Below are 142,865 nucleotides of genomic sequence, written 5' to 3'. Positions count from 1 at the left end.
TAGGGTCTCCCCTACCCCAAGCCCTGCCACAAACCCCATTACAGTCACTGTCCATCAGCATAGTAAGATGTTGTAGAATCACTATTTGTCTTCTCTGTGTTGTAAAGCCCTCCCCTTTCCCCCACCCCCCACATTATACATTCTAATCATAATACCACCTTTCTTCTTCCCCGCTCTTATCCCTCCCTACGCTCCCATTCTCCCCAGTCTCTTTCCCTTTGATAACTGTTAGTCCATTCTTGGGTTCTGAGATTCTGCTGCTGTTTTGTTCCTTCACTTTTTCTTTTGTTCTTATACACCACAGATGAGTGAAATCATTTGGTATTTGTTTTTCTCCACTTGGCTTATTTCACTGAGCATAATACCCTCTAGCTTCATCCATGTTGTTGCAAATGGTAGGATTTGTTTTCTTCTTATGGATGAACAATATTCCATTGTGTATATGTACCACATCTTCTTTATCCATTCATCTACTGATGGACACTTAGGTTGCTTCCATTTTCTTGGCTATTATAAATAGTGCTGCAATAAACATAGGGGTGCATCTATCTTTTTCAAACTGGAGTGCTGCATCCTTAGGGTAAATTCCTAGAAGTGGAATTCCTGGGTCAAATGGTAAGACTATTTTGAGCATTTTGAGGAACCTCCATATTGCTTTCCACAATTGTTAAACTAATTTACATTCCCACCAGCAGTGTAGGAGGGTTCCCCTTTCTACGCAACCTCACCAACATTTGTGGTTGTTTGTCTTTTGGATGGTGGCCATCCTTACTGGTGAGAGGTGATATCTTATTGTGGTTTTAATTTGCATTTCTCTGATAACTAGCGATGTGGAGCATCTTTTCATGTGTCTGCTGGCCATCTGAATTTCTTCTTTGGAGAACTGTCTGTTCAGCTCCTCTGCCCATTTTTTAATTGGATTATTTTCTTTTTGTTTGTTGAGGAGCATGAGCTCTTTATATATTTTGGATGTCAAGCCTTTATTGGATCTGTCATTTATGATACTGTAGGGTACCTTTTTGTTCTATTGATGGTGTCCTTTGCTGTACAGAAGCTTTTCAGCTTGATATAGTCCCACTTGTTGATTTTTGCTTTTGTTTTCCTTGCCCAGGGAGCTATATTCATGAAAAAATTGCTAATGTTCACATCCAAGAGATTTTTACCTATGTTTTTTTCTAAGAGTTTTATGGTTTCATAACTTACATTCAGGTCTTTGATCCATTTTGAATTTACTTTTGTTTATGGGGTTAGACAGTGATCCAGTTTCATTCTCTTACATGTAGCTGTCCAGTTTTGCCAGCACCATCTGTTGAAGAGACTGTCATTTCCCCATTGTATGTCCATGGCTCCTTTATCGAATATTAATTGACTATATATGTTTGGGTTAATGTCTGGAGTCTCTAATCTGTTCCACTGGTCTGTGGCTCTGTTCTTGTGCCAGTACCAAATTGTCTTGATTACTCTGGCTTTATAGTAGAGCTTGAAGTTGGGGAGTGAGATCCCCGCCACTTTATTCTTCTTTCTCAGGATTGCTTTGGCTATTCGGGGTCTTTGGTGTTTCCATATGAATTTTTGAACTATTTGTTCCAGTTTGTTGAAGAATGTTGTTGGTAATTTGATAGGGATTGCATCAGATCTGTATATTGCTTTGGGCAGGATGGCTATTTTGACAATATTAATTCTTCCTAGCCACGAGCATGGGATGAGTTTCCATCTGTTAGTGTCCCCTTTAACTTCTCTTAAGAGTGACTTGTAGTTTTCAGGGTATAGGTCTTTCACTTCTTTGGTTAGGTTTATTCCTAGGTATTTTATTCTTTTTGATGCAGTTGTGAATGGAGTTGTTTTCCTGATTTCTCTTTCTATTGGTTCATTGCTAGTATATAGGAAAGCCACAGATTTCTGTGTGTTGATTTTGTATCCTGCAACTTTGCTGTATTCTGATATCAGTTCTAGTAGTTTTGGAGTGGAGTCTTTAGGGTTTTTTATGTACAATATCATGTCATCTGCAAATAGTGACAGTTTAACTTCTTCTTTACCAATCTGGATTCCTTGTATTTCTTTGTTTTGTCTAATTGCCGTGGCTAGGACCTCCAGTAAATAACAGTGGGGAGAGTGGGCATCCCTGTCTTGTTCCCGATCTCAGAGGAAAAGCTTTCAGCTTCTCGCTGTTCAGTATGATGCTGGCTGTGGGTTTATCATATATGGCCTTTATTATGTTGAGGTACTTGCCCTCTATACCCATTTTGCTGAGAGCTTTTATCATGAATGGATGACAAATTTTGTCTAATGCTTTTTCAGCATCTATGGAGATGATCATGTGGTTTTTGTCTTTCTTTTTGTTGATGTGGTGGATGATGATGGATTTTCGAATGTTGTACCATCCTTGCATCACTGGGATGAATCCCACTTGGTCGTGGTGTATGATCCTTTTGATATATTTTTGAATTCGGTTTGCTAATATTTTATTGAGTATTTTTGCATCTAAGTTCATCAGGGATATTGGTGTGTAATTTTCTTTTTTGGTGGGGTCTTTGCCTGGTTTTGGTATTACGGTGATGTTGACTTCATAGAATGAGTTTGGGAGTATTCCCTCCTCTTCTATTTTTTGGAAAACTTAAAGGAGAATGGGTATTATATCTTCTCTGTATGTCTGATAAAATTCTGAGGTAAATCCGTCTGGCCCAGGCTTTTTTTTCTTGGGCAGTTTTTTGATTACCACTTCAATTTCTTTGCTGGTAATTGGTTTGTTTAGATTTTGTGTTTCTTCCTTGGTCAGTCTTGGAAGGTTGTATTTTTCTAGGAAGTTGTCCATTTCTTCTAGGTTTTCCAGCTTCTTAGCATATAGGTTTTCATAGTAGTCTCTAATAATTCTTTGTATTTCTGTTGGATCTGTCGTGATGTTTCCTTTCTCATTTCTGATTCTGTTGATGTGTGTTGATTCTCTTTTTCTCTTAATAAGTCTGGCTAGAGGCTTATCTTTTTTGTTTATTTTCTCAAAGAACCAGCTCTTGGTTTCATTGATTTTTTGTATTGTTTTATTCTTCTCAATTTTGTTTATTTCTTCTCTGATCTTTATTATGTCCCTCCTTCTGCTGACTTTAGGTCTCATTTGTTCTTCTTTCCAATTTTGTTAACTGTGATGTTAGACTACTCATTTGGGTCTGTTCTTCCTTCTTTAAATATGCCTGGATTGCTATATACTTTCCTCTTAAGACTGCTTTCGCTGCATCCCACAGAAGTTGGGGCTTTGTGTTGTTGTTGTCATTTATTTCCATATATTGCTGGAGCTCCATTTTAATTTGGTCGTTGATCCATTGACTATTTAGAAGTGTGTTGTTAAGCCTCCATGTGTTTGTGAGCCTTTTTGCTTTCTTTGTACAATTTATTTCTAGTTTTATATCTTTGTGGTCTGAAAAATTGGTTGGTAGGATATCAATCTTTTTGAATTTACTGAGGCTCTTTTTGTAGCCTAGTATGTGTTCTATTCTGGAGAACGTTCCATGTGCACTTGAGAAGAATGTGTATCCTGTTGTTTTTGGGTGTAGAGTTCTATAGATGTCTATTAGGTCCATCTGTTCTAGTGTGTTGTTCAGTGCCTCTGTGTCCTTCCTTATTTTCTGTCTGGTGGATCTGTCCTTTGGAGTGAATGGTGTGTTGAAGTCTCCTAAAATGAATGCATTGCATTCTATTTCCTCCTTTAATTCTGTTAGTATTTGTTTCACATATGCTGGTGCTCCTGTGTTGGGTACATATATATTTATAATGGTTATAGCCTCTTGTTTGACTGAGCCCTTTATCATTATGTAATGTCCTTCTTTATCTCTTGTTACTTTCTTTGTTTTGAAGCCTATTTTTTCTGATACTAGTACCGCAACTACTGATTTTTTCTCCCTATTGTTTGTTTGCATGAAATATCTTTTTTCATCCCTTGACTTTCAGTCTGTGCATGTCTTTGGGTTTGAGGTTAGTCTCTTGTAAGCAGCATATAGATGGGTCTTGTTTTTTTATCCATTCAGTGACTCTATGTCTTTTGATTGGTGCATTCAGTCCATTTACATTTAGGGTGATTATCGATAGGTATGTACTTTTTGCCATTTCAGGCTTTAGATTCGTGGTTGCCAAAGGTTCCAGGTTACTTTCCTCACTATCTAAGAGTCTAACTTAACTCACTTAGTATGCTGTTACAAACACAATCTTAAGGTTCTTTTCTATTTCTCCTCCTTTTTCTTCCTCCTTCATTCTTTATATATTAGGTATCAGATTCTATGCTTTTTCTCTATCCCTTGATTGGCTTTGGGGATAGTCAATTTAATTTTGCATTTGCCTCGCAATCAGCTGCTCCACCCTCCCTACCATGATTTTCCTACCTCTGGTGACAGCTATCCAACCCTAGGAACACTTCCATCTATAGCAGTCCCTCCAAAATAGACTGCAGAGATGGTTTGTGGGAGATAAACTCTCTCAGCTTTTGCTTATCTGGAAATTGTTTAATCCCTACTTCAAATTTAAATGATAATCTCACTGGATAAAGTAATCTTGGTTCCAGGCCCTTCTGCTTCATGGCATTAAATACATCATGCCACTCTCTTCTGGCCTGTAAGGTTTCTGCTGAGAAGTCTGATGTTAGCCTGATGGGCTTTCCTTTGTATGTGATCTTATTTCTGCCTCTGGCTGCTTTTAACAGTCTGTCCTTATCCTTGATCTTTCCCATTTTAATTACTATGTGTCTTGGTGTTGTCTTCCTTGGGTCCCTTGTGTTGGGAATCTGTGGATCTCCATGGCCTGACAGACTATCTCCTTCCCCAGACTGGGGAAGTTTTCAGCAACTACCTCCTCAAAGATACTTTCTATCCCTTTTTCTCTCTCTTCTTCTTCTGGTATCCCTATAATGCGAATATTGTTCTGCTTGGTCACACAGTTCTCTCAATATTCTTTCATTTTTAGAGATCCTTTTTTCTCTCTGTGCCTGAGCTTCCTTGTATTCCTCTTCTCTAGTTTCTATTTCATTTATTGTCTCCTCCACCGTATCCAACCTGCTTTTAATACCCTCCATCGTGTTCTTTAACGAATGGATTTCTGACCTGACTTCATTCCTGAGTTCTTGGATGTGTTTCCTTACCTTCATTAGGATGTTGATTATTTTTATTTTGAACTCCCTTTCAGGAAGAGTCACGAGGTCTGTATCATTTAAATCTTTCTCGGGAGTTATATTAACAATTTTACTCTGGACAAGTTTCCTTTGGCGGTTCATATTTGTATATGGCGCCCTCTAGTGTCCAGAAGCTGTAGTCTCTGGAGGTGCTCAGCCCCTGAAGCAATGTTGGGGGTCCCAGGGGAGCGGTACTGGTGCCTGGGGGGAGGAAAGAGCTATTCCCCGCCTCCTGGCTCCTGTGCCTGTCTCCACTGCCTGAGCCAGTGGGCCGGGCATACAGGTATAAGTTTTTGTCCCCAAGCAGCCAAATATGGATCCCTGCTTTCCACAAACAGCCATTATCCCAGTCTCCCCAGGAACTCTGCCTGTATTAACTTTCCAACCTGGTAGTCATGTGAGTCTCATGAAAGCAGCATGAAGTGCAGATCTCTGGAGCTAGGTATTCAGCAGTCCCAAGCCTTCCTTCCACTCCCTCCCTGCTCTGTTTCTCTTCCTCCCACCGGTGAGTTTGGGTGGGAGAGGGGTTCAGGTCCCAGGAGCCACAGCTCTGATACGTTACCCTGTTTGCTGAGGTCTGCTCTTTTCTCCAGGTATGTGCAGTCTGACGCATCCTCTTTCCTGTTGCTCTCTCAGGATTAGTTGCACCAATTAAATCTTCTAATTGCATCCAGTTTTAGGAGGAAGCCTCTGTCTCTCCTCTCACCCTGCCATCTTTAATCTACCGAGAAGTTTATTTAAGGCAAAAAGGAGCATACTCAGAGAAAGGGAGAGAGTGGGCTGCCCCAGAGAAGAGGCACCCCTAAAAGATTGGGAAAAAGTTAAAGCTATGCACTTAAAAAGTGTGGGCAACCTTACAGAGAGGAACACCCTGAAAGGTTGGGGGTTCTCCCTTTTAAGGATCTTTGAGGAATGTGACAAAGGGCTGGGAGTGCAGACTTAAGTGGTCCCCGAATGTTTAAAATTAACTTCACACAGAAATTTACTGCTCTGATTTCTCCTTGAGATACCAGCATCTTGATCTGGGAGCTTTCAAAGAAGACTGCCTGCTCCGACCCTGAGGTGTGCTGACTTATTGTCTGTTTGCTAAAGAGTATGTTAAGAATCTTACTTCTTAACTTCCTGAGTTTTAAAATGCAATTTTATTTTTAAGATGGAATCTTTCTTGCTTTTACTGTTTTTATGGCTGAGCTTGCTTGCCATATTAATTGCCCATATTGCAATTACTTGATTGGGGCTGGAGGAGGAAAGCACAGCATATAAATTAAGTTAAAGAATAAGCTGGGCCTTTTAGCAGGCTAAATTAAATCTTACAATGGCATGATCTAATTTACACAATAAATACATGGGCTATGCTGAGGTGCCCTCCTTTATCTGGGAATATTCAAACATTCCAGGCCAAGTTACTCCTGGCTTTTTGAGCTTTAACTGATTAATTCAATAACACTCTGAGTCTTTTCTGGGATTTTAATTTTAACTAGTTAACTTTTTGAGTCTCTTTTTGTGGGCTTTCCCGGCCTTATTGTCTTTCCACCCTGCTCATATCTATTTTGCTGCCTAACAGAATCATGACCCAGAAAGCTCTTGCCAGGTTACTGCAGTGGATTACACCTAAGAAGATAAAAGATGAAATTGCACAGGTATGAATTTTTTGCCCATGAGAGCTGAAACCCAACTGCATAAATACATGGTGGAGATGGAGTAATGACAAGCTTAGCAGCAGAACCTTTGGTCACTCTACACTGCCTTAACTGAGTGCTTGCCCAGTGTAGGGGTGTTCTAGGCATTGGAATACAAAAATAAATCAGAATTCCTGCACTCTGTGGTTTTGCAGTCTAGTGGGAAATATAAACAAGAAAACAGGAAGTTTAGATGCTGCATGACAAAGACTGCCAGTACAGAAGAGCACAGGGGGGCACTTACCCTTATCCTGCTGGGGTTTGGAAGGTTTCCCTTAACAAGTCACAGCTGAGTGGGGTCCCAAAAAATGAGTAAGAGTAAGTAATGTTGAGGGAAAGAGCTTTCCAAGAAAAGGAAGCAGCAGTTCAAAGACCTGTAGAGAAGAGCACAGCTCACTGGGCCTTGAACTCCCTGGAGGCCTGCGTGGCTGGAGTAGGAAATCAAAGAGCTGGAAAAAACAACAGAAAGGGACCAGAGGCGATGATAGTAAATAACCCATGGAAACGATGATGGCCTGAAATAAGCAGTGGGAATGAAGAGCAGTAGATAAAAGAGGTTGGAGGCACTGGAGGGAGGAGTGAGCACGTCGGACACTGATGACGTGCCAAAGTCCCTGGCTGCTGCCCCTCCCAACCTGAAAAATGTGCCTTGGGCTAGCCAATCCTCACGCCGCTGTAAATCTAAGCTCTGCCTCCCCCTACCTTCTTTAAAAACTCCCCGCCTATCTAGTTGTGCATGACTTCTCCAGCCTGTCCCAGTGCAGACTGATGAACCTCACCTGGGATTGCATTCAAATAAACTGCCTGGCCCTTTGTTGCCTCTCATCACCTGCTTATCTCAGTTAGAATTTATCTTACATTTGGTGCCAAAACCCGGGAAGGAGCATGAGCGCGGGGCCCCGACCGGCCACCGGCGGCCCTGACCCAGCACCTCAGCCTGCTCTCCGCTGTGTGGACTATTTTCTGGTGAGTCCCTCAGTTTTCCCTGGTCTGTTTCCCTTCCTAACTCCATTTCACCTGGTCCATTCGAAATCATAGCTACGTCCAGGTTGGGGCATCCAGCCCACCCTCTGCAGGCATCTGGCCCGCCCCTGGCCCTGAGGTGTGGGAGTTGTCCCTCACCCAGGCTCCCAGGACGTCTCCCCTGAGTTAGCACGCTTGGGACACTGGGTGCTCCTCTCACAGACATGGGGAACCAGCCCTCAAAAACGGAGGCTCAGACCCCATTGCAGTGTCTCATTTCCAATTTGGCTGCTCTATATTTGTCCCGGGAAGTTCGCAAACAGAAGCTGGTCTTCCTTTCCTCATAGGCCTTGCCTCAGTATCCCTTGGACAATCAATCTCTCTGGCCTCCTGAGGGAATTTTTGATTTTAGCCTCCTCACTGACTTGACTAATTATTGCCACCAGAGCGGAAAGTGGAATGAAATCCCATATGTGCAGGCTTTTTGGACTTTGCATGCCCACCTAGATCTATGTGTTAAGTGTACTCCTTCCCAAGTTTTGTTAGCCCAGGCCTCCACCAAGGACCGCCGATCTCTACCACTCCTATTACTGGGAGGCTCTTCTCTGATGGACTCGGTGGGAGATCTCAGCTACCCTGCCTTCCCGCTCCTCCAGGCCCATCGTGGGGGCCAGCTCCCTTCCTCAATGTTCATGTCCTCACCCCTCCTCCTCCTCTCTCTCTCTCTCTCTCTCCACCATCTTGTTCCCCTTCTCTTCCAGTCTCTCCACCATCTTGTTCCCCTTCTCTTCCAGTCACGCCACCATCTTGCTCCACAGGTGCTGACTCCACTTTGGAAAAAACGGATAAAACTCCCCCATATCCCAGTCCCCTACCTTCAAGTTCCACATCAATTCCCAGGTTGTATCCCCATTGCCAGTGTCGCCTCCTCCGTCCCCTCCTTCAAACCTGCCGCAGTCCTACTTGCCGCAGTTAGCGCCCAAATGGTCTAGCCCTCCCATAACCCGCTCTAAGTCACAGAGGTCTCAAGCTCATGTGATGGCTCCTCTGAGGGAGGTAGCGGGGGCTGAAGGGGTGGTGCAGGTTCATGTTCCCTTTTCCCTGGCAGACTTGTCCCAAGGAGAACAATGATTAGGGTCCTTTTCCTCCAACCCCATAATGTTCGCTAAACAGCTTAAATATCTCACTCAAACTTACAAGCTCACCTGGCACGATGTACATGTAGTCCTCCAACCCACTCTAACCCCAGAAGAATATGACCGTGTCATGGCAGCACAGCACTGTGCCAATGAGGCCCATGCCACAGATTAATGGAAACCTATGGGCAGGGAGGCTGTTCCTCTACAGGAACCCCTGTGGGATTATAATTCTCCCGAGGATGAGGCATGTTGGGATCTCATGGTTCACTACTTGTTAGCAGGTATAAACTCAACCACTCAAAAGGCCATCAATTATGATACTCTTAGAGAAATTACCCAGAGGCCTGATGAAAACCCATCAGAATTCCTCAAGTGCCTCAAGGAAACCCTAGGGGCTTTTACTAAGATTGACCCGGCCTCAGCGTTGGGTTCCTCTCTCCTGGCCATGCATTTTATAACTCAGTAGGCTCCTGACATCAGGCACAAGCTTTAAAAAGCTGAAGATGGTCCCCAGACCTCTCTAGGAGACCTGGTAGCTATGGCATTTAAGGTTTTTCATGCCCAAGAGGATGAGAGCGAGAAGAGGTCAGCTGCCCAAATGGCGGAACAGACTCGCACCATAACAGCTGCTCTGCGACCAGCTCTTGGGGATCGTCAGGGTGTCCCTGAAGATCAACTCGAACCTCCAGGCCCTTGCTTTCGGTGTGGCAAAGAAGGGCACTGGGCACGAAGTGCCCCAACCAACCATGCAGACTGACGAGACCATGCCCCAGCTGCGGTAAGCGAGGTCATTGGAAAGTAGACTGTCCACTAGGGGGTGGTCCTCTGGCGGCAGAGCCCCGAGGGGGGCAGAGGCACTTGAAAGACTACCCTTCAGACCTACTGGGCATCCTTGAAGATTGAAGATGCCTGGACTCGGACACCCCGATCACCCTCGCTGAGCCCAGGGCCAAGCTGTGGGTAGCAGGTAAGCCCATCTCCTTCTTGGTGGACACAGGGGCTACCTACTCTGTTCTCCCCTCCTTTAAAGGGCTTTTATACCCTGCCAGGGTCTCCATAGTTGGGGTCATGGGAACCCTCTCCAAGCCTTTAGAGATGGGCCTGGTGGCCTGCACTTTTCAAGGCATCCCGTTTACCCATTATTCCTTTCTGGTCATGCCTTCCTGTCCTACCCCTCTGTTAGGATGGGATCTGCTCTGTAAGTTAGGATCCTCTATTTCCCTCCCACCTTTTGAATGCTTAGGTTCTCTCATTGCTTTAGTTGGCAAAGGAGGATTGGACGACAGAGACCTGAGTCTCCCAACTCCCTGGAATGCTGTCAATCCAGTCATGTGGGACATCTCCACCCCTGTGGTGGCAACCCACCACACCCCAGTTTTAATACGCCTTAAATACCCATCCTGCTTCCCTTCTAGGCCTCAATTTCCTATTTTGCAAGCTCGCTGAAGGGGACTACAGCCTATTGTTAATCATCTGCTCTTGCAAGGGCTTTTGGTACCCACTAACTCTCCATGCAATATTCCCATCTTGCTGTTAAAAAAGCTTTCTGGAGCGTATCGCCTCGTTCAAGACCTCCAAATAATTAACAAGGCTGCTATTCCCTTACACCCAGTGGTGCCTAACCCGTATACTCTTCTGTCTCAGGTCCCTTCCGGTACCTCTCATTTTACTGTACTAGACCTTACAGATGCCTTTTTCACTATACCTCTCCACTCAGACTTGCAGCCACTATTTGCCTTCGCGTGGGAAGACCCTGACACCTGTGGATCTAGACAATTGATCTGGACAGTTCTACCTCAAGGTGAAATAGCCCCCCATCTTTTTGGACAGGCCCTGGCGGAGGACCTCTCATGACGTTCAATGGGCAAGAGTACCCTCCTCCAATACGTAGATGATCTTTTACTTTGCAGCCCTTCAAAGGAGGCCTTGGTTCTGGACACTACATCCCTTCTTAATTTCCTGGGAGACATGGGATACAGAGTATCCTCTGCCAAAGCACAGCTATCTCTACCCCAAGTTACTTACCTCAGGCTAGCTCTAACTCCCACCACTAAAGCGCTAATGGCAGACCGGGCAGCTGTGATTAAAGCTCTTGCCATCTACTTCAGGAGCCGAGATACTATCCTTTCTAGGATTGGTAGGGTTTTTCAGACACTGGGTGCCTAACTTTGCCCTTCTGGCCAGACCGCTCTATGCGGCTGCCACAGAGACTCTTACTAGGCCACTAACTGCACCCACCAAGTGGCTTCTGCTTTCAATCAGTTGCAAGATGCATTGCTCTCATCTCCCCTGTTGATGCTCCCTGACTTAACTAAGTCCTTTACCCTATATACAGCAGAGAGGGCAGGGGTGGCAACTGGGGTGCTGGTACAGCCAGTAGGGCCGGGGTGCCATCCCGTTGCCTTTCTCTCCAAACAGTTGGATACCACCGCCAGGGGGTGGCAGCCTTGCCTCCGAGCCCTGGCAGCTGTGGGAAGTCTGGCCCGAGAAGCCTTGAAATTAATTCTCCAACAGCCCATTACTGTGTATTGCCCCACACTGGTTACAAGATCTTTTGAGTCATAAATTCCTGGCCTCCTTGAGTCTTTCAAGGATACAAGAATTCCACCTCCTGTTCATTGAACATCCACAGGTAACCCTACAAGTCTCTCAACCCCATAACGTAGCCTCCTTGCTTCCTGTCAGCGATCAGGCGGATCAGCCCACTCATTCCTGTGTAGAGATTGTAGAGGCTCTTAGAAAACCTAGAGAGGGCCTACAAGACATGCCCCTAAGACCTGACTTGACTTTTTTCATGGATGGAAGCTCGGTGAAGGGGAGTGACAGGGTGCAAAGGGAAGCCTATGCAGTGGTGACTCTGTCGCTGGTGATAGAAGCAAACCTACTCCTATCTGGGACCCCCTCCCAGAAAGCTGAATTAGTGGCTCTTAACCGGGCGTTACAGCTGGCAGCCGGGAAGAGGGCCACAGTTTATACTCACTCTAAATATGCCTTCCTAATTACACACACTCATGTTGCAATTTGGAAGGAAAAGGGCTTCCTTACCACTAAGGGAACCCCAATCATCAACAGCAGGGCTATCAGCCACCTGCTACAGGCCCTAAGGACCCCAAGGAAGTGGCTATCGTGCATTGTAAGGGACATCAGACTGGAAACAATCCAGTAACCAGGGGTAATGCATTGGCAGATGCCACGGCCCGACAGTTAACATCCGGGTCTAGCCAACCCTCTGTGCTGTTTCTTTCCCCCTCTCTATTGCCCCAATACCCTGATGATGAACGGTGACTGCTTCTACATCAAGGGGGAATGTTGGGAGATCAGGGATGGATATACCTCAGGGGATGAATTGCCCTCCCCCCAGTCCAGGGCAGAGATATCATATCCAAAATTCATCAGTTTCTACACATTGGGCCAGAGGCCATGCACCGGTTTCTCTCCCCCATATTTGCCCCTTATGGTCTCCGCAAGGCAATAGATCAGGTGCACCAGACCTGCGCTACTTGTCATCATATCTCATCTCAAGGTGCTCTGAAGACCTGGATGGCCCTCCACCAGATGAGGGGAATGATCCCCAGACAGGACTGGCAGGTCGATTTTACCCATATTCCTAGGCATAAAATGCTCTGGTATTTACTAGTTCTGGTTGATACCTTTTCAGGGTGGATTGAGGCCTTCCCCACCTACCGAGAGACTGCATCAGTGGTGGCACAGGTGCTGGTAGAACACATCGTTCCTCATTTCGGGCTCCCCACTTCACTCCAATCTGATAACGGACCTGCCTTCATCTCCCGGGTCACTCAGCTAACAGCCGAGGCTCTCAATATCACCTGGAACCTCCATATACCCTATCACCCCCAATCGTCGGGTAAGGTAGAAAGGGCTAATGGTCTCCTAAAAGACCAACTAACTAAGCTGTCTCTAGAGGTAAAGCTCTCGTGGCCTGATCATCTCCCTATCGCTCTCGCTCGGCTGTGTACTTCCCCCTGGGGACTGGCTGGACTAAGCGCATTTGAGCTAATGTATGGCAGGCCCTTCTTACTGAACACAGGCCTGCCTGCTACCTCTTCTCCTTTGGCCTCCTACCTTCCTTACTTTTCACTGTTGAGACATCTTCTCAGGGAACACTCAGACCAGCTCCTACCCCAACCTACATCATCTAACAACCCAGGAGATGCAGCGATCCTTCAGCCAGGGGATGAGGTACTTCTAAGAGAACTCTGGCCAAAAATCCCTCCAACCCTGCTGGACAAGGCCTTATACAGTAATCCTCACTACACCCTCAGCAGTCAAACTACATGGGCATTCTTCCTGGTATCACCTTTCTAGACTCAAACTGGTGCCTGGACACGATGATTGGGCGTCTTGTGAGGTGGATCCTCTTAAGCTGCAGGTTAGTCATGTCAAGTGCAACCAGCCAGATGAATAGCCTGGTGATCTCCAGGCAGAGTTACTCTGCATGGAAGTTTAAGCTCCAACTAGCTCTTCCTCATGGAACCAAAGCCCAAGAAGTAGGCACCCAAAGTTGCCCACATGTAGGTTGTCAGACCCTGGTTCAAATATCAGTACACACAGACATCTTAAACACTTTCTCAAACCCAATGCTGTGCTTTCCATATGACCAAACCTCTCATACATGTACTTTCCAGCCCAAAATGTATGGGGGATGTCATCCTGAGCTAGACACATGTAGAGTTCATGCAGTAGGGGATACAACAAGAGGAGTCTCTGACAGTATGTTCACCAGAATACAGGATAGGCTATACATTACCATTAGTGACCCATGGGATCAAAGCTGGGAGAAAGGAGTACAGGGCAAGCTATATGATAGTTACCAAGAGCAGCCACGGGGCACAGTATGCATCAAGAGGGAATGGACCACTGTGAATCCCACTCTCACAGAGGTTCTAAACACCCAAGTAGAGGTATCAAGTAATATTCTACAGACAGAACAGGCACTAAAACAGAAGATTCAATCGGACCCCTACCTCCACTCCCTATGACCAGCAGGAGCACCACTTTCCTGGGCTGGAGTCATTGGAGAAACAGTGCAGTTTCTTAATGCTTCACACATCTTCAGCAATGTGTCCAACTGTTTCCTCTGCACCTCCCTCCAACGCCCCCCAGTGGCGGCGGTTCCCATTAGTTTCTTCCAGGCTCAACCAGTAAACTCCTCTGAAAAGGACTGTGGCCTCCTTTTGAGTGAGATACCGATGTGGAAGATGAGCCTTAAGCCCGGAGCTTGACATAGGTCCGGGGCCACCAGAAAACAGCGCAAATAATCATCATCCCCACTGACCTGCGACCTGACCCAGCATTCCACCATCTCTAGATTGTCAATGACAAGCTAATGCTGACAACGGGTGACTGTAGACACTCTAATTTCTCTTCAAGGGGGTGGGTTTTTCTGGTGCAACAACACACTTACCCAGTGTATCAGCAGCACCACGGTAGGACCCTGCTTTACAGTGATGCTAGTTCCCCAATTAACGTTAGACAACAAACCTGAAGTAAAATAGGCACTAGACAGATGGTCTGTGTATCCAAAAGCTAGGCAAAAAAGGGCTGTCTTCCTACCTGTACTAGTAGGAGTAAGTCTGGTCACCACAGTAGCCACGGCCACCACAGGAGCAGGAGCATTAGGCCATAGCCTAGTCAGCTCTCAAGGTCTCACAAGTCAACTGGCAGCATTAGATGATAGAGTGAGCCTGAACCTGGGAGAAACCTCAACCTCTCTTATTTCCTTCCAGTAGCAGCTTACTTCCCTTGCTCAAGTCACTCTTCAAAATCGGCAGGCTTTAGATCTGCTTACTGCAGAAAAAGGCGGAACCTCTATTTTCCTACAAGAAGAGTGCTGTTACTATATCAATGAATCTGGGACTGTAGAACAAACTGTTAAAAAGTTACAAAAACTACAAAAAGACCTCCACAAAACACGAGTACCTGAAAGCAGTCCTTATGGGAGGCTTCAGTCCCCCATAATGGCCTGGCTAATGCCTCTACTGGTCTGTGTATCCAAAAGCTAGTTTGTGGTTTACTCTCAATTGGCCCATGTATTTTCAGGTTCCTTCAACAGCGCATGAAACATAAAGGTCAATCAACTGCTACTGCACAAGTATTCGCCGCTCCTGACTGAGCCTCCTCTGGCCTCCCACCAGCCTCAACCCTACCCGCGCCACCCCTCCTCAGCCAGAAGTAGCCAGATCGAGTCAGCACCCATTATAACCAAAAGGCTGAAATGTAAGATTGGAGACACCAGAGGGAGGGGTGAGCATGTCAGACACTGATGATATGCTAAAGTCCTCAGCTGCTGCCCCCTCCCAACCTGAAAAATGTGCCTTAGGCTAGCCAATCCTTGTGCCACTGTAAATCTATGCTCTGCCTCCCCCTACCTTCTTTAAAAACTCCCCGCCTGTCTAGTTGCACGTGACTTCTCCAGCCTGTCCTGGTGCAGACTGGTGAACCTCACCTGGGATTGTGCTCAAATAAACTGCCTGGCCCTCTTTTGCCTCGTGTCGCCTGCTTATTTCAGTTAGAATTTATCTTACATGGTGAAGTCTGCAAACCTTGGTGACTGGTTGGCTTAGGTCAGTGAGAGCAAGGGAGACACCAAGTAGAACACCAGAATTACCTTGTCCTGTACAGCAATTTAATTTTTCACTTAATACTCCAATGACACTAAGAGATGTTGAGACAGGGACCATGGGCTTAGACAGAATAGGGTGAGGGCCTCTGGAAAAAGCAAGGCAGGATAATTACAGTCAGAGCAATGTAACAACCTGCAAGGAAACCCCCTACCAAAACTCTGTGTTAAACATTAAGCTCTAGAGTCATCCTTCAGTAAGATCAGTTAATATTCCCTAGATACAGAAAAGTAGCCCATGTTTTTCATTATGCTAATCATTGTAATCATGTGTAAGATTCACTTTAGCATGCTAAAAGACCCAGGCCTATATGCTGCTTTTCCTCCAGACTTGATGAGGTGATTTGCAATCTGGGCAATTAGTAATGGCAAGCAAGCCCTGCCATAAGCAACATAGTAAAAGGCAGGAAAGATTCCATCTTAAAAATAAGATTCCATTTTAATACCCAGGAAGTTAAGAAGTAAGATTACTTAACTTACTCTTTAGCAAACACACAATACCTCAACCCACCTTGGGGGCTAGGCAAGACAGTCTTGTTTGATATGCTCCCAGACCAAGATGGGACCTCAGGGAAACAACAGGAAAAAACAGCAATATATTTCTTGTGTTAAATGAATTTTAAATATTCAGGGACCACTTAACAAGTTCACACCCCTAGCCCTTTATCACGTTCCCAAAAATCCTCAACTGCCTATAAAACCCCTAGACAACACACAACTACAGGCTCTCTTGTCCCCTCCTGGCGTGAGCCAGGAACTCTGTCCTCTCACTGTATCTCTAAATGAAAGCCTCTCCCTGGCTTTCCCTCCTTGAGTGTTTGCTAAGTTCATTCTTTGACTCTGCAAACAAGAACCCCGGAATCAATGTCATCATATATCTACTTTATAAATGAGAAAGTTAAGTAACTTGTTAACTAAAAAAATAGATGAGGAGTTAAGTAACTTGCTTCAAGTTTTTGTGCATAGATGTTCATAAACGTCCCAAAGCGTTACATTTGAATGACAGTGTTAGGAATGTTAGGTAGAAAAATAAGACAGAAATCTTGCAGGATCAGATGGGTATTAACTTAAAACTCGACATAACAAAGTAATTGTGGAATTAGCCATTAATGCCTTATTTTGGAGAACAAGCCCTTAAAAACCTCTGAAACTGAAAGGAAAGGAAAGGAAGGAAGGAAGGAAGGAAGGAAGGAAGGAAGGAAGGAAGGAAGGAAGGAAGGAAGGAAGGAAGGAAGGAAGGAAGGAAGGAAGGAAGGAAGGAAGGAAGGAAGGAAGGAAGGAAGGAAGGAAGGAAGGAAGGAAGGAAGGAAGGAAGGAAGGAAGGAAGGAAGGAAGGAAGGAAGGAAGGAAGGAAGGAAGGAAGGAAGGAAGGAAGGAAGGAAGGAAGGAAGAAAAATAGATAGACAGGAGCAGCTGGAAAAGGGAAAGATAAGATTCAAAGAAAAAGCCGCCCAAGCTGTGCCCAGGTAGGGGGTCCCCCCATGTGAAGACAACAAATGGTTTGCACGGAGGTAACTTCCTTCCCAGCCAGATCCGCAATCCAACAGAACTAAAAACTGCCCAAATCACACCTCAGCCCGGGGAAAGGAGGTGCTCACCGAGAGGGATGGCTCAATAGATGGACCTGTCAATCACGTAACCCCACTTGGCAGTCAAAGAGGCGCCTCGCAGACAGAATGTAATAAAAAGGCCTCCTGCTAAAGGGATCGGGGGCCTTTGTCTACCTTGACTCTGGCCCTCTCCTCTCTTCACTCTGCTTCACTATTGTGTCTTCGCATTTCAATTGTTTGTTGTGGTGGGGGCAAGACCGAGGAGAACAAACTCAGTGGATAGGGCATAGCAGAGGGGATCCTGGGGCATCTTCCCGGTCCTCCCTCATTACTGACTGAATGTCCGACCGCAGGGCAGGCTGTAAAATGATGACTCCAGGGGTTCTGGCCTAAGTGACTCATCTACAAAGACAAAGACCAAGAAGGAATATTCAGTATAATGAGAAGGACAGACTATGAGATTTGTGAGAAAGGAATGACAAACTCTGAAAGCCAGAGAAAAAGAGATTATGTTTAAAGTACTGAAAGAAAATTATTGCTAACTGTGATGAGAAAAACAGCTATTTTGAGCTGCTGACTGAGCATTTTACGGTCTGACAACCTTGCTCACACCCAGAGTCTGGACATTTAACTAAGGACCTAAGCTCAAGATTGCCCCCACAAGTTCCCTACAGATGGCTGCCCTGCCCGCAGTTCATTGCACCACACAGTTCCTGGGATTTGTAACAAGCCTTGTGACTTTACTTCCTTTGTGCATATGTTGAAAATGCACCTTTAATCAAAACACCCCCTGGGGTTTTCATGTCCTCAGAGAGGGAGCTCACATGCTCAGGTTGCTCTGGGCTGACCCTGTGTGGGTGGCTGTCTGTTCTCATTCAGCAGGTCGGACCTGCCTGTTCTCAATTTAATACACCAGTTCTGGCTTCTCAACACACCAACATAGAATTATTTACCCTGTCACTTTAAAATGATAGTTAAAAATAAATTATCAGAAAAAAATAAAAATGAATCGAGTTTATAACTAGTAACCCTTCACTAAAGGAAAGTTCAAAGCATGTATTTCAGGTTAAAGAGAAAAGCTACTAGATGGAAGTCTGAAACTTAGGAAGGAATAGAAAACAAACAGCATGATACATATGTAAGCAAATATAAAAATGTTTTGACTATATAAAACAATGTCAAATTAAAAAGATAAAATATACAATATTGGTAGCATAATTTGCAAGTGATGTAAATTAACAACTGTTCAAGAGATGTCTAAAAGGTATTGATTATACTTTTATAGATTTAGTGTACATTTTAGAATTTCTAAAGTAAACACTGAAAAGAATTTCCAAGGTCAAAAAATGAAAAGACAAGATTGGTAGAGAAAAAACAATTTATGCTATTGATCAGAGACACTTCAAAAAAGTAAGAATTCAAAAAGCTCCAGAAAGAAAAAATACAAAGATACACCACGCAAACTGTGGTACATATGTGCATTAGAATCCTGTAGAACGATTAAAATAAAAAATATATATATCTACTTGTAGCAACATGAATAGATTTCATATACATAATATTCAGTCACAAAAAATATGTACAATGTGAACAGGCATATTTATACTGTTTAGAGATGCATACATAGGAAATAAAATTATAAAAAGAAGAAAGGAAATTGCTATTTCAAACATAGATATAATGATTTCTTCTAAGGGAAAAGAGGAAGCTGTGGTCAGGGCAGAGCACATGGTGGGGGGATTTGGGAGTACTGCCAGTATCCTATTGCTGACCTCAGCACTTACCAGAGTGTTTACCTCATAGATATTCTTTAAACTTCATGTACATGAATGTTTTGGCACTCATATGTGTATACACACACATATATGATGTGTGTATAATTGTAAGATGTACCTTACAATTTTTTTAATGCTTAAGAAGGAAATATTTTATTAGATGACTACATGTGAAAATTAGAAGATCACTGTATTATTTGCTAGAGTACTTTCAGAGCATCTTTATTCCAGTAAATTGAAGAGTTAGTCAGAGATAAAGGTACAGAGTTAACAAGGAACCTGAGATCAAAAAGGAATTAATTAGTGCACTAGCTTGATGGAGGTGGGCTGGAGAGGGAGTGACAAGGGGGTGCATATCCTGAGAGAGAGTTGATACAGGAGAAGACATTGAAAATACAATGCAGAGATAGAGCAGAGCCCCAGGAACTGGGCAGGGGTGGGACCCAGCTCACAGATAAAGGCACAGGAGACATCCTGTCCACAAGAATGGTGGGAAGGGGAAGGTAGGTACCACATAAGGAAAGTGATGCCACTGAGAAAAAGGGAAGTTGACCAGGAAGAGAAGCAGAAGAGGAATGTCCTTTTCAGCAGTGAAAATTACGTACACAAGTGGGACTTGAGTTACTTCTCCTGTTTGCCTCCATTTCTGATTGAAGCAGGTTGCTGAGAATGTCTGCATCATCCCTGATGTCCTCTAGGTCATGGGGAACCTCATCTGATATGAAATGAGTCTGTGACCCCTTACTGAGAGGGCTCATTTCCTATGCACTAAATCTCAGCTATAGAATCTATTGTCATTACACATATTAAAATGTGGCATCAGTCTCAAGGAATTTTTCTCAAGTAATTTGATATATATCCCAACTGCAGTTTCTTTATACACATAAGACATGATATTTGTTTCCATAAATTGCATTCAAGAATTTGAGCAGAGCCAGTAGGGTGAAGAGACGAAATGGATTAGTTGCAGTTTCAAGACTCGTTTGCTGTGTTCGGGTAAAACAGTCTCACCTCTGTGGATCTCAGCTTACCAGCTGTGAAATAGATAGGCTGGATAACTGGCAAGGCAATAATAAAGGATAATTTAAATGTATATATACTGGGGGTGACTTTGGACAGGAGTGTGGAGTCAGTTTACCTTTTTAATGATTCTTGAAATACTGACTGGCATTTTCCTGGATGATTGCAGATTTATACACAAAAGTCCTGATTTACCAGTTTAAAGTCAATACTTCTTCAACGTCTGTGGTTTATTTCCTCATCTTTAAATTGGGGATAAGTAAAGTACCTTACTCAAATGATGCTATAGACTGAGTGTTTGTGTCCTCCAAATTTCATATATTAAAACCTAATGCTCAATGTGATAGTATTAGGAGGTAGGGCATTTGGGAGGTGATTAGGTCATGAAGGGATTTGGGAGCCTCATAAATGGGATTAGTGCTCTTGTAAGAGATCCAGATTGCTCCCTTGGCCCTTTCTGACCCTTTTTTAGCTATGAAACTGTCTGCTGCTCATTGCCCAAGACCAACCTTATTTATGCCTACTGTAAGTCTGGAGAGAGGAAATCCCGGGGCAAAATATCTCTAAAAACCAAAATCAGTCAAAGGGAGCAATAAAGTTTAAAATCTGTTTATTGCTCAGAAACTGCAGTCCCAGGCTGGCTCTCTTTCCTGCTCCAGCAGAAGCAAAACTGTCCTTCCCCTCTCCTCCTGGGAACAGGTAAGCCCTCCCTGCCCAGGTAATTACCCATTGATATGGCGATGAACTTCTCTTCGCCCCTGAGGTATGATGCAAATGCACTAAAGCCATACTTCTTTCCATCTCTGAATGCCTATTGATATGCACATGTACTAAAGCCAGGTGAGATATTCTGGAAATGTTACAATTTTACCCACACCTCCTCTCCTGGCATAATTAATAATAGCGCTCTTTTCACTCTCAGAAGTGTCCTAATTCAGACAGTAAATTATATGGTCACCTATTCAGAGCACATGGTAAGCTCTTAATAGGTGTTGTAGCAGTATTAACATGACTGGAATTGATATTGTTTCCTAAAGAGTCACAATTAAAAGTTTAGTTTTAATTCTGAATTAGTAAGGGTGACAATGATTGAAGTTTTTGATTGGGTGAGAGGGAAAGACTGACAGGTCTCTACATTCTGTCTTACATGGGATGGGAGAGCAGCACAATGCGGGGGATGGGTCAAGGAATACAGGGCAGGCAGATCCAGGTTTGGGGCACCTGGGAAGGACGTAAGTCACTGTAGACACTCAGATGGTTGTTGGGGGAACATGCAGCAGGCAGTGAGAAGTTCAATGAGGTGCCCTTCTGCTGAGCTCCATCTCAGGAGCCCTCAATCCCTGTCAAGCTCCAGGGGAAGCTGCCTTTTGGCAGCTTCATTATCTCCCAGATGTACCCTGGCCTCAGAAAAACAGACCATTGCAGATAGCATATCAGAGCTGGACCCTTGTCACCCAGCTGTGGTGACTGGAGTCACAGCTCTTATTTGCCTGAATAATAAAATCAGTGCTGTCTTAGGTTCTCAGCGAACGATGGGGTATTTGTTTAACATTTTTGAGCTGCTACTGATGGCTCAAGTTCCAGAAAATGTCCTCTTCCAGAGAAAAGCATTTAAAATTCTATTGGAAGTGAAGAATAAGAAGAGAGATCTGGGGTTTGCTGAACTTCCACTGACCTTCCAGCCTCTTGGGGCATGCTCCTTCTTACCAGTCCATCATGTCCTACGGCTAGCCCAAGAAAAGAAAAGAGAGGGTACTCCCTGATGGCCAAAGGTATCTGCCTACTTATCTATTATCATCTCAGTCACTAAATCACATCCTACTCCTGATTCTGTGCCCACTTACCTCTTCATCTGTGACTTTTGTGGAACACAAAGTAATGAAGAAAAGAACAGGCATGTATTTAAGCCCCAAGACCACAGTATAACCTGAGGATAATAATGTTGTGTTGGCTATCTATTGCTGCATAACACACTTATGAAGCAACAATACATTCACTGTCTCTCCTGATTTTAGGGTTTAAGTGTAAACTTTCAGTCTTAAGCAGGGTAGGGTAGGGGTAAGGGAAGAAATGAAAAATACATCTTAAACATTTTTAGTAGTCTTATTTATTACAGTGGTATGGGCAAAGCAGTTCAAATGTTTAGATGTATTATAAGAGTGAGCAAATGAGTACGAGGGTTAATGTTGTAAAGAGCCAGGATTCACCCGATTAAAGAAGGGCTTTGGGATTACAGAATAGGGGAAGGTCACCTAGGGGAGGAGGAAATTTCTTCCCCTACCCTCTTATGTTCAGTGATGGGGACCTACAAATTAAACTGGCAAAAGATAGATTAGCAAGAAATTTAACTAAGTTTAATTTAACTTAGGCATAACTCTAGGCATACAACACCAAGAGTTATGCCTAATGTAAGCTATAGACTTGGCGTGATGATGGTATGTCAGTGTAGGTTCATCAGTTATAACAAATGTACCACTTTGGTGGGGTATGTTGATAATGGTGGAGGCTCTGCATGGGGGGCAAGGGGGATTTGAGAACTCTGTAGTTTCTACTTGATTTTGCTATGAATCTCAAACTGCCCTAAAAAATGAAATATTTTTAAAAGGAAAAATAAACAAGGGAAATGATGATTTCTTTAAAAATTTCAAAGACCTAAAAGACAAAGAAAGACTGGAAATGTTATAAATTAAAGGTGGTTAAAGAGACATGCTATCTAAATATGACACCTGACACAGGCTAGAACCTGTGCTAGAGGTGAAACAATATGCTGTCAATATATTACTGGGCCCACTGACATATCTGTATAAAATAGATTTGATAATCATATCAGTTCAGGGTTAAATTGACTGCTGTAGTCTAATTTCTCTAGCTGCCACTGTCTGGATTTTCCTTTTGAATCACTTGCTATTCCCTCTGCCTAGAATGCTTTTGCCATCCAGTCATGTCCTATCCACCTTCCAACTTCAGCCAAAGACCCAATGATTGCCCAGAAGACTTGCCCAACCATTTCAGCCCTGAGTGATTTGATCTTTCGCTGACCTCAGAGAACCTGCTGCTGCACCACTTACACTATGCTTTGCAGTCTCACATTCTCAGTTGTCACCCTATATAAATGTATGCATCTTTCCAAGAGCTGAAATGAATATGGGATGCTGTGTTATTTTTCCTTTTAACCTCATAGACTTTTCTTATGACAGATGCTCACTATAATTAATTAAGTTGACAATATTTATGGAGCATCTACTATGCACTAGTCACTGTTAATAGATAAATAAGACATGATTCCTGCCCTCAAGGGACTTAGAGTTCTATATGGGGAGCCAAACTATAAATCAAGTTTAAAAGTGTAAGGAATGTGAAGGAATAGGAATCATCCCAAGGAAGGCTCATGGAGTAGTGGCACTTAAATCGAGACTTGAAATGTGTGTAGGTGTTCACCAGGTGGACAGGGACTGTTCCAGCTAGGTGATGCTGTAAAGGCTTTTGCATAACCTCTTAGTCTGTACCTCCAGGCCTGAGGGCCACAAGCCTCACACCTACAGCTAGAATGTGCATGACAGGCAGGAGGTGGGTGACCTCGAGATCAGAGCCACTGCTGCAGACAGGAGGAACTGGAGGACAGGGGTGGCTTCAGGGCTTGTCACCAACAGAGGAATGTGAAGGAAGCCTTGATCTTAATCAGGAGTCTGTGAGATTGACAGGGTGCAATGAACCCATCCTGGGAATAAGCTGTCGGGCCCTCAGGCAGCTGCACGCATGGCCACACACCCGGAGAAGACGGACTGTAAGCGCTCTGTGTGGGTGGACCACCCTAAGTGAGGCCAATAAAGGAGTAAACTAGGCACTGACAAAGGAGGAGAGAACCAAATGGAATCTCTTTATTCTGTCAGTGATCTTTGATTAGCACTAATGTAGGGGACAATTGAGACTTTTAGACATCAGTCCATCTCTTCCTCTTTTTTGGGGAAAGAATACCACAGAGAGAAAACCAATGAGAGTCAACTTTTATACTTTGGAATATCTCATTGTCTTCTCTGCCACTCTCTAATAGCTGCTCTAAATCTCTGTTTACACTCTGAATGCAATTAATTTTTCTCTATTCTCAGTACTTGTGATAAATTAACATCTGCACAGAATTCGTTGTTACTTAACATAGTTGCAGTTGCTGGTACTGTCATTTCAGTGAACAGTCCTAATTGCTGCTGCTAAGATCAGAATGCTTAGCATGCTCCTCCAGAGAAAGTATCCCTCAACTCCTCTGTCTAGTATAGGGACTCATCACGTTGTCCTTTCCTCTGCAGGAGGACCTCTCTTTAAGGGTTGCTAAAGTCCACCTGAGACTTCACCGCTGCAGCACAGGTTGGATCTTGCACAAATCCCTGTTGTGGGCTGATCCAAACTTCATTCAAGTGATAATCAGTGCTGTCTCTTTCTTTAAGAAATTGGGAGTTTCCTTTCACCAGTTTCCTGAGGCCATGCCAACTCTATGACAAGAAATCCACTCCTTAGGGAATCAACTGCTGACTCTTCAGCTGGATTCTGTGTGTTATAAATTTCTTCTCTTCCCATCTCTTCATCCCCACCTCACACCCTCTCGCCTCTCCCCACGCCCAGACCACACCTGCCTGTTTGATACTTGGGAGGTGCCAAGCTAGGAGGTGCCAAGCTTTTGCTGCCTCAGGGCTCTTGTGCTTGCTCTTCTTCCTGCCTGAAATGTTCTTTCATACAACTGACTCCTCACCCATCAGCCTTCAGTTTAAACTTCCCCTCACAGAGATTTCTCCCTGACCACCCTGTCTATAGTCCTTGTCTCAGTCTATGCAGGCTGCTACAACAGACTTCCATAGGCTGGGTGGCTTATAAGCAATAGAAATTTATATTCCACTGCTCTGGAGGCTGGAAGTCCAAGATCAAGGCACCAGAAGCTTTGGTGTCTGGTGAGGCCAGCTTCCCAGTTCACGGATGGCTATCTTCTCACCATGTTCTCACATGGTGGAAGGGGCTGGGGGCTCCTTTATAAGGGCACTAATCCCATTCATGAGGGATCCCCTTTCATGACCCAAGCACCTCCCAAACTCCCCACCACCTAAGACTGTGACATTTGGGGTTAGGATTTCGACAGGGGAGTTTTGGGGAGATGCAAATATTCAGTCCATAGCAGTTCTCTTCTCCCCATTATTCCTCTATCATAGCACCTTAATTTTTCCCCTTCATAGCTCTTATAATCTGTAATTACTTATTTGTTACTTATTTTTAACATTTCTCCTTCCCCACTGGAATGTATATCTCAAAAGAGTAGGGCCTTTGTCTGTCTTTTTCACAACTGAGTTAAGGTGCCCAGTGCCTTTCCCACATTTCCTGGCAAATAGCAGGCATTTGAATATTAGCTGATGGGTGAATGAACAAAGTTACCTTCATTAACCTCTGGCAAGTGATTTTATAGTTGATTTTTAACAGTTTTATGGAATCAATGTAATCCTTGATTAGAATTTAATCCATGCTTCTCATTATATAGGACAAGAATAACTTTTTGATATTCTCTTATTAAACTAAAGGCAGGTGCTTAAAAGGCAGAAACCATATCTAATCTACATAATCATAATATAGCCTACATGAATCCTGCAGCTTTAAAGATTCAAATCATCCAGTAATAACTGGAACTAACCAAGTTTTCATTTTTGTTTTTCAATCATTAGTAGGCCTCACTAAGCAAGGAGGCCTTAGCAGTCTTTTTGAGTTTTCCTTATATTCTTATGATCTCCCCACCATCACACATAAAATTTAATGTGCTGATTCATTCTTGGTCCTAAAAGAAGTTGGGTCAGCATGCATTTTCTCGGGGGAAAATATCCTTATCTTTTATTTGTTCAGAAGGAGAGGGAGACACAGCAACTCCGATAGGGAAAGTGAGGATTATATACCCACACTTCACATAAGACTAGATTTATAATGAGCATCTTATTCTAGACTTTTCCTTAGAAGCATGGTAGAGGATGTCTGTTGGGGGTTCCCATGAGAAAGTTTGATGAAAAAAAAGGGCCCCTGGGTCTGGTGCCTGAGAAGCTGCTTCTTCCACCATGTGGCTCAACCAAGTGACCCCAGGACAAGCGGGCTATGCTGCATGACATCATTACTACCTTTGTGTTCACTAAGTTTAATTTAGGTCTTTGTTTTTCTGTCACTAGCAAAGATAGTCCCAAAATGCTAAATGGCTTTTCCATCTACACTGGGATCTGGGGGGTTCATGTGGGAGAAAGAAAATGAATAGAGATAAATGAGAACCTGGGGCAGAGTTCCTGGGTCTCCAACTCCATTTTGATTAAACTTGGAAGAATTATTTTCAAGGAAATAACTCTTTCATACCTCTCAATAATAATTATTTTTAAAACCTTACTAAGTTAAAGTTATATTTTAAATTGTAAGGTTCTAAATAACTGATCAACATTTTAAAATCATATTTGTTTTGCAATTTTTATGCATCAAGCACCACTATTCAGGGAAAGCCATTCATTCATTTGTCCTGCCCTGAATTGCTCATGTCTGGAAATAAAGGCCCATACAGCTTATAGAACATTAAGAAGAGGCTTTCTGGACAGGGAGTGCTTCCTGACATCCCGGAATAGATGTACATCAAGGAAGAAAGTTTTCACAGAAGTTTACATGGGCTAACTTCTTCGTTCTGCAATTTCATTCACAAGCCCTTTTCAGTTCAAACTGTTCCCATCATTCCAACAATTCACATCTAAAAAGAAGCATAGGACCTTTTTCAGGAGAGTGGGAATAAGCTTCCATGCTGATCTGGAATAAGGAAGTTTCTTCCTGTTATTTTTGTGGGTCCTTGTGCTGTCAAGTTAAATGACCTTTCTGTCAGCATCTGAACGCTTCTATTTGGCAAGTCTCTTGTGATCTATCCGTACCATAAATTCTGTTCAGAAGGACGCATCCTCCCTGTCATTCAGATTCACTGCCTGCTGTGACACCACAACCACATGGACACCGAAGAGAAAATGTGAGAAGGTCGAGAGTTCCAGTGCCCAAGGGGATCCTGAAATATTTCCATAGCAATTTCTAAAGTTGGTCAGGAATCCCAGGGAAAAGGGTTCCAGAACCCAAACATTCATGGATAAAGAACAATATAAAGTTCAATGGAATTTATAACAGAGCTTTTCACGTTCTAACATGCACTGCAGATATCTTATAACCAACTACGCTAAGCTGATCTCTTAACCCATAGGAACCACTCTTTCTGCTCAACAGAGCGCCCACTAAGAACAGCACTCCTGCAAGATTGTCCTCCAGGATATAAGAATAGAGATCCTTCAAAGTCATTATGGGAAGAACAAAAAGGAAAAGAAATGAAGGTCGAAGGGAGAAATGGCTTTATTCATTTTTACCTTCTCTGAATGGCCTTAGTGACAGTTTTAATTATTCTTTGTAAAGCCTTAACCTATAATTAGTGACTAATGAGAATCAGTAAACTAACTTGATACCATTTCCTCCCCTTAGAGCACCTTGTAGAATCTTCATTCCTCAATACTTATCAAGGTAATGGGGAATTAAAGACCTTTGAAATTCACTATCCAGGAGAGGAAAAGAAATGCAAACCAAATGGGCACAATGGTTCAGTTTTATCTCTCCTGGATGGTTCTACTGATTTTTTTAGATAACCCTTTGGAAAGCCTTCTTAACCGTAGTAGCTCTGCACTAATGTGGGTCAGAATCAAACCTCCATCACACCACCAGGTTTTCAGAGGACTCATTAGGATACAAAGATACTCACAGATGCATTTTTCCAACTTCCCTTCAGTCATATCCGCACTTGGCAACTGATCACAGGGAAACCCCTGAGATGGCCACTGAGCCAAAAGAAGCCAGTTCTTGTCAGGATATACTGAACTGGCCCAAGGACAGCAGCCAGGAGTCCAGAGTGAAATGCCCAGCTGATCCAGGCTGATGTCAGAATTCATGAAGAACCAAGCTGGTGGGAAGGAAAGTGACGCTGGAGGCTTCCAGGACCAGCTGACACACTAAGTCAGGTAGGAGCCATGGTGGTATCTGCAGGGAATAGTCTGCTGAGAGAAGGCTCCTGTCATCAGCTGGAGGGCCTGGGAAGCGAGCCAGCTCTCCACGGGAGTGCATGGTAACAGATCTGAATCTCTAGGGCTCTGGACATGGCCCAGTCCTAAAGGACAATTAGAGCTCAAAGCAGGAACCCCAGACAGATGATAGCTGTTATATGGAACAAGGAAACATACCATGTAAATGGTAGAAGATTCTGATTTATATATTTAATTACTTGGCAAACTCTATGTACCAGGTCAGATGTGTAACATGTCCCTGCATTTATCAATCATACATTTCTGAGCACAGACTCTATGCCAGATAATGGGGAGTCAAAAACACACCCCAGGCCCAGGGAGCCTTCAGTCCTGTAGACTCCCTAGAGGTGGCCACTCATGTGCCTCTATGCACAGCCAGTTGCCAGGCATTAGGGAAGAAGTGTCTGCCACACTGGAAACTTTATCTTCTCACAGTGTCTGTATTCACATTCTCTTCTCTCCTCCCTTCCTCCTTCCAGTTTCCCTTTTCTTGTCTCCTTTTCTTCCTTTCAGATATTCCATATCCCCTAGGCTATTTCATTACATGGTTCACTCACATTTTATTACAGTATATGTGTGTCTCTGTCTTCAACAATATGTGCTGACCTGACAGATCCTAGAGAGAATTATCTGGGCGTAATCTGACTTTGGTATTATTAGTGGACTTCACACATTTTGCACTTCTATAAACTGAATAGACTTCTAGATTATTAGAGAATGCTAATCCAGAAGATCCTGATTTACAATAAGAGTTGCTAGACCTCTGCATTAGAGAAGTCCAGGCATGTCTGAATTCGTATTCATGCACAGTGAGTGAGAGCACAAAGATGCACTCTAAGGGTGCTCACTTTCAAAATGATACCATATTTTTAAAGAATTTTCCATATTTTCATAGAATTATCTTCCTTCCCAACTGTTAACAAGGATCTATAGCGGACTAACTTCTAATTTTTGGCAATAGGGTGCCTCTCAAGAATGTTGCTACTTGATAGAAACTTCCTCATCTTGACTTCCTTGAAACGGAGGAGATGCTCAGTCATCATGCAAACCAGCCCCCTTGCTCAGTTCCCCTCTCTTGTAACATACACACGCACACACCCTAAAGGCCTCTTTTAAGTTAGGCCAGGAAAGGGGGGAACAATGCATGGAACCCTCTATCTTTGCAGACACTACCATTTCAAGTCCTTGTAAGGATCTAACGCTGGGATTCGAGACAAATTTGAGAGTACAACCATGAGGATATAATAACTTCTTGTTTTCTCTATTCTGGTTCCTGGTGTGGGAAGAACACAGAGACAATGCTCAGAAATTTCCCAGTTAAAAAAGTAAAAAGCGGCCAGGTGGAGCCAAGATGGTGGCGTGAGTAGAGCAGTGGAAATCTCCTCCCAAAACCACACATACTTATGAAAATATAACAAAGACAACCAGAAGAAGAAGAGAGAGAAAAAGGGATAGAAAGTGTCTTTGAAGAAATAATTGCTGAAAACTTGCCCAAACTGGGGGAGGAAATAATGGAACAGACCACGGAAATACACAGAACTCCCAACAGAAAGGACCCAAGGAGGACAACACCAAGACACATAATAATTAAAATGGCAAAGATCAAGGACAAGGAAAGAGTTTTAAAGGCAGCTAGAGAGAAAAAAGGTCACCTACAAAGGAAAACCCATCAGGCTATCATCAGACTTCTCAACAGAAACCTTACAGGCCAGAAGAGAATGGCATGATATATTTAATGCAATGAAACAGAAGGGCCTTGAACCAAGGATACTGTATCCAGCACGATTATCATTTAAATATGATGGAGGGATTAAACAATTCCCAAACAAGCAAAAGTTGAGGGAATTTGCCTCCCACCAACCACCTCTACAGGGCATCTTACAGGGACTGCTCTAGATGGGAGCACTCCTAAAAAGAGCACAGAACAAAGCACCCAACATATGAAAAAAGGAGGAGGAGGAATAAGAAGGGAGAGAAGAAAGAATCTCCAGACAGTGTATATAACAGCTCAATAAGCGAGCTAAGGTAGGCAGTAAGATACTAAAGAGGCGGGAGGGGCAGAAGATGGCAGCGTGAGTAGAGCAGCAGAAATCTCCTCCCAAAACAACATATATCTATGAAAATATAACAAAGACAACCCTTCCTAGAATAAAGACCAGAGGACACAGGACAATATCGAGACCACATCCGCACCTGAGAGAACTCAGCGCCTCGCGAAGGGGGTAAGATACAAGCCCCGGCCCAGCGGGAGCCGAGCACCCCTCCCCCCAGCTCCCGGCGGGAGAAGAATAGGCAGAGCAGGAGGGAGACGGAGCCCAGGACTGCCGAACACCCAGCCCCAGCCATCCTGGCCAGAGTGCAGGGCCCTCGATACTAGGAAAACAGGGCAGCAATAACAGTGAGCGGGCACTGGAGGCTGGGTGTCGGAGGACATAAGAAAAGCGCGTGACCATTTTTTTTTTTTTTGCTTTTTTGCTGTTTTGTTTTGGCGAGCGCTTTTTGGAAGTCTTAAAAGGATAGGGACCCCAATACTAGGGAAACAGGGCAGCAAGACTGGTGAGCAGAGGCCTGAGGCTGGCACCGGAGAATAAAGAAAAACGAGCGACCACCTTTTTTTTTTAATTAAAAAAATTTTTTCTTTTTTAATTAAAAAATTTTCTTTTTTTTTTTTTTTTTTTTGGTAGTCGTTGTTTTGTTTTGGCGGGTGCTTTCTGGAAGTCTTAAAGGGGCAGGGCGGGTCACTTAATCCAGAGGAAGGGAATCCGGGGATCTCTGGGCACCCTAACCCCTGGGCTTCAGGGAGCAGGGAGGCCCCCTACTGAGATAAATAGCCTCCCAGCCGCTCCTGCTCCAACGCGACTCCACCATTTTGGAGTAGCTGCCCGAGCCAGGCCAGGCCCACAGCAACAGTGGAGATTAACTCCATAGCAGCCGGGCAGGAAGCAGAAACCCTGTCTGCGCACAGCTGCGCAGCACAAGCCACTAGAGGTCGCTGCTCTCCCAGGAGAGGAGGGCCACAAACCAACAAGAAAGGAAGTCCTTCCAGCCATCACTCGTCCCAGCTCTGCAAACTATTTCTATCACCATGAAAAGGCAAAACTACAGGCAGGCAAAGATCACAGAGACAACACCAGAGAAGGAGACAGACCTAACCAGTCTTCCTGAAAAAGAATTCAAACTAAGAATCATAAACATGCTGACAGAGATGCAGAGAAATACGCAAGAGAAATGGGATGAAGTCCGGAGGGAGATCACAGATGCCAGAAAGGAGATCGCAGAAAAGAAACAAACTCTGGAAGGGTTTATAAGCAGAATGGATAGAATGCAAGAGGCCATTGATGGAATTGAAATCAGAGAACAGGAACGCATAGAAGCTGACATAGAGAGAGACAAAAGGATCTCCAGGAATGAAACAATATTGAGAACTGTGTGACCAATCCAAAAGGAACAATATCCGTATTATAGGGGTACCAGAAGAAGAAGAGAGAGAAAAAGGGATAGAAAGTGTCTTTGAAGAAATAATTGCTGAAAACTTGCCCAAACTGGGGGAGGAAATAATCGAACAGACCACGGAAATACACAGAACCCCCAACAGAAAGGATCCAAGAAGGACAACACCAAGACACATAATAATTAAAATGGCAAAGATCAAGGACAAGGAAAGAGTGTTAAAGGCAGCTAGAGAGAAAAAGGTCACCTATAAAGGGAAACCCATCAGGCTAACATCAGATTTCTCAACAGAAACCCTACAGTCCAGAAGAGAATGGCATGATATATTTAATACAATGAAACAGAAGGGCCTTGAACCAAGGATACTGTATCCAGCACGACTATCATTCAAATATGACAGTGGGATTAAACAATTCCCAGACTAACAAAAGCTGAGGGAATTTGCTTTCCACAAACCACCTCTACAGAACATCTTACAGGGACTGCTCTAGATGGGAGCACTCCTAGAAAGAGCACAGCACAAAACACCCAACATATGAAGAATCGAGCAGGAGGAACAAGAAGGGAGAGAAGAAAAGAATCTCCAGACAGTGTATATAACAGCTCAATATGCGAGCTAAGTTAGGCAGTAAGATACTACAGAGGCTAACCTTGAACCTTTGGTAACCACGAATTTAAAGCCTGCAATGGCAATAAGTACATATCTTTCAATAGTCACCCTAAATGTTAATGGGTTGAATGCACCAATCAAAAGACACAGAGTAACAGAATGGATAAAAAAGCAAGACCCATCTATATGCTGCTTACAAGAAACTCACCTCAAACCCAAAGACATGTACAGACTAAAAGTCAAGGGATGGAAAAACATATTTCAAGCAAACAACAGTGAGAAGAAAGCAGGGCTTGCAGTACTAATATCAGACAAAATAGACTTCAAAACAAAGAAAGTAACAAGAGATAAAGAAGGACACTACATAATGATAAAGGGCTCAATCAAACAAGAGGATATAACCATTCTAAATATATATGCACCCAACACAGGAGCACCAGCATATGTGAAACAAATACTAACAGAACTAAAGGGGGATATAGACTGCAATGCATTCATTCTAGGAGACTTCAACACACCACTCACCCCAAAGGATAGATCCACCGGGCAGAAAATAAGTAAGGACACGGAAGCACTGAACAACACAGTAGAGCAGATGGACCTAATAGACATCTATAGAACTCTACATCCAAAAGCATCAGGATATACATTCTTCTCAAGTGCACATGGAACATTCTCCAGAATAGACCACATACTAGGCCACAAAAAGAGCCTCAGAAAAATCCAAAAGATTGAAATCCTACCAACCAACTTTTCAGACAATAAAGGCATAAAACTAGAAATAAACTGTACAAAGAAAGCAAAGAGGCTCACAAGCACATGGAGGCTTAACAACACGCTCCTAAATAATCAATGGATCAATGACCAAATCAAAATGGAGATCCAGCAATATATGGAAACAAACGACAACAACAACACTAAGCCCCAACGTCTGTGGGACACAGCAAAAGCAGTCTTAAGAGGAAAGTATATAGCAATCCAAGCATATTTAAAAAAGGAAAAGCAATCCCAAATGAATGGTCTAATGTCACAATTATCGAAGTTGGAAAAAGAAGAACAGATGAGGCCTAAGGTCAGCAGAAGGAAGGACATAATAAAGATCAGAGAAGTAATAAATAAAATTGAGAAGAAAAAAACAATAGCAAAAATCAATGAAACCAAGAGCTGGTTCTTGGAGAAAATAAACAAAATAGATAAGCCTCTAGCCAGACTTATTAAGAAGAAAAGAGAGTCAACACAAATCAAAAGTATCAGAAACGAGAAAGGAAAAATCACGACGGACCCCACAGAAATACAAAGAATTATTAGAGAATACTATGAAAACCTATATGCTAACAAGCTGGGAAACCTAGGAGAAATGGACAACTTCCTAGAAAAATACAACCTTCCAAGATTGACCCAGGAAGAAACAGAAAATCTAAACAGACCAATCACCAACAACGAAATTGAAGCGGTAATCAAAAAACTACCAAAGAACAAAACCCCCGGGCCAGATGGATTTACCTCGGAATTTTATCAGACATACAGGGAAGACATAACACCCATTCTCCTTAAAGTTTTCCAAAAAATAGAGGAGGAGGGGATACTCCCAAACTCATTCTATGAAGCTAACATCACCCTAATACCAAAACCAGGCAAAGACCCCACCAAAAAAGAAAACTACAGACCAATATCGCTGATGAAAGTAGACGCAAAAATACTCAACAAAATATTAGCAAACCGAATTCAAAAATACATCAAAAGGATCATACACCATGACCAAGTGGGATTCATCCCAGGGATGCAAGGATGGTACAACATTCGAAAGTCCATCAACATCATCCACCACATCAACAAAAAGAAAGACAAAAACCACATGATCATCTCCATAGATGCTGAGAAAGCATTTGACAAAGTTCAACATCCATTCATGATAAAAACTCTGAGCAAAATAGGAATAGAGGGCAAGTACCTCAACATAATAAAGGCCATCTATGATAAACCCACAGCCAACATTATATTGAACAGCGAGAAGCTGAAAGCATTTCCTCTGAGATCGGGAACTAGACAGGGATGCCCACTCTCTCCACTGTTATTTAACATAGTACTGGAGGTCCTAGCCACGGCAATCAGACAAAACAAAGAAATACAAGGAATCCAGATTGGTAAAGAAGAAGTTAAACTGTCACTATTTGCAGATGACATGATACTGTACATAAAAAACCCTAAAGACTCCACCCCAAAACTACTAGAACTGATATCAGAATACAGCAAAGTTGCAGGATACAAAATCAACACACAGAAATCTGTGGCTTTCCTATATACTAACAATGAACCAACAGAAAGAGAAATCAGGAAAACAACTCCATTCACAATTGCATCAAAAAAGATAAAATACCTAGGAATAAATCTAACCAAAGAAGTTAAAGACTTATACTCTGAAAACTACAAGTCACTCTTAAGAGAAATTAAAGGGGACACTAACAGATGGAAACTCATCCCATGCTCGTGGCTAGGAAGAATTAATATTGTCAAAATGGCCATCCTGCCCAAAGCAATATACAGATCTGATGCAATCCCTATGAAACTACCAGCAACATTCTTCAATGAACTGGAACAAATAATTCAAAAATTCACATGGAAACACCAAAGACCCCGAATAGCCAAAGGAATCCAGAGAATGAAGAATAAAGTAGGGGGGATCTCACTCCCCAACTTCAAGCTCTACTATAAAGCCATAGTAATCAAGACAATTTGGTACTGGCACAAGAACAGAGCCACAGACCAATGGAACAGACTAGAGAATCCAGACATTAACCCAGTCATATATGGTCAATTAATATTTGATAAAGGAGCCATGGACATACAATGGCGAAATTACAGTCTCTTCAACAGGTCGTGCTGGCAAAACTGGACAGCTACATGTAGGAGAATGAAACTGGACCATCGTCTAACCCCATATACAAAAGTAAACTCAAAATGGATCAAAGACCTGAATGTAAGCCATGAAACCATTAAACTCTTGGAAGAAAACATAGGCAAAAACCTCTTAGACATAAACAAGAGTGACCTCTTCTTGAACATATCTCCCCGGGCAAGGAAAACAACAGCAAAAATGAGTAAGTGGGACTATATTAAGCTGAAAAGCTTCTGTACAGCAAAAGACACCATCAATAGAACAAAAAGGATCCCTACAGTATGGGAGAATATATTTGAAAATGACACATCCGATAAAGGCTTGATGTCCAGAATATATAAAGAGCTCACATGCCTCAACAAACAAAAAACAAATAACCCAATTAAAAAATGGGCAGAGGAACTGAACAGACAGTTCTCCAAAAAAGAAATACAGATGGCCAACAGACACATGAAAAGATGCTCCACATCGCTAATTATCAGAGAAATGCAAATTAAAACTACAATGAGGTATCACCTCACACCAGTAAGGATGGCTGCCATCCAAAGGACAAACAACAACAAATGTTGGCGAGGCTGTGGAGAAAGGGGAACCCTCCTACACTGCTGGTGGGAATGTAAACTTGTTCAACCATTGTGGAAAGCAGTATGGAGGTACATCAAAATGCTCAAAACAGACTTACCATTTGACCCAGGAATTCCACTCCTAGGAATTTACCCTAAGAATGCAGCAATCAAGTATGAGAAAGATCAGTTCACCCCTATGTTTATCGCAGCACTATTTACAATAGCCAAGAATTGGAAGCAACCTAAATGTCCATCGATAGATGAATGGATAAAGAAGAAGTGGTACATATACACAATGGAATACTACTCAGCCATAAGAAAAGGGCAAATCCAACCATTTGCAGCAACATGGATGGAGCTGGAGGGTATTATGCTCAGTGAAACAAGCCAAGCAGATAAAGAGAAATACCAAATGATTTCACTCATCTGTGGAATATAAGAACAAAGGAAAAACTGAAGGAACAAAACAGCAGCCGAATCACAGAACTCAAGAATGGACTAACAGGTACCAAAGGGAAAGGGACTGGGGAGGATGGGTGGGTAGGGAGGGATAAGGGTGGGGAGAAGTAGGGGGGTATTAAGATTAGCATGCATGGGGGGGTAGGAGAAAAGGGAGGGCTGTACAACACAGAGAAGGCAAGTAGTGATTCTACAACATTTTGCTATGCTGATGGACAGTGACTGTAAAGGGGTTTATAGGGGAGACCTGGTATAGGGGAGAGCCTAGTAAACATAATATTCGTCATGTAAGTGTAGATTAGTGATACCAAAAACAAAACAAAACAAAAAAAGGGCTGTTCCTGTGTGGTAACCTCCAATGAGTTCTACACAAGGGTATAAAGTGCATATAAAAGTGTAGGCAAAGGGTCTGTTTGTGTTTATACAGAGGATCAAAGCCTAATTGGGCTACCCCGAAAATGAACTAAGATACGGTATGAAAGAGAACTTCCAACATCAGCACTCTCTGGAAGACTCATGCCAGAAGATGATCATCAAAAAATCCCAACAAAGATCCACGCACTGCTACAGCTGTAGATGCACTCATCCCACCAGTTCCTGGACGTGTCATGGGAATGAGGAAGGAGATATCTAAGCTGGCCTGTGCATACAGTAAAACAATAAATTTGACTGGATCTATACTGTTGGTACTCAAACAAGAAGTAGGAGAAGTGCAAATTGTAGCGCTCCAAAATCTTACAACTACAGACTATTTACTGTTAAAAGAACATAAGGGATGTGAATATTCCCCAGGAATGGGTTGTTTTAATTTGTCGGATTTTTCTCAGACTGTTCAAGTTCAGTTGGACAATATCCACCATGTCATAGATAAGTTTTCACAAATGCCTAAGGTGCCTAACTGGTTTTCTTGGTTTCACTGGAGATGGCTGGTAATTACAGATATGCTTTGGTTATGTAACTATACTCCTATTATGTTAATGTGTGTGCACAATTTAAGTAGCAGCTTAAAACCTATACATGCTGAAGTTACTCTACAAGAAGATATGGCAAAGAAATAATCAATCTTCCCATGTGTTCTTCTGCCTGCTACTTCTATAGCTTTTCTTCTTCTTTCCTAATTACAAACCTTAAATAGAACTCGTGCCTCATATCAAATTTACCGAGTATCATAATTCTTCCAAGTGGTAAAGATACCTCAAGACAAATGCTGGGCATAGAAGCTACAGGGCATAAATATGCAAAGAAATAAAAAGCTAACCATTTCAAACAATAAGGCTTCTCTCTCACTTACCAACTTTACATTTCCCTGTATGGCCCCGGAAGATGACTGCTTAGCCAGAGACGGGTAAGATTCCTCAAGGGAGGAACAACCTAAGACAGGCACAGTCGCAGGGGGATCATCAGGTGAGAAACTGGGGATCAACAGAGGTGAGGCTTAGAACCTCACCCCCCCGTTCTGAGAGAAATCTTCTGCATACGTAGATGTTTTATTGCCCTTGTCTAGCTTGGATTAACACATAGTCTACAGACACACACCTGATCATCTACATTTGCTCTCTTACAACACTAAAGTATGTTTTCTACCTTTATCTTGTATCTACCTACCACTTCAGCATTTTATTAAAAATAATAATAATAAAGAGAGAAATGTGGTACCCACATATAAATCAAGTATAAAAACCAAATGAGTATTCATATTTGAACTGACTGTTTATAGTTCATAATGCATGAGCAAAACCGAAAGTTTCTGTGATGACTGCCCATGTACTACTGTTCACTATGTAACTTATTCATTATGTAAGAATTCGTTCTCCATGTAAGAACTTGTTTGTTATGCCTCAGAAGATTGGAGACTGAAAAAAATTTGGCTTGGGGTGGATTAATGATTGTGCATTGAGCATTGACTCCCCTATACAGAATTTTATTGCTGTTGACAACCATTTGATCAATAAATATGAGAGATGCCCTCACAAAAAAAAAAAAAAAAGGACAGACTTCCAATGGTAAAATAAATAAGTAACCGGGGTGTAATGTATAGCATAAGGAATATAGTCAAGATATTGCAACAGCTTGGTAGGGTGATAGCTGGAACCTAGAATTATGTATATAAATGTTTTATCACTGTGTTGTACACTTGAAACTAATGTAATGTAATACTGTGCGTCAACTACCCTTCAATAAAAATTATTAAAAAAAAAAAAAAAGATACTAAAGAGGCTAACCTTGAACCTTTGGTGACCACGAATTTAAAGCCTGAAAAGCCTGAAATGGCAATAAGTACATATCTTTCAATAGTCACCCTAAATGTAAATGCACTTAATGCACCAATCAAAAGACACAGAGTAATAGAATGGATAAAAAAGCAAGACCCATCTATATGCTGCTTACAAGAAACTCACCTCAAATCCAAAGACATGCACAGACTAAAAGTCAAGGGATGGAAAAACATATTTCAGGCAAACAACAGAGAGAAGAAAGCAGGGCTTGCAGTACTAATATCAGACAAAATAGACTTCAAAACAAAGAAAGTAACAAGAGATAAAGAAGGACACTACATAATGATAAAGGGCTCAGTCAAACAAGAGGATATAACCTTTCTAAATATATATGCACCCAACACAGGAGCACCAGCATATGTGAAACAAATACTAACAGAACTAAAGGGGGAATTAGACTGCAATGCATTCATTTTAGGAGACTTCAACATGCCACTCACCCCAAAGGATAGATCCACCAGGCAGAAAATAAGTAAGGACACGGAGGCACTGAACAACACAGTAGAACAGATGGGCCTAATAGACACCTATAGAACTCTACATCCAAAAGCAACAGGATATACATTCCTCTCAAGTGCACATGGAACATTCTCCAGAATAGACCACATACTAGCCCACAAAAAGAGCCTCAGTAAATTCCAAAATATTGAAATTCTACCAACCAACTTTTCAGCCCACAAAGGTATAAAACTAGAAATAAATTCTACAAAGAAAACAAAAAGGCTCACAAACAAATGGAGGCTTAACAACATGCTCCTAAATAATCAATGGATCAATGAACAAATTAAAATAGAGATCAAGGAATATATAGAAACAAATGACAACAACAACACAAAGCCACAACTTTTGTGGGACGCAGCAAAAGCAGTCTTAAGAGGAAAGTATATAGCGATCCAGGCACACTTGAAGAAGGAAGAACAATCCCAAATGAATAGTCTAACATCACAATTATCGAAACTGGAAAAAGAAGAACAGATGAGGCCTAAAGTCAGCAGAAGGAGGGACACAATCAAGATCAGAGAAGAAATAAACAAAATTGAGAAGAATAAAACAATAGCAAAAATCAATGAAACCAAGAGCTGGTTCTTTGAGAAAATGAACAAAATAGATAAGCCTCTAGCCAAACTTTTAAGAGAAAAAGAGAATCAGCACAAATCAACAGAATCAGAAATGGGAACAGAAAAATCACGACAGACTCCACAGAAATACAAAGAATTATTAAAGACTACTATGAAAACCTATATGGCAACAAGCTGGAAAACCTAGAAGAAATGGACAACTTCCTAGAAAAATAGAACCTTCCAAGACTGACCAAGGAAGAAACACAAAAGTTAAACAAACCAATTACAAACAAAGAAATTGAAACAGTAATCAAAAAACTACCCAAGAACAAAACCCCTGGGCCAGAAGGATTTACCTCGGAATTTTATCAGACATACAGAGAAGACATAATACCTATTCTCCTTAAAGTTTTCCAAAAAATAGAAGAGGGGCAATACTCCCAAACTCATTCTATGAAGCCAACATCACCCTAATATGAAAACCAGGCAAAGACCCCACCAAAAAAGAAAATTACAGACCAATATCCCTGATGAATGTAGATGCAAAAATACTCAATAAAATATTAGCAAACCGAATTCAAAAATACATCAAAAGGATCATACACCATGACCAAGTGGGATTCATCCCAGGGATGCAAGGATGATACAGCATTTGAAAATCCATCAACATCATCCACCACATCAACAAAAAGAAAGACAAAAACCACATGATCATCTCCATAGATGCTGAAAAAGCATCTGACAAAATTCAACATACATTGATGACAAAAACTCTCAGCAAAATGGGTATAGAGGGCAAGTACCTCAACATAATAAAGGCCATCTATGATAAACCCACAGCCAACATTATACTGAACAGCGAGAAGCTGAAAGCTTTTCCTCTGAGATCGGGAACAAGACAGGGATGCCCACTCTCCCCACTGTTATTCAACATAGTACTGGAAGTCCTAGCCATGGCAATCAAACAAAACAAAGAAATACAAGGAATCCAGATTGGTAAAGAAGAAGTTAAACTGTCACTATTTGCAGATGACATGATATTGTACATAAAAAACCCCAAAGACTCCACTCCAAAACTACTAGAACTGACATCGGAATACAGCAAAGTTGCAGGATACAAAATTAACACACAGAAATCTGTGGCTTTCCTATATACTAGCAATGAACCAATAGAAAGAGAAATCAGGAAAACAACTCCATTCACAACTGCATCAAAAAGAATAAAATACCTAGGAATAAACCTAACCAAAGAAGTGAAAGACCTATACCCTTAAAACTACAAGTCACTCTTAAGAGAAATTAAAGGGGACACTAACAGATGGAAACTCATCCCATGCTCGTGGCTAGGAAGAATTAATATTGTCAAAATGGCCATCCTGCCCAAAGCAATATACAGATCTGATGCAATCCCTATGAAACTACCAGCAACATTCTTCAATGAACTGGAACAAATAATTCAAAAATTCACATGGAAACACCAAAGACCCCGAATAGCCAAAGGAATCCAGAGAATGAAGAATAAAGTAGGGGGGATCTCACTCCCCAACTTCAAGCTCTACTATAAAGCCATAGTAATCAAGACAATTTGGTACTGGCACAAGAACAGAGCCACAGACCAATGGAACAGACTAGAGAATCCAGACATTAACCCAAACATATATGGTCAATTAATATTTGATAAAGAAGCCATGGACATACAATGGGGAAATGACAGTCTCTTCAACAGATGGTGCTGGCAAAACTGGACAGCTACATGTAGGAGAATGAAGCTGGACCATTGTCTAACCCCATACACAAAAGTAAATTCAAAATGGATCAAAGACCTGAATGTAAGTCATGAAACCATAAAACTCTTAGAAAAAAACATAGGCAAAAACCTCTTAGACATAAACATGAGTGACCTCTTCTTGAACATATCTCCCCGGGCAAGGAAAACAACAGCAAAAATGAACAAGTGGGACTATATTAAGCTGAAAAGCTTCTGTACAGCAAAAGACACCATCAATAGAACAAAAAGGTACCCTACAGTATGGGAGAATATATTTGTAAATGACAGATCCGATAAAGGCTTGACGTCCAAAATATATAATGAGCTCACCCACCTCAACAAACAAAAAACAAATAATCCAATTAAAAAATGGGCAGAGGAACTGAACAGACAGTTCTCCAAAAAAGAAATACAGATGGCCAACAGACACATGAAAAGATGTTCCACATCCCTAATTATCAGAGAAATGCAAATTAAAACCACAATGAGGTATCACCTCACACCAGTAAGGATGGCTACCATCCAAAAGACAAACAACAACAAATGTTGGCGAGGTTGTGGAGAAAGGGAAACCCTCCTACACTGCCTGTGGGAATGTAAATTAGTTCAACCATTGTGGAAAGCAGTATGGAGGTTCCTCAAAATGCTCAAAATATATATACCATTTTCCCCAGGAATTCCACTCCTAGGAATTTACCCTAAGAACATAGCACTCAAGTTTGAAAAAGACAGATGCACCCCTGTTTATCGCAGCACTATTTACAATAGCCAAGAACTGAAAGCAACCTAAGTGTCCATCAGTAGATGAATGGATAAAGAAGGTGTGGTACATATACATAATGGAATATTACTCAGCCATAAGAAGAAAACAAATCCTACCATTTGCAACAACATGCATGGAGCTAGAGGGTATTCTGCTCAGTGAAATAAACCAAGTGGAGAAAGAGAAATACCAAATGATTTCACTCATATGTGGAGTATAAGGACAAAGGAAAAACTGAAGGAACAAAACAGCAGCAGAATCACAGAACCCAAAAATGGACTCACAGGTACCAAAAGGAAAGGAACTGGGGAGGATGGGTGGGTAGGGAGGGATAAGGGCATGGAAGAAGAAAGGGGGGTATTATGATTAGCATGCATAATGGGGGGGTAGGAGAAAGGGGAGGGCTCTACAACACAGAGAAGACAAGTAGTGATTCTACAACATTTTGTTATGCTGATGGACAGTGACTGTAAAGGGGTTTGTGGGGGGGACCTGGTATAGGGGAGAGCCTAGTAAACATAATATTCTTCATGTAATTGTAGATTAATGATAAGGGAATTAAAAAAAAGAAAGAAAGCAATGGGAGATTACTCCCTGATAGGATAAAACTAACTGTAAATCAATGATTAATGCATGCTTTAAATATCCTTAATTTTGATCATTTAAAGGGTGACAGATGATCAGCTATGGAAATACATTTTTCTGATAATATTCCTTTCTCTTAAAAAAAAAGAGCAGTTCCTGTGTGGTGATCTCCAATAAGTTCTTCACAATGGTATAAAGGGCATATCAAAGTGTGGGCAAAGGGTTTGTTTGTGTTTATTCAGAGGATGAAAGCCTAATTTGGCTATCCAGAAAACGAATTAAGTTATGATATGAAGAAGAACTTCCAACATCAACATCCTCTGGAAGAGTCATCGAAAAACTTCAACAAAGATCCTGGCGCTGTTGCAGTTGTAGCTGCATTCATCCCACCGGTTCCTGGACTTGCCATTGGAATGAAGAAGGAGATATCTAAGCTGGCCTGTGCATACCGTAAAACAACAAATTTGACTCAACCAAGAATTAGGAGAAGTGCAAGTTGCAGCACTCCAAAATCTTGCAACTATAGACTATCTACTGTTAAAAGAACATATGGGATGTGAACAGTTCCCAGGAATGTGTTGTTTTAATTTGTCTGATTTTTCTCAAACTATTCAAATTCAGTTAGACAATATCATCATATCATTGATAAATTTTTACAAATGCCTAGGGTGCCTAACTGGTTTTTTTGGTTTCACTGGATATGGCTGGTAATTGTAGGTCTGCTTTGGTTATGTAGCTGTATTCCTATTATGTTAATGTGTGCACGCAATTTAATTAGTAGTTTAAAACCTATACATGCTTATGTTGCACTACAAGAAGATATGTCAAAGAAATAATCAATCTTCCCATGTTTTCTTCCATCTGTTACTTCTATAGCTTTTCTTCTTCCTTCCCAATTACAACCCTTAAGTAGAATTCGTGCCTCATATAGAAATTACTGAGTATCATAATTCTTCCAAGTGGTAAAGATACCTCAAGACAAATGCAGGGCATAGAAGCCACAGGGCACAAATCTGCAAAGAAGTAAAAAGCTAACCTTTTCAAAGAATATTGCTTCTCTCTCACTTACCAACTTTACATTTCCCTGTATGGCCCCGGAAGATGACTGCTTAGCCAGAGACGGGTAAGATTCCTCAAGGGAGGAACAACCTAAGACAGGCACAGTCGCAGGGGGACCATCAGGTGAGAAATTGGGGATCAACAGAGGTGAGGCTTAGAACCTCACCCCCCCTGTTTTGAGAGAAATCTTCTGCATCCATGGATGTTTTGTTGCTCTTGTCTAGCTTGGATTAATACTTGGTCTAGAGACACACACCTGATCATCTACATTTCCCCTCTTACAGCACTAAACTATGTTTTCTACCTTTATCTTGCATCTACCTACCACTTCAGCATTTTATTAAAAATAATAATAATAATAATAATAATAATGGAGAAATGTGGGATTCACATATAAATCAAGTATAAAAATCAAACGAATATTCACATTTGACCTGATTGTTTATAGTTCATAATGCGTGATCAAAGCCAAAAGTTTCTGTGATGACTGCCCTTGCACTGTTCACCATGTAAGAACTTACTCACTATGTAAGAATTTGTTCACCATGTAAGAACTTGTTCGTTATGCTTCAGAAGATTGGAGACTGATGAGAATTAGGCTTGGGTTGATTAATGATTGTACATTGAGTCCCCTATACAGAATTTTATTGTTGTTAACAACCATTTGATCAATAAATATGAGAGATGCCCTCTCAAAACAAAACAAAAGTAAAAGGCATATGGAAGGCAGGATATTTTGCTGAGATATTTTCTCTCTTCCCTTGCCTTTTCCTCATTCCCCTAGTTCCCAGCAGGGAGCCAGGCCCTTTGTATTGCTTTGGTTCAGGGATATCATATCTGCAGAATGGAAGGCAAGAAGTGTTTGAAGTCACACTTTTTTCAGTGAACACACTGAATTCAGTGAACAAAAAGAGTCTCCTTGGAAGTGTTGGGATGTTGAGATTAGGAAGAAACTTCGAGGGCACAGTTGGAGAAGGAGTGGTCATGTAAGGGAGGCAGCATGGGCAGACCTAGGAGGCTGACCCCAGGCACACATGGCCCTGACTTCCGTAAAAATCCCAAGGTCCTCCAAGGTCAGCTCAGCTGCTGTTTATGGGCACCCTCCAGGCAGAGGCAAGGGAGCCAAGAAGAGGTCCAGCTGGAAGAACAGCAGCATGGGGCCCAGGCCAACGAGGGCTGGCCACTTCTCCCAGGACTGGAGAAGGGGAGGCAAGGCAGGTGTCTGGGGTGTCCATCTCACTGTAAGCTGGCAGAGGGGCTCCCTCCTTGCTATGATGGCATTTTCTTTTTTAGGATGAGATCAAGACTTGGTGTGCAAAATATTCTCATCAAGGATACAAATTTAGGTGTGGTGCTCCCCCTACCCCATCTTCACAACCACAGACTACACCTCAATCCATGATGCTAGAGGCTCCACTCTCTGCCTTCTCCTCATTACTTCAGATCCCTTTGACTTTCTCTTCCTTTAAGGATGAAGTCCTCTCCAGCACCAGCACGTGTCTGTGGCCTGGTCTGGTCACATGAGCCACCGTGCACTCCTGACAGGCAAACTCTCCCCTCAACACCGACTTAACACCACTGGGCTCTCAGCAGTGTGTGTGTGTGTGTGTGTGTGTGTGTGTGTGTGTGTGTGTGTGTGGTTTGGGGTAAGACCAGTTCTTTAGCTGCCTTGGAAAATGGGGAAATTCACTTCATTAAATAAATGGCAAAGTCTACCTTGTGTGAAATGCAGACCCAGGTGTGGGGTACGCTGATGAATATTCATGACCTCTTCTGATAATCTCTCAATTAAACTGGAGCTGAGGACCTGTGCAGGACAGACATAAAGAGACTGTATTTTCCACAAAATAATGGGCATACCTCTCTCTGTCCTGTAATCCTATACAAATGAAAATTCATGTATTTTTCTCACAAGCATTGAAGGGTAAAAAATATGTTGGACCTGACAATAAGTGTAGCATTGCTGCCTAAAGGAGTCAATGTCAGGCTTACTTTCTCACGGGTATAATGTACCTCCATCACACAATGTGATATTTGTATGTATGGCTTTATTTCACATATAGTGGACAAGGCAACCTGGATTGGACCCCTTGTGAACTGGGCCCCTTATGATAGAATATATTCTTTCATATATTTGCAGTGGGAGTTTAACAAATTCCCCTGCCTTCTGTGATGCTGGAAAGACTTAGTCTCTTAGGGTCCCTCAGTAATGAATACAGACTGTCCACATGCTCTATGGTTGCTCAGAAGGTACAAGCACTTCATCTGAGGTCACACAGCTTAGAAACATCAGGGCTTTTAATGAAACTTTTAATACCTAATCTGACTTCATACAAAACTCATGCTCCTAACACCAAACTTTGTCTTCTTAAGAAAGAATGGCAAGAGATCAAGGGAGAAGCCAATGATGACTTTTCTTAGAGAAAAATATTGTGGTATCAAAATAGGGGATCCCTGGGTGATGTGTGTTACCAAGCAGCCTTCTGGAAGACAGCAAAGAGAGAACTGAGTTATCCAGAGAGCGAAGCATTGGTTTTTAAGGGTTCCTGGTAAGAAAGGAGTGGGTGGATCACATAAAAATTAGTCAAGAATTCTCTCAGCAAACTTGGGATTCCAAATATTCCTCTATCAATATCACCTCCCTGGAGGAGTCCAGAAGTCTAAATGAGTGTGCAGTCCTCACTATTAACAAGAAGAAAGCTTCCTGTGGGACTCGAAAAGACATCACAGTGTCTGATTTAAGGAGCCAGTATTTTAAAAAATGTTTTCTAATTAGATTGTGAATCTGAAAACAGATTATGAATAACTGTATGCCAATACAGATTCAATACAGCAGTGTTATGAAATTTAGAAAAATCACAAATCTTAAAAAAAAAACTAGTTAACTGTAATATCATCAAGCAAAAGTAAACACTCTTCACAGTTACAGATTTCTAACCAGTATTTTTTCTGCTTATACTGAAAACTAAAATGTGTGATAAGATACAGATTATCTTATGCGCCACTTCTTTTTGCCTAGGAATATAAGGGAATGTTTTCCCAGTCCCATAAACTGTTTCCTAGAATGTAATCTATAGTGGCAGCACCGCTTTCCATCCTACACCGGTGCCATCACTTATCTTTCTCTTCCTGCTGAGTATCTGGCATTTTCCCTACTGAGGACAACAGCCTGAGAGCTGATAACTGTTCAAGATTGTGCCTCCGTGGTGGTGGCCTTTCCCAGGGACCTGTTTCAAGGAATGTGATCACCTGGGTGGGGACTTGTTCTCCTTAAAGTGCTGGTTCTTCGTTTCAGTTTTGAGTGTTAACAACATATCTCACAGTTGGCAAAACAAAAATGCATGGTCTTCCAAGCAAATACTCCTATTTATCAGCCCATGGAAGATCTGGGCCAGCTTGTGCCTGCTTGACTTCACTTCATTACAACTTCATTCTTGTAAAACTTTTCTCAAAGCAAGCATAAAACAAAATGGACCTACAGTTCCAAAACTCTCCTTTACCTGTTTTATAAAAACAGTCATTATGGTCCCTTTCTTCTAGATTTCAGGAAGAATTAAGTCACAGCTTGGCTCAGGAAGTGGTGTCCTCCGGTGGAGAGACATCGCTGCAGGCCCCTTCAGAAGGGAGCACTCCCTGTGTTCCTTATCTCCTTGGGGACGCTGTGCCCTAAGCCACTCACAGTCCATCACCCAGGTTTCTTTGAAGTTAATGTTAGGGAGCCAGGAATGGAAATTCTGTTTCTGCAAAGGAATCTAGCCCGCCCAGGCCATGGTTCTCAATGGACAGAAAGATTGAAAAGGAGGAAAGTGAGAAGCATTGAAGATAGCAAAGAATACTTAACATTTGGATAACAGGAATCCCTGAAGAAGAAACACAAACTACAGATGGAAGCAAATAGTAAAAAGTGTAATTCAAAAAAACAATGGAAAAATTTTTAAAGATTTGTAAGGGCAAGTTGAAAGTGAACACCACATAACTGAGAATATCTGTGTAAAATGACCAGTACCAAGATACATTTTAGTGATATGACAATATTAAGGTATAAGGAAGAAATCAGTTGGGGAACTAGAAATAAAGAAATGTGACTTACAAGCAAATGAAATTTAAGATATTTAAGGAAAACAGTTTTAAATGAAGATTTTTTTTTTTTTTAGTTTGAAGGTAGTTTTACTGTTTTTTGCACTTACTAGAAGGGTTAATGAAATTACAATATCAGAGCTTCTGCTTTAGAAAGTAAACATATTCCTTTATGGAGAATAAAACTCAGCATTTTAGAATTTTAACTCAAAACTTCCAAAGTTATTTCCATGCACTATTCCCAGCAATTATTCATACTGTCATGTAGTTACAATTTCCAATATCCTTCATTCCTTGCATAAATTCCCATTTCCACCTGGTATCATTTTTCCTATGTCTGAAGGACTTCCTTCAGGCAGTGAATTCTTTTAGTTTTGTATGTCTGAAAAAGTCATTGCTTAATAAATCAAATGAGAGACACATCTAGTAAATTTTATCAGTAAAAAAGGAACAAATACAATGTCAGAATAGAAATGGGATGTAAAAACAGTTGCTGCAAATATTAAGCAGATTATGAATAACTGTATGCCAATATATTTAAACACTTTAGATAAAATAGATAAGTTCCTAGAAAAGAAATGCAATTTGCCAAAACTATCTCAAGAAAAAATAGAAAACTTAGCATCTCTATAACCATTGAAGAAATTGAAACAGAAGTTCAAAATAGCCTCAAAGAAAATATCAGGGCCAAACAGCCTTACAGATGAGTTCTGTAAATGATAAAATAACGTATAGTTCCAATTATAGAAAATAGCAAAAGAAGGAATACTCCTCAACTCATTTCTGAGGGCTAAAATATAACCTGGGTACCAAAACCAGACAACATAGTACAAAAAAAATTGCAGACCAATGAAGGAGGAGAAGGGAAGGGAAAATTTCCCATCCTGAAACGGGAGTCTACCAAAATCCATAGCAACAACAAGACCCCCAAAAGGCCCTTTAAAGATTCATGGAAAGCACCTTCATAGCAAGCATTAAGCGAAATGCTGAAGGTCACAAACAAAGACAACACAACCACAGCTCTTGGCACTGGAGGGAAACGATGAAAGTAAGAGTAGCGCGTTTTGTCACCATTATTCCAGGAAGGTAAAATCCCCACACAGGTTTGCTCCGCGAGAACCTGGCTAGTGAGCTGCCTTAGAGTCAGGTGCCCTCGTTTGGTTCACAGCCCTGGCACCATTTCGGTAGAGTCACAGAGTAGATAACTTCCTGTCACCTGTAGCTTCTCCCTTTTGTGGATAGAAAAGCTTCCTTCAGAAGGGAATTGTGTGTCTAACGGATTCCAGGAAAGAAATATATTCTTTTTGATCTGTACCTGTGAAATTTCCTTTCCTAAAGAGCACGAGAGCATCAAAGTTATGGTAAACACACAAATGTGTTCTTCGAAAATTGGGCTGTATTCATGCTGAGTGAATTTTCTATTTAATTCAACTATTATCCTCCAACTCTGTACTGGTAACCAAGAAACTTGCAACCTATATGTCCCGGTGTCTTAAGGGGAACCCAGGAGGAAGTCTCCCCTTGGCCCGCGGGACTCAGGTGGCGCAGCGCCCTCTGCGGGCCGGTGGGGCGGCTGCACGGTGTGGAGTCCCGCGGCTCGCCGCCGCCTCCTGTACCCGCTCCTTCCGAGGCTGGGTCCAGAGCATCAGGGGTTTGTTTCTCTAAAGGGAGTGGGTTTCCCTCTCGGATGTTGTCCCCAGTACCCTCCGCGGGAGCCCACTGGGGTGCAGGGAGCTGAACATCGGGCAGAGGGACCCTGCGAGCCCGGACCCTGGAGCTGCCGGGGCGGCGCCATCCGGAGTTTGTATTAGAGCAGCTCGTGGGCAAATCCGTACAGCCAGCCACGGCCGGTGTAGTCGCACGGAGGGAGCTAGGCTTTTCCAGAGCCCGTACCCGGGTTCCTTTCCCCCAACTGCCCCACCCCCATCTTGTCTTGCACCAAGAAAACCGACACCGTGGCAGGAGTGTTGGGCTTGAAGGGGAGAGGCCAGGGGAGAGATGTAGGAGCGTGTAGAGATGTGGGAACCGGAGGGATCCGTGTGCAAGGGGGGAAGCATTTACAGGGACTTCGGCAGAGTCTCGGAGATTTGGAGGTGTAGGGTGCCAACCACCCAGCTTCCCAGACAGGTCTAGGAGACGCTAGCCTTCCAGGGTAAGAGGTGCCCCCTCCTCACAGCCCACACAGATGGGCCTGGTGGAGTCCTTGTCATGGCGGGGAGGAGCGGGGCGGGGTGGGGGGCGGTGAACGGGAGGGGGTGGGGAAGGTGGCAAAGCATTTGGCTTTGCTAACATCCTGAGTAGTGTCCTGGCAACTGTGCACAGGACGGTTGTTGGTACATGGCATGGATAGAGCCCTGCAGAACCTGGGGATGGTGGCCAAATCGCTGATGTCCTCTAGGAACCTATGACCTGGGATTGTCTATACTCATATTGGGAAGGGCAGGCCTGAAGTGAAGACAGTTTTCTCCAGGAGGAGGATGAAGGTCCACATCAGGTTCATGTTCCCTGTAAAAGCAGGTCAAGGAAGAGTGGGGTCAGAGGATGGGCCATGGTCCTCTCTCCCAAGATACCTATTTCTAAGAAGTCATATATACTCCTCTCTTTTTCTACACATGTTCTTCTTGCAGTCGTGGCAGTACTGTTCTCACATCTTCTTTCCACTGGATAAGATTTGAGGAGAGGATAGAGGACTTGTCAGTTAAGGAGGTACCTACCACTCACTCCCCGTTTTATGGGCCTCTCCCACAAACATTTCCGAATCCAGTGATTCTTGTTCCTTACATGAGCAGACAAGTTAACCTAAAAACTTATATCTCTGAAGTGTGCACCTATCAGCCACCTGATGCCACAGCCTGTGAGTGAGGCAGGCAGTGCTGAAGATCCTTCTCTATGATGGCCTTAGTTCAGAAGGGAACTAAGAAATCCAGAAGCCTTACTTCTTAGAAAATATTTCCACTTCCTTATACATAGGCCTGACTTAAACACTGTTAGGATGACAGTTTTAAGACAGAAGATTTCATGCTTCCTCCACATACTTCTCTGTCTCAGAATAAAGATTGCTGACTCTCACGAATCCAGCGGGTGCTCAGGGTGTCTGAGTAATGACTGGGGCATCAGGTTCCAGTCTCTGGGTCTAAATTCTGGTTCCTTTTTGAATACCTGGGTATCCCAGGGAAGGCTTTTTGCAAAGCAGGTATCATCCCTCGCAGAAGTGTATATTCCTAGAAAAATGGAACCTCCGTTGCCTCTCTCCTTCCTCTAATCTTGTAGAAATGGCATGGTGGATATTTTTTCCAGGCCTTAGGGTGAAAGCCACATGGAAAACTCTTAGGTCTATCAATGATCTTAAGTAGATTGCCTTGTCAGGCTAATTTCATGTTTATATTCTTTCACATCTAGAATATTTACCAGCATTACACAGAGAGCCTGCGACATCACTACAAATATGGAGAAAGAAACCTGCACTTTGGGGCCTGTCACAAGCTTGCTGTTGGAGGTTGGCAACTCACCTCATCCTTCTACTCATCATCTCCAGAGGGAGGGTGTCAGGGTCCAGGGGGTGCCACTGAGGCTTTGGGGTGATGCAAAGGGTGGAGAAGGAGGTGGGAGTCATTATGGAGGGTGCTTAAAAGAAGCCTCTTCATTTTGCTTAAAGCTATACTTTTTATACTGTTATAGTGCTAATTTATGGTATTGAAGACGCACATGCATGTGTCCTTCATGACCAAGTATTCGACTCTTAAGGCCCTTATCTAGCTCCTTACTCATGGCTACAACACGCTGTGTTTTCAAGATTTTTCAAGGCCAGATATATCCGGGGTCAAGCAGTGGATAGCTGTCCTTATAGAACACTAGGGAAAGTGGCGGGGAGAGTGGGGGACCTTCTCTACAGAGGGCTCTCGACTAATGATCTCTTTCAGCTCTGTCCCTCTCTGTCTTTCACTCCCTAATTAAGCATTATCTGTGTGTATGAGTCCATGTGTGATTTTGTGTGTATGCATATTGGTTTATATATGTTTATAAGGATAAATATTTTGTTTTCAAACTGAATTTCCATTTGAGAATTTTTGATCCAAGTCTAATTTTTCTTAAAAGCAGTTGTTAGTGAATTTATAATAAATCAAAATTAATTCTTTTTCTGTAAAGATTGCATTGTTTTTGTCTCCACTATTAAAATTGTGAGTATTCTTAGTATGGGAGAAGCTGCTTGGGACTTGGGTCTCCATAATTTCATTGGACTCTCTTTCTCCCTTCTCCAGGGAGGGGAAGAACTTGTTACAGCTAAGGGAAAGAAGAAATGCTTAGCTCCTGTGTTTTCTCATTCCAGAAATGTTATCAAAGGGGTCAACTTCTGCTTTTGTACATTGGCGTTCGGGGAAGGTATGTAGAAGCTCCCACATGCAAAGAAGACAGGTCTGCTCTCTCCTCCAGCCACCCAGATGCCAAAACGAAAGAAGGCTAAGGGGAAGAGGGTGGCCCCAGGCCCTGCTGTCATGAAGAAGCAGGAGGCCAAGAAAGTGGTAAATCCTTTGTTTGAGAAAAGGCCTAAGAATATTGGCATCACACAGGAAATCCAGCCCAAAAGGGACCTCACCCACTTTGTCAAGTGACCATGACATCTGGCTACAGTGGCAAAAGGTTATTCTCTGGAAGTGTCTGAAAGTGCCTCTCACAGTTAATCAGTTCACTCAGGCCTTGGACCACTAAACAGCTACTCAGACATTTGAGCTGACCCACAGTATGGACCAGAGACAACAAGAGAAGAAGCAGAGATTGTAGGCTTGGGCCAGGAAGAAAGCTGTCAGCAAAGGGGATGTTCCCACTAAGGGGCCACCTGTCATGTGTGTAGGGGTTAATACTGCCACCACCTTGGTGGAGAACAAGGCTTAGCTGATAGTGATTGCCCATAATGTGGATCCCATCGAGCTGGCTATATTCCTGCCAGCCCTGTGTGGTAAGATGCGGGTTCCCTACTGCATCATCAAGGGGAAGGCCCAGCTGGGTGTCTAGTCCACAGGAAGACCTGCACAGCCCTTACCTTCACACAGGTTTTGGAAGACAAAGGCACTTTGGCTAAGCTGGGGGAAATTATCAGGACTAATTACAATGATAGATATGATGAGATCCATCACCCAAAGGCAGGCAATGTCCTGAGTCCAAATTTGGTGGCTCACATCACCAAGGTAGAAACAGCAAAGGCTAAAGATCTGGCCACCAAACGGAGCTACGTGCATGCTGGCAAATCTTGGTACACAAGAGTAATAAAAATTCTCCTTAAAAAAATAAAAACAAAAAGGCAGGTGTGGGGCCATCTTGCTGTCTCCAAGAGACAGGAGAGATCGCAGCACACCAAATGTCTTTTGAACTTGAGTCAAATCTCACTACATTTGCTGAAATTAGGTTGACCTGCTCTGTGTCATCACTGCAGTCCCTGCTGGTCATTCCCGTAAATACCCACTGCATTAGGAAGGCCGTGGGCAGGAAGGTATTGACAGTTGGCATCTCCCTATGGAGCTGTTAAGAAAGTTAAGGACAGACATTGCGAGAGTGCCCTGGGCTGAAGAAATTGCAAGCGTTGGACCTAGCATTTTTGCACACAGGCCCTGGAAAAGGAGATACTGATCAAGGCCTCCGAGGGCCTGTATTCTCAAAAGTGGTTTTTACCTCAAGTGTGTGGAGGGCCGAAAGTGAAATCACTAGATCCGAAAGAGATATCACCAGAACTGAGATCACCAGATATGAGATCAGCCCAGAAGTGATACCATTATGAGCCTGTACATAAGCTGTGCTAGAAAATAAAACTGCACCACTGTTCCGCCACCAGAGGTCAGTGAACCTCCTGATCCCAACTTGGTTTCTGTGTCTTTTTTGTATCTATTTCTTTGTTTTCTTAATTTCTCATCCACCTGTCTCAGGTTCAAGTTCAGCTGGTTTGCGGAGCTGGACTCCGCACAAGTGTGGAAGTCTTATAATGTTCTTAGATTTCAAAAAATGATTTCGTAGCGCTAGGGCATAATTCTGGCTATTCCTCTAGGTTGGAGTATGAAACAGGTCCAGAAATTGCCACCAAATTGGGCTACAAGGGCAGTTATGCTAATGAAATAACAGAAAGAGCCTATGGGAAGTGACCTGTGTCTACCAAAAACAAAATCATACTGAAGTTACAATGTGTTTTGATTAACATAGGCTTGCATTTATTCCTGCTTCATATAAAAAAGTCCTCTCCAAAAGGTCTTAAATATCAAACTAGATTATTTGTACTAGTTCTGGAGGCAGAGGAGAGCAGCTGAAAATGTACAGAGGAAAGCTATAGCAGATCCAATCAGGAAAATCACAGAAGGCATACTCTGAATGCAATAATGAAGGAGGAGCGTGGCTGCAAATTGGCCAAGGTATTGTGCTGGTCGCTTCTCCGGACACTTGTAACAAGCCTTGCCGGAAGTCAGCTTGAGTCAGTCCAGGAGTCCCTGAAGGATGCACGGCGTCAGCGACTGAATGAATGAGTGAGGACACAGACACTAGCAAAAGCTGAGCCTGGCCTTTAATGAAAAGTAGCAGCTTGATTATATACTCTTTGATTACATAAAGTACAGTTATTAATCATATGAGTGACACATAGCACAGTTACATGAGTTTGGAGAATGAGATTACATCATTTGGCAGTTCTTAGCAGTTAACTTGTTTCTAAGTAAGCTTGGTTTTTAGTTATTGTGGCCAGAAAATCTTACAAAGGTTAGGTAGGTGCCAGACTTTTGGTTTCTTTACAGATGACTATCTAAAGTTCACTATTCTATTGTTTTTATGTAAGGCCCTCATTCTTTCATAGCTATACTCCCATTTTTCATCTGCAGTAGGAAAGAAGGAGGCTCTCTCTAAAAGAACACGATGACTTTTTGGCAGGCAGGGACAAATTTTATGGACTGTGCCTCGGACCCATTTTCAGTAAGACTTACAATGGAGATTTTTCTGATCTGAAGTTAGGTAATGCCCTGTTCTCATTTGTTTTATAGTTTGCTAGGTTGTTCTCTGGCTGGCTAACCACAGAATATCACTTGTTCTCTGTACCCACCTGTTGCCATTAATCATTGAATATGTTATTTGGAGGCCATGTAGGGGCAGGGGAAGGAACCTCAACCCAGGTAAATTTCCATATCTTTTTCCCATAAACTTGGGTTCAATTCTCATGGGGTCTCACTTTCCCATCATCGAGGGTAGTCACAGGGACAGTAGTGGTTTTTTACCAATTTCCTCTAGGGCCAGTACCTAAAAATTTCAGGGAGAATTAGATATGGCCTCTTTCCTGAAGGGTCAGTTTGAATTGAAGCCAAAATAAGCAAATTTATTAGGAGGGACATTTTGAGCAGGAGGGATATCGGGGTTGCTCCTCTGGGAAGGCCGCTGTGCAGTCCCTTCCATCTGACTGCCTGAACTGTGTCATCAGGCTGGTGGTTCGGACCAGCTGCCAACAAAGCCTGATGGATCATAAACATGTTGTCTAAAGGAACCAGGCAGGAATCATCTCTGAGTGAATAGACGGGATATGAATCAGTCCATGAAAAAAAAAATTATTGCCATCATCAGCAGAGGCAGAGGCTACTCAGCTCTAACTGATCTTGTGGTAATGGAGACTCAGGACACCCACCAAACATCTCCTGATTTTTAAAGATAAGACAGGAATACAATATTTTATTTGAACTATCCCAATTTGAAGTGTGAGCATCCCAAACCAAATATTGTGAGTCACCTGATATATGCCGATCAGTCAGGTTTTGACCCAGAAACACCCCCTGTGACTTCAGTGTATGATTTTTACCTTGTAATATAGACACGTGAGTACAGGTCTTTCTACCTATTGAGACTATAAGCACCTTAGAGGGACTGAACTACACTAATTCATTTTTACATCTTCATCACCTGTTAAAATGCTTTCTAGAAAAAAAAAAAAGCTTGAAAAAGCATGGGAAAAAAACCTTGGCTCATGATAAAGGCATTAATGCATTTCAGCCAGAACAGGAGTTCAAGACAGAGTCCTATTAGCTTTGTACTGAGTTCAGACCAGTTCACCATTGTGTCCATATTTTCATAAAAGACATCAACAGTAAAATTATTGCATTTCCAGGCAACAGGAATATAGAAAGGTAGTAAAAAATGATGTGGATTAATTTTCTTAGAAGGTTTTATGATACCACTTAAGGGTCCAATTCAGTTTTCTAACCTAGAAGTTGGACCAGAGATTTAACATCTCTTAGCTTAAGACCTTCTGCGCCTTGATACACTGCCCATCTGTACAATGTCCCACACCATCTTAGCCTAGAATGCTCATCTCTTCCCCAAAATTCCTGTAAACTCTGCTTATACTTTATGTACCTGCTCAGATGGACCTTTATTCTGGAAGCCTTCTTATCCCATGAGGCCGAGTAAGACCTTCATCCTCAGGGCCTCCATAAAACCATGTTCACACAGTGTTATTATCTTTGTCACACTGTAATAAAAATATGTGCCCCTAATTATTCTCCTCTTCTTCTCTGGGAGCTAGGAGTATATTTCATGCATCAAGTTGTGCACTGTGGCTTCCATAGTTTCAGGGTTATATTGCCCTGTCCATTGATGATCATTTTATAAACTAAAAAAGAAATTCCTGTTAATATCAAGAAATGAAATATAGTAGGAAGATAAATGACAACTCCAGGAAAGACTGTTTTGGAGAAAATAATGCAGATTGGAAAGAATACAGGTGTCCTTTACCTGATACCAAATGTTTATTCTTTGGAAGATTTGACAGAAAGACTTTCCTCTGGGTGTTTTCAGGTTATGCTACTTCACCTGGAAGCAAAGGCAAAAATCAGGCAAGAATGAAAACAAGAGAAAGTGAATTCAATGCAAGTGGAAGAGAAAAAATAACAGTGACAACACAAATTCATAGATACAAAACAATTTTAATTACTTGTAGGATTTTGAGCAGCAGGAAACTCAGAGCTCAAGTTCCCAGCGCAGGGAGCTGGGGAGTGGAGAACATTCAGATGAGAGGGAACATTTCAGACTAAAATGAGAAGGGGACCTGGGTTCCTCCTGTGCAAACAGTCCTCCCTTGGTCTATTTGTTCCAAGTACTGAGCCTGGCTTCCTGTATCTCAGCCCTTCAGTACCCTGCCCCAGGCTGAGTTATAAAATCTATGGCCATTCTGCAGCCAGTGTATATCCTTCATTGGCAGAGCCCAGACCACTGGCAGAGCTCTGTGCTGCACAGGATGCCTGGAATTGGATTTTTTCCAACAGAAGCAGCAGTAGTGTTGTCCTTGTCCTTGGCTATGTGTTGATCAGCAAATGATAAAACAAAGAGACTCATTGCCCAAGTGGGCCATGTGCTGCTCTGTGGTTTTCTTCACATCCTAGACTCAGAACCCTCCAGGTTCTGCCAGCCCCACCCACAGAGGCTGCTTTGTTGCTCTGTATCTACAGTCCAAGTAGGGAGGAGATCAGCTGCCCACAGCACAGAGACTGAGTAAGACAGTGAGCCACAGAGCTGGACAGGAGAGACAGTGAGGGACAGCAACTGCAGGAATGCTGAGTTGAAGTGAGTGCCCAGGACATATGACAGACTTTGGGAAGTGGAGAGGAAAGGAAGTAGAAACACAGTGACAGCAAGGAGTGATATCATTTCTGGACTGACATGCAGGAGATACACAGGAAGCATGGTGCCGCAGCGGTGGGATTCCTGAATGTCTCTTGCTGCTGTAGGGATTCTTGGGAATGATGAGCTCATTCCATGCCCCACCCTGTATAACCCCAGCTCAGTGGTTTGAAATTCAGCCCATAAATATGACCCACCGTCATTGCAGTAATGCAAGGCAGGTGATTAACAGTTACACAGGGCAGTGCAGAAATCAAAATACGCTTCTCCACACATTTGTTAGTGTAGTTAATGTTTGTAAAACTGTAAATACATCCCATCTCACACTGAGCAGAAACAATTGTCACAACAGCCCAGTTCAGGTGTCATTCTGTGATAACAGGTCATCACAGAACAATACTACCTGTCAAGTGGTTCCAGTTCACTGGATGAGAGCAGCTAAGCTCTGGGTCAGCACTTTTTGCCAAGCTCATCAGCTAACTCCACAGTCACTGCCATGGCCCCAGGCCACTGTCCACCCAGGAGATCAGCATCAATCATCGTCCCACCAGCCCTCAAGCCCCTTTAAGCTTTGCTGAGCTGAAGCTCCTTGCTCTTTTGCAATAAACTTCTTTATAAAATCATATCAAAGATTATGTGTCTGTTTTTGCCCCTCTCCCATCATTTAATCACTACTGGTTTAGAAATCTCTTCTAATTCTGCACTCTGAGAGTTGTGGGAAATGGAGAGACATGAGGATGAGAGCCCCCCATTGCCATGGAGCAGTGCAGACGTTTCCTTCTCTCTCCTTTAGGCCCAGAGGCTGAGGCCTCAATTCCTATCTCTTCATTATAGGGAAAAATGGTTGAGGGTTTTGGCTGCCACCCACTACGTAGAATAAAATGCCTTGGGCTCTACTGTTACATCACATGCACCTCGAATAGGGCCTGACACCATGCAGATGCTCAGTAAACTTTTTGAACCAATGAAAAGACAAAGACTGTACTAACTTTTCATTTACCACAAAGTTAGTATCTTAAAAACAATATACAATTATTATCTCACAGTTTTTGAGGGTCAGGAATCCAGGCAGAGCTTATCTGGGTCCTCTGCTGAGGGTCTCAGAAGGCTGCAATAAGGTGTTGGCTAGGCTTCATTCTCCTCTAGAATGAGAGAATCTATTCCCAAGTTCACTCAGATTGCCGGTGGTTACTTCCTTGCAGCTGTATGACTGAGGGCCTGTTCTCCTGCTGGTTGTCATCAAGGAGCTACGCTCAGTTGCTACAGGCTATCAACAGCTTCTTGTCTATGACCCCTCTCACAACACTGCAGCTTAGTTCACAAAACCAGCAAATATGAGTCTCTCCCTCCCATCTGTTAAGACAGAATTTTATATAAACGAACAATCTCAAGAATGACATCCCATCACTTCTGCCCTATTCTAGAAGCATGTTGTCGATATTGTTGGAGGTCCCACCCACACTCAAGGAGAGGGGATATACAAGGGCATAAATACCAGAAGGTAGGAACTGTTGAGGATCACATAGCCACGTAGTCAAAAAGCCAAAGAGCCATGGGAAGCTAGAGTGTAGTTTCTCTAGACAAAAGAGTGGTGCTGTCCAGTGACTGACAATAGTTGGCTGAAGGTATAGCCGAGTCTCCAAGGAGCAAACAATGTTTCACAAGGACCTGGAAACTGTCATGATCAGACTGAAACTGTCATTCCTTCTGGAAGAGGAAAATGAGGCAAAGCTTCAGTTGTTGAGAGGAGGGGGAAGCTGTCATTAAGATACCATGAGGTGAAAGGAGGACTGCAAACACAGGTGAATTTTCAGTTCTCTCCCCTTCTCCTAATTATCTCTGTCTGCACACCCACCCCCGTCCACCTGCCAAGACAAAACACTTCAAAACTCAGTGACCTGTAGCAATTGTACATTATTTCTCACTATTCTGTGGGTTAATGGCCTCAACTAGGATGGCTTGTCTTGGCCCCACATAGCATCAGCTGGGATTTGCTACTGCAACTCTAATTTAGGCTACAGAATTCGGGATGACATCACTTTCACATCTATCCATCAGCTGGGATGGCTGGAATACGGGGCTTCCCTCTCTTCTTGGTCATTCACCCTCAAGGGCTTCTCCCCTACAATGTCCACCATGAACTCTACAGCAGGGGAACCAGACTTCTTTACATGCTGCTCAGGGCTCCAAGGTGGTGAAAACAGAAGCAGCAAGGCCTGCACCTAGCATTGCATATAGTCACTTTGACTGCACACAGCCACTTTGACTGCACACAGCCACACTCTACTGGTCAAAGTCATTCACAAATTCAGCCCGAAGTCTGTGACGGGGTACGACTATGCAAGGAGGCAAATGCAGGGAAGGGTTATAGATTGGGGCTATTCCATAACGACTACCAGAGGGAATGTGCAGTGCTCCAGCCGGGCCCCATTGCTACATCACTCCTACCTCCCACATAGGCACCATCACGGTCCTCTTGTTACTACAGGCTCCACTCCACTTTTCTGAATTCCCAGTTTAACAAGCTTATTGGCTTGCTATCGACAGCCACTCTGGACCTCCAGACATTACAAGCTATAAGATGGTTTATTTGCCATGTAGAAGAAATGTTGAAGCCTAGACTACTGGAACAAAAGGCTTCATAAAAGTGGTTGCTATTGATTCTTCCTGAGGGCAGGACAACAACAGAACATACTTTATAGCCCTGAAACTCAGCAGTCTTCAAAAGGCAGCAGACACAGGCAAGATTCCCTTTGTGGCTGAGTGGGACATCGGACTGCGTATCAGGGATCACCACATGGGCTTCATTTCTGCTAAGATATCTTAATAGACACAACAGAGAAGCCTCACTGAATACAACCTTGTTTGATTTCTCAGTACAGTTGCCCCATTCTGGGACTGGGGAAGTTACGGTTGAGTGACCAAATGCAGTTGTTTTGACAGAACAGATTAGTGCCAACCAACATCCTCCTCCCACTGCCCAGAATAACAGCCTGACAGCAGATAAACGCTCACAGAGTGTTACAGTAGAGCAGCAGCTATAGGAACCAAATGAACTCATGTCTCAGTGTGAGACAGCCTCACCACACCCATGGACTCCAAGCCTCTGCCCAATGTTCCATAGCAGCAGAGTCAAACATTTTGCTCTTGATTCCTCTTTTCGCTCTTAAAAATTAGGATTCCTAAGAGCTTTTGGGGGTTATACTTATTCATATTCACCATATTATAAATTTAAAACAGAGAAAACATTTAATATCTATTCATTAATTCGCTTTAAAATAATAGTGAACCCATCATAGTTACACCCATGCAGGAGCTTCAGAACATAAGGTCCTAGGAAGACTGAGAGCCACTCATCAACACACATGCTCTACAGAAAATTACATGGGCGTGTTGCTGTTTTGTGCCAGTATATTCATTCCAACCTTCTTATAATAGTAAGTTTGGAAACAAACAGAATATCCTGAATTATGGGACTGGTTAAAATACGATGGTGTATCTTTACAACAAAATACTATGCAGCCATTAAATAGAATGAGGTACCCTCTTGCTAACTATCATGGACTTTGTCCAAAGTACATTGTTAGTAGGAAAGAGGTAATGGTGTAGAACATTGTGTAAAAAATGTTACAATCTGTGGTGGGGGGGAGAGGGGATAAATACACATGTCTACATACATATTATCAAGCTTTTAAATGTGTGTAACATATGTAGTTATATAAAGATTGTAAAAGGATACAAAAAAAGAAGAAGAATTATTGTCTGGGAAAGAAAGCTGGGGCCTAATCGACAAGGAACAGAGGAAGACATCCTTTTTGTAGGTTTGCTCTCTTCATGTTTGAATTTATGCCTGCCATTTGCACGTATGATACATCTGTATATATAGAGGAAAGAGTTAAATAGAGTACCTCACTGTAGCCCTTCCTCATTTGGGTAAGGAAGGGTTCATGGTAATAGGAAATTCGAACAATGAAGTTATTAAATAAAACTTCCTTGGGGATGCAGCACAGAATTGACCTCGAAAGCCCCACCCTTCTTCCTGAAGCGAAGCAGAGGAGCACGGGCAGACCATCCTCCTTTCCTGCCCAGCCCTCCTTCGGCACATCCAGCCACCTTTGTGTAAGAAAGTTCGTGGTACACAGTGGGTGGGCACTCTTTATTTGAAGCCTATTTGCTTATTTTCCTGTGGTTTTCTTCGGCGATTGAAAGAGGCTTTGAAAGTTCGAGGCCATCTCTAAGAACCAGGAGCGCTCTGGGCCCGCGGGCTCCGGGCGGAGCAGCGCGCAGGGCCGGCCGGGCGGCAAAGGCCATGGGGGACTGGCGACTGCGGGAGCGGACCGGCCCTGCTCGGCGCCCCTCCTTCCCCGGCCCCGCCGCCCTCCTGGGCTGTACCGCGAGCCTGGAGTTCGTTTCTAGGAAGGAAGCGGGGGGCGCTTGGTGGACAGCCTCCAGACCCTTCCCCGGGAGCCTGTGACCCGCTTCCGCAGTGGCAGAGCCTCCAGGGTAACGGGACCAAAGAATAACGCGTTGGGCCGGGTCCCTCCGGCCTCAGGGGCCGCGCAACCGCAGTTTTACTAGAGCGGCCTGCGGGCCAGCCCGAGAGCATCAGCCCAGGAAGGGAGCGTGGCGCTTCCGGATAGGTGCCCAGCACCCCAGCACCAGCACGCGCGCGCGCACTCAGTAACTCCCCGCCTGTCCTCGCTCTTTCCCTCCCAGGAAGAAGGCGGAGAGCGTTGGGACGGTTGGGAAACCGGCGCAGAAATCCGGCCTGGCAGGGCCCGGGCGCGAGCCCAGTACGGGATTTCGGGGCAGCTCCTGCCCTCTGCCGGCAGGAAGGCGCATTTACACATGGCGGTCATTGAGGGTCTCCTAGAGAGGCCAGCTCCTAGGCCGCTTTGTCACCAAGGGCTCTCAAGCCATTGGAAAGGCTGTGAGAGAGGCAGTGGGCTGGGGTCAGGGAGGGGTGCTGATACCGGAGAGGAAGCATTAGGAGATAGGACGAAGTTCCCCACAGACAAAGAGGGTTTGGATCACCATTACTCAACCATATGGGGAAAGGTGGTGTGCCTACACCAGCCCCCCATTAGACCTCGTGGATGGCCAGCGTGGAGATTAAGTCCGTACAGGCAGCTGGTAAGGGCTGGCCTGGAGTCCAAATCAGGCAGTGGCCTTGACATTCAGGAATACTGTGTAATGGCAATTATTCCCTCTTATCCAGCAATCCTTTCTTGAGTACCTGTGTGCTAGAGACTGCCTGTGGGAGTCATCAGAGGGTACAAACGGACCAAAAAATAATAACAATAATGATAATAAACATAATAAATATGTAAATTATATAAAGGTTAAGGTGATAAGTTCTATGGGAAAATCATAGCAGGAAGCCGAATGTGGGGAAGCTGTGGGTAACATTATTAAATAGGGCAGTTAAGGTAAACCTTGATAAGGTAACATTTAAGCAAAGATTTACCCTGCATGTACCTAGGGGGAAATGTCTTAAAGCAAGAATTGTGTCTGTCTTTCTGGAACAGCAAAGAAGCCTGATACTAGAAAAGAGGGAGAGGGAGAGCAAATAGTAGGGGATTTGCTCCAAAAGATAAGGGTGTGGGAGGACAGAACGCTAAAGAGCATAAGACTTACATAAGGATTTGAGCTTTTACTCAGAGTGAAATGAAGAGGCACAAGAACGTTCGGAGCAGAGTTACCTGACCTGGGTTATATTTTGAAAGGATTACTCAGGCTGCTCAGTGTGAGGTCAAGGGTAAAAGCAGGGAGTCCAGGTCCAAGGCTTTTATGATACTCCTGGTGGGAAGAAATGGTCTCTCAGACTACATGGTAGCAGTGGAGGCAGCGAAAGACAGCTACATGCTGGATGTGTTTTGAAGGTGAAAATATTGACTTTACTGACAGGTGGAAAGCGGGACAAAGGAAAAAGAACGGAATCAAAAGTAACACCAAAGTTGTTGGCCTCAGAATGGAAGGGATGTCGTTACATTCAACTGAGGTGGGGAATGCTAATGGAGCAGCAGTTTTAGCGGAGGAATTGGGGAGAAGATAATTCTTTCCATTTGGGACATATTAAGTTTGAGGTGTCTATTAGACATCCAGTAAAGATGTCAAATGAACAGTTGGCTATATGAGTCTAAAGTTCAGGAGAGAGCTCAGCTAAAGGTATAAATTTGGGAATTGGAGAATCAATGGCATTTAAAGCCTTGAGACTGAATAAGGTCACCAAGAGAGCAGGTTTAAGTAAAGAGCACATGCCAACCCCTGGGACTCTCTTAAATCCAGGTACCAGGGAGAAGAGGAGGAACTTATGGAGGGGGCTGAGAATAAAAGCCTTGTGAGGTCACAGGAGAGTCAGCGGACTGTGGTGTCCCAGAGACCAAAACTCAGCTTGATGTGACTATCCACTTTGAGGGCATTCAGACTGATCTCATGGTGCTCTTCATCCTTGCTTCTGTCACCAGAAGCACACTCCCAGGTCAGCCTCATCAAGGAAGAGGAATGGTCAACTGTGCTGAATGCTGCTAAGCATTAACCCTGTCAGGGTGGGGAGGTCTTACCACAAATGGAAGGGGTGCCCCATAACCCTATTGATGGAGCTGAAGAGTCTGGGGAGTTGATTGAGGAGACTTATAAGGTTCTTGGCCTAGAAGAAGTCATGTCTGGGAAAGAGTAGGAAGAGAATCACAGCTGAGTCATGTTTTCTGTCCTAGAAGAAGGAATGAAGAGACAGTAGGACTTCTGTGTCTCACTTGCCCCTGTGTACCAGTGCCTCCTTCCCCAGACCACAGACCCTCAGAACTCCCCTTTCTCTCCTCACTCCTGGAGTAATCAGCTGAGGATTCACTTTGTCAGATGCTTCTTCCTCTTGCACCCCCAGTCCCAGCTCCTACCTCCATCCTGCCCTCCCTCCATCCTACACATTCTTCTAGAGCTCTCTACAGGTAGTACTAATATAATCTCCATATTAAGGAACCATGTGTTTACTTCCTAGTTCTATCACTAATTTTCTGTGTCAGCTAGACAGATCACCCCATCTTCTGGTCCTCAGCTGGTAAAGACCAGCTCAAACTCTCTGTAGTTATCTGAATCTCTGATAAAGGAGTAGGTGTGTGTGTGTGTGTGTGTGTGTGTGTGTGTGTGTGTGTGTGTGTGTGTGTGTAGAGAAATGTCTACAAAAATGCAATCCACAATTCTGAATTGTTCTGCTATTTAAATCTGATTTTCTTCAGAAATGATGCCTAAATCCAGAAGAAATAGCCTGATTACCTGAAATAAAACCATTGTATTATTTATACATGTATGTATGCACATGTGATGGTTAATTTTATCTGTCAACTTGACGGGGTCATGGGGTGCCAGATAGTCAAATATTTTTATGACATTAATATTTAAATCACTAGACTGAATAAAGCAAATTGTTCTTCCTAATGTAGGTGGGCCTCATCCACCTGAAGGGCTGAATAGAACAAAAGGGCTGACCGTTTCCCAAATAAGAGAGTCTCCTGTCTATGGCCTTCCAACGGGAACATCATCTTGCTACAAAAAGAAACATTGTTGCTGCCTTTTTGCTGCCTTAGACTGAAACCTGAGCTCCTCCTGGGTGTCGAGCCTGCTTGCCTTAGAACTACACCACCAGTTATCTGGGGTCTCTAGCTTGTGCTACCCTGGTGATCTCAGGATTTGCCATCCTCCATAATTGCATGGACCAATTCCTTATAGTTAAGTCTCTTTATATACATTTAAAATACATCCTACTGGTCCTGTTTCTCTGGAGAAACCTGACCAATGCAGCATATATATTCATTATTGTTCCTATTGTTGTTGTTTTAAGACTATAAAGAAAAACATAGGGGGATCACAGGAAGATGGCGGCATGAGTAGTTCAGAGGAAATCTCCTCCCCAAAACATATATATTTATGAAAATACAATAAATACAACTATTCCTAAAAGAGACACCAGTGGATGCAGTACAACAGCCAGGATACATCTACATCTGTAAGAACTCAACATCACAGGAAGGGGGTAAGATACAAGCCACAGCTAGGCAGGACCCGAACGCTCCCCCACCCCAAAACCCGGTGGGAAGAAAGGAGTCAGAACGGGGAGGGAGTGAAAGCCCAGGACTGCTAAACAACCAGCTCTAGGAATCCACACCCTGAACGCAGACACAAGGTGCACGGGGTGCTGGATATTAGAGAAACGGAAAAGCAAAACCTGTGGGCAGGTCCCCACAACCGGCGCCCCTGAGAAAAAAGAAAAGCGAGTGCTTTCTGCAAGTCTTAAAGAGACAGGGACCCCATAGCTGGACGAAGTTGTCCCGGCAGCTGGGAATACCGGGGAAACTTAGGCGCCCTAAACCCCAGGGAGGCAGTGCAGCTCTGAAGCCCCTCACGGCACTAAGCAGCCTGCCAGTCGTTCCTCCAACTGACGCAGACCCCGACACACCGGCCAAATAGCAGAAGAGTGGAGGCGCGCGCCGGGGATGACAGCTCCAGAACGGACCGAGAGCATATCTGTGCGCCGCAGGAGAGGCTTGTGCTGGCCCGCAGTGGCGCAACCGAACAGCCCGGGCGCGGCTCTCGTGCACCGCCGGCAGTGAAGCCAGAGGAGCCTGGTAGAAGCCTGCGCAGAAGAGCCCCGCGCGCACCTGCAGAGGAGCCAGAGGGAGCAGGCGCGCTCCCAGCACCCGACCGGAATCCCAGCCCAACTCACAGCCGCCCTGGCCAGACCCAAAGGCCGCTGCTGCCACACAGCTGCCCAGCAGGGTCGCCGCTAGAACGAAGAGCACCTGGGGTACCTGTCACTCCCTGCAGGGCTCCACGCTGCTCTGACGGACACCCCGCCCACAGCAGCTTAGGGGACTAACCTGGTGGCTGCTCCAGGAGTGCTGGTAACTGTCACAGGCAGCGGAGAAGGGCAAGGCATCCAGCAAGCAGGAAAGGACTTTCTTTTCCCAGCTGACACACCCGCAACCTGCCTACAGCCACTGCTATCACCATGAAAAGGCAAAAAAATCTGGACCAGTCCAAGATAGTTTACACCTGAGAAAGGGTCTGCAGAGGCAGACCTTACCAGTCTCCCTGAAAAAGAATTCAAAATAAAAATCATAAACATGCTGACAGAGCTGCAGAGAAATATGCAAGAGCTCAGGGATGAAGTCCGGAGGAAGATTACAGAACTGAAACAAACTCTGGAAGGATTTATAAGCAGAATGGATAAGATGCAAGAGGGCATTGATGGAATAGAAACCAGAGAACAGGAACACATAGAAGCTGATGCACAGAGAGATAAAAGGATCTCCAGGAATGAAACAATATTAAGAGAAATGTGTGACCAATCCGAAAGGAACAATATCCGCATTATAGGGGTACCAGAGGAAGAAGAGAGAGAAAAAGGGATAGAAAGTGTCTTTGAAGAAATAATTGCTGAGAAATTCCTCAAACTGGGGGAGGAAATAGTTGCTTAGACTACGGAGGCACACAGAAATCCCGAGAGATGGGATCCAAAGAGGACAACACCAAGACACATAATAATTAAAATGGCAAAGATCAAGGACAAGGACAGAGTATTAAAGGCAGTCAGAGAGAGAAAAACGGTCACCTACAAAGGAAAACCCACCAGGCTATCATCAGACTTCTCAACAGAAACCTTACAGGCCAGAAGAGAATGGCATGATATATTTAATGCAATGAAACAGAAGGGCCTTGAACCAAGGATACTGTATCCAGCACGATTATCATTTAAATAGGAAGGACAGATTAAACAATTCCCAGACAAGCAAAAGCTGAGGGAATTTGCCTCCCACAAGCCACCATTACAGGATATCTTAGAGGGACTGCTCTAGATGGGAGCACTCCTAAAAAGAGCACAGATCAAAACACCCAACATATGAAGAATGGAGGAGGAGGAAAAAGAAGGGAAAGAAATAATCATCAGACTGTGTTTATAACAGCTCACTAAGCGAGTGAGGTCAGACAGTAAGGTAGTAAACAAGCTAACCTTGAACCTTTGGTAACCACAAATCTAAAGCCTGCAATGGCAATAAGTACATATCTTTCAATAATTACCCTAAATGTAAATGGACTGAATGCACCAATCAAAAGACACAGAGTAATAGAATGGATAAAAAAGCAAGACACATCTATATGCTGCTTACAAGAGACTCACCTCAAACACAAAGACATGCACAAATTAAAAGTCAAGGGATGGAGAAAGATATTTCATGCAAACAACAGAGAGAAAAAAGCAGGCATTGCAATACTAGTATAAGACAAAATAGACTTCAAAATAAAGTAACAAGAGATAAAGAAGGACATTACATAATGATAAAGGATCAGTCCAACAAGAGGATATAACCATTATAAACATATATGCACCCAATAAAGGAGCACCAATATATGTGAAACAAATACTAACAGAATTAAAGGAGGAAATAGAATGCAATGCATTCATTTTGGGAGACTTTAACACACCATTCACTCCAAAAGACAGATCCACCAGACAGAAAATAAGTAAGGACACAGAGGCATTTAACAACACGCTAGAACAGATGGACCTAATAGACATCTATAGAACTCTACATCCAAAAGCAACAGGATACACATTCTTCTCAAGTGCACATGGAACATTCTCCAGAATAGACCACATACTAGACCACAAAAAGAGCCTCAGTAAATTCAAAAAGATTGAAATCCTACCAACCAACTTTTCAGACCACAAAGGTATAAAACTAGAAATAAATTGTACAAAGAAAGCAAAAAGGCTCACAAACACATGGAGGCTTAACAACATGCTCCTAAATAATCAATGGATCAAGGACCAAATTAAAATGGAGATTCAGCAATATATAGAAACAAATGACAACAACAGCACAAATCCCCAACTTCTGTGGGATGCAGCAAAAGCAGTCTTAAGAGGAAAGTATATAGCAATCCAGGCATATTTAAAGAAGGAAAAACAATCCCAAATGAATAGTCTAATGTCATAATTATCGAAATTGGAAAAAGAAGAACAAATGAGGCCTAAGATTTGCAGAAAGAGGGACATAAGAAAGATCAGAGAAGAAATCAATAAAATTGAGAAGAATAAAACAATAGGAAAAATCAATGAAACCAAGAGCTGGTTCTTCGAGAAAATTAACAAAATAGATAAGCCTCTAGCCAGACTTATTAAGAGAAAAAGAGTCAACACACATCAACAGAATCAGAAACGAGAAAGGAAAAATCACGACGGACCCCACAGAAATACAAAGAATTATTAGAGAGTACTATGAAAACCTATATGCTAACGAGCTGGAAAACCTAGGAGAAATGGACAACTTCCTAGAAAAATACAACCTTCCAAGACTGACCCAGAAAGAAACAGAAAATCTAAACAGACCAATTACCAGCAATGAAATTGAAACGGTAATCAAAAAACTACCCAAGAACAAAACCCCCAGGCGACATGGATTTACCTTGGAATTTTATCAGACAGACAGAGAAGACATAATACCCATTCTTCTTAAAGTTTTCCAAAAAAACAGAAGAGGAGGGAATACTCCCAAACTCATTCTATGAAGCCAACATCACCCTAATATGAAAACCAGGCAAAGACCCCACCAAAAAAGAAAATTACAGACCAATATCCCTGATGAACGTAGATGCAAAAATACTCAACAAAATATTAGCAAACCGTATTCAAAAATACATCAAGAGGATCATACACCATGACCAACTGGGATTCATCCCAGGTATGCAAGGATGGTACAACATTCGAAAATCCATCAACATCATCCACCACATCAACAAAAAGAAAGACAAAAACCACATGATCATCTCCATAGATGCTGAAAAAGCATTCGACAAAATTCAACATCCATTCATGATAAAAACTCTCAATAAAATGGGCATAGAGGGCAAATACCTCAACATAATAAAGGCCATATATGATAAACCCACAGCTAACATCATACTGAACAGCGAGAGGCTGAAAGCTTTTCCTCTGAGATCGGGAACAAGACAGGGATGCCCACTCTCCCCACTGTTATTCAACGTGGTACTGGAGGTCCTAGCCACAGCAATCACACAAAACAAAGAAATACAAGGAATCCAGATTGGTGAAGAAGTCAAACTGTCACTATTTGCAGATGACATGATATTGTACATAAAAAACCCTAAAGAATCCACTCCAAAACTACTAGAACTTATATCGGAATTCAGCAAAGTTGCAGGATACAAAATTAACACACAGAAATCTGTAGCTTTCCTATACACTAACAATGAACTAATAGAAAGAGAAATCAGGAAAACAATTCCATTCACAATAGCATCAAAAAGAATAAAATACCTAGGAATAAACCTAACCAAGGAAGTGAAAGACCTATGCCCTGAAAACTACAAGACACTCTTATGAGAAATTAAAGAGGTCACTAACAAATGGAAACCCATCCCATGCTCCTGGCTAGGAAGAATTAATATCGTCAAAATGGCCATCCTGCCCAAAGCAATATACAGATTTGATGCAATCCCTATCAAATTACCAACATCATTCTTCAATGAACTGGAACAAATAGTTCTAAAATTCATATGGAACCGCCAAAGCCCCAAAATAGCCAAAGCAATCCTGAGAAGGAAGAATAAAGTGGGGGGGGGTGGATCTCTCTCCCCAACTTCAAGCTCTACTACAAAGCCACAGTAATCAAGACAATTTGGTGCTGGCACAAGAACAGAGCCACAGACCAGTGGAACAGAATAGAGACCCCAGAAATTAACCCAAACATTTATGGTCAATTAATATATGATAAAGGAGCCATGGACATACAATGGGGAAATGACAGTCTCTTCAACAGATGGTGCTGGCAAAACTGGACAGCTACATGTAAGAGAATGAAACTGGATCACTGTCTAACCCCATACACAAAAGTAAATTCGAAATGGATCAAAGACTTGAACGCAAGTCATGAAACCATAAAACTCTTAGAAAAAAACATAGGCAAAAATCTCTTAACATAAACATGAGTGACTTCTTCATGAACACATCTCCCTGGGCAAAGGAAACAAAAGCAAAAATGAACAAGTGGGACTATATCAAGCTGAAAAGCTTCTGTACAGCAAAGGACACTATCAATAGAACAAAAAGGTACCCTACAGTATGGGAGAATATATTCAGAAATGACAGATCTGATAAAGGATTGACATCCAAAATATATAAAGAGCTCATGCACCTCCACAAACAAAAAGCAAATAATCCAATTTAAAAATGGGCAGAGGAGCTGAACAGACAGTTCTCCAAAGAAGAAATTCAGATGGCCAACAGACACATGAAAAGATGCTCTACATCGCTAATTATCAGAGAAATGCAAATTAAAACCACAATGAGATATCACCTCACACCAGTAAGGATCGCCACCATCCAAAAGACAAACAACAACAAATGTTGGCGAGGTTGCAAAGAAAGGGGAACCCTCCTACACTGCTGGTGGGAATGCAAATTAGTTCAACCATTGTGGAAAGCCATATGGAGGTTCCTCAAAAAGCTCAAAATAGAAATACCATTTGACCCAGGAATTCCACTTCTAGGAATTTGCCCTAAGAATGCAGCACTCCAGTTTGAAAAATACAGGTGCACCCCTATGTTTATCACAGCACCATTTATAATAGCCAAGAAATGGAAGCAACCTAAATGTCCATCAGTAGATGAATGGATAAAGAAGATGTGGTACATATACACAATGGAATATTACTCAGCCATAAGGAAAAAACAGATCCTACCATTTGCAACAACATGGATGGAGCTAGGGGGTATTATGCTCAGTGAAATAAGCCAGGTGGAGAAAGACAAGTACCAAATGATTTCACTCATATGTGAAGTATAAGAACAAAGAAAAACTGAAGGAACAAAACAGCAGCAGAATCACAGAACCCAAGAATGGACTAACGGTTACCAAAGGGAAAGGGACTGGGCAGGAGGGGTGGGAAGGGAAGGATAAGGGCAGGGAAAAAGGGGGCCTTATGATTAGCATGTATAATGGGGGGGGCATAGGGAGGGATGTGCAACACAGAGAAGACAAGTAGTGAGTCTATATCATCTTACTACACTGATGGACAGTGACTGTAATGGGGTTTGTGGGGGGGGGACTTGGTGAAGGGGGGGTCTAGTAACCATAATGTTCTTCATGTAATTGTAGATTAATGATAATAAAATGAATTTTAAAAAAAATTAAAAGACTCAAGTTTCGATCATCAGGAGGTTATGAGATGGAGAATGTTTGTGTGAAGAGAAAACCAGAAATATTACCTAAAACAAAAGAAACCTGGGTTCCTCCTTTGCAAAGAGCCCTCCCTTGATCTGTTTGTCCCAAGCATAAGCCTCCCCTTATGTAATGTGGCCCTTTGAAGAGCTGGAGGGGGACTGAAAAAAAGCGGGGTAGGTGTAACAGAGGAGAAGACCGAACTGCCTGTAGAATCTTAGATTTTGTTGATGTCTGATGTGCCTGGTGCCTCCAAAGCCTGGATAAAGATATCTGAGTTCAAAATGGAAATTTGGAAAAAGATTTGTACAAGAAAATACAATAGCACCTCCCATAACATATTCCATTCCTCTCCTGGTTTTAGCTCTTAACACAGTTTGGCACATCTAATGCACTCAGTAAAGAAATTCACTAATTCAGAAATGAAAAACAGTTTCCATATCATAATGTTAGGCAAGAAAATAGATATGGATGGGGTGGAAAGAGAAAGATGCCAGGAAAGTCCACTAAAAAGACCCAAAGTTAATCAATTAAAGCTCAAAAAGCCAAGAGCAACTTCGCCTGGAATGTTTGAATATTCCCCAGATAAGGGATAGTACATCAGCATAGCCTGTGTCTTTACTGTGTTAATCATGCAGGCCCAGCTTATGTTTCACCTTTACCTATATGCTGTTTTTTTTCTCCTTCTGACCCTAATCAAGTAGTTTGTAACCTAGACAACTAATTTAGCATGCAGGCCAAGCTGTAAACAACATAGTAAAAGGCAGAAAATATTCCATCCTAAAGATTGAATTTTAATACCGAGAAAGTTAAGAAGTAAGATTCTTAACTTAGTCTTTAGCAAACAGACAATAACTCAGCCCACTTTGGGGGCTGGGCAAGCAGCTTTGTTTGATATGCTCCCAGACCAAGACTGGAGAAATCAGAGCAGGAAGTTGCTTGTGTTAATTCTAAGTATTCAAAGGCCACTTAACAGGTCTGCACCCCCAGGCCTTAGTTACATTCCTGAAGAATCCTTAAAAGAGTGACCCCTGGCCTTTCGGGGCACTCCTCTCTCTGAGGTTGCCCACACTTTCTAAGTGTGTAACCTTGTAATCTTAAACTCTTTCTCTCCAACCTATCCGGGCACCTCTCCTCACTGAGGTTGCCTGCTGTACTTTTTCTCTCTTTAAGTAACTTTAAATAAAACTTTTACTCTGCTTCACTACTGTGTCTTTGCCCTTCAATTCTTTGTTGTGGAAGGGAAAGGACTGAGGAAAATACACAACACTCCTCCAACAATAAGTAAATATTGTTTCTCATTATACACCTTTTCTCCGCTCTCCTTTCTTTCTTTCTTTCTCTATCCCTTTTTCTCACATTTCTTCTTCATTTTCTAGACAATCTCCTGGGCCGAGTGGCTGTGCTGGCCATTGAAAGGGTATCTCGCCGTGACCCTCCTTACCCCCAGAATGACTCAGGAGACATGGGCCCATGCAAGAGATTTTATTATGTGAAAGAGAAAATGTCTGCCCCCAGAGAAATGGAGCAGCAGCTCATGGGTGAGGAAGTGCATTTTTAAGGAGTAGGGGTAGGGTGTGCTCTGCATTGGTGATTGGATCTTAAGGGGTGGGCAACCATCTGGTCATTGGTGATTGGATCTTAAGGGGTGGGGGTCTTAGCATGCCAGAATTTGCCTTCATTCCCATATTTTACTTTTCTTAATTGGGCCTCTGGGGAACTGGGTGTAGAATCTCATTCTCTAACTACTTCCTGCTGGAAGGGGGTGCAGATTCTGAGGTCAGCGAGGTCATTGCTGTAGAGTTGGGGAGGGGTGGGCATCTTGAGATGATTCATGATGTCATCTAGCTGGTTTCGTTATTCTTTGTGAGAAGGCCTTGATAGCCCTGGAGGAGTAACTGGTTGACAGTATGGTTAGAAATTTTCAAAATTTGATTTTGAATGAATTTTTGGAATAGGTTAATGAAGCAGGGAAGGAAAAGGAGAAGAATAATAATAAAGGTAATAGGGGCTAGGAGGGGCAGGAGCCAATTGAAGGGATAAGGGAACGGATTGTTAGGGGAGTTTCTAGGAGTTTGGAGGCTTGTTCATGGAGGTGTTTTGCGCAATCCTAGATGAGACTGGATTTGTTGGTGTAGAAGCAGCATTGTTCTTGGAGTAGGGCACATATGCTGCCTTATGCAGCTGTAAGGAGGTCCTGTTTGGGTTGTAGAGTAGATTACTGGAGGATTTGTAGTTTGTGGAGCTGAAGGTGTAAGTGGTCCCAATGGGATGGAGGAAAATCATGAAGAATGCATTTTTGAGGTCAAGGACAGAGAAGTAAGTAGAAGAAGTGGGGATAGTGGATAATAAAGTATACGGGTTAGGGACTACTGGATGGATTGGAATAACAGCTGCACTGATAATTCTTAAATCTTAAACTAGCATATAAGAGCCATTAGGTTTTTTGATAGCCAGTATCAGGTTTTTGTAAGGGGAACTGGCTGGTCGTAGTAGCCATTTGTATAAAAGTTCCTGGATAATTGGCTGCAGGCCCAATAAACTCTTGAGGGGCAGTGGGTACTGAGGTTGAGAGGGAAAAGAGGCGGGGTCTTTAAGTCTGATAATTACTGGGGGGCAGGTGGCCATAGAGGGGTGAGGGTATCCCAGATTACAGGGTTGACCAGATGGGGTGGCAGAGGAAAAGCAGAGGGAGTTGGGTTTGCAGCGGGTTGGAGGGCCAGTAAAAGTGGGATTGAAGGCGAGTTGGGGTTGAGGCACGGTCTGGGAGCAAAAGTAGTGGAAGCTCCAAGCTTGTGTAATAGGTCTCTTCCCATAAGGGGGATGGAACAATGGAGAATCACCAAAAAGGAGTGAGAGAGGGCAATGCCTCTAAAGATGCAGTGAAGCGTGGGAGTTTGTAAAGGTTGATAAGGTGTGCCCTCTACCCTGACTATAGAGGACTGTGAGATGGAGATAGGTCCCCAAAACTCCTTCAGGACTGAGTAGGTGGCCCCAGTGTCCAAAAGGAAAGAGATGGGCCTACCTGATACCACGATGGTTACCCTGGGTTCCTGTATAGTTATGGTAGTTGTTGGGTGGAGGAGTCCTGGGCTCCCTCAATCATCAGTTGCCAGACACAGAAGGTCTATGTGTGGAGTGTTAGAGCTGGATGGCCTGGCACCTCTCGGTGTGTGAGGACAGTCAACAGCCCAGTGTCCCTCCTAATGGCACTTAGGGCATGGACCGTGGGGCTTCCAGGGATTTGGGCAGGCTCTGACCCAATGACCCGTTTGACCACATTTGAAGCATGGACCAGGAGGTCCTCCTGGCTGCTTCTTGGGAAGTGAGGATACCCAAGCACCAGTGGTTGGGATAGGTTGAAAGGCCTTAGCCAGCATTTGATATTTTTGTTTATGGATCTTCTCATCTCTTCCATTATATACTTTGAAGGCCACTGCCAGGACTTCTGCCTGAGGAGTTAAGGGTCCCTTCTCTAGACGTTTAGGTTTAGCCTTAATGTTGGGGAAACTCTGGGAGAAGAAGTAGGTCATTAATAATTGTCTCCCATCTGGGGTCTCAGGGTCTAGGTTTGTGTGTTATAAAAGAGCTTTGGTGAGGTGGTCTAGGAACATAGAGGGATTCTCATTTTTATCCTGAATAACCTCTTGGAGTTTTTCATAGTTAATGGCTTTATTGGCTGACTTCCTGAGATCCGCCACGAGGCAGGTGATGAATTGATCTCAACTGGTGACTCCCCCTGCCATGTTATAGTCTCAGTTAGGGTCTCAGTCAGGAATTGCCTCAGCACCAATTGGATGAGCTGGAGTACGGTGAACCTCACCAGCATGAGTTCTAGCCTGTTCCCTTGGGCATAAGTGTGTTGGATAGGATCATATGAATATCATGAAAGGTAAGGTCATATGACTGAGGTACTGGAACTCTTTTATGTAAGTAGCTGGGTTGGAGGTGAAAAAGTCTAATCTTTTCTCAATTTGAGTAGGCTGGAGAGAGAGAAAGGGACATGGACCCAGTCGATGCCCTCTGTACCGGCTACTTCCCATAGTGGGGCTAAGATCTGGGTTCGAGAGTGAGTGACTGGAGGGATTAGCATGGGATTGGGTGAGAGAAGGGGAACTGGTTGTGGAGGAGGAGGAGGTGCTGTGGCTCCTGCAACAGCAATAGGGGAGCTGGGAGGGTTGGGATTTTGATCTTGCAGAGAAGGAGGTTGGGGCAGGAGAGGAACTGTTGGTTCAGGGGGAGCTATAGGGGTTTGAGATCAGTAGGGAGGAGGTTCATCAGCAGGGTCAAAGTCAGAGGATGTGGTGGGAATTGGTAGGTGGTGGAGTGAAGATTTTTAGAGCAAGGAGAAGATGTTTAGGATTGCAACAGAGACAGAGAGCAGGCTTGGTTCAGAGGTAGGAGAAAGCCTGGATGGATATATGGGATCTCTTTCCATTTACCCATGCACTCACAGAAGTTGTATAAGTCATGGAGAATTTTAGGATATAAAGAGCCACTGGGAGGCCATTCAGACTGATTGTCCAAGGAATATCGTGGCCAGATCTCATTACAGTAGTGAGTAAGCTTAAAAGGTTTGAGGTCTGGAGTGAGGTGGAGGGGCTTTAGATTATTGAGTAAGCACCCCAGTGGTGAATCTGTGGGAATGGAGGGACCAGATCCCATGGTGAGAAAGAAAGAAACTGTTCAGAAGTCGCTGAGGCATCCCAGAGTGATTGAGAAGGTCATGGAGAAGACCAGACACAGTTAGGGGGTTGTCACCACCTCTACCAAGCAGTCGAGGCAAAACACCAAGGAGGCTCAGTACCTGGTACCAGGAGTTTATGAGTAGGTAAAGGGAGACCAGGCCTCAGTGAATGAGGATTCTCACCATGAGGAGGCAGAGAAGGGTCAACTATGGGGATCAACCATGACTCTGAAAGTCATGGTTGGGGGTGCCCCTGTCCAGGAGGAGCCCTTGGGGGTGCTGGACACTCAACGGTCACTTCCCAGGTTCCAAAGGGACATTTAAGCTGACCAAGAAGGGAACTTACCAAATTGAAGGCCGGTGTTGGGCAAGAAGACGAGCGACCAGGGAAATGGACAGTGAGCCTGTGGAGGAGGATCGGGCAGTGAGGGTTCCCAAAGTAGCTCAGGTTCCCAGAGGAAGAGCAAAGTCAATGGGAGAGCCTCATCTGAAGTCACGGCACCAATGAAAGGGTATCTTGCCACAACCCTCTTTACCCCAGAACAACTCAGGAGACACGGGCCCACGCAAGAGATTTTATTATCTGAAAGAGAAAATGGCTGCCCCCAGAGAGAGGGAGCAGCAGCTCATGGGTGAGGAAGAGCGTTGTTAAGGAGTAGGGTGTGTTCTGCATTGATATTGGATCTTAAGGGGTGGGCGACCATTTGGTCAGTGGTGATTGGCTCTTAAGGGATGGGGGTCTTAGTGCATCAGAATTTGCCTTCAGCCATTCCCAGTGTTTCCCAAATACAGTGACAGATCCTTCCAGAAAGTTCCCTCTTGAATCAGTCCCTGTTGCAGAGCAGTATATTAGAAATGGTATTTCTAGAAAGCATAGAGAAGTTAACAATGAACCTGTTTCCTTTTTGGGATTCCTCTCCTGAGTCTAGACTGGGAACTGCTAAATTAATTGTTGGACAACACCCTATGTGAACATGACTCATGTTCTGAGGATGTCAGGGGTCCACTCATGCCATCCCATGCAGAGACAAGCACTGCTCTGTGACGCTATGTAGCCTGGAAGTCTCTGGTGTTCCCCTGTCCTACATCTGTAGGGAGCCCTCGCTGGGCCTAGCCCAGCCAGAGTTTTACAAATCTCTGATTCCTCTGGAACCAGCTTGCTCTCTTCAACACAGGGTTTTGCAAAAGGAGATCAGACTCACCAGGCAAACCCCTGCCTTGCAGCAGAATTTTTTGTAATTGGATTAGTTTCCCCAGAGCAACAGAAGTGCTGCCCTGAGGTGAGTTAACCAACCAAGTCACAGAACAGGGAGGCCCACTGCCTTCAAGCCCATGTACCAATCCGTGGGTTTCCTCACAGTCCAGACAGGCTCTGACGACTGAGATGCAGATCAGACTCGCTGACTTAGCCCAAGAGGCTGAGGCCTCACCCGGTATCTGCCACCCAAAAGATAAATGAGCCCCAGGGAATAAGAAGAAAACAAATGCTATTGGTTCTGCCTAATTTGTTTATCAATTTTCTTTTTAGAAATAACCATAAAATTTACAATCAACTGTATCTTATGGTGGGGTGAGGGGGAGAAAGAAGGCAGGCTGTCACTGAACAACACATTAGATCAGATTGAACAGCTATCTACAGAACATTCCATCCCAAAACAGCAGGATACATATTTTTCTCGATTGTACATGGAACACTCTCCAGAATAGATCATATGCTAGGCCATAAAAAGAGCCTCAATAAATTCAAATAGATTGAAATTGTATCAAGCAGCTTCTCAGATTTCATGAAATAAATTACATGAAGTCTTCAGAGATGACAGAACCTGCTCCGGTTACTGAAGAGAGTGGCCTCCACACAATGTAGATAAGGGTGAAAAACTCCATAATATGCAACTTTCCTTAACTGACATGTGGGATGGCCCAGAGCAGCTCAGCCTACAGCAAGATAAGCCTGGTTTGCAGTCAGACTGAATGGCTTGTCTTGAGTCACTTCAAGTTATTAGCAATGATTTTCAGACTGGGAAGCACCAAAAGGGAGAAAAGGTACACAAAGCCCAAAGTGTCCTCTCTGAGTTCACAGACTTTCCACATTGTTATTGCAAAGATTTAACAGTGCATCACACTTTGTGGAGTTAGTACATATGGAAACCTGTGTACATACTTCTTAAGGTCAGTGTCCTACATACTGTTCATCTGAGTCCCATGTACTAAGTAGCAGACAGGAAATATGTCCCCCAGGTGGGCCAGACCCATTACAGGTTTCTTAGACCATAGGTAGACAAAGTACCTGGATGTGATACCATTGTCTGTCTTCAAAAACCACTGGACGCAGGCCTGACCACCTTCTAGATTATTTGAGGAGAGTAAAACATGATCTAAAGGGATAAAAGGGAGAAAAACGCAATTTAGCAGAGTGTCATATTTTGCTGTATTTTCCATTCATTTTTCTTTTGGGATAGATTTGTCATGTGGTTTAGCAATTTTGCAGAACCATCTAGTACATAAGACTGGGGAACACTGTTCCTATCTATTTCCAACTATATTTATCAGACAAAAGTTTAAGCAGCTAGTATCCTTTTTATACTGAATTGTTAGAGGTCTTTCAAAAGCCACCAAGACAGTCACCCTGTCTTTACTTCTTTTCTTTCTTACTGTAACTGATAATAAATCATTGTCTACAGTGATTTTTTTAAAAAGATAGAAAGAATAAAGGCAGGCTGGTAAGGAGGGAGGAAAAGAAAACAGTAGAATTTTTTAAAGAAATAAAAAAAAGAAAGCTGTATGAGACATGACCAAGTAAGAGACCAAGAAGAAGAAAGGAAAACTTCTATATCATCTGTCCTCTTAGTAGCCCCAGTGGAGGGAAGAGATCATGCACCGACCCTCACAGACAGCTCTGTAGCTCAGACATAGTCACTTCGGCAAACACTGAGCACCTAATACAACCAAGTACAGAGGAAAGCACTAGGGATGTGGAGATACAGTCAGGACAGCTTCTGTCATCTGCAGGGGAGCAGACAAGGACCAAAACTCCAAGACAGCTCATGTTTGAAGGGACCATTCCCCTAGTTACATACACCACAGCTGAGGTGAAACCTGAGTCTCTTCTCTCCTTCCTTTCCTGGAGCCTAGGCATTTGCAAAGCTCCTACATAGGCTTTGAATGGTCATCCCTAATCAAAGTATGTGAGACCTGGTGATTTCTCTGGAAACATTGCAAGCCTGCCCTCATTTCACAGAGCACAATGAGTGCATGGAATTTTGGATAGTGGCATTTGGGGCCAGGCTGTGATCTCAGCTGTATGAATAGAATTCTGAGGGCAACAGGCTGTGGGATTTAGTCCAGATCTTTTATTAACTGACTGTAGAATCTTGGTAGACCTGACAAATACTCATTCTTCATCTGCAGATGTGGGGTTTGAACTGATTGGCCAGTGTGTCTGTGAACATTTGGTTCACATTCATGATTAAGTGAAATAAAATAATTTTATATGCATGGTGCATTTTTTTGGTATCATTAATCTACAATTACATGAGCAACGTTATGTTTATTAGAGTCCCCCCATTGTCAAATTCCCGCAACATACCCCATTACAGTCACTGCCCATCAGTGTAGTAAGATGCTATAGAATCACTACTTGTCTTCTCTGTGTACAACCCTCCCCGTGCCCTGCCCCGTATTATGTCTTCTAATAGTAATGCCCCCTTTTTTTCCCCTTATCCCTCCCTTCCCACACATCCTCTCCAGTCCCTTTCCCTTCAGTAACTGTTAGTCTATTCTTGGGTTCTGTGAGTCTGCTGCTGTTTTGTTCCTTCAGTTTTTCTTTGTTGTTATACTCCACATATGAGTGAAATCATTTGGTACTTGTCTTTCTCTGCCTGGCTTATTTCACTGAGCATAATACCCTCTAGCTCCATCCATGTTGCAAATGGTAGGATTTGTTTTCTTCTTATGGCTGAATAATATTCCATTGTGTATATGTACCACATCTTCTTTATCTATTCATCTACTGATGGACACTTAGGTTGCTTCCATTTCTTGGCTATTGTAAATAGTGCTGCAATAAACATAGGGGTGCATATGTCTTTTTCAAACTGGGCTGCTGCATTCTTAGGGTAAATTCCTAGGAGTGGAATTCCTGGGGAAAATGGTATTTCTATTTTTAGTTTTATGAGGAACCTCCATAGTGCTTTCCACAATGGTTGAACTAATTTACATTCCCACCAGCAGTGTAGGAGGGTTCCCCTTTCTCCACATCCTCACCAACATTTGTTATTGTCTGTCTTTTGGATGGTAGCCATCCTTACTGGTGTGAGGTGATATTATTGTGGTTTTAATTTGCATTTCTCTGATGACAAGCGATGTGGAGCATCTTTACATGTACCTGTTGGCCATCTGAATTTCTTCTTTGGAGAAGTGTCTGTTCAGCTTTGCCCATTTTTTAATTGGATTATTTGCTTTTTGTTTGTTGAGGTGTGTGAGCTCTTTATATATTTTGGATGTCAACCCTTTATTGGATATATCATTTATGAATATATTCTCTCATACTGTAGGATGTCTTTTTGGTCTATTGATGGTGTCTTTTGCTATACAGAAGCTTTTCAGCTTGATATAGTTCCACTTGTTCATTCATTTATGTTCATTTTTGCTTTTGTTTTCCTTGCCTGGGAGATATGTTCATGAAGAAGTTGCTCATGTTTATGTCCAAGAGATTTTTGCCTATGTTTTTTTCTAAGAGTTTTATGGTTTCATGACTTGCGTTCAAGTCTTTGATCCATTTCGAATTTACTTTTGTGTATGGGGTTAGACAGTGATCCAGTTTCATTCTCTTACATGTAGCTGTCCAGTTTTGCCAGCACCATCTGTTGAAGAGACTGTCATTTCCCCATTGTATGTCCATGGCTCCTTTATCATATATTAATTGACCATAAATGTTTGGGTTAATTTCTGGGGTCTCTATTCTGTTCCACTGGTCTGTGGCTCTGTTCTTGTGCCAGTACCAAATTGTCTTGATTACTGTGGCTTTGTAGTAGAGCTTGAAGTTGGGGAGCGAGATCCACCCCCCCCCACTTTATTCTTCCTTCTCAGGATTGCTTTGGCTATTTTGGGGCTTTGGCGGTTCCATATGAATTTTAGAACTATTTGTTCCAGTTCATTGAAGAATGCTGTTGGTATTTTGACAGGGATTGCATTGACTCTGTAGATTGCTTTAGGCAGGATGGCCATCTTGACAATATCAATTCTTCCTAGAAAAGAGCATGGGATGAGTTTCCATTTGTTAGTGTCCTCTTTAATTTCTCTTAAGAGTATCTTATAGTTTTCAGGTTATAGGTCTTTCACTTCCTTGGTTAGGTTTATTCCTAGGTATTTTATTCTTTTTGATGCAATTGTGATGGAATTGTTTTCCTGGTTTCTCTTTCTGCTAGGTCATCATTAGTGTACAGGAAAGCAACAGATTTCTGTGCATTAATTTTGTATCCTGCAACTTTGCTGAATTCAGATTTTAGTTCTGGTAGTTTTGGAGTGGATTCTTTAGGGTTTTTTATGTACAATATCATGTCATCTGCAAATAGTGACCATTTGACTTCTTCTTTACCAATCTGGATGCCTTGTACTTCTTTGTTTTGTCTGATTGCCATGGCTAGGACCTCCAGCACTATTTTGAATAACAGTGGGGAGAGTGGGCATCCCTGTCTTGTTCTGATCTTAGGTGAAAATCTTTCAGCCTCTCTCTGTTCAGTGTGATGTTGGCTGTGGGTTTGTCATATATGGCCTTTATTGTGTTGAGGTACTTGCCCTCTATAACCATTTTGTTGAGTTTTTATCATGAATGGATGTCGAATTTTGTGGAATGCTTTTTCAGCATCTATGGAGGTGATCATGTAATTTTTGTCCTTCTTTTTGTTGAAGTGGTGGATGATGTTGATGGATTTTTGAATGCATGGTGCATTTTTAACTTAAGTCTACATATAAGACTTAAGTATGTATCTTCTGTGTGTTCTCTTTCTCTGGAGTACCTTGACTAGTAAGAGCCCCATCTTAATGATCAGCTGGCCTCTTTCAAATGTACCTCTAACTTTTCTTGTTCCACATTCAATAGCCTTTCATAGATCCTCTTCATCACCTAGGCTTAGCTACTGCTAATAAAATAAATATAAATAAATATTCTTGTGGTGAGTTGTATTCAAGCTATTAATGAAAAGATTACAAATCAAACCATCTGAGAAAGCACTCATTAAAGAATTATCTTTAAATAATGACTTTGTTCATTAGTTTCACCAATATTTATTTTTCACCTACTATGGACAATGTATTCTGCTAGGTGTTCAAGACATAAATATTAGACTATCTAACAAAGCCTAACCCACTACATTTTGAAACAAGAAAAGAAGTTAAACCTCTCCCTGTGTGTTGCCCTCTAACTAGACCTTTCTGAGTTTCAGGAATTTCATCTAGAATCCCCTAGAAACTACAGATAAGGTATTCGATACCCCTGGTAGTTTCAAAGCACACAGCCTCCAGGACACCAGCAAGTCTGCCCACAAGCCACCGATTCCATCAAGCTCCCTTTTAAAATGCTCTCAATCAAAAATGGTCTTGGGATGCTAGTCCACTATCTTCCCAGGTAGCTGGCTTCATGAATAAAGCAATCTTTCATTTTCACTAACAATTGTCTTTCAAGTTTTGGCCTTTCAAGCCATGAGCAGCCAAACTTGGCTTCAGAACTGGGCTTTGGCCCAATAAAATAAAAATAAGAGATATTGCCCCTGCCCTCACAGAATTCACAGTTTTGATAATATAGATATGTATTTATCTAGAAATATCTAGGTATCAAGAAAAGGGTGCTAACTTCTATGTGCAGTGACATTACCGGGTTTTCATTACAAGGAAAACATTCTGCTGGTCATGTCGTTTTAGTCTGAAAGATAATATCATCCCAGGATACCTTGGGGCCAGTGACACACAGGTGCATTTGGAAGATCCTATGTTGTCAACTCACAGCTCTCCACACCAAACACTGTGCAGAAGCTTCAGTACACCATATCCTAGCAATACTGATAATGCCTGGGAGTGAGCCTATCAAAAGCTAAATATACAGGTTGGTTGTGGAGACTGCTCCAGGGTATACATTCCAGTTTGTTTATAGCAGTAAAAGATTGGAACAAACTCTACACCTTTAAATAAAGGACTGGTTAAAGAAATGGTCCAGCACATTCCCAGTCATATTTCATGTGTCTAGATTTGTTCAAGGAACTGAGGTGTAGGGAGCTGTGGCACAAAGAAAGGCTCACATCCCCCTCCTTTTAGATCTAGTTATAGTATAGAGACCTCATGTTATCCCAAAGGATCTTTGACCCTCCCCTAAATGCGCTTCCCTAATTGCTGTGATGTACATTTGTAAAGTACTTTAGGGATTACGAAGCTATTTTTTCCACCTGATTCTCACCTGAACCTTATCAGCTAAGGCAAATATTTTTATAATCCTATTTTATAAAGAGATAAGTGATTCTCAGAAAGTTGCAATGACCTGCCCAAAGTCAGACAGCTAATAAGTGAGAAGCAGCCTATAATAATCGTGAGGACTTCAAATTAAATAAAGTCCCTCACCATCAGAAACCTGCTTCTATGCTGCAAACTAACAAAGCCTCACCAGGCTTTTCTTTCTCTTGCACTCACTTCACTTAATTTATCACTTCCTCACTCGGGCCCTGACCCACTCGTCTCACCGCAGATATCCCTGCCCTGCAGTATGAATCATCACACTCACAGTATTGACCCAGTGCCTGTGGCCCCCTTTAGTAGGCTTAGGGCTGAGTATCCTGCAGAGTTAGAGCTGGGGATTCTGTGGCTGGACAGGTGTTGAGGGTTTCTCCTTCCAAAGTATATTGTTACAGTGCCCAGCTGTAGGGAGGTACTGGGTACAGTATGGCTGAGTACGGGGACTGCCCGATTATCTCCAGGGAGGTAAGTTGAGACTTTCAGTTCTGACATGCAAATAGGGCTTCAAACAATATGTGGGGAGAATGCATAGCAGAAGCCGTATGGTCCTTGGGAAAATCAACACATGCATGGCCTGGAGGGTGGAGTAAAGCAAATTGAAGGCAGCCTCCACTCCTGGGCTCCCCTAAATTATTTCACAACCACAGATTCCTAGTAAGGAAGGGGCCTTTCATAGTCAGCTGGAAGGAAGGGAGGAAGGTTTGAGCAGCCCTCAGGTTGGGGGTTTGAGGAGAGAGCCGGAACTGAGGTCTGAGGCAGAGAACCAGTGCTGATAATATGCACACCTTCCTCTTTAACACCCTCCAAGCCTCCATGAAGAGAAACCCTGAAATTCAAGTAGTCTTCTTCCACCACAAGAGCCAGGGCTCAGGCTCAAGATTTTCCGGTACAGTCCACACTCTGGAATGGCTCTCCAAATGCCGCACCAGCCTTATGCACTGCAGCCTACGTCACCTCCTGGGGCTGGCCACACTCTGTTTTCCGTTAATTGGGGCTTCCAGTGTGACCACTCAGCCTTCCTGGCCTCCTTCCTCCTCTGTTCAGGGCTTCCCTGAAATTCAAACCCCACTCTGATTGGCCACAGACCCTTATACAGGAATCATTGTGCCTCATCTGGAAAACTGAGGTAAAATGATATATATTCACTTATGACGCATGGTGCACAGCACATGCTAAGTAAATCTTTACTGAGTGAAATGGGGCCACCCTAGTTAAAGGAAAATGCCTACATCTTTAAATAAACCAGGCGTCCCACCCATCTAGCCCCTCACAGCACAGCAGGACAATGACAGGGTTTTTCCTATTTGCAGAGCTCTCTAGGGTCTCCCAGAGCCCTGTTCTAGTGTCCACGTGGCTCACTACTAGGAACTGTTTTCTCATGTGTTAACTTACCTGAATGCCTTTGGAACAAATGAGGTCACAAACTGTGACCTCATTCAGCTTTTTGTGTTTTTGAAGATGAAATGTAAAAACAATGTTGACTCTTCTTAGCGTTCCAAAACGTTTCCTTTCCCAAGGCCTCTCTTTAAACTTTTCCTTTAGGTTGTAAGTCCCAAGCTCTCAGTCATGTCTGCTGACCTCCTCTGGCTCTTCTAAAGGGTCCTCCCAGTTCACTCTTGGCAATGCTGGTGAACAGGAATAAGTGCGTTCCTCTCTGGAGACAATTAGGGTATGTCTCCATCACTTCCTCTTATGCTGTGGCCTAATTCTCCCCTCTGCCAAGGCACCAGGAGCACCTTGCCAGATGGAGAAGCCATGGAAAAGGGATAAGATCATGCAGGTACTGCCTGTCCTGTGCCTGTGGCTCCAGTTGCCAGTCGCTCCAACCTGAGAAGTCATCTCTGCTTTCTGTTAGTGGCTCAGGAATCATGTCCTGTGTGGTGCTAAAGTGATGCAGGGAGAGCAGCTCATGCTTGCCACGGGCTACCACAGGAGAGGTTGTGGCCAAGGTGGCATGATTTGCCTATGTCTATCCCAGGGAAGGGAAGAGAAAGGATGAACATGTACCACTGGACAGAAAATAAAAACCAATGTCAAGGGAAAGAAACTATGTATGAAAACTATTTCTGAAGTCAGACTGGAGAACGGTTAAATAACTTCCTGAAACCCCTATCAGGTCTGTCCTCTAGCCGTGCTGAACCATGGACGGCCACCTCTAGGTCTTACTCTGGCTCTGCCCAGTATCTCCTTCACCACTTCATCTTCTAGGAAAATTATGATTTCTCCTTCCAGACTCAGTTTGGTATCATCTCCTGCAGGAAACCTTCTGAGTCCCCTGCCACATGCTCCTCAGACCTGCAGTTAGACCCCCTTCCCCACTCACCTTTGTGTTACTATTAACTGATTATATATGTTTCCACCAGCAACCTGTCAGTTCCTGAAGGGCACAGTCTACAACATCAATCTCTGATGTCTCTGCCTAGAATGTTATCTGTCATAAAGAAGGGTGTTTATAAACGTTTTCAGAATAACACAATTGGGATCAATGTATCAAAGGATATGAGCAGCCTTTTGGCTCTTGATATATTGCAAAATGCCCTCCTATTTTCAGAGCTCTCTGGAGTCTCCCAGATCTCTAAAAAGGTTACACCTCTTTACAATGCCACCTGATAGGCAGAGTTTAGGTTTCACGGCAATCTTGCTATTTTATTAGGAGAAATTGTGTCCCAATGTTTTAACATGTATTTCTTTACTAGTGAAATTAAGTAGTTTCCCCTATGTCCATTTCACTAATCATAATCCTCTCCAGTGAATTGTCTCTTTAAATCCCAGTGATCGTTTTTCTGACAGCTTGCCAAGACTTAAGTCAAATTTCTTTCTCCTCCTGAGCAAGGAGCCATGGGCCCAGTCTCATAGTTGAAGGAGGACTTTTTTCCTGAATTATGTAGATCCATATCAATGTAACCTGAGTTTGCTATAAGGTCTAAGGCCTGTAAGAGTTTCCATATTACATAGTCTATTTTCTTGTTGGAGCTACAGATAAGAATAGTCTGCCAGTTTGGGGTAGATACCTAAAATTTATAGAAAAGTGTTAAGTCCATAAAAATGATCCTCCCTTCCTATCCCTTGAAGTTTACCAAGTCTGTTCTCTAGAGCATCCCCGTTAAACCACTAGATGGAGAAGGAAAGAAGCAGTAGGAGGCAAGTGGGGTTGACAGAGCACAGCTCTAAGACATGTACACACAGAGAACTTCTTGGCCAGCTTTGCAGTCAGTTGGTTAAATTGTCATGACAAAAATCTGAAGGACAAAGTCTTTTTCTCCAAAGAGTGTAGTCTGAGCTCCTCTTCTATCCCTATACCTCCCTCGTATGGACCTCACTTATTTCATCTGATGGACAGATATGTAAAGAACACATATTATTTTACCACCACGACAATGACTTTTCCCAGTATATACTAGATAGCATTAGGGAAAATTTATGGATACTATTTCATATCACACGGTTTGACTTGACATAGTTTCAACCACCATTCATGAAGGCTTTGGGTCCTGTTCCAATTCATTTCAAAGTTCACATGTACTGCCAGACCCCATTTTAAACCAGAGCTATCTATCCCTGGATCTCTGAAGAAGTAAGGTTTTTTTCAGTCTGAACTCCAGATGCAGCATTCAGGGCCAAGAAGAAACTTACCCCCCTTTTGCCCATACTGAGCCAACCCAAGAGTTTGTCTGTATTTTGTTGGGAGAACACATCTAAACTAATCTCTTCATGCCCAACCATTCTAAACTTTTCCTGCCCTGAAAGCTTTCTCCCCCTTATCTGTACTGTAATGAAACTCTTCTTTTCTTAAAATTCACCAACTGTAGGGCATCCAGAAAGATGCAACACATCTTTCAGGCACTCATCTCATTCACTGAAAACACATTTCATTAAATACTTAGTAGGAATCTACTATGACTTTGCACCTGATTTTGCCTAATGCTGTAGATACAGCCAGAATTACCCTTAGGCCTGGGAAAAAGGGGTCCCTCCCCTGGGCCTCAGATTTAAGAAAGCCCCACATGTAACTAAAGCAAACAGAAAAAGTAATAAATTTATTAAATAATGCAGAGGTCCCTCTGTAACTTGAGATCCAGTACAAGCCACAACCCTAAGCCTCTGCTTTCATGACTGACACAGCTCTAATACAAATGAAACACTTTTTTACATCTCTCGCCCAAGATCCTTATAAGGTAACAATATCGAACAAGACTGCTTGAGGATTGTACCACATATCTCTTTTCATCTTTCCCTTCATGCTCCAATGTCCAGTTCTGGAGATACTCACAAATTAGCACAATATTCCCAACAGTTGGCATTGCAGCTGAGACACATTTTGCAAAATTCAACTCTGTCTTTACTTCTAAATTTGTATATAGTAGGTTAGGATAACGTGTGAAACTTCATAATAATACTTTACAACATTTTATGGGTCTCAATATTGCTTTAAGTAGTGATAAAATCACAAAATAAGTTATAGAAATTTATATAATAAATTAAAATAATCCAAAAATCTACTGTGATAATCCTAATTTAACATATGCAACCCCATTGCAATATTAGAACATGATTCCAAATCTTAATATTAATAACTATATTGACAATACCAGTTGCTATAACCTTAAGAGAGCAAAATATCTTCACACTGAAATTAATTTGTTATAAACTATCTAATACCTACAATGATTCAAGAAAGATTGGCTAATTTGAAATCCATGGCTGTTAGAAGAACATAAAAATATGTGAAAATCCAGAATAACAACACAGTGATTTTGCAAAAAATGAAGGCAAAAAAAACACAGTTTCAGCTGTGCCTTTAGAAGGCCAATCTGCCTTCCTCCCTTCAAACAGAAGACATCCAGGATACCTTCGATTCTCTACTACTTTCAACTGGAGTGATCTTGCCACAACTTTGAAACAGTGAATAGGAAGGAACAAGATTACCAGACATTACATGTAAGTGTAGATTAATGATACCAAATAAAAAGGCAGTTCCTGTGTGGTGACCTCCAATGAGTTCTACACAAGGGTAGAAAGGGCATATAAAAGTATAGGCAAAGGGCCTGTTTGTGTTTATACAGAGGATCAAAGTCTAATTTGGCTACCCCAAAAATCAACTAAGATACGATATGAAAAAGAACTTCCAACATCAGCACTCTCTGGAAGACTCATGCCAGAAGATGATCATCAAAACACCCCAACAAAGATCCACGCACTGCTGCAGGTGTAGATGCACTCATCCCACCAGTTCCTGGACTTGCCATGGGAATGAAGAAGGAGATATCTAAGCTGGCCTGTGCATACAGTAAAACAACAAATTTGACTGGATCTATACTGTTGGAACTCAACCAAGAAGTAGGAGAAGTGCAAATTGTAGCACTCCAAAATCTTACAACTACAGACTATTTACTGTTAAAAGAACATATGGGATGTGAACAGTCCCCAGGAATGAGCTGTTTTAATTTGTCTGACTTCTCTCAGACTGTTCAAGTTCAGTTGGACAATATCCACCATATCATAGATAAGTTTTCACAAATGCCTAAGGTGCCTAACTGGTTTTCTTGGTTTCACTGGAGATGGCTGGTAATTACAGGTATGCTTTGGTTATGTAACTATACTCCTATTATGTTAATGTGTATGTGCAATTTAATTGGTAGTTTAAAACCTATACATGCTGAAGTTACTCTACAAGAAGATATGTCAAAGAAATAATCAATCTTCCTATGTTTTCTTCCGCCTGCTACTTCTATAGCTTTTCTTCTTCCTTCCTAATTACAACTCTTAAATAGAATTCATGCCTCATATCAAATTTACCGAGTATCATAATTCTCCCAAGTGGTAAAGATACCTCAAGACAAATGCTGGGCATTAATATGCAAAGAAGTAAAAAGCTAACCTTTTCAAACAATAAGGCTTCTCTCTCACTTACCAAGTTTACATTTCCCTGTATGGCCCCGGAAGATGACTGGTTAGCCAGAGACGGGTAAGATTCCTCAAGGGAGGAACAACCTAAGACAGGCACAGTCGCAGGGGGGCCATCAGGTGAGAAATTGGGGATCAACAGAGGTGAGGCTTAGAACCTCACCCCCCCTGTTCTGAGAGAAATCTTCTGCATACTTGGATGTTTTATTGCCCTTGTCTAGCTTGGATTAACACATAGTCTACAGGCACACACCTGATCATCTACATTTGCTCTCTTACAACACTAAACTATGTTTTCTACCTTTATCTTGCATCTACCTACCACTTCAGCATTTTATTAAAAATAATAATAATAAAGAGAGAAATGTGGTATCCACATATAAATCAAGTATAAAAATCAAATGAGTATTCATATTTGAACTGACTGTTTATAGTTCATAATGCATGAGCAAAACCGAAAGTTTCTGTGGTGACTGCCCTTGTACTGTTCACCATGTAAGAACTTATTCACTATGTAAGAATTTGTTCTCCATGTAAGAACTTGTTCGTTATGCTTCAGAAGATTGGAGACTGACAAAAATTAGGCTTGGGGTGGATTAATGATTGTGCATTGAGCATTGACTCCCCTATACAGAATTTTATTGTTGTTAACAACCATTTGATCAATAAATATGAGAGATGCCCTCTCAAAAAAAAAAAAAGTACACACTTCCAATTGTAAAATAAATAAGTAACCGGGATGTAATGTATAGCATAAGGAATATAGTCAAAATATTGTAACAACTTGGTATGGTGATAGCTGGTACCTAGAATTATCATGTATATAAATGTTGAATCGCTGTGCTGTACACCTGAAACTAATGTAATACTGTGTGTCAACTACCCTTCAATAAAAAATAATTATCAAAAAAAAAAGAAACAGATTACCAGACATTACAGAGCTCTTTCCAGCACAGAGTATTTGATGACTATGGGAAGGAGGCTTGAGGAGAGGTACATTTGACTCCAGCCCTTCATATGTGTCTGAGGCACTGATGCTATCAGCATCTGAGGGAAATGAGCAGATGTTGGCAGATGTGAAGCATTTCAAGATTTCAAAATTTCAAGATTTCAAGTCCACATTGCCCCTCCCTTCCCCAAATCCCATCAGTTCCCCTTTAGCCACCATTGCATTCAGCCCTCAGCACTTTCTTTCCTCCTCATGACCATGCCTTTCTCTTTCCCAACACCCTAACGACCTGGACAGCGATGTGGTTCAAACCATATCATATCATGAGCTGGAACAGAACTAGAGAATGGCTCCCTAGAGAGAACAGCAGGATCAGAACCTGGTTCAAACCACATCATATCAAGAGCTGGAACAGAGCTAGAGAATGGCTCCCTAGAGAGAATAACAGGATCAGAACAAGGAAACAATCTCAATCATTTTCAAAACCTATGAATCCCCAGCAAGGAGCCAAAGAGGGCTATAAGGGAGCAGAAGACCAATGTGATTTTAAATGAGATTGAAACGAGGAAGGATTGAGAGAGAACAGGCGTGAGAACCGAGCGCAGGAGGGAGAGCTGAGATAACTGGGCCATGGTGACTAGAAGCCAGAATCAGGAGGGACTTAGGAAGAGAAATGGAAACTGGGGCACGTTAGGAAGAAGCATGACAACCACAGGGGGCAATGCGTCCCTATGGGCTAGCTTGCAATGTCCAGAGCCAACAAAGTAGGGAGGCCAGGCACAGAAGGCAAACCGTTTCTCCTCTGCTCCTAGGAGGGAGCAGCTCCCTTTCTCTCTATCAAACTCTTCAGTTTCTTATGCAGGGACACCTGTAGGAGAGAGACCCACATAGTCACCTCCCAGTTCATTCACCAACTCCATGACAGGTACATACTGTTAGGGAGGAAATTTTTCCTCTATTTTTCAATGTTCTTCTACCTGGTCTAACTGACATCAGACAGATCAACAGGAGAAACTTTAATTATGTATGTGCAGGGAATTCACACCCACTAGAGATTCCAAAATAATCAAGGCAAATGAGGTATATATGTCATCCTCAACTAAGGAGAAGAGGGTAAGGATCTGAGACTTCAAAGGGAAGGAAAGCAATTCACAGGAAGACAAAGAGTAAAAGTTAAGGTTTTTGGGCCACACAGGAACAAAAGGGCATAGAGAGGAATGTTAGCAGATTTTGCTAAACTTCTCCCTGTCTACCACCACTAGTTCATATTATAATGTAGTTATCTATGATGATAGCTCTCTTCCTGGAGCAAGTCCTCTATCTAAATTCTTTCAACACCTGGGGGAAGGCCAAAGCTTCTTGCTGATGTTTTGGGTCTTGATTGTTTTTAGCTCAACATAATCTAGATGCCAAAGTGGTATGTCTTGGCCCCTACAATACGCACTTTCTCACATGGGCATGCATACATGTGATTTTCTCCCTCCTCTCAAGACTACCCTGCTGAACAGTGTTGTGTGCACAAGCAAATATGCACAATGGCAGCTAGTGCCCACCAATGAGGGATGCTGAGTGGGGTTCTTCACCTCCTCAAGCTTTTCCACAACTTAAAAATATCAGAGCTTTAAGATATGGAAATGACCTAAATGGCCATCAACATGTAAATGGATAAAAAAGGAGGTGGTATTTATACACAACGGAATAGTATTCAGCCATGAGAAAGAATGTCCTGCCATTGACAGCAACATGGATGGACCTTAAGGGCATTATGCTGAGTGAGCTAAGTCAGACAGACAGAAGACGATACGGTATCACTTATATGTGGAATCTAAAAGAGTCAAATTCATAAAAAACCATGGATGGGATGGGAGGGGGGAATAAGACTGATGTTTAAAGGGACAAACTTGCAACAGGTAGTAAGCTACAGAGATCTGATGGTAGTGTAATAATTTAGACAAAATATTGCACTGCAATTGTCAATCTTGGTAAATAAAACTTATCCCAACAACTATAAAAGAAGTAGAGCTATGCAATGCAGTAGAGGTGCTCAATATTGCTACAAAAGCAATCATATTACAATATAAAAATATATGAAATTAACACATTGGACACCTTAACTTTACACAATGTTATATGTCACATATAATCCATTTTCTAACATCAGAGCTTTTAATAGTCTTCTATCCTCATACTAAATTCATATGTCCTTTCTGACACCCAGCTTGGCCTTTATAAAAATGAATGGCAGGAGACCAAAGAAAATGTCAATGATGATTCATCTGGGAGAAAAATATTATTTTATCAAAAGCACAGGTTCCCTGGATGGTATGTATTACCAACCAGCCTTCTGAAAGATGACAAAGAGAAAACTGAGTTATCGGAAAGGGTGCTCGAGGAAAGAAGTGGATTGACCTCATAAAAATTAGTCCTCTGTTGGTAGCATCTACTGAAGCCAGAGATGTATTTCTTTACTTGTTGCATCTTCACTAGGCTCTCTCTCCATAGTACCTCAGGCTGCACATTCCTTCACTGCTTTGCAGGAATTATTAACCTTTGCTTTCTTTTCTGAAGCTCATTATTGTAAGCAGTGCATATGTTGATTGATAAACTGCATGTTGCAGAACTGATACCAGGTGTGAGTGAACATAAAACACTCCAATTTTAACATGTAATACTCCAGGATCGACATGAAACATGCCAGGACCGCCAGATGATGCCAGAGGGCCGAAATCAGGGCATAACTTCAGAACGTTTCAAGACCCACACATTTCTGCCCTAACCCCCCACATTCTCTGGCTATCGTATATAAACTGTTCCTAGCCTCAGCAGGGCTCAGCAGGGCAAGGCAGAAATGGGAGTGCTCCCCTGACCTCTCCTTGGGCTGCCCTTCCGATAATAAAGCTTTCTCTGCTTCAAACTTGGTGACTCAGAGATCCGTTTACTGTGCATTGGACACGAATCCAGATTTGAAACACTACCTGGAAGAGTCCAAAATCCCAGGCAAGTGTGCAGTCCTCATTGTAACAAGAAGAGGAACCTTGTGCGGCTGGAAAAGACCTCTGAACATCTGGCTTCAGGAGGCATTATCTAAAATTTCATTTTCACTTTTTTCGTAATAAAAAGTAACACCTATTCAAAACAGAAATGTTAGAAAACCAGAAAAAAACTGTAATCTCACAAGCGAAAATAAATTCTCTTCATAGTTCTAAATTTTAAACCAATATTTTTTCCGATTATATCTAAACCTAAAATGTGTGATACGATACAGATTATTTAATGCGCCACTTCTTTTTGCCTAAGAATATAAGGGAATGTTTTCCCAGTCCCATAAACTGTCTCCTAGAGCGTATTCTATAGCGGCAGCACCGCTTTCCATCCTACACTGGTGCCATCACTTACCTTTCTCCTACTGCTGAGGATCTGGCATTATCCCTGCTGAGGACAACAGCCTGAGAGCTGATAACTGTGTTCAAGATTGTGCTTCCATGGTGGTGTCCTTTCCCAAGGACCTGTTTCAAGGCATGTGATCACCTGGGTGGGGACTTGTTCTCCTTAAACTGCTGGTTCGTTGTTTCAGTTTCCAGTATTAACAACATACCTGCCTGCTGGCAAAACAAAAATGCATGGTCTTCCAACCAAATGCTCTTATTTATCAGCCCACGGAAGGCTATCTGGGCCAGCATAAATGGCTGTTGGTATTTTATAGACAAAAAACGGAAGTACAGAATGGAACTAGAACAACCCCTGACTTATGATGTGCTTGCTTGACTTCACCTGCTTACAGTTTCCTTCTTGTAAAACTTTTCTCAGAGCAAGCATAAAACAAAATGGATGTACTATTCCATAATTTTCCTTTACCTATAAAAGAATAATCATTATGTTCCCTATCTTCTAGATTTCAGAATGGCATCACAGCTTGGCTCAGGAAGTGGTGTCCTCCTGTGGAGAGACATCGCTGCAGGTCCCATCAGAAGGGAGCACTCCCTGTGTTCCTTATCTCCTTGGGGACACCGTGCCTTAAGCCACTCACGTTCCATCACCCAGGTCCTTGAAGTTAATGACAGGGGGTCAAGAATAGAAACTCAATTCTCCTACAGGGACCTGGCCAGCCCAGGTGTGATGCTCAGCTGAGGGAAAGATTGAGTAACAATAGGGGACTGCTTTTAACTCTAAGGCACATGGAGACGAATCACATAGATGCCAATCAACTAATATTGGACACATACTGTGATGTGCATGATTAAGTATTTCTAAAAGATATCTCATCCCACACTACAGTGAGTTTGCTTTGTCAGAAGGCTTTCACCTCACCTTGTCAAATTATAAATATATTATTTATAAGAAATCTCATAAACTCGTTTATATAATTTTGTTTCTAAACTTTTTCAGGGGAGAAAATTTTTTAAGTAGAAAACAAGTTTATATCTGAAAATGAGTAATGTAAACCTGTTTGTTTTTGAGAAGAATTCTGAGTAAGAAGAGATGAGGATCTGGCTCAGGCTCCTGGCTGCAGTAACCCTCAATCCCTGCTAAGTGTTAGCATAAAAGCCTGGGTAGCTGCACCATCACTGAACACTGAACATCGACCACCAGTCCTCCTGCATTTCTAATGAAGAAAGTTGAATTTGGTTTTCTACAAACGAGGTTCTGCAGTCTTTGAGGGGACTCCAGCCTCCCTGTACAGAAATGAGGAAGAAAACCTTACAGGGGGTGGTCACTGATGGGCATCAATCTCTGGGCAGCAGCAGCAGCATGGCACTGAGACACTGACTGTTCCTGTTGATTTCTGTCTGTCCCTATTGTCCCACCCTACACATTTGCTTGCTCCTTACTTAGCTAATTGCCAGAAATAAATGTAAATGTTGGATTAATCATGTGTGTGTGTGTGATAAATAACATTTTCTGAAATCCTGAACCTAAGGATTTTAGTTTTAACCTTGAGTTGTTACTGTAGAGGCTAAGGGCAAGGTGCCCCAAAAGTGCCACATTGGCTTCTGAATTATGTCTACTTGAAAGCAAACAACGGCCAGAGTCAGAAAACAGCTTTGACCCTACCTCCTAAATGCCTAAAAGAATTTAAAGGATCTGCTTCAGGAAGAGCTATCACTACAGATGACTATATTATAATATAAACTAAGGGTGGTAGACAAGGAAGAATTTAGCAAAGTCTGTTTGTTAAAATTCCTGTGTGTCATTATTCCTGTGAAGCCCAACAAACATTTGTTTACTGAGCTTTACTCTTTCATCTTCCTGTGAATTTCCTCTGATATTCCTTCCCTTTGAAGTCTCAGACCCCTACCACCCTTTCCTTAGTTCAGGAAGACATATATACTTCACTGTCCCTGACCATCTTTGGAATCTCATGTCTGTGTGGAGTCCCCATACATACATACATACATAACTAAATGTGATTTCCTCCTGCTAATCTGTCTCATGTCAGTTTGAGTCTTAGGCCAGATAGAAGAACTGTGAAGGGTAGAGGAAAAATTTCCCTCCCCAGCATTACTCAAAATAACACACATATCCTTTCTTCTTGTATTTCTTGGCTGCGAGTCCTTGAAAGTCACAAGAGTGGTGTATGGCTGCCTGATTTTACTCAACTTGGTCAGTCTAGGGAGTCTTTGACACTCTAAGAGAATTCTCCTGTTCTTATCCTCCTGTTGACAACCATCACTCTGAGCCCAGAATCATGTTTAAATGCATTCCTGCAACACAGACATCCAACCACCAGAAATGTGCAAGGCCTACTTGTGGCATTTTTCACTTGGTCCCCAAATTTACAAACAGGACCTATTAACCTTAAAGGGAACATATGCCTATTTTGGAATATATTAATAATTTGATAACTCCTCATTTCAACACTCCTAAGTGTTAGTATACTTAACAAAGCTTAGCCAAATGCCAGGAATCTAAATATCTAATATTAGTATGAATGCTAATTCAGTTGATATTACACTGTCCTTGATTACAGGGCAGAATAAAGGATCATATATTTTTCACTTGATTCCCAGAGAATCAACCTAAAATCTACTGAGATTCCAAAAATGAACATAAACCACAATACAAAAAATCAGTAATCAAAGACAGAAGAAACATTCTTTGGTAGAAGGTTGGAAGCTGATTTTAGATATAGAGATCACAGAGTTCTACAATAAGCAGAAGAAAGAACAACAAAAAATGGCCTTTTGGAAAACCTCTAAAACATAACAAAAGAAAAGACATTCTGAAAATTCCTAAGTAGGAAAAGCAGGCCACTAAGAGAGGAACACAGGCAATAATAGTCCATGGAATACTATTGAAAAAATAAAAACTACCCCATAGACACCAAGAAAGGGTTTGTCAAAACACACACAGACACACATAGACACACAATAAAGTAGTACCATCTGTCAGAAACACAGTGTATTTATTATGCCATAGACCTCTAAGTGGTATTGTGACCTCAATAGGAAGAAAATATTATTCCAGGAACAAAGGAGTAGAAGCAGGAATGGTTTCACACCATCGCTTCCACTGATTTACTGGAAATGTTTGTGCTTTCATCTCTGTGACTCTGGGCTCTGCTGGTCCAAAGACCGAGGTCCTCAAAGGGGATATTCTCCTGCCAGGTGACACATCAAGGGTCTCACAGAACTACTGCTGCCAGGACACTTTAGATTTCTTGGTTCTAGGGACCAGCAGATGAAAAGAGGAGTCACCATACTGTCAGGGCTCAGTAACCCTAGTAGGCAGGAGGAGGGAGGGCTGCTTTCACATGGAGGGGACAGGGAACTCATGGGGAACACAAGTGATCTACTGGAGTGCTCCCTGGAATTCCCATGGTCCACTGTAACCCTGAATGTACACACTTAGCAACCTCATCCTGAGAAAGATATCACTTTCAAGGGTTTGGGCCCTTTTGGAATGAAGATTCGGGTCATAACACCTGTTAAGCCACCAAGACAAGATGACTTGATAACTGAGGGTGAAGGGAAATTAGAATGGGTAGTAAACAAGGGAGCGGGTGGGTACCAGTTCAGCCCAGAGATCAACAACAGTAACGCACTGTAGTTTGCCTCACTAACCTCCTTCTTCTAAGCTTCTCCTGAGGAGCAGAGGCGCATAGGAAGCTTGAAGGGATTCTCCCAGGAATCTGTCTGGAGAAGGAGATGTAGGGCTGCTATTCAAATGTACTACTCAGATCTCCTGCTGTGGGAATCATAATTGACCAATGGACCCAACTGCCACACTCCGAATCTGCTACGCTTCCTGTGGGCTGCGATCAGGGACTGAGTGTGGCAGGGATTGCAAGTCAGGCCCACTTCTGTGAAATGCTAGACTCCTCTGATGGCCATCTTGGGCTCAAAGACTCCCCATCAGCCTGGCTCAAACTTCCTAGACCTGTGCTTATCCAACCAGTTTTCCTTCCCTCCCTCTTTGACAGATCAAAGCTGCACTGCAGTCTCACAGCTCTTCCTGTTTCTTCTGGTTTCCTGTCCCTCTGCCCTCACAGGCCTTTCTCCCAATAAATTTCTTACAAATCTAATCCCATCTTAATGTCTGTTTCACTGAGAAACTAAACCAATATAGACATGCCCACAAAACAGATTAAAACTGTAACTCATGATTTCAAAACAAGGGAAGAAAACAATCCAAGACATGAAAGAACCAACACTCAGCAAAGTTTGAAAAAAAAATCAGAAAAAAGGTGACATATTCAGGAAAAGTTAAAAATAAAAAGTAAAAATAATTTAAAGGATAAAGGGTAATCTAGAAGACACACAAAAACAAAACACACACACACACACACACACACACACACACAATAAATAATGCCTTAACAGAAGATATTTAAAAAGGAGAACTTAAAAAGGAATGAAGAGATAAAAAGGGTGCTATTTGGTATCTTTGAGAACAAAATTTCTTAGGTGTCCCAAAAAACTTATTTTAGTTGCTTCACATCTTCATTGCTAAATCTAATTATTAGCTATTTCCCTTTTTCATAATCTCAGCAGAGAAAACCAGTTGGTCATTACCTATCTCCAGTCAAATTATCCAAACCTTCCTCAGATAATCTTTCAAACATTTCCTTTACTTAGTTGGAGGCAGGGGCATTTCTCTTTAATATTGCATAGTTTCTCCACAACTATATCTATGTTTTTTAAGTAGAACCTCTAATTGAAAATGCTACCCAGGTGAAGGTATGGCTAGTATTGATATGGCAGAATTCATGGATTAGGTATGAAATGGGCTCATCTGTGTTCCAGGGGGTTGTGACCTGGTCAAAAGATTCGATTCTCAATGGTGTCTATCCTGTTGAGCTTTCCCAAGTATGGAAACAAAAAGGGGTCACTTTATTAATATCATCAAGAAATATCGATTCAGCATTTTCAATGTACAAAACATTGTGTTTACTGTTTTAAGGACATCCCTGACCTACGAAGAAGGTGGTGGGGAGATTTTTGTCTTGTTTCTATAAACAATACTCTGGATTGAGAAAAAAGATATAAATTAAGTCTAGGTCACCTCTTGAGATTTTGTGTTACTGAAGGAGGGGGAAATATCCCACTTATGCTAATCTCAAATGAAGAAAGCCACATCTATGTTGGCAGTTTGGTAGGAAAAACAGGAGGAACATTCAAAGACACACCCAAGTTCTCCAGCTCCATACTTCTCAGTCTCCAGTGCTCAGTCTCACTTGGCCCCAAATACCCCACTTTCAAGTCTATCTTGGAAATAACACAGGAATTCATAATAAAAAAACTGTAATGTGATTACCCCTCAACTTCCAGTAATACATATTATAACACTAATAATATAATAAACATATTGAGCTTTACTTTAGGCAAGACATTATCTCATTAAATTCTCACTCTAATAACTCTGTGATATAGCAACTACCATCTTGTTGCTCAAATTCAGATTCCAGATGCCAAGCATTTTAGCTGTATGTTCTGCTACCTCCCTCTGACAAAAAATAACATAGCCTATATACCTGAAACTAATAGGATACTGTATATCAATTATACTTCAATAAAAACACAGCCAACCTTATGCTGTATATCAATTATACTTCAATAACAACATAGTCAATCTTATGCTACAGCTAACCTACAGTAACAGGGATATTTTATTTTGCTGATACTTGAGCCAGCAATCTAAAGGGAAGCAAAATGTCACAAGAAATGAAGCTAAGTGTGGCAGTGTAAGTCCAAGCGGGGATGGGAGAGGTGTACCTGAAAGAGAGGAGAGAAGGGAGAGGGGAATTTACAACTGCTGTCCTGAGCACCCCTCAAGTCTCCTTCCTGAGTATTCAGATTATAAGGCAAAGGTCTCCTTTGTTAGAATGAAAACTTAAAAACCTAAAGGCAAACCAGACATTTAACTCTCTGAACCAGTACACCTTCTGTATTTTATCTCATAATTATCACAGTTGGACTTGTAGCAAGGGCAATGCTTTTACTTATCCAGTCACAGAATTTCTATCTCAAAAGGTTAACACACACTCCACAGCTGAATAATGTATTTGCTAATGGAATCAAGGTTACAGCAGTAAGTTGAGTTTGTTTTAATGCCACATGTTAATTTAACACTTCAGAACATTAAGATATTGTTCTTCTTAACTGGCTAACTTACATTCCAAGTACCAAGAATATGCAGTAGGGCATATGTTCAAAGGTGAATCTCAGACTTAGACTGCCTAAATTTAAATCTCGTTGTCACTAATAAGCTTTGTGTAATCTTGGACATGATAGTTAACCACCTGAAAGATACAGTTCCCTATACTGCAAAATGGGCTTAACAGAATCTATCTCATAGGATTGCGGGGACTAAATGCAGTAGTATTAAAAGTGCTTGCCATAGTACCTGGCATATAATGTTCCAAATGTCAGTTATTTATCTAAGAAGACCACTTTGATATGAAGAGAAACTAACATGTAGAAAACATACACTCTATTAACTATTCTGTTGCCTTTGGTCACCTGCATCTGGTTTTTCTTATTTTATCTTTCCATTACTGCACTGTACCCTTTCCACCCAGGAGTCTTAAAAAAAACCTCAAGACTCCAGAGTTCTCTGGGAAGCTCCCTGGACCAGGCCTATGTGACGCGGAAAAGCTGCTCAGCATGGCCCCACATGGCAACCACACAGGAGACCCCAACCAATGCTCTGGGAGCCCTGACACTGGACAGTGGGACACCCTAGCCCATGCCTGCCTGGCCTCCAGCCAACCAGCCAAAAAAAAACCCACCACACATGCACAGTTTACCAGGGCATGTTCCTACACAAGGCCAAACCTTCAACACTGGAACAGGTAGCCTTTTCACCTAACCTACATAAACAAGCATACAGGTCAAACAAAATGAGGAGACACAGGAATATGCTTGAAACAAAAGAACATGACACACTGCAGAAAAAGAACTAAATGAAATACAGTTATGAAATATAACTGACAAAGAATTTAAAATACTGGTTATAATGACACTCACCAGACATGAGAGAAGAGTGGATGAACTCTGTGAGAACCTCTACAGAGAAAGAGAAAAATTTTTAAAGAACCAATCAGAGATGAAGAATACAACAAATGAACTGAAAAATACACTAGAGGGAATCAACAACAGATCAGAGGATTTGGGGGAATGGATCAGTAAAACGGAAGACATAATAAATAATGGAAAGCATTCAAGCTGAACCGCAGAAGGAAAAAGGAATAGAAAGAAATGAGGATAGATTATGGGAACTCTGGGACAACATGCAATGTCCTAACTTTCACATTAAAGGAGAAGAATGAGAGAAAGGGACAGAAAACTTATTTGGAGAAATAACAGCTGAAAACTTCACAAACCTAGGGAAGGAAACAGACATCCAGATACAAGAAGCACAAAGAATCCAAAACAAGATGAACCCAAGGATACCCCAGACAAGACACACAATAATTAAAAAGTCAAAGATAAAGGTAAAGAGAGACTCATAAAAGCAATGATATACAGGCAAGGAGCTACCTACAAGGGTAACCCCATGTGGCTGTCGGGCGATTGTTCAGCAGACGCTCTACAGGCCAGAAAGGAGTGACATGATATATTCAAAATGCTAAAAGAGAAAGACCTACAAACAAGAACACTCTGTCCGCCAATGTTATATGTTATCATTCAGAATTGAATGAGACAAGGAGCTTCTTACATGAACACAGGTTAAAGGACTGCACCACCACCAAACCACGCATTCAAGAAATGTTAACAGAACTTCTTAAAAGGAAAACGCCATACCTAGAAGCAAGAAAATTATGAAAAGAAAAAATTTCACTGGTAAAAGCAAACATGATAAAGGTAGTAAACCAATCACATAAAAGCTAGTATAAAAATTAAGAGACAAAAGTTGTAAAATCAATCACTTCTAAAAGTTACGGGAATCACTGAATTAAAAATTGTTAGACATATACAAGAAACAACGGAGGAGGGGGAATTAAAAAACAAAAGACCTCATAGTTTTCCAGAGAGAAAAGCAAGGACCACAAACAGTAGATACAACGAGAGAGAGAGTCTCCGCCTATCTTTCGAATTTTTCTAGACACCCAGGAAAAAGAGGTGTCTCTCCCCTTCCGCGCGCTAAGGCTACTGCCAACGCCACCTCGAGGCCACCTCGGTGCCCGCAAGTTACGACCCAACCGCGGTCCAAGTCCCACGCACCTACGTTTGCCCCAAGGTGAGGGACGTTCCATTGTTCATTGGCTACTAGCAAGCACTCGCTCTCCTCATTGGCTGATACTGACATTCCACAAGGCCCTTTTCGCCGCTGCGAGTGAGACTGAGGGTCACAGGCACCTACGTTTCCGTTTCCGCTTAACCTCCGGTGCCATGGCGACCGCCAGGGACCTAAGCCATCTGCTGACATTTGGCAGATGGCGCCGGGGCCTTGGAGTGGCTCCCCAGTCCCGAGTGAGTGCCTCCTTCCCCTGCTCCCGGAGAGGCTTGGATCTCGGGAACAGCGCTCTCGGCAGCCCCTCCCTTAGCGAAGGCCCTTCTGCCCCGCGATTTGCCTTCTCTTCTCCCCGGCCTCTAGGCGCTCGCCGCCCTCGTCCCTGGTGTATCCCTGGTGGATAACAAGTACGATTTTCTGGGGAAGAGGCCCCATCGCCGGCATCCTGGCATCCTGCAGCTGCCGTGCGTGCGGCTGCCGCCAGCGTTGGCCGACGCCGCGCAGTTGCGGCTGCTGGGTGAGTAACGGCCGGGCAGCGGGGACCGAGAGGAGGCGGGCGCTGGGCCTGCGTGCCAGCGACGCCGCCTTTCGTCTTTGGCCCGTAGAGAATTCGATGCCCGATGTGGAGAAGCAGGTGCAGGCGCTGACCAACTATCTCTGGAGCCGGCATTTACCTGTAGAGCCAGAGGAGTTACAAAGACGCGCTGGACATCTTGAGAAAAAGTTCCTGGAAAATCCAGGTAAGGCTAAAGAATAGAGAGAGAGCAGGCCAAATTGATATATCGGTGGGATATGAAGAGCAGGAAATAATTTCAGTCTCTGAAATAGATACTGCGTTTTTTTTATTTGAATTTCTAGCCAGGCCAGTTACTAACAATGATGCCTCACCGAGGGAAGGTAGCTATTAACGAGATGCCCTTAGGGCTTTGGTAAAGGTCAGCGAGTGCGTCAATACCGTGTCAAGATCTAGCTCTTTGGTTTTTCCTCCAAGTCCACTGGATGAGGACTAACTTAAGTTTTTATTCAAGTGAAATAAAGTCCCTGTATGGCGCCCTGTCCTGTCCTGAAATCCTCTTCAGAGATGGAAGAGTAAATGTAATTCGTCGAGTTATTTTTCTCACTGTGAGTTCCTTCCTATTACAGACCTGTCTTTTATCTGTTTTGTATTCCCTTGAACTTCCTTCCCACAGTGCTGGGTTCACAGTAGGTGCTCAGTGGATAAAGTAGTACTGAACTGAACGCAGTCATGAGACTTACGATTGTCAAGCCCCTTTCCTCCCCTAAGGAGCCTTGGAGATGCCACAGTCTTAAGTTTAGGCAAGGAAATCCCCAAAATACTGTCCTAATCCTAGCCTTTAAATCTTTACCATGCTTCCCTTTAATATAGAACGAGACCTGTGGGATAGTTGAATAAACTCTTGTTAGAGGCAAAATACTATCTGAGACATTGTGGTGGTGGTGGTTGTGTTTCTTGCCTGAAATTTGCCTGTAGGTTTGGCTTCTCTTAAGCTTTGAGACTTTTCCAGAAAAGGGGATTAGGGGGTGAGGGCAGTACATCCAGATATTGACTGTGAGGCCTGGTCTTCCTAGGTCCTCACTTATGTTCATGTTTTCACCACAGACACATCTCAGACAGAGGAGAAACTCTGTGAAGCAGTGCTGCGTGCCCTGCGCAGAACTACCTACCATTGGCAGGAACTGAGGTGAGGGGGACTGGAAGGGCTGCCCAAGAAAGAAAAGTTTGTCTTAGAAGGAGAGTTGGGGAAGTACGATAACCAAAGCTGCCTGGTTTGTAAAGTTCCCCGGGACTCTTCTCTGTTGAGGAGTGAAAGCACTGAGCTGGAAGAGCCCTTGGGCCAAGAGTTGATTTCCCAAAAATATCTAAAGGTCATTATGGGGTAGAGGTTATTTCCCAGTGGGGGTGACTCTCTGATTTTTCTGCAGCTACAATGAGGGACTGAGCCTGGTGTATATGGCAGCAAGACTGGATGGTGGCTTTGCAGCAGTCTCCAGGGCATTCCATGAGGTAAAAATCCCTTAGCTTCCAACCAGAACTCTGTTACCATCAGTTCCGTTGTTAATAAAGTAGGATTCTGGAGTAGGATTCTTGGGATATTGCATGTCCATTTTTTTAAAAGGCTCTTTTTATCCTGTGAAAGCACTTTCTTACCCAAGAAAGGTTTGTAGTCACTTGTTTAAGAGCATCGTATTCTGTAAGGTATGTACATTAAATCTTGAAAGTCATTATCATATCATCTCCTCTGTCACGGTCTGCTATTCATATATATCAAGGTCTTAAATAAGTGACCACTGTGAGGTGTTGTATATTTCTTCAGATCCAGGCTCGAATTCCAGAGTTCCAGCCACAAACCTTAATGGACTTTGGCTCGGGTACTGGTTCTGTTACCTGGTGAGTGTCTTTCTTTGTCTCTGTCAGTTCTATTTCCAGAGAATGGAAAACGAGAGAGAGTCGGAAGATTGGTAACTAGAATGTGTCTTCCATCAGATTAGGCAAGGCATAAGAACTTAAAGAACGTCAAGTGAAAATGGACTCATGTTTAGAAAAACAAAAAAAGGAAAGGATTAGTTTGGGACATAAGTTTCACATGTCAAAATTTTTTTGTCTACAGATAAGTTTTGAGTCTGTGTTTTTTTTTTAAGAGTTGCAAATGAAGTAAGAAAATAGCATTATTAGTTTTTCCAACTATGTTATGTTATTTTAACCTAACACTCTGTTTCCCCAGGGATGGAGTCTGGGGAAAGAGGGGTCTCTTATAGGGTGAGCCTTTGTCATGAGAACTGGCAATTTATATTTTGCCATCTTAGGGCTGCTCACAGTACTTGGGGCCAGAGCCTCCGTGAATATATGTGTGTGGACAGCTCAGCTGCCATGTTGGATTTGGCAGAAAGGCTACTGAAAGGTGAGAACGAGACATAAGGGAGGGCCTCTCCAAAGTTGAAGGAGTGAAAAGGCAAAGAAGTACTCAAAAGGGTGATTTATTGGTGAAGAAAAAAGGGGACAAAAAGTTAAAGATAAGTCTGCTCTCCTTCCAATGTGGTCAAGTGGAGGGTGGTAGAGACCTTTTCTGGATTGGTTACTAGTACAGATCAGCCAGTATTCTACCTGCCTTTTTAAATATTCGCTTATCCGTAGTGTATCCCACACTCCCCTGGAATTTTTCTTTATTCTTGGGGCAATGTTTTTATCAGGTTATCACCTCTGTTTATACCTATATACTCATTTGCCACATGTCTACTTTCCTCCACAGGTGGTTCAGACTCTGGCAAGCCTTACATTCCAGGTGTCTTTTTCAGACAGTTTCTACCTGTATCACCCAAGGCAAGTGGCAATATTTAGAGTATGCTAAGTGTGGAATTTGACAGATGGAAAACTGTGGTCTCAGCTTTTGTAACCCAGCATTGTGTTAGAAGATAGAAGAAAGCAAAAGAAATTAAGAGGGGTGGAACTTTGTTGTATACTTGGAAAGGGGAGCTGTCAGGTCTGTCATGATTCTGTTTTGATTCTTCAGGTACAGTTCGATATGGTGGTGTCAGCCTTTTCCCTAAGTGAACTGCCCGGCAAGACTGAGCGCACTGAGGTGGTCCAAACCTTGTGGCGCAAGACAAGTCATTTTCTGGTGAGCTGAAATCCCTTTTTCCCTCCTGGTTTTAAAGCAGCTGCCTTGGTTTTCATGCCTTTCCTTCTTTCCATTGGAGTTGTCTTTACTCTTGACCATTTTTCTCTCGCCTGCTTCCCTTTGTCCCTCTCTTAGGCTCTCCATCCTTCTTATGTATAGTTCCCATTTCCTTTAGGACCCCCACTCCACCTGTGAATGTTCGTTCTGACATTTATGTTTTCAGGTAACTCAGGGCTTCTGCTTATTTTCCATTTTTGTGAACAGATATTGGTAGAGAATGGAACAAAAGCAGGGCACTGCCTTCTCATGGATGCCAGGGACCTGGTCCTTAAGGTAGGGTTCTTTCCCCTTTCACCCCACCCTATCTGTCACCAAGTAACTGGTACTCCCAAGAACTGAAAAGACTCTGTCATACAATGGTAAGGGTGATCCTCTGGATATTAGGCATATAAAGTTATTACGATACACATAGTAGTAGTTGGCAGACTCGGGCCTGTGGATGAAATCTGGCCTGTCACCTGTGTTTGTATGAGCCACGGTTATTTGTCTGCCGTCTGTGGCTGCTGTCCCACTATAAATCGCAGAGTTCCATAGTTGGAATAAAAAGGAGATTTTGCCTACTCTCTGGGCCTTTAAAAAAATAACTTTGCTGATTTAAATGATATGGACCTCGTGACTCTTCCTGAAAAATAAGTTTGCTGACTCCTGATCTACCACAAACCATATTCCCTCATTGGGGCAGTATCAGCAAGTGTATAATCATAACTTTAATTGTCTTCGAGTGGGATATTTTTGAGAGTAGAGGTTTCAGACAAGGGAGCACACCATACTATGTGCCAAGTTCCTGCCTTTCTCCTGCCACAAAGGGAAAGCTCTTTGTTTGGAGTATTAGAGAAACAGCCAGCTTACCTCAAAGAACATAGTTAATAATTACCAGAACTGAATGTAAAATTGGTCCTCAGTTTACTGAGTGCAGAGATTGGGTTATAAAAATAGGCCCCTTAGGCCCAGTTTAATTTTTGTGATTTCAGGGAAAAGAGAAGTCACCTTTGGACCCTCGACCTGGTTTTGTCTTTGCCCCAGTGAGTATTACCATGCAAAGATCCGAACTCAGCTGTGGCCAGCAAAAGTGAGAGGGTAAAACTAACCCATCCGCCACTACTTTGTGTTCCCCTCCAGTTTCTTTCTTCGTGGTCCCCTGGCTCTCCCTACCTTCTGCTCCCAGGCTTCCTTACCCCCAGCCCATATCACTTTGAGTTTTTCAGTTTTGATCTGTGGTTATTTTGTCTTACATCATGTCTTTGATGTGTGTTCACAGTGTCCCCATGAGCTTCCCTGTCCCCAGTTGACAGCCTCTAAGCCCCTGGCGTGCAGCTTTTCCCAGGCTTACCATCCCATCCCCTTCAACTGGGTATGTACCCTGGGAATATTGCAGCAGGGCAAAAATAGCCTAGGAAAGCAAGATGAAAAAGAATCAGAGATGGGAGGAGCTGGAAAAATTCAGAGAGTAACCTGGAGATTTTAGGGCCCAAATGTGCCTTATTTACAGAATATGAAAAGGGCTGTAGAAATGAGGGTCAAAAAGTCTTTTCCCATCTCTTTTCCTCCAAACAGTCTTTATATTTCTATCTCAGAACAAGAAGCCAAAGGAGGAAAAGTTCTCGATGGTGATCCTTGCCCGGGGGTTTCCAGCGGAGGCTAATCGCTGGCCCCGAATCACTCAGCCTGTCCTTAAGAGACCACGCCATGTGCACTGTCACCTGTGTTGTCCAGATGGGCATAGGCAGCATGCTGTGATCACAGCCCGCCAGCACGGCAGGTACAGAGGGTGTGACCAAAATCAGTGGGAGGCGGCAGGAACCTGCAGCCCACATGGACCTCTCTGTTCCACAGGGACTTGTATCGCTGTGCCCGTGTCAGCTCCTGGGGAGATCTCTTACCTGTGGTCACACCATCTGAGCTTCCTCCGTCCCCCGCTAGAGATCCCCCTGAGAGCTGACAAGGGTGTGTGACAAGTATTTTCTTTGAGTATTTTCTAGCCTACCAAGGCTGAAGCTACCTGGTTTCCAGAATGGGAGTGCTTGTGTCCCTATATATATTTGTTTGAGGTTTTAATAATAAAGTGTTTTCAAAGAATGGAAATGGATCTTGTGATTCTTAAAAGGTGTGGAGGTCAGTTGTCATGGCTTAGCCTGTAACAAAGAGAATTCTCAGATTTTCAGTGCCTGTCTTCCCCCACAAACCTCCAGCTCACCCTCTCCTGTAAGAATACTGCTGCTTCTACCAGAGACCAGGGCTTCCCAGGGAAGTAATTTGGAATGGTGGGGAAAGCCACCCCCAGCTCTCTGAGAACTGGCTCAGCAGGTCTCGGGGTTGTTGGGCAGGCCACCTGCATAGGGGAAACAGCAACTGCCTAGCCTCTATTTTTTCTCTCTCCTTTCCGTCTTTCTCAGGGTTCATCAGGCCTCCCAAAGTTTCATACATTTCCATGAGAGCTGATCCCCATCAGGACTGAATCTCCCATCTCCAGCCCTGTATATGCAGGCAGGATCCTTCAGTTTTCCTGGGTCAGTTCTCAGCTTTACCCTGAGCCTTGCTGTTTCACAGCTAGAGCAGCTTTCCTTGTTTTAAAACTCAGCCCTCTCCCACAGTACAGACACGCCCTAACTTAAAATGGTTTGCTTAGGATTTTTTGACTTATGGTGGTATGAAAGTGATATATGTTCAGTATGCTAATGTCCTTCAAATTTTGAATTTTTTCTTTACGCAGGCTAGTGACATACTGTACCATATGCTGTCACTGGTGCTGGGCAGCGACAGCAAGCTGCAGCTCACAGGCAGCCATGCCATACCCAGTGTAAACTACTGATACACTTAAACCACTCTGCACCCGTAAAACCGTCGGATTTTTCACTTTCAGTACTGTATTCAATAAATTACATGAGATATCCAATACTTCATTAAAATAGGCTTTGTATTAGATAATTTTTTCCCTATAGGCTGAAGTGATGTTCTGTGCACTTTTAATGTATGCCAGGCTTTGCTATGATGTTCCATAGGTTAGGTGTATTAAATGCATTTTTTACTCCTTTCAACGTAACAATGGGGTTATCAGGATGCCTCCATTGTAAATTGAGGGAGATCTGTATATGTTATTAGGAAACCATCACAGTCAAAAGTTATAACTATCAGTGTTGTAATACTAGAAATTGCTTTTGGCAGACAGTAGAACAGCATCCTCAGACCTTCCTTGCCTTGGAGTATTAAAAAAATTTAACACTGAGACAGGAGTGCAAGGAAGCAGTGCACTTTATTAGAGAAGTGTGGACACAGACACCTTGATAGAACAAGGTGGGCTGCTCAGGAGAGACCACTGCGAAGATGAGGGTGGCTCCTATTAGGAAGAGCAAAAATGTTTATTCATATGTTTCAAGGTCATCTAGCATAAATAAGAGGGTTTCAGTTAGCACATTGCAATTGGATTACATGAATATATGTATGTTGCAATGGCATCTTATGTATCATTAGCATATAAATAACCCACAGAGGGAAATCTATTACAATGAGGAAAAAGCAACCATTGGACACCAAATTTTCCTTAATCGCATGTGTCACAAGTTGTGTCCTGGTCCAGTGATTGCCTCTGCAAGGGATCTCTACACCGACTATGTGGTGGCTATAAAACCTGTTGAAACAATAGGTTGACATGAAAAAGGACGTATTGGGAGCCTTATGGAGCCAGTGGTCTGAGTCACAAGGCACTTTGTCAGGACTTAGGTCTATGGGGTGGGACTGGTCTCTACATTTTTTCTCTACCTATCTCAAAATCTCAACTCTCCACTAGACCCTTCCATACCTGGGGCTATTTTTCTGGAGTTACAGGAAAGGGGAGTCCTCTCATCTACTAGTTACCACAAAGTGGAGGCAGCACCACTTCTCAGCCCCGCCTTGTCCTTACCCCCAGGTGGCCCCAAATCCCCTCTGAAAAGGTGCAGGTTCAGGTATCATGATGGCAACATATAAGACAGGGTGAGGTGGAGAGGGTATGGAAGGCTTAGATCAAGTGTCCTGAATGAAACAGGACCAGATTGTCCCCAACACAAAGCAGCTAGCTAGTGGCTACCATAGACCCATTTGGGATTGGACCAGCCACTCGCAGGAACTCAGACTGTCCCCGGCCTTTGGATTATTGGATTAGTCATGGCAATGAAGAGAAGAAGACATAGAACACGGGACTGGGCCTGGCAGGGAGTCTGGAGTTTCCGGTTTCTAAATTCAGGAAGGCGTGAGCGAGGGGAGGGGCCTCCGTGGAGGGGGAAGGTGGGAAACGGGGGCAGGGCTGCAGTCAGCTATGCAAGGCAATGCAGGCAGAGGCCACACAGAACAGGAGGATCCCAACAGCCTCCTGAAACAGGAGGGTGGACACATCAGCTTTCACCACCTAAGAAGACACCATCCTGCTCCAAAGATTGTAATTCCCATTTGTCATTCTGAGGCCTCTGCTTATCCTGTAGCCCAAGGATGGAGCCACTACTAGGAGTAAAAATTGGCTGTCTGTTTGCCCTGCTGGCTCTTACTCTGGTCTGTGGCCTTATTCCCATCCGCTTCAGATGGTTCCAGATTAATGCAGCCACATCAGGTACAGCCCTTTTGCATCTTTGTCCCCCTAAACAAATTCTGACTTCAGCGCAGCACCCTGTCCTGATACCTTGCTCTGATTGTCTCACCGTCCCCAAGCATGGGATGTTGGTTGGGTGCTGCCTGTTGCTCTCTAGTCACCTTTGCCTCCTCATTGGCAACCGGATTGTAACTTGTGTGTTTGACTAGGTCGTCATCGCTTGGTCCTCAGCCTCCTAGGCTGCATTTCTGCCGGGGTTTTCCTGGGGGCAGGGTTCATGCACATGACCGCTGAAGCCCTGGAGAGCATTGAAAACGAGATTCAGAAGTTCATGATTCAGGTGAGCAGCAGAGATGTGAGGCCAGAGGATGAATAGAACCAAGAAAAGAAAGGAGGGAAAGTGATGGGGCCAAGGACATGGTAGAACCCAGGGAAAATGGCAGCTCCTGTGTAGAATGATGATAGCAGCTCAGGCTGGTCTCGTAGGAAAGAGCGGAGCTGAGGGGCAGGATGGGAAGCTCAGCTGCTCCATCCCATCTAACTTCTGCTTTTTTCTTCCTAGAACAGGACAGAAAGTGAGGGAAAAGCTTCTGATGGTACTGACTCAGCTCGTGTAAGTATGTCCCACCAGCCCCCACCTGGAGGGTGAGGAGAACCAGAGACCCCTCTCCCACCCAGACCCTTTGGAGGGGAGTGTGTGAGGAATAACAGAAATCCTTCTGCTCCCCAGCTCAGACACTGTAGAGGGAAGGAGAGAGTCAACCACGCCTTCTGGGTTTATGGACCCCAGAAAAAGCTGTTGCTTTTCTCTTTCATTCTTTCTCCCGACCATTTGCTTTACATCATTTTCCCATATTTCTAAACTTACTGCTACTGTGTCCCTTAATCCCTCTGGGATTCTTATTGTTGCATGTCCTTACCTACTCTTGACTCCGTTCTGTGACCATTTTTTATATTCTAGTAGCACAGCTAACATTCTCTACAGTCTCCCAATCTCACATGCGTGCAGTGTACCTTCCTCCCCTGCTTTCCCATCTCATAGCCCCTCTTTCTGTCCCTAGGTGGAATATCCCTATGGAGAGCTCATCATCTCCCTGGGCTTCTTTTTCATCTTCCTTTTGGAGTCATTGGCCCTACAGTGCTGGCCTGGGGCTGCTGGAGCATCCACAGCATCGCAGGAGGAACTGGGTGGGTCTCAAGGCTTGGGACTCCACAGCCATGGACCTCTACCCTCATCGTCACGGGGTCCCCTTCGTGCCCTCATCCTCTTGCTTTCACTCTCCTTTCACTCAGTGTTTGAAGGTCTAGCTGTGGGGCTGCAAACAACAGTGACAGCTACTGTGCAGCTCTGTCTTGCTGTCCTGGCTCACAAGGGCGTTGTTGTGTTCAGTGTAGGACTAAGGCTGATGCAGGTAGGCACTAGATCACAATGGGCCGTGTTCTCCATACTGTTATTAGCTCTCATGTCCCCTGTGGGCCTAGCCCTAGGGCTGGCAGTGGCTGGAGGAGGCTCAGAAGGGGGACAAGGTTTAACCCAGGCTGTATTAGAAGGTGCAGCAGCTGGCACCTTCCTGTATGTCACCTTCCTAGAAATTCTGCCCCGGGAACTAGCTGCTCCTGAGGCCCCTCTGGCCAAGTGGGGCTGTGTAGCCAGTGGTTTTGCCTTCATGGCCTTCATTGCCTTGTGGGCCTGAGAGATTCCTGACTTTTCTGATGGATCTATCTAAGAGGACTTCCCTCCCCTCAGGAGATACCTCCCAAATGCCTTTGACCCTCAGGCCTTTCTTCACTGAGACTAAGGGACAGACCCTAGGCATTATCCCTATGAACTGGACTCCAGCTCTTCCCACTGTGAGATCCCATTTCCATCTGTGGCAGTGGAAAGAATGTTTAGGTTGAGTGCTTAGAAACTGATAATTGATATAAAGACTATCATTCCAGATTTGACTCTATTACTGTTAATGCTACTGTGGATAATAAAATATCCATTTTGCCCTTGCCCACCAGCCATGCTACACTTAATTTCTCCAGGTACTTCATGCTGCCTGGTACAGAAAGTGGTGGAGTGGGGAGTGGGAAGGGTGAGTGTTGGTACAGTATTTTCTTCTGGAATCAGGGCCCTAGTCATTTTGTCATTGCAGACAACAATGGCCTCCAGACAAGGGAACATTTCTGAAATCCCAACAACCTTACACCTCCTTACCCACAAGTGTCATAAAACTGAGCCAGGGTTTCCAGCAATTAGAGAGGAGAAGTTAAGTAACAGTCACCATGGGGACCTAGGATTTTTCCTACACTAATCACATTCATCCCACCACCAGTACCTATTATCAGCCACCCACCCACACTCTTCTAGCAGATACTTGCAGTCAGGCTAACTGGAGCCTAGTTCCATCTGGATCCAAATTTTCATGCTGAGCCCTGTGGGCCTCTGGACACTATTACTCTTCTTTGAGCCTCTATCCCTTGCCAGCTGCCTTGTGCTGACAGATTAAGAAGTGGTGTGTTTGCCTAGATTAATTGCAGTTTCAGTCTCTCCCAAGGAATGGAATTTTAAACCAACCAATCTGGAATTTCCTAGTCAGGGCTAGAGGTAATCTGTCTGATAAGAGCCTCCTACCTTACCCTAAGGGAAGGTAACCTTGCTAGAAAGAATCCACTCTTTTAGCCTCCTTCTCCTACTTGCTTCTGCCTCTAAAACCTTCCATTTTGTACAACTCCTCAGAGCTCCTTTCTGCTTGCCAGATGGGAAGCTGCACAATTCATGAATCGCTGAGTTAAGCCAGCAGCAGCAGGGTCTTTGGAGAGGGATAAAAGTGCCAGGGTGAGAGCCTGGGATGACTGCTCAGCTTTACCCTTTAGTGGCTTTCCCTCTGCCTGCTTTACCTGCCACTGTGCCTCTGGCCCCTCCCACTAGACCATTTGTTTTTCAGTTCAGGCAATCTGTACAGTATGTGGCTTTTCTTTAAAAAAGTTAAAACATTTTCCCTGCTCAGGACAAATATAAAAACTGATTATCTGGAACTGAGGAGAAGCAGTATGGCTGGTGCCCAAACCCTGACCCATGAGATGCAGGAATAGCTCAGAATCAGTGGAGAAATGGGGAATGAGAAGCTGTGCACTGGGAGCTCAATTACCTTCACCAGTCTGCCCTTCCTAATACTTTCAGTGTGGAGGCCTGAGTGGCCTCACAGGGGCACGTGTCATTCTTGTCTTACTGTGGCTCCTGTCACTTTATGCCTTCCCTGCCTGAAGGACAGTTTCCTGTGTCTTGCCCCCCTCTCTATAGGAAACAGTCCCTTGCTCCTGGCTCTGGGGAATAGAGTACAAGGAAGGGCTGTCAGAATTGGAGTGGATTGGTATGTGTGATTGTGCCAACCAGCTGACACTCTCACATTCCCCCCACTGACCTGGGAGGAACCTGTGGCCATTAGCAAAGGTGAAGCAAAAGTGGTGCTGACAGGAGTATAGCCCCAGCCAGGCCCTGGGCTGTAGGGATACTTAAAGACACCTATTGTCAATTATTTCCTTTCTATTTCAATTTTGTTCTGAATTTGATTTTTTGAATGTCAATATTTGAATACATTCTATAAAAACTTGTCCAACTTGGGGAAAATTCCAATGTGGTTAAAGAGAGAAGTGCAAACAACCTACAGTGCTCTGGGCACTATTTACCCTGACCACACCCCTGGCCTCTAGTCAGAACTGACTTTCACTTCCAGTTAGTCCTAAAATCTCTCTAGAAAGAAGGCATCTCCCTTTCTGGCATTTTCCTCAGCTATTAGAGGAGTGCTCTCTAAAGCTTAGCCTCTCCCTCCTGCTGCAGTTTCACTGTTTTGTGTGTACCTTCAGAGAATCACCTTTTCAAAGCTCTTCGTGATTTCCATAACTTTCAAGCTGACACCACAAGGCTCCTACCACTATATTCTTCTAGTTTTATTCTCCTTCCCATTGAGCCCTCGCTTAGCTATCTTGGGCTTCGTTCCCTAAAGTCAAGGGAACACATTCCTTGAGAAAAGAGGAAGACAGAAACAGAAGTCCTGAGCCTGAGGCAGAGACAAAAAGTAGGGAGTCTGTGGTTCAGCTTTTATGAAGTCACCCCACCTCTGTTCTGAGCCCCTAAGCTCTGATCTTGAGAATGGGCCAGAGCCACAGACCACACACGGTATCAGGCCCCCCTATGTAACTACTGCTTAGAATCACAAGGAACAAAGGGAGATTTACGAAGGGACCTGGGAACTGAGGCAAATTAGGAAGAACCATGCCAACCACAGGGGGGCACTGCATCCCCAAGGGCTTCCCTAGACTGTCAAGGATAAACAAAAGTAGAGAGGTCAGTCAAGGACAGCAGGCCCCCCTCTCCACTGCTCCCAGTAGAGAGCATCTCTCCCTCTACGGAACTTTTGGGTTTCTTATGCAGAGACATTTATCAAGGAGAGACACACACACATCACCACTCACTTCACACACCACCTCCATGACAGGCACATACATATACACCCATGTATGTACACCTAAGTGTAATTTTCTCCCTCTTTGAACACTACCCTGCTGGTGATACCTGTGTAGGCAAATGTGCTAAAACCTGCCCTCCCTCCACAATACACAATGGCCGCTGTCCCTGCCAAAGCTGGGCTGGCTAGAGTTCTTGCCTTCTCTTCATGTTTTACCTAGCAGCTACTTGGTCCGTTAATTCCACCTAGGCTGTTTCTTTTCATGGTGGGCAATGTGAGCTCTCTCTGCTGCCTGTCCTTTGGGGGTCACCCACTACCCTCACCATCAATGGCTAGCTCTAAGCCCTCTAGCCACTTACTACTCCCACCCCCTTCTGATCCTAGCCTGCTGCATTTAAAATAGACGTGGTCCTATGTGAGTGATGAAATGCTCAAGAGTCAAGAACATATTCCATGCCCCACTTCCACGTCAGTGTGTCAGCACTAGACGTCAGCTGCCTTCATCCTCAGCTCACTTTCACTGAGGGAAGTGTGTTAGAGCCTGTGGAGTTTCTATGAAGCAGTCTAACAAATGACCCTGATACTCCATCCACAGTACTCTTGCCAATAACACTATGAAGTGCCTTTTCATTTTTACTTCTTGTGCCCTAACAATCAGTCACAAAACATCTGAAGTCTTGATGAGTATTGTTCCTACCTGTTGAAAAGCTTTTCAGAGAACCACAAACTCAGCCTAATTAACTCCCCAAATTCTTGGATTGATGAGGGAGAATTCCTGAGAGGAAGTCCTTTTTGTTGCGACTCTCCTGGAGGAGTCTTCAGATTGAGATCAACTCTGAGCAGCCCAACCCTTCTGGTAATGCATGAAGCCTGGTCTACTGAAGATCTCAATGAACCCTCTGAAATGGAATATAAGTGATACCTAGGGAGGATCCTGCAAGCAGGTGGGTCACAGATGTTGCTGGGCACTTCATTCAGCTCTCTACTTCCTTAATGTCATGATGTTGGTGATATCTCTGAAATCCTATGACATTTCTCAGTGATCCGTAACTAATGATGAAGTCTCCTAAGATCTAAGTAGCTCCTCTCGCCCAAAACCTGAAAATGCTCTCAATATCAAGGACAACATCCCGCTTATTGGAACAGGGGCCGGTGACATGCAGTCACATTGTGTGAAGTGCCTATGCTATATAAGCCCTCTCCCGTGGGTTAGGTCACTTTGAAGAGACACTGTGAGAGTCAGGCAAGGGAGAGGTAGGCAAGGGGCACAAGGCAGCATATCCGGACAAAGAAGAGTAGTGGTGCTGATTCCTCTACAGTTTATTGTTACAGCAGAATTTGTGGGAGACAGGAGGGCACTCTCCACATACATGTAAGGCACTGTGGTCAGAGCCCCCAGGGTAGCCCTTCCCACCCCTATGCCACACCCCAAGCAACCCTGCCCCAGCTTAGCTCCCTCCCACCACCCACTCTAGACACACAGCGTCTAGATAGCTACCAAAGTTAGTGCAGCCAATGGCCCCAGGCCCCTCCTACTGGCCGAGCTCCAGTCCTTCCTTGTACTTGTTCATTGCACACCACCTCCCATTCCAACTTCCATCTCACACACTGGATGTTTCTGTCACATCCGGAGGACCACTAACCCCCGAGCAAGCCTCCCCTGACACACATTCACTTATGCCCACATCCTTCAGGGATCTGAAGGGTTAATGGGAAGCCAAATCAGCTTTGGTGAACAGAGCCCCAGCCCCCAGCCCCCTACCCTTGCAATAGGATAAGTAGGGAGAGTATGGCAGAGGCACCATGGACAAGTACAACAACCTCTTTTCCCTTCTCTACAGACACCTAGATTAGGGAGAGGGGGTACATGCCCTCTCCACTTGACACCACAATACGGGAGAGGGATAATTTAGGGGTCTGGGTCCCTAAGAGATATTAGGACATCTCTCCCAGGAGCTGAGGGGAATCACAGGTTAGAGGTCAAGATTAGGGTAGCAATCAAAGATCAAGGTTGTCTCCCCACATGATCTGCCCATCTTCCCTTGCTCACTCTGGCCCAGTGCCCTATGCACCTCCCAAGTTAATGCTGGGGGAGGTGAGGGCTGGGCTCTTCACCCAGGGTAACAAGGTTCACTCAACAGGAGACCTCCATGGTGTGCCCCGGTGGCCCTGAAGGGAGAGTCCCAGACTCGCTGCTCTGGGACAAGGTGCGAGCACGGGACCGGTTGCCATCAATGGACGCAGCACTGGTCAAGGAGGCTGTGCGAGACCGGGACAGACGAGTCATGCAGGACGAGGCCACTGTGGAGACAGAGGATGGGCAACAGTCAGAGAGGAGGTGGGAAAAGAGGCTGGCAACTCAAGTTGGATGCTTGGGTAAAGACGAGAGAGCTGAGGGTCAATGGGCTTGATTTGGAAGATGCTGGTAAATCCAGGAATTAGCTTAACATCGTTCCTCCCGCTCAGGACCCATCCTTCCCCTCTGTGCAGCAATTCCTTGTCCTTATGATGTCCTCTGACCCCCATACTCACTGTAGCCCATGCCTTGCAGGAAGTACTTGAAGGCCTCAGTCAGCTTGCCTGGCTGTGCAAGTGAGATGAAGAGAGGGAGACAGGGTTAGAAGCTGAGCTGGAGTCCAAGGCCATGGCAGGTTGGGAAAGGGGTGTGTGGCAAAGGGTATAGTTCTTTGCCACCAATATCCCACCCCACCGTGGCAGGGCTACTCACCTGAGTCAGCTGGGGCTGACCTCCCGAGTCGGCCATCTGTTCAAGGCAGAGTCATCCAGAAAAAGTGATACACACTTAAGTAAAATGAGCCATGCAGAGAGGCAGGAGGGATCTCTCTTCCGGAGCTTCCCCACCCTACTTCCCTTAGGGTTCTTCCCCACTGCTCCAAGGCAGGACCCTGGAGGCCTAGAAGCTGAACTGGAGAGGATATATGGCTCTGGATAGGGGGCCAGGAGTCAAGCTAGGCATGGAGTGGAGTTACTGACCTTGAGGAAAGAAGTCTGGGTGGGGTCCAGTTTTGAGTTACATTCCACCTGGAGTTAGGAGGAAGCTGAATGAATGAGGTCACACTTCCTGCGGCCCTTCCCATCCAAGGGACTCAGAGACCCAGACCCCAGTTCCCTTCCTGTCAGCCGTCTACCCATTTCCTTCCTCCTGGGAACCAACGTCTTATGCCCAAAGTTGCTCTCCCTGTCCCAAACAGAGCCTGCCTCTGGGCAAGATGCCCCTCTGACCACCACCCTAGAACTCCAACCCTCCCTTGCCCACCCCCAAATTCCCAACTGACCACCGCATCTTCATGGGGTGCTTGGTCTCCTACCACCAGCATCACGGGGCACCTAGAAGCAGTATCGGGGAGCACATTGTGAGCCCCCAGTATGCCTTCACCTGCCTTCTCACAGAAGGGCAGCTAGAAAATGTCTGGTTCCAAAGAGGAAACCGCCTTCTGAACCCCACTGTTGCTATGAAGAGGGTTCAAAGGGGGAAGATCTAGAGGGCGGCGATTTACCACTTAGGAAAAGGTGGAAGGGACAAGAAAATTCCCTGGCAAAAGACTCTCCTTTTAAAGGATGTAAGCACATAGGAAGGCTGCAGGGAGAGAGGCAAAGCTTTGTCTCTTAACATCTTACCTGAGGGTGACGGCACCTCCCCGTTCAAGATTCAGGTCCCGGCGGCTAGAGAGGGATTAAGAGAAGAGTAGTAATTGTAGGCAGGCAGAGATATCCATCCAGAAACTATCTCCCCCACAAGGAAGCTATCTTCCTCCCCAAAATTACAGCTAAATTCTGGTGATTGGAAGTGGAAACAAGGGGAAGGTGGCAGCAGGCCTCAAGCACAGTCCTTGGGGTCACTTGTGCCCCAGGTCCCTGGTCAGAGGACAGTGAGTGGGGAAGCAGGGTACAAGGACAGGAGATTATCTTACTTCTGGGGATCCAAGAATTGGAGGGAAGTAAGCAGAAGAAAGGGGGACGGCTCCTCACAAGTCTTCCCACCAAGTCTGTCCCACAGTGGCCCCAGATGCACATCAAATCCTGCCCTCCATGTGCGTTTACACACCACTCACTTGTTGTAGCTGTTCCAGTACAGCTCAATGTTCTCCAGGTTGGGTGCGTGTGTAATGATATTTCTGTACTTTTGTATCAACTCAGAATTTCCAGATAGCTCCTCCTGAAGGAACGAAGAGGGAGAAAAATAAGGTTTGGGAAGAGAAGTCCACAGTTACAGGATGAGAAGGAAGCCTTCTTCCCTCTGCAGATCCTGTCCCGCCTAAGGAAGTCACCCCAAGCATTCCAGTCCCTTCTAGTTCCCTCCACTCCCTCCTAGTTCCCTCCACTCCCTCCATCTTCTACAGCCACTTACCTGGCTGAAAAGATGTCCAAGAATCATTTCCGGAATGGAAGAGGTGAGGCCTGTTAGCTGAGGAAAGGGCAGGTGAGAAAGTCAGGACATTTTGGGGAGACACGACAAAGGGACACAGCTTCTTTCCTGCTCCATCCCCCTCCCTGAAGTTCCCAGGCCAATCAGTTGTGTCAGTAGGGCCTAACTAGACCCACATGAGGGGGAACACCACCCTAGATCTCAGCACACAAGCCCCTCCAAACCTTGTGGGCTGCCCAATCCATCCAACCTTTGGCATTGGGATCAATGTTGATGAGGACAAGACCCTCAACTGTATCTGGATGGATAAGCTGGGGGCAGCAGAAGGAAGGACAATCAGAGGCCAGGCATGGCCTTATCCCCTCCCCACTGAGCACCACCCACTCTTAGGCTCCATGGGGTCAGCCTGCCCACCCTTGTACACACACCCTCTGCCCAAATACACACTAGCAAACAACCCTCTCCTAATCAGTCTGCCATGGGCCTTTCCTGCCTTTCCTCATCTGGGTATTTTTTATTTCTTACAGCATATCGTGATAAGATGTAGGCTCCTGCTCCAACACCAACTCCAATTACTGTGGAGAAGCTGTGGAAAGGAAATACATGTCTAATGGGCTCTGGCATCCGACACTTTGGCTCTCCAAACTCCTCACCCTCCCTCCCAAGCCCACAGGCACAAAGGATGTAAAAGGACCTTCCTTTCTGGGTTGCTGAAAAGGAAGGTGCCAAGGAAATAAAAATGGTAGGCAGCATGGGTCCCTGAAGCCTATACCTATATACCCAGCTCTCTCAGAAAGTTAGTGTCTTGAAAAGAAACACCCATCCACCAACCAACCAGCTCTATGTCCACTCTCAATTCTCAGGAGCTAGTTCAACTTGTTCTGTTTTAGTGCCTGCTTCCTGGTTCCTGTTTCCTGGTGAGGAACTGGGAGGAAGGGAACTTGAAGCAAGATGTAGAAAAAGACACAACTTCTGCAAACAACAGGGAGAATGGGGGACTCAGAGCCAATGAGGTGAAGAGCTGCCCAGAGCTGCCCAGGCCTGGTGCCCAGGGAAAGCCCAGTGGAGGAGAGAGCCCCAGAGCCATCAGCGCTCCACATGCATGAGCAGGAGGCCTCGTCTGGCTTTCTTGCCCTCTCCCATCTCCCTCACACTCAGGGCTCCCAGTGGGCCAGGTGTGTGTGTGGAGGAGGGGGAGTGGGAGGAAAAGGGACAGGTCTGTCTGGCTTCTCAAGGATTATGTCACCCTCTCTTCCTCTCCAGCTTCCTCGGGGCCCCGCCTCAGCCTGAGTCAGGGACATCAGAGAGCCCCTTCCCCTTCCTTTCCTCCATCTATTATGCTACTCTGCTGACTCAGGTCAGTTTTCCAAAGCCAGCCCCTTTTCCTTTCAACAATAAGGTACAATCATGGAGGAAGGATCTCTCAACACCAGAGATCTAAACTCGCCCAGGAACCTTGGTAGACACAGGCTTTCTAAGAGCCACCTTCTGCTCTGGTCTTGGGAGTCCCCAGGACTCTCACTTTAAGTACTGCAGGATGCAAGGAATCATGTCTGCAAGCTGGTCCAGAGATGGGTACTGATACCTGCAGAGGAGTACCCCGGTAAGGAAAAAGCCTGCACCCACTGTCCCACCTCGGGTCTCCCAGCATCCCCACTGCTCCCCCTCACTCCCCTGCTCCAATCTCCCACCACCACCGCCGCCTGCCCTGTGCCTCACAGTCTGGTGAGGGGAAGGGAGCTAATTCTCACCCCAAAGGGAACACTGGAGCCCCCTCTTCCATTCCAGGGGCATCCACATGAACCCGCACGAAGTTCTGAATGATTTCCTGCATATCCCCGAATTGAAACAGTGGCTGGAAGCAAGACTTATCTAAAGAGAACCCCCACCGCCCAAACAGCAGAATCAGACAGAATGTCCCCAAGTCAGAACTCACCCTCTTTCTTTCATTCCACAGTCAGAGAAGAGAATTCTCCCCTCCCACCACACGGCTCCCTTCCTGCCCATGCTGATCCTTCCGGACACTGGGGTCTTACCCTCCCTCCCCTGCCCAGCCTCTTCCCAGAACAGAGCACAAGGGGAAGGGAAGGTCCTTACAGTTGAGGCCCACATCATGGTAGGTGAGAATCGCTGGGCGTTTGGGTTTCGGGGTGCCATAGACAGTGAAAGTGACAGAGCCATAAGGTGTCTCCACAGAGTGAGTCTGTAGGAAAACAAGTCACCATCAGGTGGGAGTTAGGCTGAGTAGAAAAAAGGCCAGAGAAGGACTCCACAGAAGCTGGGGAGGGGAGGTGGGAGCAGGGCAAAGAGAGGAGAAGGGAACAAGAAAAATGGGATCAGCAAGAATGTCATATAGGTAAATAAGACAGTGAAAGATGATTTGGAAAAGAATAATGGGGATTGGAGAGCACCAAGAAGTCTAAGGACAGAGGGGAAGGAGGGAAGGGGACAGATGGAAAGGGAGAGGCCTGGAATAGGAAGGAAGGGGGTAGAGAGCTGAGAAGAGCCAGGCGGTGGCCCTCCCCTTACTGGGGACAAGGACAGCCCCTCCTCCCACCCTGGGAGCACCCAAGCTGTTACCTGTCCCCGGTCCAGGAGGATTCGGGCAGCTAACTCAGCCTCCTGGAGAGGGGGACACACACACACACACACACACACACACACACACACACACACACAAATACACACAACCACGTAGAGTCACAGATGGAGAGACAGGCACGGATAAAGAGAGGCAGGTGAAGACACCAACAGAGACCCAAGACAAAGAGATGACAAAAAGAGACATGAAGAGGATGAAGGTTAGTTTAATGACAGGACAAAGGCCTGGACTCCCAATTATGTAACGGGGGAAAGAAACGGGTACAGGTGGAGAAAGCAGGGGTGTGGGTTAGAATGAGATCACGGATTTGGGGAGGCATGAGGCAAGGGAATGCTTGGAGATCTGGGATTTGGGGCTGGAAGTCAGAGGGTCTCTAATAACCTTGGCCACCTGGGGTGTCTGCCCTGGCAACAGCGGCTTCTCCTCAGTGATCTGTACCTCCTGCAGCTCCGCCATGGTGGCCTGGCAGGGTGAGGAAATACGAAGACTGGAGAGGTTGCCTCCACACCCCACATCTCAAATACCTGGATTCCTTTCTCAGCACAAGACTAAGTGGGGTGCTGACGACTACTCCAGAACCTAGAGAGAGCCTTTCCTGCCCCCAGATCCATGATCAGGCCGCTGGGGAGGGAGGCTGTCAAAGAGGAATCAGGACACCACTTCTCTATGGACTAGCCACCCCCACTGCTGCCCTCAGACCCCGCACCTCCAGACACCCCTCCCCTATCCTGGATGGAGATACTAGGGTGGGGGCAGCAGTGCAGTAACAGTTTCCCAGACTATATTTAGGGGCCATCCACACTCCCAGTTAGGTAGGAGGAAGCTCATGGCCCAGTGACTGGGTACTCCAAAGACACTAAGAGACAGGGTGGTAAGAATTCCTAATTGGCTGTGACTTTCAACTAAAGCCCCAAGGTCAGAGGTGAAAGGGAAAGGGGCTACAAATGACCCTAGTAACATGATAATGGGCAGGGGGCCTCTGCGACTGATTGACCCAATGCATCCCTTTCTCCCAAAACGCTCCCTCGCAACTATGAATAAATTAGCATACATTCAACATTTTGGAGGCGTGGGAGGAGCAGAGCACTAGGGCAGACCTGCACGGTAAGAGCCTGCAGCCTGGGGGTGGAGTCACTTACTGGGTTCCTATTGGCTGACGCAGAGGGGGTCAGGGTTCTCCTTCTTGCTGGCTCTGGGGTCTGAGAAAACAAGGCAATGAGGTGAACGACATGGAAGACAGATCCTGGGTCTTTTAGGGACAGAAAGTCTCGGCCAAGACCTAGAATACTTGGGTCACAACACTCCGCAGGTCACCAACCCTCCCTAATCTGTACCCCGGAGTCCAACGAACATGTCTTCTCTAGGCTTCAACCAGAATCAATACATGTTGGAGGGGCCTACGGGGCAACACGGGGAGCAGGTTATCAGTCCAGGCTTGGGGGAGGGGAGAAGGCAGTGCTGTTGCGGAGGAAAGAGCAGCAAGTGTCCAGAACCTCTGGATTCCAGTTCCGGCTCTGCCGTTGCGGTGTGACCTTGGCTCAGTCAGTGACTACTCTTGGCCTCAATTTCCTATTTGCAAACTAGAAGTGGGGACTAAGGGATCCCCAAGATTTTTGACAGCTCTCGAGTAAGATGAGGGTAGTTCACTGAGATTGTTTCCCTCCAACATTTAAAAACAATTTGAAAAGTCTCCTGCCTTCGCTTCTCTCCTCCATCCAGTCCTGGTGTGGGTCCCGCTAGTGAAGAAAGGGATTGGGAGGGGTGCGAGTGGACTGGGAGGGGGCGGTCCCACAATCTCCTCCCAGCCTCCCCCCGCCCGCCCACGTCCCGCCAGGGCTGAGCGCCAGCTGGGAAAGGATGGTAGGACGGATGGGACTGGCCGGGCCCAGCACCCGAGACGTGTCCCTACGAGTCCCTACTCTGCCCCGCCGCGTGGGGACAGACGCCGTCGCGCGGTCTAGGGTGCCCTGGACACAACCTCGCACACGCCCCAAACACGCCCTGCTGCTCGCGGAGCCTCCGCCTTTGTGCGCAGCAGCCCGGCGCTCCCTGCTCGCGTGCCCCGTCCCGCGAGCGGCCAGCCCCGGAGGAGTGTGATCAAACCGCCCACCCGCCCGGCCGGCGCCATTCCGGCTCTGCGGCCCCTCGCCTGCCCCTCCCCCTACCTGCTGCCGCCACGGCCGCTTCCACCTTCACTTGCCTTTGACTCTCCGGCCCGCCCGGCTCTGGCTCCCCGCAGACCCGCCCCTGGCCCGCCCACCGACAGACAGCTCCCTGCAGATCCGCCCCAGACCCCCAGTAAACACGCCCCCTCTCTTCCCCACCCAGGCTGTCTGCAGCTCAGGGAGGGGCTGTGCTGGGGACAGGGCGGGACAGGACTCAGGGAAAGCAAACTGCCGGGAGCGTCCAGGCTGCGCTCACTCTCCCCACAGCACCCGCCTCCCCCCGAACGGGTCTGTTATGGGGTGTGTGTGAGGATCCCTTAGTCCTGCTGGGGATCCCCACGCCGGCCCTCAACATCGCCCCCACCCGTGACCTGGATCTACCTCTTTCTCTGTGACTCCTTCCTTCGACCCCAGACTCACTAGTGCGGAGGGCAGGCGGGAGAGGGACCCAGGTTGCTGACACCCCACGATTTTGACTCAGCCCGTCCGGAAACAGAGAGCTAGGTTAAGGAAGGTGGAGAACGGCGGGGATCTTGGCTGAGGAAGCAAGGGTCTCGCCCGAGGGGAGGGGCAGGGTGAACCCGCACCGGCTAGGGTGGGGAGAGGGTCGAGGACGCAGGAGTTACAGCTGTGGAGCGCCCAGGGTCCTGGTACCTCCTCTCTGCTGCGTCCCGAAGCCTGCTCTCCGGCTGCTCCGTGAGAAGTTGGAAAACAAGGCGGGGGCTAAGGGGGGGGCGGGGAATGCAGGGGGCCGCTATAAATAGAGGGAGATCGCAGGAGCGGGGGAGGGAGGATGGCCAACGGGGACTCCTGGGTCAAGGCCCCAAGGGTGGGGGCGAAGGAGGGGCCAAGGACCCCCAGGGGCTCTGACTCTTGGGTAAACAGGCGCGAGGGCGGAGTTAACTCCGCGGGGGTGGAGTGGGGGCTCGGGGAGGACGCTGTGTCCCGGGCTGGAAACCAAGAGACCCTGTGGCTTCGGCGCTAACCCCTCCTAGTTGGGACCAAAGAAGGAGAGTGAGACCAGTTCGGCCCAGCTGAATTGCAGTGCCCAGGTTATGTTTTTTCCGGGACTGCTGCGCCTCTCTCAGGGCCTGAGAGGGTTTGAATGTCCTAGATTCCTCACTCGCCCAGGCCTTCCAGCACCTTATGCACCCTCCATGTGCCCCTAAGAGGAAGGCCACCAGGAACAGGATAGTTATGTGGCTAAGGGGATTCGAAGTTGGTTTAAGCAAAAGGAAACCAGACTGAATTTCTCCCCACCTGCACCCCTTCAGCTCTACTCCCACCAGGGTCCCCACCCCATCCTCCTTCAGCTTGGTTCCTGAGTTGCCATTTCGCGGGGGCTGGGCACCAAGCCAGTTGGAAACAATGGCCAGTGGAACTGGAGCTGCCAACCCCACAACACCAGCACAGACTGCCCCCCCAAGACCCCCAAATTGCCCTCCCTCCTGCCTGGGAACCACCCACCACCACCACCCTCAACACCCACAATCCCCTCCCATCCAAGGAACATCAATGCGCCTTTCATCCCAACTTGGCAGGGTTTTTTGGAAAAAAGAAGGGGCCAAGGGGGGAGGAGGTGACCAGAGTAGGAGAACTGGTCAGGATCAAACCTAGCTTTCAATAACCCCAAATCTAAAGGGCCGCTTTACATCCCCCAATTTGGAGCATCCACATTTTCCTCTATTTCCTCCCCCCACTCCTCTCATAATTATTTTCCCAGAAACTGGCATAGAAGCTGGGCACTCTGGCCCCTCCTCTAGCCCTCTTTCCCTTTCCCCTCTGGGTGCCAGTTTAACACACTCCTGGGCAAGGAAATGCCTGCTGGGATTAGGATCTTCAATAAAGATGCCTAGGACAGGAGAGCGATCTCAGCAACGCTGCTGGAGCTGAGGGAGAAATAATGCCTGGAGTGAGTGCTTTTGCCCACAGTCTTCTCTCATGTGTCTAAAGTAGTCTTACTTGGAGTGGGGGAGGGAAGGACCTGGAGGTTCCAGTATCTATATTCGTCTCTGGGTCAGGATGACTCAGGGAGAACCTGATAAGGGGCCTGTGCAGGGGCGTGGGGCAGGCAGGAGATGGGAAATTTCCACTTGGCTATCTTTGCTTCCTAGGCCTAGGGGTCTCAGCCTGCCACAGGCAGAAATGAGGCTGCTTCTGCCCTAAGATGGGATTCCTCTCTGTCAAAGCAGGTCCCAGTCCAGCCCAAATATAAGTGACCCAACAAGGATCTTGGGTCAGAAGCAGCTTCAAATTATACCTTCAACTAAGAGACAGCTTAAAATACTTACGTGCAAGCCGCTGTAGAGATGGAATTCAAAGCAGTGTGATGTCTAGGCATCCCCTCTAGAAGCTTATGATCAAGTAGTTTGAGAGAAAGTATAAGGATTAAAAAAGTTAAGAAAAGTTATGTGTATATAGATTAATTGTTTAGATAATAAGTCCTATGGCAATAGTTCCTGATACTTCCCAAGTAGAAGACAAGAGCATTCCATCCTACATGACAGTTTTAGTATCCATTGATGGAGACAAACCATGAATTCAGCTGTACTTTCAAATAAGTTTGTATAGTATTCTGATCATCACAACATATATATATATATACATGTGCAAAGAGTATTTTTATTCAGTTGACAGTCTTCTGTGTCCACATAGATTTCAGGACTTGGCAATAATTCAGGAAACCTCACACCAGGAGGCTGCAGCCTGGGGTAGAATCATTATCTTGGTATAATTCAGAGAAGGAAAAGGGTTGTGTTTCTAGTATGAACCACCAAATGAAGAGTGCAGTCATAGAGTATTTGAATGGGAGAGTGGCATTCTCTTCAAGAAGAGAGCATGAGGGAAAGTTGGGGGAAAGAAATAGACAAGTTACTTCAAAGAATTGAACAGTAGCTACTGCATACAAGGTATATTATTATCCCATTGGGGGATAATTCCCATATATTATTGCCCAATCCTATAAAGTAAGTATTGTGTCCTCACTGTACAGATGAGGAAACTGAAGCTCATAGATGTTTGGTGATTTTCCCAAAGCCAACCAGCTAGTAAAAATGACACTATCTAGGACACAAGTGCCTACCCAGATCCATTCTACTCCAAGGCTATGCTCTTTCCACTACAAGGTAGCTTCTCAAGCAATATAATGATCAAGGTAGCCTGTCAAGCATACTGTGCCCCAGATGAACAATAAGGTTGATGAGAGGTGGATGGTGTTTGGTAAAGTAGGTTGGGGCCAAGTGTGAAGGTCTTTGAATGACAGGCAAAAATGTTTGGAACAGAAGACTCATAGAGTGTTCTTGAGCAGAAGGAATGGATAAAAATTAATTTTGTGAACATTAATCTGGTGGGTGGGGTAATAGAGATGGATTATGGGGTGGGTAGGGGTAAAGCATTTGACATGGGAAAGATGCCATTTAAAAGCCAGGGTGATCAAGTAGATATGAGATGACAAGGACTTGAATAAGTATGGGAGTTTTAAGAATGGAAGAAAGGAGTGGATTTGTAAGACAAGGGGGGAAAAATGTAGGAATAGCAAATAGGGCTGATTAGATGGGAAGGGGAGGGAAGTCACCAATCTAGTTTCTCTATTTTAGGATCCCAGAAGTTTTTGCTATGGGTTAGAGTGGAAGGCAATTTAAGTAGGACCCAGAGGACTGGGTGAAGCTGGACTGGAATGATGAGGGGAGTTTGATCATCTGGAGAGATCAGGTTGACAATTTGCTCGATGCAGCATGCAAGGTAGGGAAACCAAAGGATCCCTCTCCCAAAGATTAGGACTATTGCTGGGGCTGGAAGTGATGTCACATAAACACTGCTGAGGTCATAGAAGCCTCCCTACCTTCACCTCAGGCTTCCCAGCCAGTTGACTCCCACATAGCTGCACACTTATCTAAAGAGGACACCATTCAGATGCTCTAAGGTACACAGAAGTGGTGGGGAAGTGGGTGGTGGTGGTGATTGTTCAGTCTGTAGGGTCCACACTAGTATCCCGAGTGCTGGGACCCCCACGGCTTCCCCACTACTGTCCTTCCCCAGCTCCAGTAGACCATGGCATCAGAAGCAGAGAAAACATTCCAGCGGTTTGCTGTCTTCGGAGAATCATCTAGCAGGGGCAATGAAATGAACAACAAGAACTTCTCCAAACTGTGCAAAGACTGTGGCATCATGGATGGCAAGAAGGTCACCTCCACTGATGTGGACATTGTATTCAGCAAAGTCAAGTAAGGGACCAAAGATGGGAGTGGGGTTGGTGACTAGAACAAACAGGGTAGTGAAACATGAAAGGATTCACGTGGTGGAACATTTCTGTTGGGTCTACTGAGCATCTCCTGGGGCTGTGCTATTCACTGTCCTCAAGACACTCAGTATCAAGAGGCCAAGTATGAGTCAGGGGAGCATTGGACCTTGAAAGGTGAGCAGTTCATTTTCCAGAGTTCCTGGATTTCTGTCTGACTTACCAGGATCAAGAATGCCCGAACCATCACATTCCAGCAGTTTCAAGAGGCAATGAAGGAACTGGGCCAGAAGCTGTTCAAGGGGAAGAACCCAGAAGAAGCCCTGGAGAGCATCTATAAACTCATGGAGGGCAAGGATCCAGCTACCTCTGGTGTTACTGTGAGTGACACTCTGTATCCCTGACCCCTGAGCCTACTTCCCAAGTCGCTGCTGCTCTCATCTCCCCTCCCCCTTCCACCATCCCTAACCCCTGCCAGCAGTGATACTGGTGGTGTTGGAAGGGACTTTAGAGGTCATCTAGTTATTTCAAAGGTGAGGAAACTGTGGCCTAGAGAGAAGTAACTTGCCCATTGTCCATAGCTATTTCAAGGCTAAAATTCATACTCATTTCCAAGTGTCCAGTCCAGTATCTGAGCAAACACCTAAGGCCTGGTGGCTTCTGGGGCACACTGGATGTAAAGAACTTGGTACCTGATCTCCACTCTTCTTTATTATGTAAGGGCCATCTCTGACCTCCAGCTCTCACCACCCTCTGCTCCCTGTTCGTCCCCTCTCTACTTAAAGCGCTTTCTACTCCAGGTCTCAAGTAGGGCTTTCTCAGTAAGACCCAGTCTATTGGGTCTTGGGTTGAAGTCCTCTGGCTACAACCTGGTCAAAACAACTCTTCTGGAAGCAGAAAAAATCTATACCCCTCACCCCCATTCATTCCCATACACCAGATTCCTCCTCCCTCATGGGTGGACAGCTCTTGCCTTAGCTCCTACCCGCAGCTGCCTCTGGGCCTTAAGAAAGCACCAGACCCAAGGTAGAGCTGGAGCTCTGTGCACTGGCAGAATCAAAGGTCATGTTTAGAGAAGGATGTGACAGTGGAGGAAAGGGATCAGACAATTTTCTTCTGGCTTGCAGAAAACAAGCACAGTGGGCGGGGTGAGCAGACTGACAGACACCAGCCAGTACACTGGTACCCATAAGGAGCGCTTCGATGAGAGTGGCAAGGGAAAAGGCATCACGGGCCGGAAAGACATGACTGATGGCTCAGGCTATGTGAGTGGCTACAAAGGCGCTGGCACCTACGATAAGAAGAGTGGCAACTAGGGAGGAGCCTCATCTTAGCCCGCCATCCTGTGACCCTGCACCTTTCACACCAGGGAGCTTGGGAAACAATAAATGTCTCTGTGTGCTGCAGTTGACAAGCTCTGTCTTCCACCAGGGTGAGGGATGGATGGGCCCACTGGCATAGAGAGAGAGAGAGAAGAGAAATCCCAAGTAATGCACTGGGTTTCCAGCTCTACATCCTTTATCCTACTTAGCCTCATGCCTCCTGACATAAGTTTGCATTCCCATCAACAAATGTTGCTAAGAACAGGGATGCAGAATATATTTAGAAATACGACATAAACCAGCTATGGAGGCAAAACTATTGGCTACTTGCATTCACACATTACTGGCATCCACCCTTATCTGCCTCCCAAAGGGGGGCAACAATTCATGATTTGACATAGTATGACCCACATACCACCAACTAGACCCTTCCTTGCCCCGCCACCCTCCTCATCTGTTGCAATCCAGGTTTTGTTGGGGGGGAAATAGAAGCCAGCTGGGATGGGCCAAGGATCTACTATGAGTTCGTGCTAGAGCTTGGGGAAAGGGAGAATCCATTTTCAGCACCCAGCCTGGACCTCAACTTTACCCACCATGGTACACATGGAACAGAAGATCCCACTGAACCACCACGGCAGCCCAGGAAGATGGCAGAGGTGGGTGGTCTCCAGGACCCCAAGAGCTCTGGTACATTGAAGAAAAAAATGAAATCAAAACTGACTTAGGTGTGTTTTTTATCTTTTTATTTTGAAATGATTGTAGATTCAAGGGAAGACGCAAAAGTACAGAGAGGCCCTAGGTACACTTTACCTGGTTTCATCTAATGTTTCTATCTTACATAACTCAGATGTGGTTTAAAAAAAAAACCTTCTGTGACTACAGCTAGGTCCCCCACAGCCCTGTGTCCTCATATGCAGATCCTGGAGTTTGGGAGAAGTCAGAAGGAGCTTTGGGAAGGAAAGGGATGCAGGAATCTTGTGGGGATAGGTCACAGAAGTTAACTTGAAACTTCAGTGAACCAAAGTGAGAAGGACAGAAGAGAACTTGGAGAAAGGAAGGCAGAGTGACTAATGGAGGTTGAGAGAGTGGGAGCCAGTGCACAGGGCCCCATGGGAGATGGGGGATGGAGGGAGAAAAAGACAGCTTTCATGAAAAGACAGGAATGATTTCATAGAGGAGCAGCCTGGGAATGGAGCAGGGGTCTGGGGAAGTGAGACAGAGGTGAGTCTGAGGGCCTCGGGGAGGTTCCTGTAGCTGGAGATGCCCGCCATGGGGGTGAGTGAGTGGAGGGAGTCATATGTGAAATGGGGAAGACTGAGAAGAGAATGGTGGTGGGTGTTGAGACATGCAGCTGGGTGCCCGTTGCCATGATGTGTGCTGAGGCTCTGGAACTCCATCCAGGATTCAGGATCCGGCCCTGTGGATGGACAGTCACTGCCAACTGGACAGAATCAGCTTCTTGGGTGGGTGACACTGTCTGGGGGAGAAAAAGGCTGATGGGGGGCAGGAAGTAAAGTAAGAAAGTGCCTAGGAGACAGTATGGTCTGCATAGTCTTTTTTGGGGGACCCTGACTGCCTCTGAAGCCAGGGAGGAAGCCTGGAATTGGAGTTTGGGGACTGGGGACAGCTAGTCTGTGGTGGCAGGAGGGAGTGGTTTGGCCCGAAAGCCTCTTTGCCTAGGAGAGGCCAATGATATCTATCGGCTCAGCATCATACTTTCTGGAACAGAGCAGGTAGAGCCTTTGGTTGGTTAGGGTGCCATTGTAGCAGCAGCTCGTGGGAGGCTGTTTGTGGCTCAGAGAGCAGATCGTGAGGGGGAAGGAGTCCTGGGTGAGTGTACAGTATTCGTTGTAATTCTCACAGAAGCTCTCACTGTATTTGCAGAACTTCAGGACAGCTCTCCAGGCGGCATGTACCACATAGTGGATATTTGGGCAATACAAGTTTTCCCTTCTGCCCCGCACATAGGCCATGAGGCCATTACAGTAGCCCTGGAAACCGTCTGGAAAGTTAACCTTGGGATAGTCGATGTGTAAGTCACGGAAGTTCTTGATGGCAGCCTGCAGCCTGATGTCCATGGCCAGAGCCGGCCCTAGAACAAGCTGCAGGAACAGAAGTCCGGCCACAAGGGGTGCCATTCCTCCTGCAGGTAGAGTTAGGGTGGTTGAAGACAGACGTGGCCCCGGAGGGGCTGGCTGCCCCCACCCAGAGCCTCCAGTGTTCCCCCAGCCTTCCCTGTGTGCCTTCCCCTACACCCTAAGAGCTGCACTGTGCCTCAGAGGTCATCCAGCCTAAGTCCTCATGGCCTAGAGAGAGAAGACTCTTGCCCAAGGTCACCCAGCTGGGCAGCCATCTTTGGCTTCTCCTCCTCCTCCTTTGGCCCACCCCAGGCTCTCGGCCTTACCCAGCCCATGAGCTATAACACTTACAGAACCAGAGGTCCAGTTGGTCCTTGGTGAGAGACTATTCCTGAGTGTCGCTGGCCCAGATCAACCCTCTGGTGAAAACACAAAGTGGACAGAAGGGACAGGCTGATCTCCAACCCTCTGACTGCTCCAGAGGAAAGACTAGTGCGCAGACCAGGTGGGCAGGGGCAGGATTCTTCCTGCCTGAGGCCAAGGACAGCTCAGAGGTGAGAAGGGGCTAGAAAGGTTTCTGGATAGAGGGAGTCTGAGAGGAGGGAGTGTCCCCTGAGCTCGAGGAGCCCCTGTGCTGAGGGGGTTGGATGGGTGGGAGGAAAAAGGCCTTGTTTTGTGGTTCCCTCCTCTCTGGTGTCATCAGGACACTGAGTTCCAGCCTCCTGCAACAAGTCTCTGAGTCCTGGGGCTGTCTTTGATGTTTTCTCTGGTGCACAGGTCCTGCTCCCACGGAAAGGCAAGAAGGAAACACACTATCACGTTTCTGAGGAACAAAATGCTTTGTTAGCAATGACTGTCCTGGGCAGTCATTTCTGGTTGTCAAAACTGGAAGGTGCTACTGGCATCTAGGGGGTAGAGGCCAGGAATGCTGCTAAACATTGGACATGGCCCCAAGTCTTTGTTCTGAGGAAGCCTACAACTTTGCGGTCCCCACCTCAAAGCAGGTCACCTCTTCCCTATTTGCTTAAGGCTACAGCTTCCTTGAGAAGAAGGGGCTTTTCATGTTTCTCAGTCTCCTTCATTCACTACCCACTCACCCCCACTCACGCTTGCACACAGATTGCAGAAATGGAGCAGCACATTGTAGAGGAAGGAGTCAGGACTTAATATCAGATAACCTACTGAGTTTGTTTCCTTTTCTATAAAATGGGATTAATGCCTTCTTTACCTCATGAAACTGCAAGAATAAAATGAGATGGTCAGCATGAAAGTGCCTTTTAACCTTTAAACTATATAAATGGGTAACTGGGTATGGGAAGTGACCTCCAATCCCTGCTCTGCCAATCTAGAGTCCCCTCTAACACCTGACTTAAAATCCATCTTCACAAAGCCCCTGTGTGATGGGCCCAAACTGCAGTCCTACTGCTCTGGCCTGTGAAGTCCCACCCCAGAGGTACTGGTCCACAGGGCTGCTTTTTCTGTTCTGACATCCTTGTCATGGTTTCATTGTTCCCCAAGCCTAAGATCTGCAGGATTGTTACTCCATTACTCTGAACTCTACATCCTCAAGAATCACCCTAGTGATGAAGAGACTAAGGTGTGGAGAGGAAAGTAGGTTGCTCAAGGCCACAGTCCAATCAGTGTTTCGTAGCCAGGAGGCAGTTTTGTCCTGGGCAGTCATTTCTGGTTGTCATAACTGGGAGGTGCTACTGGCATCTAGGGGGTAGAGGCCAGGAATGCTGCTAAACATTGGACATGGCCCCAAATGGCTCCCACAATGAAGAATTATCTAGACCAGAATGTAGATAGTACTGATCTTGAGAAATTCTGTTCTTATGAATTCGATTTCCTAACAAGGGCAGACTTCCTTACACTTTATAAATTGAAAAGGGTTGGCAAATATCTAGGACTAATAAATATATTTGTCAGATTTTGTTTGTAAGGGTGCTAGTTTTTGTTTTGTTTTGTTTTGTTTTTTTACCAGCAAAAGGAGTTCTGATAGTTCACCTTTGAAACAATCTTGATTCATTTTTCCTGTGAAGGCTACCCTCTGCATATAGTCATCTACACATTCTCTCCCTGCTCCCTCCCCAAGTGGTGAGCATTTCAAGAACAACTGGCTAGACTGGCAGGTGCATAGGACTCCCCAGTGATTGAGGGGAACCCCAAGATTTTGCCCAGAGTGAGCTCACCGTAATTCAGTGGTGTCACTTTTTTGCCCTGTCCAGCTCAAATTGCTCAAACAGCAGACCTGTGTCGTTGACAGTTTCTGAGTTGTCCTTCAGCCATCTCAACCTTCTTGTCACAGCTTTGCCTCAACCTCTGGGTTGAAGTCCAGGAGCTGCACTGTCAGGCCCTTGATCTGCTAACCCATGCTGTGGGCTGGTGGTGATCTCACCTAGGACTGGGATGATTCAGGGGCAAAGTGACTGCTTTCCACCCCAGGAGGCCAGAGGTCAAAGTCACTTATATGCAAGGCACAATGCTCTATCCTGAGGAAGGTGCAAAAGATGGGTGATGATGGTTCTTGTCTTCTGAAAGTAACAATAAATACATGTAGACAATAATAATAAATAAATAACAGTTAAGAGTTAAGTGGAGATCAGGAGGATTATGAAAGGTATGTTTTGAGAAAAATCAGCCTGGCTAGGGTTGAGGAACTCAGTGAGAGAAAAGTCAGAGGTAAAGTTGGAAAGACAGGTTTGTCAAATTGTGTCAGACTTTGAAGAGCAGGCTGGGGGATTTTTCTTTTGTTCTGTAGACACATGGGGGAGCTGACAGTGGCCTGTGAGAGTGAGTGGCTTGGTGAGGCCTCCCAACCCCAGTCAGGTCCCGCTTCCTACATCCTGGCTTGTCTAGAAGCATTGGTCTGGGAGCCAAGGATTCCAGCCTTCTATCAGGACTGCCTCCTCCAGACCCACAGCTGTTCCTCAGGAAAGGTCATGAGGATACAGAGACCTAAAGCAAGTCCCACGTTTGACCCCAACGTGCTGTTTGTTTTACTGTCCCCATCTACAAAAATGAGCCATTACCTTTATTTATCCTAGAAGCAACAAAATGAGCATCACAGAACTTGGATTTGCTCCTGCTTGGAGGGAAACCCTCATGGGATCTCCATTAGTATCCAGAGGCTATGTGGATCTCCAGAAGAGAGAGAGGCTGGACTCTGAAAGGTGGGCTCCAATCCAGGCGGTCCCTCCTCCCTCCCAGCCGCCTCCCCATTCCTGCCCAGGCTAGAGGAAGTAGCAGCTGTCGTCCTGTGGGGAAGACAGGCAGAAGTCCACCTGGCACTGCTGGGATTTTCACAGCACCCACCCAATGACTTTAAACACACACACACAAAGCAGTGGCCTGGGGAGCAGTTCAGCCAAGAGCAGTGAATCTGGGATAGAATGAGAAAGAGGCTGTGGTAAGCTGCTTCCTCTCCCTGGATAGAAGCGGCCTGTGTGAGGGGCCTTCTTCCATCCCACCTTCTCTCCCACCATTTTGTCTTCTGCTCTCCCTTCTCAAATTGTCCTCTTCTCCCTTCTGCCAGACTCTCTGACCAGTCCTTGGCCTGATGCCTGATTCCTTTGTTCTCCCTAACCTAGTTCCCTTCCCCTTCCTCCATCTCTTCCTCTTGTCCCAGGCATGAAGTACAGGGAAAGTGGAAAAATCATCCTATTGAATGCAAAGTGAAGCAGATCTTGGAAACTGGATGGTTTAAGCAAAGAAAATCACCTGCCTTATCCAAATGATCGAGGCAAAGTAAGGGTTTCTGCTTGAAATGTCCGATGGTAGGTTCAACTCTTCAGTTTTTGTGTGCACACCTCAACCTTTACTCTCTCTTCCTTTACTTTTCACTCAACTTTTACTCTCCTTTGACCTGAGACAGTGGGACTGTGTTTTGCTCTCACCCCGCGCTAAAGCAGCCTTCTAGAGAAACCAGCATAATGGAGCTGAAGAGCAAACCGGGATAATTATTATGACAGGAAAACACAAGAGCAGAGGGTAGCACAAGTCGTGATTTGGAAGCATCTCACTCCAGAATAATGAGAAGTGAAAAGGAGTCCAGGCAAGGAATTCAGATGAGCTCTTAACCCTGGACTGGCCTGTGCTGATCCACTTGCCATTCAGAGGCTGCTTTAAACTATTGATTTTATCTCCAAACATTTGCATATCTACAGCAGTAGAGACATAATTCTCTGTCCAGAAGTTCAAACTGCAAAGATTCAGGCACCTTAATAAAGCAGCGCATCTGTTCCCATGGCCAAGGCCCCACTGAGGGCAAACTGCCCAGGAGCCAGAGGCCTGCATGGACTCGCTCCTGGTCCTCTGTTGCCATCTAGTGGTGATTCCTACCTTTAACACCACATTTTTGGAAGAGCCTGCATCCTGATCCACAGCTGTGTTCTCCATCTACTAAAAGGAACTCCCACCGGCCCCAAAACAAATACCGCATCCTCCTTACTAAAGATCTTAACTTCCAAACCAGAACACGAGCCTTATGATTGAGATGGTGGACATAGCCTCTCTATAGTTGCAGTCCACACAACAGCCCCATGATCTGGAAATAGACCTTTTACTTCTCTGCTTAGAACGCTCCCAGGGCTCTCCACTGCATGCCAAGCAAGTTGCAGTCCTTCTAATGGTCCCTAAGGCATTCCATGACCTGGCCTCTGGTCCCTCCCTGACCCCATCATTCGTCTGCTCCAGCCACAATGGACTTCTTGCTGTTCCTCTAATACCCAGGCATCCATGCACTATTGTTCTCTCTACTTGGACCATTCTTCTCCAGACAAGTGTAAGTTCATTCTTTCATCTTCAAGTCTTTATCCCAGAATCACCTACTTCAATGACTCTATTTAAAAATCACGTTTACCAACTTCCATCTTGTTCCACATTTTTCCTTAGCAATTATCATTTCGAGCAATTATATGTTAATTTTTTTACTCTCCTCCCCCCAATGGAATGTAAGCTCCAAAGGTAAGGAATTTTGTCTCTTTCACTCACTAACGTGTCCCAAGCACTTGGCACATAGTAAGTGCTCAATAATATTTTTGGCCTACGTGAATGAACCTGAATCCAATATTCTGAGATCACCTACTGATTACAGGTGAATACTGAAAACAAAAATGCTGTTCATCTCAGTTTCCGGGTCTCCAACCTACAGCAATACTTCTCTGCCTCAGCATCTTGGTCCTTCTCAGCACCATATGCCAAGCTCTCTGGCGCCCCCAGAGCAGTCCTGGCTCAGGCTGTCCACACAGCAGTAACTGCCACCAGAAAAAGGCATACAAGGCAAAGGAAAGCCTGATGCAGGATGTTGACCAACATCACCACCAATGACATTTTCCAAACTGAAAAATATTTACGTTTTGGAAATTTCAATAAAGTAGGGAGGCAAAGAGTGATGGCTGAGAGGCACTGGGTGCTTTCTCCAGGTAAAGTCAGGTGGTCTTGCTCAGTGCCTGGAACTGGAGGGGCCCAATTCAGCTATTCTACAGTGAATCATTATAGAATAACTGAATTGGGGTGCTGTGCATGATGACTGATGATTCATCTACTTCCCTGTCTCCTCTGTCTCCTCCAAAAGATGAGCAGTAAGTCCTGCTCACAAGAGACCATACAAAGCAACTTTCTAGGCTATTCTGTCTGTATCTCAGGTCAGAGAAAAAGCATTCCTTACCACAATGACTGGTTCTTCCCAGAATCATGAACCAGAGGTGTGTGTAGGAGAAGATACATAACAACTCTTCTTGAAATTCATTTGAGTCGACACCTGGGTCAGTGCTTTATTAGACTCATCACAACCATGTGACCAGGGGCCAAATCGAATCTTTGAGTGTGAGGATGCCAGCTTCCCCCTGCTGAACATAAACAGGCAGGTACCCTTAGCTCCATAGGCATCCACTCATGGGACATGTAAATGGTGGCTGGGCATTTCCTGACCCAGGACCACCCCCCTGCCCACTCACACAGAGAAGCGGCACAGTCCAGCTGTTATCAGGGGGTGTCAGGGGGTGAGGAGAGCCCTCAGAGCTTGGAGGCCTGGTGGCCAGGGCCCAGTGCCTGAGCAGGAGCCCCAGTGTGAGGACCCAGGGAGGAGGTGAGGTCTGTGAAGGGACAAGGGCGAGGAGAGAGGCAGAGAAGGGATGTGATCTGACCAGGAAGAGTACACTCGGGTGTGTGATAAGATGGACAAAGGAAGGCTCAATGTGGAGAAAGTGTGGGCACACGTGGGAGGGAGGAGAGTGATGGGGCAAGGCACAGAACAGGATGCGGCAACGGGGTCACGGAGGGGGTGAGACACCGAGAAGGGGATAAGGACACAGGGACACAAAGGTGATAGGACTGGAGGGAGAGCAGAAAGAACAAAGTGGGAGGCAAGAGGGACTGAAGGCAGGAAGATAGGGATACTGGCTGAGGGAGATGGGGTCACATTGGCTGTGGGCATGAAGAGCAGGAGGAAGGGGTGAGATGCAGGGGGAGGGAGTGTGATTACCTGGAAGGAGCAGATACAGGAAGGTTTATTTCTCACCTCTACTTTCTGTCCCCAGCGACCCCAGCCTTCCACTCTGGCGGACCCCTGAGAGTGATGGTAACAGCCAGAGCAGGACTCCGCCCCTGACCAAGCCCAGCACCATGACCTCAGCTCAGTGGTCTGAAACCCAGCACGTGCAACCCAGGCCCTGGGGATGTAACACAGCCATGGGCAACATCAACAAGGACCCCAGATGCTGCAAAGACCTCACTCAACACCTTCCTGCACGAATCCTCCCCTGGTGTGGCCAAAGCCTGTCAGAACCCAATCATTGCTTGCAAGAGTGGCCATGAAAACTGCCACCAGAGCCAAGGGCCTGTGTCCCTGACCACGTGTGAGCTCACCTCGGGGAGGTATCCAGACTGCAGGTACAAAGAGAGCACCTGGCGGCTTCTCACATTGTGGCCTGTGAGCCTCCCCAGTGGAAGGACCCTGGGCAGTTCCAGCTGGTCCCTGGGCACTTGGACAAAGTCCTCTAGGTTCCCAGCCTTCTGCCCCTTGGGCTGCACCTCGGTTCCCTTCCAGGCCTCCGCACCACTCCCCCTACTCCCAGAAGCTTCTCCTCCTTTCATGTCTTGGGGCCCTTCCTAATTCACGCTTTCCTGAGAGGCTGAGGAGGAGCTAAGGTTGATACGTTGGTGAGCTAAGCTCCAGAAGAGATGGTCTTTCATCCTCCTGCCCCACCTTATCATGGCATCATGACAAGAGAAGGAAATAAATGAAAAAGGTGTTTGTGATTTATGGACAGAGCTGTTTCTGTTCCTAAACTAGAAATCTTACCCGGCTCTGACGGGTGGTGAGGGGACCTGTGTGCAGAAAGGTGGCCAGAAGGAAAGAAGACAGAGACATCCGTCCCACTTCATATTCCTCTACATTTCAGGCTTTCCGTGGTGTAGCATATGAGACCCTTGTGGGAGAGACTTGACAGGGATCGCTTGCCTCTACAGGATGAGAAAATTTGAGATTTCACAAAGTGTAATTAGAGCTTACCCAGTTGGGTAGTAGCAGAACCTGCACTTGAACCAATGATTCCTTATTCGAAATACAGTGCACTTTCCACTTTACCACTGGGCAGCAAAGGGGAGAGAAGGTAAGAAAGGGATGATCAAAAGAAAGAGAGCAGAAGACTTAGTCCATTCCCACTGGACAAGAGGAGAACTAGGTGAGAGTTCACCCATGAAGAAATGCACCCTGAGAGCTCTGAAGAGCCAGGTACCCTGCACTGGCTGCAGTAAAGTTCATCACCTCTCTAGCCAAGAGCCTGCTGGTGAGGTACTGCAGGACCTTGATCCATTCTCTCTCGGCCTCTCTAACTGCCCTCCCCCTTCTCCAGCCCACTGATCTCCCCACCTGGGCCCTGGACCTGGCTCTGACTAAATTCCCTTGGCCTGAAGACACAGGGTCAGGGGAGTGTCCCAGCTTCATGCCCCTGTTCCAGGATCACATTTCCCTTGACCTCAGGGGACTTCCATGGCCCAGAGCCTGCTTGTCACAAACAGGCTGGTGGGAGCTGCCAGAGCTTCCTTCCTCCCATAGTGATCTCTCCTACCTCGGGGCTTCCCTGACTCTCCACCCTGGCAGGCTGCCCAGGCTGGAGGGGTTGAGATGTGGAAATGCCATCTCCCTGTCCTCCTGGACTGCAGACATAATTTCTCCCTCCCCAGCGTGTGGAGCTGGAGAAGCTATGGGTTTATGCCAGCTCAGTCCTGGTTGCTCCCCAATACACAGATTGCCTGCAGCCCTGACCATCACCTTCTCTCTTCCTTTATATCAGCCCCGACAGACGGCACTGTGCCCATGCCCTCCCTATAGCAGCACCTACCCAATTGCATTGTTACACCTTCCCTTCCCAGCTGAAGAGTCTACTCTCTGCCAGACCCTTTACTTTCTAGTGCTCCTTCACTCCTTACCAGAGCCAGAGTATGCTTCGAGCTTAAAACTGGGTGTAAAAAAAAGAGCTTGAAACATCTTGTTCCTACCAAACAAGATGGCAGGAAGATTTAGAAATGGTAGCTTTGAAGACAGTCTGCCCTAAACACCAGTAGGCAGACAATAATAATAACTAGTAGTAATAGTAGCATGCAGTAGTCCAGCCACATCCATCTTTGGTAAACACACAGACCAAAGCAAACAGCCTACTCAGTTCTCCTTGAGTGCTTCTGCTAGAGGGACGTTCATGAGAGGCTAGAGGACAAGTCTGCAGGCAGAGCCCTGAGGAGAGATGGTAGGAAAGGGATGATCAAAAGGAAGAGAGCAGAACATTGAACCGTTCAAACAGAGTGTGGGGCCAATAAGTTGATGAGTCTTGAAAGTAGAGGTGTACCACATACACACTGTGGCCATATGCCCAGGGGCTAAGTGTAAGATCTATGTGTCCTGTGGCCATTATACTAGATATTTTTCAGTCTGAATAGATGGTTTTCACCTGAGGTGCACAGTAAAGTAAAATATTTAGAGGGAGCTGATTTTTCTTTTCACTTTATTCTTTTTGCACAACTCTTTATATATTGTTTATTAATGATTTTCTTATGGTTTTGAAGACATCCTCCTCAAAAAATTTTGAAGTGGCTAAAATTACACCCTTAGCACATCATCTCAAAATGAGAATTTCCAAATAGAACTTCTTGAAAAACTCATGACCTAAAAAATACTAAATAACTAAAAATTAAGCATAATTCAAAACTAATCTGTGGTGATAGAGATCAGAAGAGTGGTACTCTTGAGGAGTAGAAACTGGGAAGGGGAAAAAGGGAGGCTGGAAAGGTTCCTTTTTGGTGTGGATGTTTACTTTGTGAAAACTCATTGCTATACACCTAATATTTGTCTATTTGCTGTGTGTTACACCTCAATTTTAAAAATCCTAAAAATACAGTCCTTAAGGCTATTTTATCTAACATGGTAAGTGTTAATACACCAGTGAATTCTATAAAGATTATGATATAATGAAATCATAGATAGAATTATGATGATATAATCTAAATTCTATTGTTCTGCTTTATGCTATTTGTTATATAGTACTTGTACTATTTATTAAATTGCTACAAATTCTTTTGGCTAAAAAATCATATAAAGTTCTTCCTAAAGTTATCCAGCTGATATACTCCTATTATTTCTATAACTGTAACTAATTTTCCTATTTTTTAACTATGTGAAAATTATTGATAATTGTTTTGCATGTTTTAACAAGCATTAATTATTATAGCTTTTTAAAAATAATAAACATGTATTTATACTTCCACTGACTGATAGAATTTCAACATTTTCAAAAGTTTGCAAGGAAAATTTCACTCCAACTTACATCTAGAATACTCACCAATATTTGCAAGTAACTATTCAGGTATTAACAGTGAATCCAAATGACTTGCCTTATTCTCATTACTGATGCTTTAACTGATTAGGTTCGACAGTCATCCATTGCTTCACACGATCTTGATCAGAGCCAAGTTTAGGGATGCCAGGAATACTGTTGAACTAGGTATTTGAAAGTTCAAAAGGCCAAAGATGAGGTCCAAAAGGAATCACAGGTTTGGATCAATTACCAACACTGGCCAAATCTCCGTTCATTCTCACTTGAAAGCTGAAGAATAGGTAAAGGAGACTGATTAGTATGAGAGATTTCTGCTGCTGGGGGTGGGAGCTTGGAAGAGGGAGAAGGATGTCCAGGGGAGTAATGTGCAAGGGAGCCAGCCTTGTTTAGGTGGCTTTAAATAAAATTGTTTCAACCTGGACCTAAGGAGCAAAAATGGAGTCAAGTAAAGACAGTAACCCTAGACTGAGCTAGCTTTCCTAGGAGTGAGACTATGCGAAATTATGTAGGAGACTTTTCTAGATGACCCTAGTTTCCTGTAGTGTCCACACTCTGAACTAAATGTCCCGTAGACACCATGAAGAGGACCAGCTGGATCAATGTGAAGAGAAGGGTCCTGATATCAAGGGTAGGATGTAGGAAGATGAATTGCTCTTGAGATGAACACACTTCTCTACACACTGACTCACTTGGCCTTCTCTGTAGGTCTGTGGCTCGAGGGCGTACCCTTAGAGCTTGGGCAGCAGAAAACATACCAAAGCAATGACATCCAGAGAGCCTTCTCACTGAGAGAGCCTTGGAGCACTTCGTCATGTTTTCCCTATCCTCCAGCACAACTGGGCTTCCAAAAGAGCTTCAAAGACTTCTGTTCCTCACTTTTAAAGTCCTCCTCCTGCCGCCATCCCACCATGGAGGGGTAAAAAGAGCAGTTACAGCTCTTACCAGGATGTTTACCTGTGCAGAACTCCAAAGCCAGTGAGCTTGGCAGCATCCATGAAGTCACAGGGTGTGAGAAAACATTGCTAGTGAGGCCATGTAGAAAGTCCACGGTTCACAAGAGAGGCGGTAAGGAAAGGGCTCCATCCATCATGGACACGCACAGTGATGGGAAGTCCTCCTGACTTAGGGAGATGGGAACTGCGCCATCTATGTAAAGGTACTCTACTTCATAGGCTTATTCAGTAGATTAAATGTGACAATATATATATAACTCTAGTGCAGTGGCTGGTATGGAGGAGAAGTTCGAGAGGTGTTATCATTTATATGTATCACTGTGGTGTCACATGTCGAGTGGCCAAATCTGTGATGGATGGAGCAGGCCTGACTTCCGTGACAGAACAAAGCATTTAAACAAAGGAGGCCAAACTCCT

General features: G+C 44.5%; 6 protein-coding genes, 1 long non-coding RNA gene and 1 pseudogene across 22 annotated transcripts; 5 read left to right on the top strand and 3 right to left on the bottom strand.

The window, feature by feature from the left end:
* Positions 1-51,833: 51,833 nt before the first annotated feature.
* LOC118909847 (60S ribosomal protein L7a-like) lies at positions 51,834-53,371 on the top strand (annotated as a pseudogene).
* Positions 53,372-72,949: 19,578 nt separating this feature from the next.
* LOC130679544 (uncharacterized) lies at positions 72,950-102,271 on the bottom strand. The gene is made up of 4 exons (XR_008992550.1): positions 102,155-102,271; positions 78,426-78,513; positions 76,485-76,542; positions 72,950-73,349 (listed from the first exon to the last, which is right to left on the bottom strand). It is a non-coding gene; the product is annotated as an uncharacterized LOC130679544 (long non-coding RNA).
* Positions 102,248-107,938, top strand: METTL17 (methyltransferase like 17). Its single transcript, XM_036880621.2, has 14 exons — positions 102,248-102,403; positions 102,528-102,681; positions 102,770-102,904; positions 103,786-103,867; positions 104,109-104,190; positions 104,501-104,574; positions 104,991-105,085; positions 105,434-105,504; positions 105,695-105,802; positions 106,067-106,135; positions 106,834-106,884; positions 107,121-107,213; positions 107,437-107,621; positions 107,696-107,938. The coding sequence occupies exons 1-14, from the start codon at positions 102,323-102,325 to the stop codon at positions 107,799-107,801; spliced, it is 1,386 nt and encodes a 461-aa protein (XP_036736516.2). The 5' UTR covers positions 102,248-102,322; the 3' UTR covers positions 107,802-107,938.
* Positions 107,939-108,994: 1,056 nt separating this feature from the next.
* On the top strand, positions 108,995-112,418 carry SLC39A2 (solute carrier family 39 member 2). Of its 2 annotated transcripts, none has more exons than XM_036880603.2 (4): positions 108,995-110,441; positions 110,630-110,760; positions 110,983-111,033; positions 111,482-112,418. In XM_036880603.2, the coding sequence occupies exons 1-4, from the start codon at positions 110,324-110,326 to the stop codon at positions 112,112-112,114; spliced, it is 933 nt and encodes a 310-aa protein (XP_036736498.1). In that variant the 5' UTR covers positions 108,995-110,323; the 3' UTR covers positions 112,115-112,418. The 2 variants fall into 2 exon arrangements, with proteins under 2 accessions (XP_036736498.1, XP_057344028.1); XM_057488045.1 differs by having other exon boundaries at positions 110,988-111,033; positions 111,482-111,582.
* A 3,752-nt stretch (positions 112,419-116,170) lies between these two features.
* On the bottom strand, positions 116,171-124,803 carry NDRG2 (NDRG family member 2). 13 transcript variants are annotated; one of them, XM_036880561.2, is made up of 18 exons: positions 124,683-124,803; positions 123,152-123,260; positions 123,003-123,062; positions 122,245-122,325; positions 121,842-121,883; positions 121,359-121,464; positions 121,013-121,133; positions 120,784-120,846; positions 119,787-119,847; positions 119,486-119,572; positions 119,244-119,300; positions 118,948-119,051; positions 118,514-118,558; positions 118,171-118,222; positions 117,869-117,916; positions 117,603-117,638; positions 117,407-117,458; positions 116,171-117,175 (listed from the first exon to the last, which is right to left on the bottom strand). In XM_036880561.2, the coding sequence occupies exons 4-18, from the start codon at positions 122,317-122,319 to the stop codon at positions 117,009-117,011; spliced, it is 1,116 nt and encodes a 371-aa protein (XP_036736456.1). In that variant the 5' UTR covers positions 122,320-122,325; positions 123,003-123,062; positions 123,152-123,260; positions 124,683-124,803; the 3' UTR covers positions 116,171-117,008. The 13 variants fall into 13 exon arrangements, with proteins under 13 accessions (XP_036736456.1, XP_036736455.1, XP_036736454.1 ...); XM_036880560.2 differs by having other exon boundaries at positions 124,616-124,748; XM_036880559.2 differs by lacking the exon at positions 124,683-124,803 and adding an exon at positions 124,029-124,118.
* Positions 121,949-129,685, top strand: TPPP2 (tubulin polymerization promoting protein family member 2). Of its 3 annotated transcripts, XM_036880572.2 has the most exons (5): positions 127,614-127,769; positions 127,881-127,950; positions 128,067-128,251; positions 128,492-128,645; positions 129,393-129,685. In XM_036880572.2, the coding sequence occupies exons 3-5, from the start codon at positions 128,079-128,081 to the stop codon at positions 129,579-129,581; spliced, it is 516 nt and encodes a 171-aa protein (XP_036736467.2). In that variant the 5' UTR covers positions 127,614-127,769; positions 127,881-127,950; positions 128,067-128,078; the 3' UTR covers positions 129,582-129,685. The 3 variants fall into 3 exon arrangements, with proteins under 3 accessions (XP_036736468.2, XP_057344604.1, XP_036736467.2); XM_036880573.2 differs by lacking the exons at positions 127,614-127,769; positions 127,881-127,950 and adding an exon at positions 121,949-122,062; XM_057488621.1 differs by lacking the exon at positions 127,881-127,950 and having other exon boundaries at positions 127,613-127,769.
* A 664-nt stretch (positions 129,686-130,349) lies between these two features.
* Positions 130,350-134,281, bottom strand: RNASE13 (ribonuclease A family member 13 (inactive)). Its single transcript, XM_036880575.2, has one exon. The coding sequence runs from the start codon at positions 131,723-131,725 to the stop codon at positions 131,264-131,266; it is 462 nt and encodes a 153-aa protein (XP_036736470.2). The 5' UTR covers positions 131,726-134,281; the 3' UTR covers positions 130,350-131,263.
* Positions 134,282-137,757: 3,476 nt separating this feature from the next.
* LOC118909824 (ribonuclease 8-like) lies at positions 137,758-141,119 on the top strand. The gene is given in 3 exon segments (XM_036880574.2): positions 137,758-138,397; positions 138,399-138,564; positions 138,567-141,119. Coding segments are annotated over 3 exon segments (375 nt in total). The 5' UTR covers positions 137,758-138,289; the 3' UTR covers positions 138,668-141,119.
* Positions 141,120-142,865: the final 1,746 nt, after the last annotated feature.

The sequence above is a fragment of the Manis pentadactyla genome, chromosome 11 (assembly GCF_030020395.1).
Source record: "Manis pentadactyla isolate mManPen7 chromosome 11, mManPen7.hap1, whole genome shotgun sequence".
Lineage (NCBI taxonomy): Eukaryota > Metazoa > Chordata > Mammalia > Pholidota > Manidae > Manis > Manis pentadactyla.
The sequence above is the reverse complement of the archived record's forward strand: the minus strand, read 5'-3'. Positions and strand labels throughout refer to the sequence as shown.

Coding starts and splice junctions, on each gene's coding strand:
- RNASE13 (XM_036880575.2), bottom strand. CDS start 131,725: ATGGCACCCCTTGTGGCCGGACTTCTGTTCCTGCAGCTTGTTCTAGGG.
- TPPP2 (XM_036880573.2), top strand. CDS start 128,079: ATGGCATCAGAAGCAGAGAAAACATTCCAGCGGTTTGCTGTCTTCGGA. Junction 128,252..128,491: donor ATTGTATTCAGCAAAGTCAA/GTAAGGGACCAA, acceptor CTGACTTACCAG/GATCAAGAATGCCCGAACCA. Junction 128,646..129,392: donor CAGCTACCTCTGGTGTTACT/GTGAGTGACACT, acceptor TCTGGCTTGCAG/AAAACAAGCACAGTGGGCGG.
- SLC39A2 (XM_036880603.2), top strand. CDS start 110,324: ATGGAGCCACTACTAGGAGTAAAAATTGGCTGTCTGTTTGCCCTGCTG. Junction 110,442..110,629: donor GATTAATGCAGCCACATCAG/GTACAGCCCTTT, acceptor GTGTTTGACTAG/GTCGTCATCGCTTGGTCCTC. Junction 110,761..110,982: donor TTCAGAAGTTCATGATTCAG/GTGAGCAGCAGA, acceptor TTTTCTTCCTAG/AACAGGACAGAAAGTGAGGG.
- METTL17 (XM_036880621.2), top strand. CDS start 102,323: ATGGCGACCGCCAGGGACCTAAGCCATCTGCTGACATTTGGCAGATGG. Junction 106,885..107,120: donor CTGGTTTTGTCTTTGCCCCA/GTGAGTATTACC, acceptor GTGTGTTCACAG/TGTCCCCATGAGCTTCCCTG. Junction 107,214..107,436: donor ATCCCATCCCCTTCAACTGG/GTATGTACCCTG, acceptor TTTCTATCTCAG/AACAAGAAGCCAAAGGAGGA.
- NDRG2 (XM_036880561.2), bottom strand. CDS start 122,319: ATGGCGGAGCTGCAGGAGGTACAGATCACTGAGGAGAAGCCGCTGTTG. Junction 119,573..119,786: donor ACATCTTATCACGATATGCT/GTAAGAAATAAA, acceptor TGCTGCCCCCAG/CTTATCCATCCAGATACAGT. Junction 117,917..118,170: donor CACCCCATGAAGATGCGGTG/GTCAGTTGGGAA, acceptor TCCTAACTCCAG/GTGGAATGTAACTCAAAACT.